The sequence below is a fragment of the Cydia splendana genome, chromosome 20 (genome assembly GCF_910591565.1).
Source record: "Cydia splendana chromosome 20, ilCydSple1.2, whole genome shotgun sequence".
In the NCBI taxonomy this organism is placed as follows: Eukaryota; Metazoa; Arthropoda; class Insecta; order Lepidoptera; family Tortricidae; genus Cydia; species Cydia splendana.
This window is the reverse complement of record NC_085979.1, coordinates 3,817,993-3,939,888: the sequence shown is the minus strand read 5'-3', so window position 1 is coordinate 3,939,888 and position 121,896 is coordinate 3,817,993. Positions and strand designations below refer to the sequence as shown.

Here is a 121,896-nt window from a genome sequence, read left to right as displayed (position 1 = left end):
CGCCCGGTCGTGCCATTGAAAGCCTTTGATGCCAAAAAATTTTTTTTCTTGTATCTTATACAAGAAAATTATCTTATACAAGATACATAATTTTACACCCTCTTTTTGTATTTTTTTCTAAGGGCATTTTCTAACTACCCCATTCGAGGCTTGAACTCACGATTTTTTTTATTTTGCCAAAAAAACTATGAAGAATACGTGAACTGGATGAAATTTTATATTCCTTAGAGGATTTCATATTAAGTGACAAAAAAAGTAGACCCCACAATCCGCAGACGATTCTCGCCTCAACGCCTCGGCCTTACAGTATACATAGAGTAGAAGAATTATTGACGATAAAGCCTATAGTCGTGTAAAGCTCCTAATTGAACGCTAAGCGAAGCGACACAACCTAGCAGAGCACCTCGCATTGCGGCAAACGCTGGAACAAAAATGTGTATTTTAGCAATAGGGAATATTACGCGAAACTCTGCGTAGGGGGCGCTACTACCACAATCCATCACAATCTGGGGGTCTACCGCGAAACAAGAAAATCGAAATTTCGTTATCTAACCTCTCTATCACATGCATATTCGAGCGATAAAGAGACAGATAACTTCGATTTTCGCGTTTCCAGGTAGGCCCTTGTTAATAAACCGCCGTGATGCATCAATGTCATATTTTATTGTCTGTGAAAACATGTCAACAGTTTAAGGCACAGTCTGTATAAGTTACTCTATGGTTTACTAGCTAAATTAGTGCTGCACTCTGGCGGCAGAACATTGCAGTAATACCCCCTATTGTTAATATTAGTGATTAATGTATGTAATGTTAACGGAATGGTGGCCGCTTTCAGACGAAAGGCGTGCCTGGTGTCCGTTGGCTCGTTGGGTGGACGACATTCGGAAGATTGCGGGTCACTTCTGGACGAGATTGGCTCGGGACCGCGACAAGTGGCGTACTAGAAGAGATGAGGCCTAACTAAGCAGTGGGTGATAGAGGGCTGATATGATGATGATGATGATTATTGCTACAATGTTGCTAAGAGTAATAGTCAAATATAATATGTAAAACTTTCGCGTTTTGAACACACATTAACTCACATTTATAGACGAATCGCGAATAATAAATTCACCCCAGAAATTTTAATAGGGAGGATGGATTTAACTTATCGCCAACTTGGGAACCAGTGATACAGAAGTTAAAGCCAAGGGATCTATCTTCGGATGTGTGCGTGGATATTGTGAGTGTTGCGTGTCGGACTATTGACAATAATTAACATTATGTGCAGAGGGTGGTTTGAAAATGTGATGTCTAGCCCAAAATTTCATACACTTTTCGTCGGGTAGTTGCACAAATCTCTGGTTTGAAATTTTGCTGGGACATCAGTTAGCCGAACGAACGAACAGTGAAACCTGTGTCGAAACGGTAAACAAAGGTAATGAAATAAATTCGCGATAGACCCGTCTATAAATATGAGTTAAGAGCCCATCAACGTGCACACTAGCGCCACTGCTAAATAATCGTGATTATTCAAAATTAACGAAAGATATTTAAAAAGGGGGGCCGCTACGTACTGTATTTTGTATTTAAGTACCTTTTGAATACATCAGACTAGTTTTTATATTGCTGGATTCGTCGATCTATGAACTCAAAACAAAAACCGACGTTTTAACTTTGGACGCATAGATTGACGAATCCAGAAACATAAAAACTAGTCTGATGTATTCAAAAGGTACTTAAATACAAAATACAGTACGCAGCGGCCGCCCTTTTTTAAATATCTCTCGTTAAATTTAAATAATCACGATTATTTAGCAGTACCGCTAGTGTGCACGTTGATGGGCTCTTAATAGTCAAATAATCAACGTAGTACAGTCAGCAGCAGAAGTTGCTAAGCGGGCGAGGTGTTCAAATTTACCTCGACACGCTCTTATTCTCTTAACAATAAAGTCGCGTCAAGATCATTTTGAACACCTCGCCCGCTTAGCAACTTCTGCTGCTGACTGTACCAAGGGGCTATTCATAAATTACGTCATTTCAAATTAGGGGGGGGGTCTGGACATCGGATGATGGTAGCATGACGTAGGAGGAAACGGGGTCATTCGAAGCATGTTTTTTGGATGATTTTAGGGGGGTGGGGGGTCCAAAATCGTCAAAAATCGATGACGTAATTTATGGACAGCCCCCAAGTAGTACTCACGTATATGTATAAGTGCGGTCACCAGAGCCGCGGCGTGTCGGTGAAGCCCGCCTCGCGCGCCTTCCAATACTCTCCAGTGAATATCCACGTCTCTTCTCCATCTTCTAGCGTTTTTCTGTTAAATTCATATGCATACCATTAAAGATAAAGCTTTAAATTAGAAAAATGGGATAAAATGTTGAAATGGTTATTTAATCCTTTACCAAACAACAAGAATTTTCTACAGATTTCCAAGAAGACATCTGAGAATGTACATAAAACCATATAAGTAAAGAAAGAGTGTTTGCTCCATACAACAGTTTTCTTACCAAAACGCGGGTTATTTCGTAGTCGACATCTAACGTCAAGTAATGGAATTATCAGCACCAGATGTCACAAGTGTAGCTACTGACGGGTCATTCCAGGTGATTTCAACAAATCGAGTGTGCCCTATGATTTTTGATTTGAATAAAAAAAATTGAGGATATACTTCATGGTGGCAGAAGTGCTGAACCATCACCAGTTTTTTTTTTTATCTTTTATTTTCCAAGTTATGCCCATTCGAAGTTAACAGTGGGGTTAAATTCCTGCTTGTACAAAATCAGACCTAACTTTTTTTCTATAAAAGGTAACGAAATAATTATTACTTTTTTTTGATTAGGTAAGAAATGTGGATATTATACTGTATGACAAAATGTATCTGAATTAACTACAAAAAAAATGGTGACCACCCGAAGTGTACACCTAATTGGCCAATTATTGCAATTTTAAATTGGTTCCTGTGCCAACCCTGGTGCATATCAAATATTACTTTTTTCTGGAATATAAAGTACTTGCCGTGTTCATCTTTAAAATAAATATAATTGTGTAAGAGCAATAAATTCTAAAAGAAAAATATAAGTGAAAATTGAGAAATTCGAAAATTGCTCATGTTTGACTCTAAAAAAATCCATGTGGAACATAAAATAAAAAATTGATTTTAGTCAGCAAATATAGCTGATATCTTCGTTAATTAGATTTAGGAAAAACAGTTTTGTTATTTTGCCTATTTTTTGAAATGTGATTTTTTTTAAACTGCTCATCTCATACATTTTCGCTCTGCTGTTGTATTTATGCTGATTAAAATACATATGACCTTAAACTTATAAATATTGGAAAAATATCAATTAAATCCAGACGATTGAAATTTACTTTATATATTTATACAAAAAAAAACATCATTTGCAAACCTTTGCTACTTCAAAATTTTCTCAAGTTGAATAACGTCGCACTTTTAATTCATTTTAATAAATGGGAACGAAGCTATGATAAGAACGTGTATTTTTTATGGTCCTTATATTTTTAAATCGCTCTGATAGATATACCTCAGCTTCTTCGACATCTGATTTTGAGACGAAAAAGAACTTGATCCCATGAATTTTATTCACACAAAACTCGTAGCTTCAGGTGATAAAATGTTATAACTACCTGTGATGCGTTGCAGACTAGCTTTTCTAATCAACCGCTTAATCGTGCCGCCAGCACCATCACAGGGGGATTTGCCGTGAGAGGTGGCAAAAAAGTTCCACCCTGCTTTTAGTCCGAAGTCATCGTAAAGATGACACAAGTTTACAAAAGTCTTCTTGTTCTTATATTGTGCAGCTGCACCATCACTAAAATAATGTATCATTTCCAATTTGTCATATTATTGTTTTAGGCATTCAAGCAAAACCTTTTGGAAAGCGAAAAATGATACGGTGTTGTGAGTTAAACAATCGCTGATAATACAAAATGTTCTACACTGGATAACGTTATCCTTTTTAATGTAAATAACGAATGGATGCACCGTTGCTTGATCATTTGTCCAGTGAAATTGTCGAAGTAATTGAATTGTTAAATAAATACTTCTTCTTGTCAGTGATATATAACGAACAGTCAACTATTAATAACACAAGCACTTACTACAAAGAGTTTGCACCACTTCATTATCTCCTAGATAAATACGATTTCCTATAGAACTTCGATAAGGATTATTGGGCCGTTTACTTATGTTCGTAATTTAGCCATGTAACATGCAAATAAAGCTTGTTAACAAGTCAGGAGGCGTCGGTTATTCACTACACGGCTAAATTAAGAAACATTCGCAAGTGATTCACAATCCTTGTCAGGTAACAGTGCATTGTCGAATTTCTACCCTCATTAAATTTACAAATGAAATTATTGTCATGTCAAAAAAATTATTTGAACATAAAAAACGTAAATAATATCCGTATGACCAATTACCGTCCCATTTTTATTAATTTATAACATAAAACATTTTGTATCGATAGTTGTAAAAAGTAGCATGTTAAAAAAATCATATTTCAAAAAATAGGCAAAATAACAAAACTTTCTTTTCTAAATCTAATTAACGAAATTATCAGCTATATTTTCGGACTACAATCAAATTTGTATTTTCTCTTCCACATGGATTTTTTTAGAGTCAAATACGGGCATTTTTCGAATTTCTCAATTTTTCACTTATATTTTTCTATTAGAAGTAATTGATCTAACACAATTATATTTATTTTACAAGATGAACACGGCAAGTACTTTATATTCCAGAAAAAAGTAATATTTGATATGCACCAGGGTTGGCACAGGAACCAATTTAAAATTGCAATAATTGACCAATTAGGTGTACACTTCGGGTGGTCACCATTTTTTTTGTAGTTAATTCAGATACATTTTGTCATACAGTATAATATCCACATTTCTTACCTAATCAAAAAAAGTAATAATTATTTCGTTACCTTTTATAGAAAAAAAGTTAGGTCTGATTTTGTACAAGCAGGAATTTAACCCCACTGTTAACTTCGAATGGGCATAACTTGGAAAATAAAAGATAAAAAAAAAACTGGTGATGGTTCAGCACTTTTGCCACCATGAAATATATCCTCAATTTTTTTTATTCAAATCAAAAATCATGCGGCACACTTTTTAATTCAAATTTGTTGAAATCACATGGAATGACCCTGACGAAAAATGTACTACTAAAACAATTTACAACTTGATTGAATTTAAAGCATCCTTGGTACAATGCCTCAGCGGCCTATTTTAGATATAAGCTAGTTATTAATTTCTTTTAGTAGTACCACTGTATATATATTGTATTTACAACTAATATTATAAGCAGTAGGGGTTGAAAATAGACTTCCAATCCGGTTATAATATTAGCTGAAAATTGTTGAGCATTAGAGTTTTCGTTCGCCGCGACATCTATTGTCAACTAGCAGTACTGATAAATTCCGCTACATGACGCTAGATGTCGACTACGAAATAACGCGCGTTTTGGTAAGAAAACTGATGTATGGAGTTACCACTCTTTCTTTACATATATTACTCTATGATAAAACAAACTTCTCGTAAAGGGGCCCACTGATTAACAGTTCGCCGGACGGTATAGAATGTCAAAATTTTGTTGTAACTGACAGGCCGATACCGTCCGGCGGATTGTTAATCAGTGGGCCCCTTAAGAAAGGCATTACCGAAATATCGGGAATTCATAAAAAACATTGTAAAAAGCATAAAAAGCTTGTTTTTTAATAGTAGTTATAAAGATTCTGCCAAATTGAGAATCCTCCTTAGATATCTTGAAGTCGGTTAACCCTTTGAACGCCACATCTTTCTATAGTGTCCTGCGTGTCATCGTGATTTTGTCGGAATGCACGAAGATTGATATTAAGCTGAAGCCGAGCGTCAGTTGACTTCTTTAGCGGTCAAAGATCAAACATACCTAAACCAGAGCGGACTGTGCTCGACGCCGTCACGGCGCCTCTCTCTCTGTGCTTGCTCTAGCTCATGCTTGAATTGCTCTGCTGCATCCACGTCTCCTTCTTCTAGAGCTCGCTGGTCAGGTCTACAACCAAAAATAATAACTAATTATTATAATATTTTCATATAAAGTGACATTCTATGCACACCATGGGGAAACGTGACATAGGGCAGTGCAGACTCTGCATGGAGGCGGAGGAGACGCCCTTGCACATCCTCACAGAGTGCCCTTGCCTAATGCGTACTCGTGACCTAATCTTGGGCGGACACATATTACGCCCGGAGGAGGTAAAGTCTCTCGAGACCAAAAGGATCCTGCAGCTATTCGAAGTTGCAGGGTTGGATCGAGAGTTGTAATAGGTGGCGATCACAATAGATCAGGAATGGTCGCAGTGATACATAGGCTTTGGAGCCTTATATAGCCCCTAATAAAGAAGAAAGAAGAAGAAAGAAAAGACATTCTATGGAACTTGCTACCTATGTAAACAAGTCACTAGTAAATTCATCATTCATAGACAATTCAATATGGCGGTTTGTTTACAAAGTTAGCAAGTTCCATAGAATGACACTTTAGTCAGTGGGGCGACACTCCTCCTTTCGGACATTCTCGGCTTCGTTCGGTTCAACATTGCTCCGAGCAATTATTAGGGTTGACGCAACTTGACGTCCCTTTGCGTGCACGACCACAGATAAGATAATGACTTCCCTGAATCGATGTCAAACTTCGATTTTAGGAAGTGTCCTTTCTGTACGGTAGTACTATTATTAATTTTGTGACATAGGTACGGCGACCGTTGTCATCTCCATAATTTATAACTTTAAAACGCAAAATTGCCATACGTAGTGAGATGACAGCTGTCATCCCAGCTATGTGACAAATACTATAGAGTATAGAGAAATAAAATAACCATCCATTTTTTTTTAACGAAACATGAATTGGCATTTTCCCAGTTCCTTATTGAGAAACTCACTTCTGGGTTGGAATGGTCAGATGGCAGTAACTGCGTAAAAAATTAATGCCCACGCTAATTCTTGGGATTAATTGTTTATTTTTTACCTCAATCTAGTGTCAGTAGATGGCAGCACGTCGCGCATTCCCGGTTCCAGCTCGTTAAGCTCCATAGCGAAGCGAGTGAAGCCGTAATACAGCTCGTAGTCGGGCGGCATGGGCCCTGAAATCATACATCACATCATACACATCACATTCACTTATATTTATAAAGACGGGCCTTACGGTCACAAAGAATGGTGCTAGTTCAGCCGTGTCACTCACGAATTCGAGCCAGTCGTGCAGTCTAACGCCACAACGCGATTGGTTGATGAGTTCGCATCACGCGCGCGATTGGTCGCTTGCTGCGTTAGACTGTGCAGTTGATTGGCTCGAATTTGTGAGTGACACCGTTAGACTAGTACCATTTTTAGTGCCCGTAAATATAAGGCCCACCTTTATAAATCAATGAAATGATACATCATATTTTATAGAAGGGCTAAACTTTGTTGGTTTTTAGGGTTCCGTAACCTCACCGGAACCCTTATAGGATTACTCGTGCGTCTGTCTGTCCCACCAGAGCAACTTCGGCTGCCACCCCTCTCACCTTGTGACACAACCAGGAGATCATGAATAAGCAGGAGTAAACGTTACTTGGTCTCCAAAGCGTCCGTTCCCCCCCCTGCAGCCCCTCGGACCAGCGACCTTGCAGACGCATGCGCGGCTGCCCCCCCACCGCCACCACCCCTCGCACCTCGTGACCAGGAGTTCATGAATAAGCAGGAGTATAGGTTACCTGGTCTCCAAAGCGTCCGTTCCCCCCCCTGCAGCCCCTCGGACCAGCGACCTTGCAGACGCATGCGCGGCTGCCCCCCCACCGCCACCACCCCTCGCACCTCGTGACCAGGAGTTCATGAATAAGCAGGAGTATAGGTTACCTGGTCTCCAAAGCGTCCGTTCCCCCCCCCTGCAGCCCCTCGGACCAGCGACCTTGCAGACGCATGCGCGGCTGCCCCCCCACCGCCGCCACCCCTCGCACCTCGTGACCAGGAGTTCATGAATAAGCAGGAGTATAGGTTACCTGGTCTCCAAAGCGTCCGTTCCCCCCCTGCAGCCCCTCGGACCAGCGACCTTGCAGACGCATGCGCGGCTGCCCCCCCACCGCCACCACCCCTCGCACCTCGTGACCAGGAGTTCATGAATAAGCAGGAGTATAGGTTACCTGGTCTCCAAAGCGTCCGTTCCCCCCCCTGCAGCCCCTCGGACCAGCGACCTTGCAGACGCATGCTCGGCTGCCCCCCCCACCGCCACCACCCCTCGCACCTCGTGACCAGGAGTTCATGAATAAGCAGGAGTATAGGTTACCTGGTCTCCAAAGCGTCCGTTCCCCCCCCTGCAGCCCCTCGGACCAGCGACCTTGCAGACGCATGCGCGGCTGCCCCCCCACCGCCACCACCCCTCGCACCTCGTGACCAGGAGTTCATGAATAAGCAGGAGTATGGGTTACCTGGTCTCCAAAGCGTCCGTTCCCCCCCCTGCAGCCCCTCGGACCAGCGCCCTTGCAGACGCATGCGCGGCTGCCCCCCCACCGCCACCACCCCTCGCACCTCGTGACCAGGAGTTCATGAATAAGCAGGAGTATAGGTTACCTGGTCTCCAAAGCGTCCGTTCCCCCCCCTGCAGCCCCTCGGACCAGCGACCTTGCAGACGCATGCGCGGCTGCCCCCCCACCGCCACCACCCCTCGCACCTCGTGACCAGGAGTTCATGAATAAGCAGGAGTATAGGTTACCTGGTCTCCAAAGCGTCCGTTCCCCCCCCTGCAGCCCCTCGGACCAGCGCCCTTGCAGACGCATGCGCGGCTGCCCCCCCACCGCCACCACCCCTCGCACCTCGTGGCGACTCGATGACCAGGAACTCGCCTGTAACAAGTTATCAACATATGTATACGAGTATAGTCATCATTTTCACCAATTAGCCTCATGAATGTATGACTGTTTTTATAAAAAAGCGGCCAAGTGCGAGTCGGACTCGCCCATGAAGGGTTCCGTAGCAGCAAGTAACATAATAAAATTGCGGCTTACGATTTATGACGTATTAAAAAAAACTACTTACCAGATCTCGTTCAAACCAATTTTCGGTGGAAGTTTGCATGGTAATGTACATCATATAGTTTTTTTAGTTTTATCATTCTCTTATTTTAAAAGTTACAGGGGGGGGGGGACACATTTTACCACTTTGGAAGTGTCTCTCCCACACGTATGGGTATGATGAAAAAAAAAATTGTGTTTCAGTTCTAAGTATGGGGAACCCCCAAAATGTATTGTTTTTTTTTTCTATTTTTGTGTGAAAATCTTAATGCGGTTCACAGAATACATCTACTTACCAAGTTTCAACAGTATAGTTCTTATAGTTTCGGAAAAAAGTAGCTGTGACATACACGGACAGACAGACAGACATGACGAATCCATAAGGGTTCCGTTTTTTGCCATTTGGCTACGGAACCCTAAAAAAATGAAACATACCTTGATGAACTGCAGTTTGCAAGTAATATCAGTGCCGTGGCACACGATATGCATGTCGCCGTACTGGTCGACCCACCGCTGCCCACCGAACAAATTATGGACGCACGTCGTCACCTAGAACAAAATACCATTCGTTGGCTAAGGGCACAGAATAAATAATAGTACTAGGTACAGAAGACTCACTCTCTAACAAAACGCGTCTGTTACGATCAGGACAGATATGTCCGCTAGGTGGCGACAGCGCCACGCGCGGCTTATGGCTAGCCACCAAAATTGGTGTGGAACGGATGTACTTTTAGCTACCTATAGCAAAGCGACGAAATCGCGGAGTGAGCCACGCCTGCTAAGGGTTCGTCCACATATTACGTCATAGCAACAGAGGGAGGGGGGATGCCAAGTGTGACAGTATACGTATTAACAAAGAGAATAGAGTGTATAGAGGCAGATTGTCAAAGTAAATTATGTAGCCACTGTAAATTTACTGCCATCTTTTGACAGAAGATTAACACTGTTAGAACGCCATTTGACTTTGATCCTTATTCTTTCACTGATATGTGTTAACTTATTAAATATTAATATTAGCGCCATCTACTCGACTCTATAATAGGCCAAAGGTATGGTGCAATGTTTTCGAGCGATGCGCCATAACCTTTAGCCTACGCTCAAGTAGATGGCGTTAATATTAAAATTTAACAAGTTAACACATATCAGTGAAAGAATAATGATCAAAGTCAAATGGCGTTCTAACAGTTTTTATCTTCTGTGGAAAGATGGCAGTAAATGTACTATAGCTACATAATTTACCATGACAATAACTCTCTATTTCAAATTCTCTTTGGTATTAACGACCTATCTTTTTCCTATGAAAAAGTGTGCATTGCGTCTCACTCTCTCACTAAACAAAATGTGAGATGCAAATACACATTGGACAGGTGCACGGTATAATAATATACTCCGCCTGGTACTCTCTTCCGACCACGTGACTGACACAAGCCTACGTCATCATGCGACAGCGCTGTATGATAATATGCGATAGCGCTATATAAAGTGGCAATGTTATTGTGACGTAGGCTTGTGTCACTCTGGGAAGAGAAGACCATGTTTTAATAGATACTAGGCCTTAAAAAGTTTTTTGACAAGTTTTCACTATGACATTGATGCATAAAGGCGGTTTGTTTACAGGTGGCCTACCGCGAAACGCGAAAATCGAAATTTAGTTATCTGCCTCTTTATCGATCGAATAAGCAAGAGTGATAGAGAGTCAGAAACCGAACTTTCGACTGTCGTGTTTCACGGTAGGTTATATGATTGACCTAGTGACGCATGATGTGTCATTGATGATGTCAATAAGGTTTGTTTACTGTATGTGCTAGTGGTGCCACCTACGCAGAGCTTTGCCTAATATTCCCTATACCATACCAAAGAGAATAGATAGTATAGAGGGGTCCTGTCATTGTCAATTTTGTAGTCACGGTACATTTACTGCCATCTATCGACACACGATTAAAACTTAAAATAAAATTGAAAATGTATAAAATAATCAAAATATGTTTACGGATAAATGATTCTTATTTTTTATTGTTCCATACTGACCCATGTTCTTTCACTGATATGTGTTAAAATTGTTAAATACCAAGCGGTGTCGTTAACGCCATCTAGCCGAGAATAGGCCAAAGGTAATGGCGCCATCTATTCGAGAATGACTTTTCCTTGGCCGTCCGAGGCACGTTTTTTTCTTAGACTTTATTTATCTTATACGGAGTTATATATATCTCTGACCATACTTAATCAATTAACTAACCTTATTCCAGCTGTAATGATCGCCAGATGGCGTCAGTCGCACGTGGACTCGTCCAGTAGGCTGGAACTCCATAGATTTGCCCCAGAACTTGGTCTTAATGCGAGCCTCCTGCCAGAATGTCCAGCGAGGGGATTCCGCGTGGCAAGCTGATATCGGCGGATGGTGGGACACCTGAAAATATGTTATTGTTTTTGAGGGAATAATTACACTATACAATACATGTTATTTATTGTACGGTCAAATTATTTAATTTCAGTCCTATTTCGGAGTGTGTACTGTCTCTTCCGAAAACCGTTTTTTACAAAATACCAATCGTTTTGATTGATATTTTTGCCATTCGCAATTTTTACCATTTTACTTTTTCTCGATAGCTTCCTCTTCCGAAGTCATATTTAACCATTCGCATGTGTGTGCGCATATGAAATCGGAGTGTGTACTGTCTCTTCCGAAAATCGTTTTTTCCAGATTGCGATTTTTGCCATTCGCAATTTTTACCATTTTATTTTTTCTCAATAGCTTCCTTTCCCGAAAGCATTTCTAACCATTCGCATATTTTCCCATTATTTTAATTTTCCAATAGCTTAATTTACTAATAGGTTTTCTAACCATTCGCATAATTTTCCACTATATTTCATTTGATTACAATCACGGAAGACAGAAAATAGATAGGTGCGACGACGAGCGAAGCGAGGAGGAGTGTGTTAGGTGAACTGCGAGCAAAACAGTACGTGAAGCCGAGCGAGCGAAGCGAGCGTGCCTCGGCAGCGGCCGGGGAGCGCCAGAACCGACTTATTTTATTGTACGATATTCATTTACAAAAAGAAGTTATTTTTTAGTTAGTGTCTCGTATATTATAATAAGAATACATATCCAAATTATGCGAATAGTTAGAAAACCTATTAGGAAAATAAGCTACTGGAAAATAAAATTAATGGTAAAATATGCGAATGGTTAGAAATGCTTTCGGGAAAGGAAGCTATTGAGAAAAAATAAAATGGTAAAAATTGCGAATGGCAAAAATCGCATCTGGAAAAAACGATTTTCGGAAGAGACAGTACACACTCGTCACTGTGACAAGATACGAAATGGTACAGGAATTAAATTCTTTGACTGTACCTACATGAAAAAAAATAATTGTACGTCTTTAGTCTGGGAGTAAAAGCCAAATGAAGTTGGGGTTGCTGTAGAACATCTAACAAATAACCCCTACCGAATTTAATTTTAGAAAACGAGCAACATAGAGCAACCCCAACTTCATTTCTGATTTTTCTCATAAAGTAAAGAGGTATAATTCTGTTTTATATAAGTACTAAATATCTGGGAGACCGAGCTTTGCTCGGAAAACCAACTCAAAAATGCCCGTTTTCCCAGAGATAAGACCTAGCTAGATCGATTTTTCGCCCCCGAAAACCCGCATATAGCAAATTTTATCGAAATCCCCGAAATATATAAATATACAAGAATTGCTCGTTTAAAGGTAAGTATAAGATTGTGTACTAAATCCTCATATAATAAAAATATATGGGGTTGCCAGAGAGCATGACGTGTTACCGCACCTGTTCAGCAATGAACCGGAAGTCCCTCTCCCCGCGCACGTACTCGTAGGTCTCGGCCAGCGGCGGGTTGAACGGCTTGGACGCCGCGCGGTGCGCCGACGCCGCGTACGCGCTCACCGCGAACGCTATATGGGGTTGCCAGAGACGAGAGGAGATGGGGGGGGGGTTGGGGTTGGGGTTGCCAGAGAGCGTGTGTTACCGCACCTGTTCCGCGATGAACCGGAAGTCCCTCTCTCCCCGCACGTACTCGTAGGTCTCGGCGAGCAGCGGGTTGAACGGCTTGGACGCCGCGCGGTGCGCGGACGCCGCGTACGCGCTCACCGCGAACGCCGCTATTAGCGACATGCGCTCTAGATCATTGTTGCATGAGGACGCCGAATCGAGGAGCTCGGAGTATTCTAGCTCTTCGCAGAGGCGCTATGGACAAAGGTTTCAGGTAAATATTTATGGCTCATAAGTGTCATGACGATGTGATCACTATTCGCCGACTTTCGTTCTTGACGACTATTTCAATTTTCATACTTTTAGTTTTGCAAACTTTTTTTATATATTTTTACTTCGCATTAAGCCGACCATCTACAAATACTGGAATTTGACAGTTGCTAACTTACATTACCTATTGCGTTCTAATTAGAGTCATAAGAAATATAGAAATGAATACAAACCTCTAACGTATAATCGCAGGTGTATTAGTTTTATTTTGTTTGCATTAAGAAATTACTACATTATCAGATATATCGCAGCGGCCAAGGTGCTCAAACATATCTGAACAAGCACTTCAACGTCTTGACAATAGAGGCATGTTCTGATATTTGCGATCACCTTGGCCGTTTTGATATATCTGATGGCGACTGTACCTAATTATGAAAAAGTCGGTAAAACTATAACTAAGAGTAAGAAAATTGAAATAGTCGACAAAGAACGAAAGTCGGCGAATAGTGATCCCATCGTCATGACGTTTTATTAAGTGTGTGATCAAATTCCGCAATGGCAGTGTTGTAACATGCGGTTCCTGAACACATCATAGAGAGCTTATAATGTGTGTAAATAAAGCAGTGTATGTAACTACATACCTAACTAGGTATGCCTAATTAGGCATTAAATACTCGTGTATGTTTTAATGCCTTTCATTATGAAGCAGTAACATAAACTACTACCACAAAGCTTTTGAGTGTGTGTTACTTCCTAATGCTTGCTACCTTATGAAAGTCAAATTATGTACTGACCTGCAGCATATTTAGAGGTTCATTAATAGTAACCGGCATGGATATCTGGCTGAGATCCTTCCCAATATTCTTGTACAGCAGGTTCCACAGGCTCGGCGAGGCTGGCGTGGGTCTGGGACACGGTAGCCGCGAGCGGCGCGTGTAGTTGGTGGTTAGTTCTGAACCGTTCTGGAGTGGGGTCCTTTCTGCTGGGATCACTGCTGATGCTGGAAAATTAATAAATAATAATAGATTACTGCAGAGGCCGTGAAGTAAGGGATTGCAGGACGAGATTGCGGTAGACGGCCGAGTCATAGACGAGACCGGATAAAGCGAGTCTTGCAATCCATGTTCCGGCCAAGGATTGTATAGTGCTTTTCTCAAACATTGTAATAAAATATTATTCTCCGAAAAAGAGCTTTGTCTTGGTTTCTTTTTGCCAATTTATGAATGCGTCGTAATTTTTCATGTAGATTTATTTGCTTTTTTCCGGGAGCATATTACGCATAGCTAAGTTGGCTTCCTCTCTTAAATTAGGCGGAGTACAGTCCATAATTTCCCTATCGCTCTCGTCACTTGATGTCATTTTTATTTTTGAGGATATAACAATCGGAACGAACGAGAATAAATAAAAATGTAAATTGCCGCCTTTTTTATCTTTTAAACTTACAGTACAGGTCAGTTTGTGCGTATGTGTGTTCGCGATAAACTCAAAAACTACTGAACGGATTTTTATGTGTTATCACCTATCAATAGAGTGATTTTTGAGGAAGGTTTAGGTTTATTTGTTACCCCGTGCGAAGCCGGGGCAGGTCGCTAGTTAGAAGATAAGACACAAGCCACAACACAGATAAGCGGACTCACTCGCACCATCTGAGTTGTCGGAGCTGGCCGAGCCCTCCTCGCTGCTTAACGAACCGGCTTCGGAGGAGGAGTCACCGTCCAGCTCTATCACACCCGCCTGGAATACAACATTTTATCAAAGGAAGTACACAAGCAGAACGTTCAAAAAAAATATTGCAAGTCAAAAAAAATCTCACTACGGCACGTGGACCAACGAGGGTCGATAAACTGTCACGGTCGCCATGTACGGATGGCATTAGGAAGGATGTAAATCAAACAAATGTTAGGCTCGACCTGATCTATGTATACTGGATACTAAGCACGAGTGTACATAAAGTTGAATATACATAGCGTTGATGACTACAACTTCAAAGTGTTAAAAATTAAATAATAGGGAGGTCATTTTTGCTATACATCATACCTACATAACCTGGCATCAAGCCATCTGTCACGAAATGGATCCAATTTAACAATAGCCACTATTTTGATTATAGGATGACTCACGTTAGACCGGGCCGTGCCCGGACCGAGGCGTCCAATATGTCATTTTCTATGGCTGATCGGTGATCACGTGGTGCTTTCCATAGAAAACGAAGCTCCGGAAGCTCCGACCCGGCCACGGCCCGGTCTAACGTGAGTCATCCTTTTCTTTTGGGATCTAGTAAACTATGATCATTTATTGTCCAGTGCACAAACTGAGCACTTTTCGACAGCCAAATATTTTGTATGGAGACTTGGAGACGGCCGCTATATGGGGGCACCTCTATCATAGGAAAACAGAGCTTAACACTCCACACCCTCGTTGAGCTCTTCACTAAAAAATACACCTTACATAACAAAGTCCCCCGCCGCGTCTGTTTGTTTGTATGTTTGTTCGCGATAAACTCAAAAACTACTGAACGGATTTTCATGCTGTTTTCACTTATCAATAGAGTGATTCTTGAGGAAGGTTTAAGTGTAAAAGTAATTTGTAATGGTTTTGTGCAAGCCGGGGCGGGTCGCTAGTATTAATTTAATTATTAACTCACCTCATCAGTGGTGATAATCTCCCCTGGTTTGAGTTCGTCATGTTCCTCAGCGTCGAAGAACTCGGAAGCCGACACGCATGAAGAGCTGTAGCTCAGAGATTGAGGGAACGGCCGCGTCGCCTGCTGTAAGGTGGACTTTAATTATTAACTCACCTCATCAGTGGTGATGATCTCCGCTGGTTTGAGTTCGTCATGCTCCTCGGCGTCGAAGAACTCGGAAGCCGACACACATGAAGAGCTGTAGCTCAGAGATTGAGGGAACGGCCGCGTCGCCTGCTGTAAGGTGGACTTTAATTATTAACTCACCTCATCAGTGGTGATAATCTCCGCTGGTTTGAGTTCGTCATGTTCCTCAGCGTCGAAGAACTCGGAAGCCGACACACATGAAGAGCTGTAGCTCAGAGATTGAGGGAACGGCCGCGTCGCCTGCTGTAAGGTTGACTTTAATTATTAACTCACCTCATCAGTGGTGATAATCTCCGCTGGTTTGAGTTCATCATGTTCCTCACCGTCGAAGAACTCGGAAGCCGACACACATGAAGAGCTGTAGCTCAGAGATTGAGGGAACGACCGCGTCGCCTGCTGTAAGGTGGACTTTAATTATTAACTCACCTCATCAGTGGTGATGATCTCCGCTGGTTTGAGTTCGTCATGCTCCTCGGCGTCGAAAAACTCGGAAGCCGACACACATGAAGAGCTGTAGCTCAGAGATTGAGGGAACGGCCGCGTCGCCTGCTGTAAGGTGGACTTTAATTACATTGCTTGCTGTTCATGTTCAGAAACACTAGACTTATATCGACCGGGATATGAACCGTGATTACCTTTTGTATTGTTTTCGAGCTCCCGATATTTCGACGCAGTTACATGCCTCTTGTTCATAGAATCATATAAATCCCGGTCGATATAAGTCTAGTGGAACTAACCGTGAATCAATCAAAACTGTTCATATTCAGAAAGTTACATACACAGAACAACAACAGCATATAACTCAACAGATGTAGTGTATTATAGTTTTCCATCGTATTTTCTCGGAAACGTTAGCATTTGTCATGGCGCCATTCATTTATTACGTAAGATGATTTTTGCCAGTTTTTGACCCCCTGGGTGGTCTATGTAAGAAAAAATAAGGAAAGGCCGACCCCCTCCCCCCTGTTTAATATTTATTACGTAAGAATCTAAACAAAAAACTACTACACATTGGGTGTGTTTTAATTGTGATTTTCAAAGAAAAATAAAAGGAACGTTTTTTGTAGCTGCTGAGGTACTAAAACTTACTGTTTTTGATATTAATCAACTTTGGGTTCATTTGAAAGTTTTAAACTCGCTCGGACGCACGCGATATTTCAAAGTATAATCAAAACTGCGCACTTTTGTGATCTTACATAAGACCTATCAAAACTCCTCTTCCCCCCTAAATTAGCTTACGTAATAAATGAATGGCGCCTATGCTACTTCAGTCAACGTCAGTACTTTTTGTACCGAGACTGATTGATATAGCAAGACACGTTCGTACGTTTCTGTGAAAATACGATGGAAAATAAGTATGCACTACATCTGTAACATTGATAGATAATTATATCTCGTTCAAATAAGATCTATGTAGGGTCAAGGAACTTTTATGTCAGTACCATTTCGTACCTTGTCACAGGGACAATAGTATGAGGTCCCTAGCGACTTTCATATTGACTGTCACTGTGACAAGGTACGATGTTCTCAGAAATATAAATTTAGCTTCGAGCAACACGGAAGGGAGGCGGCATTCGCACTATTTCCCCTCTGCCTAGGTACAAGATCAACTGATCTAACGCGGGTAATAAAACTACTTGCGCTCGGATTTTACACTAGACCGAATCCAGACGCGCGCGTGAACACAGCAGCAGAAAAAATGCCTAATCGCTCGGTTTTTTTGTTGTAAAAAGAGGTTGGGGACATCAAATTTACACAAAGAAGGAAGGAAGGAAGGAATTTACATTTCACATCTAATATTTTTTTTCATACCATACGTTTAATTACATTTAAACACAATATATTTTAGTCTCATATAATTGTTGGATTTATCGATTTTGCTCGCCCAGTACAAATTGCGGATTGGTCGAGCGACAAATCCGACTTCTCATCTCTCAGAATACAATAAAATTCTTCGACGTGAATGTGTTAGTGTGCGTGTTGTGACACTTGTGACTCGTCCGTACACAAAAAGAAATCGAGGTTTGCAAGATTTGTCTTTGACGTGTGTCATTTTCTATGTATTTGTGTCGTCATTACAGATTGGATTTTGTATGTAAGTGTGTGAGAAGTGCGACTGTGTGCACCTTTCCCCCCGCAAAAAATGGCAGAAAGATTTGTAAGGTAAGATATCGCTTGGGCCCCTCCCTTCCGATGTGTCGGAAGCCGGTGTTGCTCGAAGAAATTTAGTAAACAACGAAAAGATGTCAAGACCACGCTTTGTTAAATATTCCTTCTGCCCATCTAAATAATGTTTATTTAATATATTTATTTCGGATAATATGTGATAATATTTTTTTGAAAAATTCCCACAAGAATATTTTTGAATGGCTAATACTTGCTTTAAAATAAATTGTCGTGTAAGTTTTTAGAAACTTCCAAAATTTTTCTGCATTTTCATCTCGCTTTTAAGAGGAACATTTGCCCAAAGATATATAAACAAATGACGATAACATAGGCATACTTACTTGATCCGAGTTATTGACGGACGATATCTCGGCGAGGTCTGACGCGTCGTGAATCCGCGACAGCCGCGAGCGCAGTTCTGTGTTTAACACTTCATACGTCATTATTTTATAGGTACTCGGTGTTAACGTGTCTATTATAAGCAAATGAGTTTGACTCCGAACTATGTAGATGGCGACATATGTGGCGTTCCATGCGTGAAAGTTCCTTATTAGAGATGGGCCAAATATGGACTATGCCGAATACGAATCATATCGAATACGAATATTCAGCCGAATATTCGGTTGAGCTAAAGCTGCGTAAAACGCTGAAAACAAGTTCATACGGGTCTGCGATCTGCACTCCTCGTGTTTTTGACCTTTCCTCCTCTGGACCGGCCGGGAATGTTTAAGAAAACAAACGGAACCGTCTCATGCCTGACCGCGAAGTGCACCTACGCCAGCTAGCGGACGCCCTTAAAAAATAATTTGTATATTCGGTAAATATTCGGCAGTTCGAACCGAACTATTCGGCCGAATACGAACATTGAAAAATATGCCGACTACCGAATATTCGGCCCATCTCTAGTCTTTATACTCCATGTGCACAAGAACCCTTCTCTGATGGAAAGCCACATGTTTTAAAGAAGGACTAAGAGAGCCGACCTTAAATGATGGGATAAGGCTAGACGGAGCGAGAAAGAAGCTGGCTTTTCATTTTAAATAGGGTATTTGACTACTAGTCAAATCAGTTTCTTTTTTCGAACTGTCAAAACGATTTTCTACTATGGAATTTTTATGAAACACTAGCATGCGATCTAGATAGCGATCAAATTACCTACTCTTTATAGTTTTATAACGGGTTTGTAAATAGAAATTGTGTCTAAAAATAACTGCCGTCTACGTTTCTCTATGAATCTTCAGGTGCTTTATTTCTTGCATGGTGTAAAATAATTTATTTTAAATACAGTCTAATACCCTATTATAGGCACCAAGAACTACAATGTATACATTTGAAACAGTGCTCACCAGAATTCTGTTGCAGCGCGGAGCTGAGGTTGGTCCGCAGCGCCGCCACCACGCCGCCCGCCGCCGGCGTCTCGGCCGCCTCCATGGCGGCGCGGAGCCGCCCGCGTTCCACCACCTACAATGAGGCCACACGGTTGACATGGCGTTCTATAACTATTGTCTGTCAGTGGATTTGCAAGCCTCTTCCCCATTAAATCCATTAATTTTGAAAAAACAACATTAACATGCATCGCGTCTAGCGTAACTTTTCAAAGTCTGCAGACCTAGTTATTATTGGTTTGAAGTTTGGCATTGAGGCAGTTTTTTATTTCATCGGGTCGAAATCGATCCACTGAACATAGGTATATGTATACTTCTACATAGCAAAGAGAATAAAGTCTATAGAGACGGATTGTCAAAGTAAATTATGTAGCCAATGTAAATTTACTGCCATCTTTCGACAGAACATAAAACTGTTAGAACGCCATTTGACTTTGATCCTTATTATTTCAGTGATATGTGTTAACTTATTAAATATTAATATTCACGCCATCTACTCGACTATAGGCCAAAGGTATGGTTCCATGTTTTCGAGCGATGGCGCCACAACCTTCAGCCTATGCTCGAGTAGATGGCGTGAATATTAATATTTAAAAAATTAACACATTAAAGAATAAGGATCAAAATCAAATGGCGTTCAAACAGGTTTAATCTTCTGTCGAAAGATGGCAGTAAATGAACTGTAGCTACATAATTTACCATGACAGTAACTCTCTTCTTCAAATCCTCTTTGTACATAGGTTAAGAAATACAAGAGATAAAGATTTTTTAAAGTGCCTTCCTTACAAATGATAAACGTAAATATAAAATGTCTTTTAATATAAAGCGCTGGTGGCCTAGCGGTAAGAGCGTGCGACTTTCAATCCGGAGGTCGCGGGTTCAAACCCCGGCTCGTACCAATAAGTTTTTCGGAACTTATGTACGAAATATCATTTGATATTTAATTTACTAGTCGCTTTTCGGTGAAGGAAAACACCGTGAGGAAACCGGACTAATACCAATAAAGCCTAGTTTCCCCTCTGGGTTGGAAGGTCAGATGGCAGTCGCTTTCGTATGCCTACGTCTGGGTTGCCTAAAACTAGTGCCTACGTCAATTCTTAGGATTAGTTATCAAGCGGACACCAGGCTCCCATGAGCCGTGGCAAAATGCCGGGATAACGCGAGGAAGAAAAAGAAGATATGTATGAATCTTACCAGAGTGGAAACAACAGTCTTCAAATTCGTCACCAAATCCTTAGCCAGTATAGTGAAGTCTTCCCTCAGCTGGTGATCGGGTGTTAAACTAGTCAATGACGTTGGGCCTGCGCCGGTGCCCACGCTTAGGGCTTCCGCGCCGGGCAGGGACTGCGGGCGAGCCGCTGCGCATGCTAGAAGAGGATTTGATTCATTAGTATGCTACGAAGTTACTTTCCATAATGTAATGTGTAAATTCGTATAGATTAGTGTAAAATAATTTATGTTGTAATTTCATATTATGAAATAAATAAATCTAAATCTAAGTATACGAAATAAACAGTTAAAATTCTAATAGGTGTAGATGTAGTGCATAATTATTTTCCATCGTATTTTCACGGAAACATGTTTTGCTATTTCAGTCAGTCTCTTCCGAGAAAATACGATGGAAAACCATTATGCACGACGTAGTATTTTATTGTTGCGATTTTTATGATAGTGTTATTTGATTTTAATGTGGCTATGAGAATTCATTATTGGCGCTTGCGTTAATAAACATTAGTTGACACATTATGTAGGTACAATTAGTATGAATACTTATTTGAAAGTTTACATTTATTGCTTGATAATTGCTTTTATTTTGCAGATGATATGGCCAATACACATCATGGTGATAGCAATAGCTATCATTATGATACTCGTGTTTCTTCTTTTTTAGTAGTAAAGCGTTATTTTATTATACTTACACAAATAAAATGGCAAATTTTTCCAGATTTTTTATGACAGCCAAAAGTCAGAACAAACACTCCCGGAAAGCAAGCTTCCTGCTTTCCGGTCACAAGTACTTTTCTATAATGTACACGTACAGTCGAAGTCAAAGATATGTTTACATATGTTACACATTTGCACCTTACTCCTTTGTGATAAGGTAAAAAATGTAAACATATCTTTGACCTCAACTGTAGGTACATTAGGATATTTTGGGACGTTCTGAGAACGTGACGTGTTTGCCTACTTGTATACTGAGTAAAGCTACTAGAGAAAAAAAATGGTGTATATAAGTCTCAGAAAAGTGTTAAATTTACAAAATAATTATGTATTGCGAATATAGTAATCAAGGAAAATTCGTTACTGGGAAATGGTTTGTTCTGATCTCTTAAAACAGTTTCTCATTTAACCCTTAAACATATTTATCTTCTAGTTCACGTTTTTATTTTTTGTTTGTTTTTATTGAGGAATGAGTCTCTTATCCGTAAGTACAGTCAGTACTTATCAAATAGATAATGTCGGCCAAAGTGGCCAAATATCCTTACTTGAAAGAAAGAAAAGTTTACTGGTCTGCAGTAACGTATAAATGCTACAAAAGCCAAGCTTTTGAGCCATTCAAATCTATGTTTGCAATTAAATGAGTCAAGCAAATTTTATCTACTAGAATTAAAAAATTATATTTGATTATATTTTTTTACATATTACCCTTCTGATTCTTCTATAATAAATAAACGAGAGAAATCAACAACATAATACTTAATATGGTATCTGAATATCTGAACTAGTATGCTATGTGAACTTACAGTAAGGAAGTATAGAATCTAAACTAGTGACGCAAAATAAACTAAAGAAAATCATGCAAGATCCAAAGACTTGGAAATTGGAATGAATTGGTTTATGATCACAAATGGTCGTTGGGTTGGTATATACAAGAAGTTATGCTTTGAAAACCATGATGTTCTTTTAAAAATATATTTACTGCAAATAAATGTATATTAAATGTAATTTGCCACTAGATTCCTGTAGTAAGTACCTACGTAAGTAGGTATAAATAATAAATGAACCGATCTATCTTATTTTTTCCTAATCTACATATTCGCAACCGAAGAGATACGGCTCTAAAATCTAAACATAAACTAATTATGTCCCGATGCCTTATAGATAATGTATAAGTTTATTTCTACTATGATTCTAACCACTAACCCGAAAAAAGCATGCTTTCCCAAAATGTACAACCTCCTAAATACTCGTGCTTCCTGAATTAGACTTCTTCCTAAAGCGAACATTTTGGGAAAGCAAAAAAATATATATAAAAGGAAATACAGCTTTATAGAATAGTGGTTATTTGTAACGCAATCTAAAATTATCTATCTTCAGTGAGGCTATATCCGCGCTAAACTAGTGCCGCTACGCAGTTACATATGACCATTCATAGCCCTTAAACCATCAATTTAAGGTATACTATTGGTAGGTATATTGCACTACAAGCTATTTACACAATGTACCTGATCAAACATATACCTTATTACAACGACTTAAGGTACATGAATGGTTTGTTGTCTACACTACTCAATGTACCTTGCACGCAATGCCGGGAGGTCACGGTGTTGGCTGCAATGGAACACCGATGACCTAGATGTTACCAAATCTAATCACACCACATTCAGCAGGCCTATTATGGATGGCTTTATCCATGTGACAAAATATCCGTCACTTTTTAACAGCGCGAATGAAAGCGACGGATACCGTTTTATCACGCTGTCACGTAGACAAGAACGACCATCATAAACGTACAGGACTTGAATAATTGTCAGGGTCATGACATGAAGAATATTTATATAGGTTTTAAAAAGACTTTTAGAGAGATTTGTAGGTTTTAGCGATATTGTTATTATACTTAGATTTTAGCGATAAAATCAATGATTTTAGCTAGAGTCTGGCTACTGAAATATTACACAAATGTTTGGCGGGAAATTCAAAAAATCTTGGGCTGGTCACACTTTGTGTAGTAGGAATTATAGTTTTGATACTAGAAAATATTTTTAATTCTCTGTGCACACGCTTACGTACCTTAGTACCTAAGGATATAAGTTAAATATACGTTGACGTGCACTCAAAGTCAGCTCACACAATTTCTACCACTATGTAAAGTACAGTCAACGATAAACACATATGTTAACACTTTCTCACCATGTACAATTGTAACAAGGCGAAAAATGAACTGTAAAGTGTAAATAAGACCTAGCTCGATAATACCGTAATATTATAATCCATCACCAAAAAAAAATACATAAGTACTATGCCAAATGCTAAGTATCAAAATATTTATAGAGCACCAACCTCCTAATTTGTTTACATTTGTTTATGAGTTGTAAACATTGCAGTTTTTCGTAACACAACGCTACACGTCGACTTCGCACATTGTCATAATTATTTACGAGCTTGAATTATAGTTTGCGAACCTCATCTCAGTATAGACATTATTAATATTATTTAAAATAAACCCCTTATAAACCGCAAACAATTTGAATGAATGCCATAAATTGACAACTGACTTTTAGCTTATTTTTAAATCATAGACAATTGGTGATACAACAACGAAATATCTGTCAACAATTTTTGGCTAGCCAGACTCTAGTTTCATTCAGTAATAGTTCAATCCTGATGGAGTATGAAAAGGTTTCTACAAATACATATTGCTGTAAACCTTTTTTGTTGTTTCACCTCCGATTAACTTTTAAAAAGATAAACTCTCAAGTTAGCTCACACAACATTTAGGAAAGCAATAGTCAGTATTTTTGATTTGTTCACTATTGAGGAAAAAAAACCTAAACTAAATGCATTACGGAGACAATCATAGAAATTATTACCACTATTGAACAACTCACTTATATTCTGTTGTTCACATTCCCTTAAAAACTCGAAAATATACTGACACAATATTTTGGCTATTGGTATTATGTACCCACCGCCACTGTCACTTGACATGTTTAAGTCACTAAAATTTATAGATAGTCAATTTAAAATCTTTAAACACTTCACGTTATTAAAACTGTTCACTACCGCTAATCATAGAGGCAAAACAATGAATAACATCACAAGGCCTGACTAAAATTATATCATCTATATCTATAGCCTAATAATTTAGACTTTAAAGCGTTGAAATAGAGCGTAAATTATAATAACAGATTCAAGCGAGATTAGATAATAGTGTTGCACTGTGTAATGTGTATTTTTAGAGAGAACTAGTATACTAAAACCGTTTTTTGCAATAAAAAATGTACAGGTAACAAGCATGTAATTTTTACAAAATAAAAACTAGTACTGATTCATCTTTAATTAAATAGTTCAGTCGCAAATGTAGATACATATAATGTCTAGGAAAATAACTAAAATATGAATACAACTTCGAACATTGGATCATCTCTACTTTGAAATCCGTCTCAAAAATTTAACGTTGCAAACGACTAACATATTTATTGCATTGTGATAAGATTGGAAATAGCTTGCAATACCTGCATGACGGAGAGTAGATCAATAGATACGTTATCAGGAGATAGCGGACTAGCTTTAGATTACACGATCAAGGTCGTTAAGACTTCATCTCGAAACGCGTATCTATAAAAAATACATCGTAAAAAGAAAGACTTGGGAGGAAATTATTTAAGATTATTGTCTGAATTCTGTCGTATCCCAGTGTCATGCCTTATGCCCCCCTAGTTTCTGACACTAATTTCAATCCGGCGGGCGCAGCATGGTTCCATTTTTATCGCCTGTCACTATGCCCGTCACTTTCGCACTTACATATTTGTTGGAACGTGACAGACATGGTGACAAGCGATAAAAATGCGACCGTGCTACCGCCGTAGTACTGTCTGCCCTTCAAGGAGTCTAGTTCATCCTGTCATCGCCGGGTCTATGATCAGTCAGATCTTTGGTCGAGTTGCCACTCCGGAGTGATTTTGCCGGACAATTCAGACACTTGGCAAACATGACCAGCTCAGTCGCATTTGGGCACTACCAGAATTACTATAAATAATACGGGCAAGTTTCCGCGAATGGACCAAGTAGCTATTTTGCGTAAACATGAAATAATTATAAATGTAAAATTTAAAGTTTATTTTTATTAATTTTGTTTGTTAGAACAAATATATATATGCGCACACTTTCTAGTGTACTTTTAATTGTGTTAATTTAATAGTTTATGTAATTCTTTATATATATTAGTTATAAAAAGTTTTCTAATAAAATGAATCAAATAACTCAAGTGTGTAAATGTGACGTTTTCAGTCAAAAGGTACCACTTGGTGGCTTACCATACCTTTGCTTGAAAACGACACAAATGTCGAAATTCGAGAATATCAAGCAAAAATAAAACATGTCTCGGATTGTTTGTACATTGGAACCCTTTCGCTAAAGCAAACAGGTGACATTGACTTATATATTACTTCGTAAAGACGGGCCTTACGGGCACTAAGAATGGCCAGTACAATGGTGTCCCGCACACGAATTCGAGTCAATCGTGCAATCTAACGCCACAACGCGATTGGTTGGTGAGTTCGCATCACGCGCGTGATTGGTCGCAACGTTGTCATAGACTCCACGATTGGCTCGAATTCGTGAGTGACACCGCTGAACTAGCACCATTCTTAGTGCCCGCAAGGCCCGCCTTTATATACATAAGTCAATGTGTAGCGATTGTGTACCGTGTATAAGTAATATCTTGTATGAAATAGCCATAATATAAGATATCTTATGATCATGGAATTTTCCATAAGTTTCATACAGTAGACGTCAAAATTATGTTTACATATTTCGCCTTATTACAAAGGAGTAAGGTGCAAAAGTGTAAACATATCTTTGACGTGGACTGTACAGTAAAGGAATTTGATTTCTCTGCTTACTTCGTACCTTGTCAAAGTGACAATTAATATGTAAGAAACTAGGGATCTCATATTATTGTCACTGTGACGAGGAACGAAGTGGCAAAGAAATATCATGACCGTACATTATATAAACGGAGAAGTTGTAGGTAAGATCTCTATCGTTTTGTAAATTTTTAGAGGTTTTCCTTAGTAACTAATAGGATAGCAAGTTAAAAGCAGAAAATAAGATTGGTCATCACTTAAATTTAAAGTTAGACCATGAAAAGACAATTTTGGTAACGTACGCAATGCAAGTGTTATTTATACGTCATAATTTCATAGAAGTTTGACGTTTAAAATAACACTTGCATTGCGTACGCTATCAAAAACGTTGCAGTCTTTCCGTGGTCTAACTCTTTCACTATTTTTTGTCAATACGTGAAAAAGAGATGAAGATGTTCTTTATGACTTTTATGAGACATAACAATTAGATTTAAGTATGACGACACAAAACATTTAATCAGTCAGTCTGGCAGTCCACACAAAATACTATTTATAACCTCTAGCCGCCCAGAGACCTATAAAAAGGTCTCCTGTTCCATTCTAATTTGAACTTTGTGTTGACAAAATAAGATTTCATTTTGCTTGGCAAGGTTTGACGTACGGCTAGAGGATAATATTGACGTAATGTACAATGGTGGAGAAGTGTAAAAGGATCAAAAGAGGGGTGAAATAAAAATAAAAAGGTCTTACGAACTAAAGTGGAGGCCAGAAATGTTGAAAGAAACGCTGTAAGTTAACAGAAAAGTACATTAGAGTTGGTGATATTGAGCATAAGATGGGTCACACAAAAGTTTGAACGATGCTAAACATACGAGCATCTTTCCAATGCTTCGATATACTGTTTATTCCTAGCATTAAGAATTCTTAGCGAAAATTCTCACAAGACCTAGCAAAGTGACAGTAGCCAAGCCATTCATGACATTAGCTTGACATGCCCAGAGTTTAGTTGGTTTACATTCAGAATAATCACTTTCGCAAAAGCACTATTGCACATGCCATTCGACTTAAATCCAACAACAAGATTAAATACATTTTATATTCGATTTAAATGAAAAGCAATGTCTGTCCACTTTCCGGTTTATCAAGTTACTCAAATTGTCCACTTTTCAAAAATGTCCAATTTCCCGACGTATTTTTATAAGAATATCGGAAAGTGTGTTGTTTGGAGAAATGCTTTTACGCAAGGAAAGCGACAAAAGCACGTAGGTTTTGAAATTGAGCATTCCGTAGCTATCTCATGGGAATTAAATACACCTTATTTGTTCGCAAAATATATTGCATATGACTTATTTTTCGTACATTTTGGGAAAGCAATCATTCTGAACAACCCACTCGTGCACCAAGCCTGAAAACTTGACGGGCGATCTCAGTCTCAACCATGCGACCTGAGAACTTACCAATCTCGTAGAATCCTTGACAAGACATAATTTCAAAATTAAGTACTCAATTTATAGTGCGACATAAAATAGTAGAAATTAAATAAAATGGAACTAAAAAAATTCGGTACTTTTCAACAATTTGCTATGTTTAAGCATTTCAATAATTTTCTACAATTTCTTGTCGGACTCTACTAAAACAAGACTGGACTTCAAATTTTATTTGGACAATAAATAACTTACACGATTCCGTTACAATTTAAAAACAAACAATTACAAAAACAAAACTGAGTCACTTCATGTTCAGATAATTTTGGGCAGGTTAGTTCTTCAGGACAGGATTCGGGATTGGGATTGTAGGTTTTTTGTGTTCACTATAAACAAACACAAAATGTCTGGGTGTTAAAATATGACCCTTTACAACAGAAATTCATTGATTGTAAAAGATATGTAAAGCCCAAGAGAAAATATTGCTCTCGAGTTTGATAGCCGAAATAATTGACATTTGGTAACTGAAATGTCAAACGTCAACTTTTGACAACCAGGCCCCTATTTCACCACGGTGACAGGTGCGACAACTGTCGACACCACTGTTACTGACGTCACAGGCCTCCATAGGCTACGGTAACCACTACCATCGGACGGGCGGTGTGCTAGTTTGCCAACAATATTTTAATAATAAAAAAATCCATTATATCGCTTGTAAATAAGTAAGTACTTATTTTGCGAAACTAATGACAATTGTCACAAGAAACACGACAATTGTCACGAAATTTCGACAGAGAACTCATTTCCTGTCAAGAATTACCGAAAATTATTTTAAATCTTGTGACAACTGTCATCATCATCATCATAAACTTCGCAAGAGAAATACGATCTTCCTCGCGTTATCCCGGCATTTTGCCACGGCTCATGGAAGCCTGGGGTCCGCTTGACAACTAAACCCATGATTTGACGTAGGCGCTAGTCTATACGAAAGCGACTGCCATCTGACCTTCCAACCCAGAGGGGAAACTAGGTCTTATTGGGATTAGTCCGGTTTCCTCACGATGTTTTCCTTCACCGAAAAGCGACTGGCAAATATCATATGATATTTCGTACATAAGTTCCAAAAACTCATTGGAAATACCTATTTTATAATAAAGTTTTTTTTAATAATACAATGATGGTGACGAACAGGAATAGGGCCCACCCATTGGTAAGCGGTAACCGTAGCCCATGGATGCCTGTGACGTCAGCAACAGTGATATTTGTCGAATTGTCGCACCTGTCACCGTGGTGAAATAGGGGCCAGGTATTTTCACGGAAACGCACGAACGTGTTATGCTATTTCAGTTAGACTCAGTACAAAAAGTACTGAGGTTGACTGAAGTAGCATGACACATACGAATGTTTCCGAGAAAATACGATGGCAAAGGATTGTTCACTACATTATCTGTACAGCGATATCTACATCCGCTGTTAAATTCGAGGCACCAATTTTTCATAGACTTCACCTTCCTCTATTAATAAAAATTAGACCACATTATTACCGTGTAACACAAAAAATTTTTTTCATATTTTAACACCCAAAAAGCGTTACGAAGCATCTACCACTTCCACATCTAACATTAAGGGACACTACAATCTATCTTTCATATATAATTATTATTTTTTAAAGACGGAAAAGACGAAAATACCCCGAAAAGTTTTTTTTTTCAGTTATAACGTATGCAAAGATCACACGCAATCCAACAATAACGTATTGCATTAAAATCTATGCACATATTTGCATTGGCGTTATTTATTAGGTTTTGCGTTATATAAAAGCGACAAATGACAGGCGGCATTTATTGTCACATTTCAAAACAAGACATTATTTTGGTTTTTAGTAGAAAAAAATCCTTTTTTGGTGTGTCCAGTTTTCCGCAACGTTTACTGTATGGAGAGTAGAGGTAAGGAAAACACTCACTGTGTATGAAAAAGTGTCCTTCAAAAAACCTTAAATAGGTGGCGCCACAATACATAGAATATTTGATAAAAATTTCAAGTCAGTGACAGCGGACTTCACTCCGTCAATAACGGCACAAAATAAATAATAGAACAGTCATCAGCAATAGTATCTTACACAACTAGGGCCGCAAAAATATATGACGCGCTCTTATTCCGCTCCAAATAAGAACGTGTCATATATTTTTGCGGCCCTAGTTGTGTAAGATACTATTGCTGATGACTGTACTAGGTACAGAAGATTCACTCTCTAACAAAACGCGTCTATTACGACAGATATGACTGCTAGGTGGCGCAGGCGAGAGCAGGCGTCCGTTCCGTAGCTCCGCGCGGCAACTACTATGGCTAGACACCAAAATTGTTGTGGGCCGCATGTACTTGTAGCGGCGCGACGAAATCGCGGAGTGAGCCACGCCTGGTAACGGCTAAGTTCATAGCTACTCTAGCGCCACTCTGGAGAGATTTGAAACTGTTATTTATAGCTACACTATTGCAACTTTTCTCTTTACCTCTACCCTCCATAGTTATATAGTATACACGGTGGCTAAAAATAACTGCATTCCCGTTGCCAGGGATATTTTGGAATTATTCTGAGCAACTTTTACTATGGGACCAACCCCGAAACCGCGAATAAAACGTTTAACCCTCCCATAAAAAATGGACTACCCAAAATGTATGAAACAGCCAAGTTTTTATTACGCGATTTCGGTATTGGTCCGATAGTAAAAGTTCCTTCGTATACTCCCAAAACCTCCCTGGCCACGGGAATGCAGTTATTTTTTAGCCACCCTGTATAAGTCCGAAATAAAAATAAACACTTTTAAAATAATTGTCATCTGTCACTTTTACAGTTGAAGTGTTGTCAAAATGTGGGTATAATGCATGGTATACTCCGCCTGGTACTCTCTTCCGATCATGTAACTGACACAAGCCTACGTCATCATGCGACAGCGCTATATAATAGTATGCAATAGCGCTATACAAAGTGGCAATGTTATTGTGACGTAGGCTTGTGTCACTCTGGGAAGAGAAGACCATGTTTTATTGGACTATGGGTATAGTAGTAATAAAGTGTTACCTATGGGAAGACTGGCTGCCGAGTTGGGCATAGACGACGCGCCTCCGCCCGGCGACGGTGGCGCCGTGAGAGCTGAGAGGGCCTGTTAGAAAACATATTCAATTAAACTAGCTATTTTATAAGAAAGGTATAAATGCGATGTGAGCGTTGCGAGGAGACTGGATTAATCGCAGATCTAGTTACTTTTTTGGGTTGGAAGGAAAGATGGCAGTCGCTTGCATTGAACGGAATGTAACGCATGGGCGTTTAATACGGCTGCGTTTACCTCGTAAAACAATATAGTGTCATTATATTATCTGATGTAAAATGGGTGTGCGGCAAACGCATTGCGTTTATCGCATAAAACAACCATGCGCTTAAAAGTGCCTGGGCCTATTCCTGGGATTATATTGTCAAAGCGGATTCCTCACTCCTCTAGGTTACCGGTAACCCATAAACGATTTCCGCATTAACGTGTCCGTCCCGTGTCCTTGGCAACTGGTAACGCTAAGGACCAGTTGCATCAACTACATATAGCAGACTGATCAACGTCACGCAGCAGTCAACTATGAAACTTCCAATAAAATTTAGCGAACGCTTTAACGGTGACAGACGGCTTGGTGCCCGGCCTTAAGATAAGAAGGATTTTTGATACCTAGGTACCATATGCGAACTAGATCCGTCAACGTGAGGCGATGGCAGTTGCTATTGGACTTTTTTTTAATCATAAAGACCAATAGGCTACTTTCCTACTAGTCAAATCAGCTTCTTTTTTAGAACTGTCAAAACGATTTGCTAATATGGAATTTATATGAAAACTAATATAGTGACGTAACGGTCAACTCAACTACTTTTTATATTTCAATCCGATTTATTAAATATAAATTGTGGTTCAAAATAACTGCAATTTATGTTTTTCTAATAATTATCTGGTGCTTTATTTCGCGCACGGTGAGAAATAATTTATTTTAAGTAGAGGAAACATCAAAACAATACATACCATATGCGAGCTAGATCCGTCAACGTGGAGCGGCGCGAGTTCCACCGACGCGCATTTGCTGTTGGACTTCTTCTTGCGGAGGCCGAACTTGCGGCGGTCCTTCTTGACGTTCGGCGAGGCGCCCTCTAGTGACACCTGCTTTAAACGAAACTCTCTCATTAGTCTCATTACTTTGTTGACTGCTTTACGCACAGAATAACTGGGCTCGAACAATTCATGCGGATGACGTAAAAATTACGTAATTTTGCACACAGGATGCTGTTTGTATTAAAACATTCGTGTGACATGTCGCACGAAGTAACAAAATTTTAAATCATCCTATGAGTGGTTTGACGTCATCCGCATGATTTGTTCGAGCCCTGAGAATAAGTAATAGACGCTAATAGTACTACCAGTGGGGAGACACTCCTGACTTCGGTCGAAGTCGGCTCCGTTCGGCTCAGCATTGCTCCGATCAATTATTAGGGTGGACACAACTTGTCGTCCATTTGCGTGCACGGCCACAGATAAGAGAATTATTTGAATTTTAACAACCCTAAATAGCCGTAAGGGATAGTGCCATAAGTTAGAAAGGGATATTATGATACGTCCCTGAATCGCTGTCGAACTTCGGTTTTGTAGGTCCTTTCTGTACGGTAGTACTATTACTTATTCTGTAGTTTAACCGATTCAGGAACGAATCGTACTGTCCCTTTCTAATGTGTGGCACTATCCCTTTCAGCTATTAGGGTTCTCAAAATTCAAGTCATTATCTTAACTGGTCAAGTTGTGCCAACCCCAATAATTGCTGAACAATGCTGAGCCGAACGGAGCCGAGAATGCCCGAAAGGAGGAGTGTCCCCATTGCTTTAGGTATAGCGAAGTTATTCACAATAGAAAAGATGTACAGTTTAATATGTACAGTCAGCAACAGAAGTTACTATAGTGTAAATAACATTATTTGCGGTATTTGACGTCTGTCACTCACAACAGCAATACTACGTAAAATGTTTTGCACATCGAAATCACAAAGGAAAACAACTGCACTGCGAACGTTTACGTTCTACGTCTTTTTTTTTTTTAATTTTAGGGTTGGCCGGACACCACCGTTATGAATCGGTAGTCGTCTAAGTAAATCGATATGAATTTTTCATTTTTCTTTTAATAAAAATAAGGAAAAGGTGGATAATTAACTGTAAATATGGATATATTTATCGTCACTTAACAGACAACAAATTTGACACAGAAATAACATAAATAAACTTTAAAATAGATCCCCAGTTAGTTTCAATTTTGACAATGGGTGCGACCAACTCGGTCGGTGTATTTAATACACCGACCGACCGGTAGCTTGCGGGAAAACCATATAATTCTAGCTTTATTTAAATCTCAAATAAAAATTCATTATACGTCACAATTCGATACCTCAGTCTACGTGCCATCCAATCGTAATCGCTTGCTGTGACAATCGATTTGCGTTAGTTACATCTCTATATACGTCAGTCATAATGTGTCAAATACCGCAAATAATGTAATTTACACTATAAGCGGGCGAGGTGTTCAAAATGATCTTGACGCGACTTTATTGTTAGAGAATAAGAGCGTGTCAAGGTAATTTTGAACACCTCGCCCGCTTAGCAACTTCTGCTGCTGACTGTATGTAAATTTAATAATTCCTGCAAAAAAATGTAAAAACTAGGTATTCAAACAATATGATACTAACAGACAGCATGATTTTTCAGAATTTTTCCTAAAGATATTCTTCAATTTTCTTTACTATACTCCTCCTTATATTAATTTTAATAACTGCATCTGAAATAAATATAAAATGCCGGTTTTCTATTCCAATTCAAACGAATTACTTAGCGAAATTAATATGTATATGTAAGGCTACAATTGAATAGGCAATATTACGCGAAACTCTGCGTAGGGAGCGCCACTATCACTGTCCATCACAATCTGGGGGTCTACCGCGAAACAAGATATGTACTTAATTAAAATTTCGTTATCTAACTCCTCTATCACTCTTGCATATTCGAGCGATAAAGAGGCAGATAAATAAATTTCCATTTTCGCGTTTCCCGGTAGGCCCTTGTTAACAAACCGCCTTGATGCATCACATATTTTATTGTCTGTGAAAACTTGTCAAAAAACAGTTTAAGGCACAGTATGTATAAGTCACTCTATGGTTTACTAGCTAAATTAGTGCTGCACTCTGGCGGCAGAACATTGCAGTAATACCCCCTTATTTGAACCAAATAAAAGAGCCTAGGGGCTATTCATAAATTACGTCATTTCAAATTAGGGGGGGGGGGGTCTGGACATCGGATGATGGTAGCATGACGTAGGAGGAAACGGGGTCATTCGAAGCATGATTTTTGGATGATTTTAGGAAGGGGGGGGGGGGGGGAGGGGGGGTAAAAAATCGACAAAAATCGATGAAGTAATTTATGGACAGCCCCCTATTGACCATAGGTAGGTCATAAAAAATCTAAGTACTTACATCTGTGTCGTGATGGTGCATGTTCTGTATCTCCAGCATGGCGTCCAGCAGGCGCTGGAGTTGCTGGACGGACAGCTGTGCTTGCCCCAGCTCACGAGACGCGCTCTCCAGCGGACCGCCGGATTCTGGGACAAAAATAGTAGACTGTGTCACAAGGGAGCAAAATGACATATTTACGGCGAAGACGTACGTTGAATTCAGAACCAAGCGAAACATCCTATAATTAAATATAAGGATTCTAAAATATAATCCTGAGCGTAGAGGGATTCAAGTGTTAACGCCCAAGGTGGAAATAATTTTGCTACCATGTGACACATACCGTTTTTCACATCACCTATGAGGAAATTATTTTGTTCAAAAATATTGAACCTAAAAAAATTGTATGAAAAAGAAAAATTTCATGTCCTAGAACAGAATAGTGCCACTTTGGTCCCTCTTAGCAGGGAAGAATAGTGTCACTTTGCTCCCTCCTAGCGGAGAAGAAAAGGCCCTTTTTCGAATAGGTGATGTGAAATAATTATTACTTATGCTGATACTTTATAAGTTTATACGTTCCAAGGATGTACATTTGGCATTCTTAAGTATTATACACCACAAGTATTATTGTGTATTTATTTATTTATACTTTAAGGTAACAGTGGTCTTTCCTAGAAAAATAGGGTGGGGGCCAATGAAAATACTTTAAGGGTCCAATAATTAAACCTACTTATAAACGAGAATCGCGTATCCAAAGCAGAAGAACTCGTATTTTATGAAGTATTCAGAACTTTTTTCAAAAAGTTAATTTTTTTGGATACAACTAACAACCATGCAAGACACAACACTTGTTAATATTAATGGAGATTCATGCAAAACAAATAAAAATTAAAACATTGAAATTGGCATTTAAAACATCACAACATTTAAGCAGTGGAAATTAGCAAGCAAGCATTTTGTTTAACTCAGTTCGGTCTAAAGTGTATTATCCTTACGTGTCTTATCATGTAAACAAACTGAACGCCGCGAACCACGTTCGACGTGTTGCCTCCCTGTCACACTTACGTACGAAATTACAAGTGCGACAGAGATGCAACAAGTCGAACGTGGTTCGCGGTAGGCCCTCTGAACGTCAAAGGGTCATTCCAACAATACGATTCATAGACAATCTAGACATCGTAATGTCGGTTGTTTTTGAGGTGATCCGTTTCGTTACTGCGATTATTGATGAAAAATCTTATTAGAAATTATATTTTTCAGTGGTTATTTGGTTGATTTCAATACTTTGTGAGTTTCTTTAAGTATACAACATCTTAAGTGATGGTTATTGTGTATAGTCTGAATAATCTCAGGTGAACCTTTCGGGCTCGGACCCTAATCTGTTAAACAAAAGATATTGTTTCCTTTATGCAGTGGTTACAATGCTTACTGCTAATAGGCCCGACGTAAGTAACGGGAACAAACCCATTTAAAAAGCAAATTTACCATTCTAATTATATGGTTCAAATTCTTGAATCAGCACATTCGGAGATAACACGTTTTTGCTATCTCTAAAAACAAGACCACCCTAATTGTTCTCTGAACAAGCTGTCATATGAATTTGAACCTTACTACTATCACGATAGTTGCTTTTTAAACGACATGGTTGCTTTGGCACGTGCTGTAGACCGCTCTTAAAAGAAACAAAGGCTTTTGTTTAACGGATTAGCACCCGAACTCGAAAAATTCACCTGAGATTATTAATTAAACTATATAATAGAACTATAATTGCAGAGGTAAGTGTGATAATGTCTTCGAGAAGTGTTTATTTACAATATTTACTTGATAGAACAAGTAAGGATAATTACACTTTATAGTTCGTTTTTTTAGCATTAGAAAAAAGGTAAGCAATCTTGACGTGTCTTGACACTATTTAAAAATAAGTCACGGCATATATGTAACAATTATTAATCTAATACGATCATTTATATTCTTCTGCTTTCATAAGTAATAGTTACTGATTTTTAAAAAGCGTTTTTCAATTAAAAGACATGTCAAGATCGTTTACCTTTTTTCTAATCCTAAAAAAACGAACTATATTATTGGATGATGTTAGTCTCGTAGCTATAGGTACACTCAGCAGCAGAAGTTGCTAAGCGGGCCGGGAGTTCAAAATGATCTTGACGCGACTTTATTGTTAAGAGAATAAGGGCGTGTCAAGGTAATTTTGAATACCTCGCCCGCTTAGCAACTTCTGCTGCTGATTGTACCTCAACTCTGACACAATATTACGAACAGTGTCGAGTCCAACTTACCAACAATCCAACCCGCCAGTCGGCCGCCAGGGGTGCCCGACACGAAACCGGCCTGCGGGCCGCGGATGGTGCCGCCGTTAGGGCTAATCAGCCCTATGGAAAAACACACAGTTTGGAGTCTTATGGATTGATTTTGTTAAGCCAATTTTTTTAGTAATTTCGTTTAGTATGAGTTGTTAAGTATGACCCAAAGATTTTATTTGATTTGGTAGACGTGTAATTTCTGAGGCAAATGTGCTTCAAATTTGGCAGCTGATGTAGATGGCGTTGTATGGCGCTGTAACTTTAGCTATCAATAAAAACCGGCCAAGTGCGAGTCGGACTCGCACACGAAGGGTTCCGTACCATTATCTATAAAAACGGTCACCCATCCAAGTACTGACCCCGCCCGACGTTGCTTAACTTCGGTCAAAAATCACGTTTGTGGTATGGGAGCCCCACTTAAATCTTTATTTTATTCTGTTTTTAGTATTTGTTGTTAAAGCGGCAGCAGAAATACATCATCTGTGAAAATTTCAGCTGTCTAGCTATCACAGATCACGAGATACAGCCTGGTGACAGACGGACGGACGGACGGACAGCGGAGTCTTAGAAATAGGGTCCCGTTTTACCCTTTGGGTACGGAACCAAAATAATGCCAAATAATCCCAAATAATGGCGCCGTCCATTTTTTAAAAGACGCTAAACTTTTAGAAAAGCTATGAAACAGAGCTAGCTATGAAGCTATGAATAGGTGTGTTTATACAGAAATGTGTATACAAGGTAGCCCGTTTAAATTATTCTTGAGTGTATTTATTTTAATCAATCCATAACACTCCTAAAGGAGCCGTGCAGAAGGGAAAGAAGAGGAGATTTAGCTTAGAACTACATAAAAATTAAAAATGGGTACGAATTACTATACTTAACCTCTCATGAAAAAAAAAATGGTAATCTAGGGGGAAATGAAATGTCTAATGTTCTAACCATGGTATAATAATATACTCCGCCTGGTACTCTATTCCGAGATTCGCGTATGACCTAACTGACACGGGCCTACGTCATCATGCTGTTTACAGGTTCTCAAACTTTAAAATGTGGGAGAATTTTAACCAACGGTGAAAATCATTTTAACGGCATTAATTTTAAGTTATTCATGTAGAAACATAGTAAAATAAAACAAATCTAATGTATTAAATTAAACTTTATTTATCTATACAAGACAAACGTTTGAAAAACTAATTCACAGTTACACATTAATTACCAAGCTTACGACGTGAAAAGTTTGGAAAACACTGCGACTGCTGACACTGAGCGAGAAGGAAATAACAATTAACACGCGTTCGACAAGGATGACGGTCAGGGCATGAAGTTATCTAGATCCGAATTGTCAAATGTGACAGCGCTATCCTGTGTTGCCAGTAATGTAAACAGAATTACCCGAACGTCTGAAATTTCTTTCGTGAATCGGAAGATATTGCTAACGAATAATTAAAAATGACGTGTTATTGTAAAATTTAAGATAAAATGAAAATTATAAAATTATAAAGAAATATTTTAACTTATTAACCATAGGTATAATGTACCCATGTAACATGTTATGTTGAAATAAAGTGGCAATGTTATTGTGACGTAGGCCCGTGTCACTCTGGGAATAGAAGACCATGTTTTATTAGACCATGGTTCTAACAACATTCATAATTGGCTATTTTGGCCCTTACATCTTTGGAATAAGGTTTACGAATTGCCAGTTAAAAATGTGGACGGTTTACTAGAAGACTTGCCGATATTGAGTCAAAAGATGATTGATAAAAAATATACGCGTAGAGACAAAGAAAATATTAATAAAACTTTGTTCAAATATTTGTGAGCACCTTAGCCGCTCCGATACATCTGATGGCGACTGTCAGTTTAAAGAACATCATCCTTTGACTCAACGCGACAGGGATAAATACCTAATATTTACTTTCATATGCCAGAATAGCATGCCTAAAAATACAGAAGAAAATACACTTACAATTATAAAGATATGTTTTAATTACCTCATCAATTGTAACTTCCTACTAAAATAACTATTTTAACTAGGAATAACTAGACTAAACCAATAAACGTATAGGCAAAAATCATACATACATATTACCATAGCAATTTAGGAACCTACTATTAGTTTAACTAATATTTTCTAGAACAAACTACTTATCTTTTAGCGTCTAGTCTAGCTACGTTTAACAACTACTCTATTGAACATCTATCTATTTTGATTACATATATTTAAAGATTAACTATTTCGCTAATAGCAAATAGCTTATTAAAAACTATCTATTCTACTTCATTTTTAGCAACTTTCTTCGTGTAAGTTTGTACTCAGTCTTTTTAGCAAACCATATTTATTATTTTATCAACGAATATATACTATACTATCACCAATTACTTTTTTTATATTATTAACGCCTATTTCAATATATACCAAGCATTGTCAATTTTTAACTACTGTTTTATCCTAATAGATACACTAGTTTAATTTTCTGCAATAACTAATATTTTCATCATAAAATCCTTAGTCAATAAATCAACAAAGATTAAAAAAAAAACCAACCTGAACAATGGGAAGGTTCGCTAGTACATCTGTATATAGTTTTCAAATCCGCGCTCATAGTATTACCTATATTATCGCTAGAATCAGTCATAGACACAGACCGTACAAGTTTTTTCGGGCGCGTATACAACTGTTGTATATTAATCCCCCTAATACGCTGTTCTTTCTGTTTCTGTGAGCTACAGACTGTAAGCGGAGGGGATACATTTGATAATTCCGTAAACATTGTTGAAGAATTTGAAAGCGGCATCCTCGCTCTGATCGGATGGGCTATCCTTATACTTTGAGGTATGTCGTGGATCTTTTTCAGCATGCATTTGATTGCATTATTCTTAACATATTTTTGCGTTAGTGTTTTAAACCATTCTTCTTTTACATCGATCCTTAATTCTTCTTTAACTTCGTAATCTATTGACAGAGTTTGAACTGCAATATTAGCCAATGCTTCTGCAAGAACTATTACGCTAAGTGCTTCGTCTTTGCTCATTTTTAAACTAGGAAATATAAAGCTTGTATTAACTGCGACTTCAATTGCTTTTCTATGAATATGTGTAATTTGATTAGACATTGATGAATCTAATATCTGATCATCGTTTATTGATTTTCGACTGTTTTCTTTTCTATAATTTTTACGAAGGAGATCGCGTCCCAGAAGATCATAAGTCTCTTTTTCAAAAGTCTTCTTTATTTTAAAATATGCGCTGTTGATATATTTATTGATATCGGGAAAATCCTTAGAAAGACGTATCAAGTGTTCCAAAATGCGCATAATGAAATACGCATTTTCAGTTTTGTGCTTTAAAACTTGCGCGGAAAAGCGGCCTGGTACGAAAACGTGCGAATCTTTAATTTTCTTTATTTCATCATGTGTTATAGGCACGTTTGCTTTGATAGAAGAAAGAAAAAAACATTGAGTATTTCGTTTATGACTTGGAATAGGCATTTCTTTAGTAACTCTATTATCATTATTTCTAGTCATGTCAAGGTTATCATCACGCAAGTTCGCTTTTGACGTTGCTCCGCTGGATGTGGGACATGTGTGTACATCTTCTTTATTAGGTACTTGAGAATGTTTAGTATATTCATCCTTTAAAATATTGTTAGACTTCAAGGAACCGCGGCTTGTACTATTAGACACAGATTTTATTTTGTCAGATGTTCCGGCTAAATTCTCGTTACAAACTCTTGAAGTCGATTTCATAAGCTTCGACTCGTTTGAATCCGGTGTGTTTTCTTTTAAATTTATTGTTACACATGTCGGTCCTAATGAGTTGTTGGTCAGATAAATATTGTCAATGTTATAATTTGACAAGTCTATTTCTATTTTATTAGAATTCAAGGTCCCAGATCTAATGGGCTTGGTGTTGAGGTCTTGACTTTTCAGTTCATTTCTATATGTTCTTGTATTGTCAGTATTGTCATCTTCACGTGTCTCGTCAAGTTTATTGTAAAAGAAACTCAACATTTTATCAATTATATCCTTAAAGTTCATTGGTTCTTCACCTGCAGCAATATGTATAGTATCACCAACAAATGCATTTTGACAAGTGGAAACACATTGAGAAATTTTATTTTGCACACATTCGGTTTGGATATCGCATATTGGCTCACATTCAACGTTTGAACCTCTCGAAATCTCAGATTCAATACTTGTATCACTTCTGCTCGGATGATTGAGTACATCTAGATATGCGTTTAGAAAATCTTTTGCTATAGGCTTTGGTATCGCTGTTTCGCTCAAGATACGTTTAAAATATTGTTGTAACCGTGGCAGTTCTGAAGTGTCCGTTTGGTTTTCATTAATATCGTGAATTATAGTTGATGCATCAAGGTTATCAATCAGCGCTTTTGTTATAGCAATGTCAGTCTCTTTGCTTCTACCTTTGACCAACCTACCGTGCATAGTATGGTCATTTGCACAAGCGTATATGGTACTATTAATAAAATTTTCCACATCTTGTGGGTTTTTTGTACATTTACAAGATCCGGTTTCTTTAGGATTATTATGAATGTTGGAAACTTCTTTATCTCTAGTGAAATACGTTATAGATGGTTTACTGGTAGCTATATCTCGTTTAATACTGCCTTTAAGTTTACCTTCAGTGTTTTTCAAGAAATATTGTAAAAGAGATTTGAATAACATTTTCAAGGGATGTTTCTCGCTTTCATTCAATTTGAGATCATAAAGTTCTTTTACCACGAGGTTGACATAAATGCTTGATTTCTCCTTCCCGTTTATATTGGTATTATTATCCTCAAATAGATTAAATATTAGTTTTTCACAAATACGATCAAACTCCGATGCAGTAACGTCATCTTGTGTGGATTTATCAGTTTTATCATCATCATCATTAGCCGAATCACAAGTAATACTTTTATCTTGTACATTGCGAGTTCCTAAATTTTGTTTATATTTCCAAAGTAACATTTGTCTTAACAACGGTTTAGTTAAAGGTGGTTCTTCCCCGGCATTCCTATATTTGACTAGATTAGTACACTTTCTACTTTTCTGCATAGTCCACTCCTCCTCATTTCTAGCTGTGTTTTGACGTTTACGTGGAAAACAGAATAATGCAGTTTGATCTTTATTATCAAACCATACGGGTGATTTTCTGTTAGCATTATGTGAAGTTCTATTTATATTAATTTGTAGTTTTTCATTTCTTGATTTAGAATTTGCTTTTTTCTTCGAGCTACCATTACTTAAAGTTTCTAAATTAGATTTCATTTTCAATTCGCTAACAGAATCTTCTGTATTACTATTAAGAGTTTTCAAATCTAGATCCGTACTATGCATTTGTTGTTCATGTATACTCGAAGCTTTAGGTACTGTTATATTCTCTCCCTTTTTAATACAGTGCGTAGAACAGAGACTGCCACTTATATTTGGATCTATATCCGAACTCATCGATTTTAAAAAACCTGAACTTTGGTAAGGTATAAGGCTGTCTGTTCTCCACTGTGTCTTTTTTTCATAGATCGAAGATATAGATAAGGTCTTGGGATTGGTTTGGGATAAGGTAAGGCTTGAGAAGGATTCTGAAGAGGACTGGGATGTGCCTACGGAAATAAAAACTATATTTATAAAAAGGGACCTTATTGTCGATGGCGCTTACGCCGCACAGCGTAGAGCGGCATTGTATGTAGATCGGAGCATCGTTAGTAATGGCGTAAGCGCCATCGACAATAAGGTCCCTTTTCATAGGTAACGTCACATTTTATTCCTTGTAGTTCTCGTTAATAATGCAGTAAGATCATCATCCCTTGGCTTACGAGATAGAAGAACATCAAAAAAACAAAGTTGATAAAGATATGTTCTAAATATTATTATTTCTATGAATATAAAATTCTCTAATAAAGATAAAATATGGAAAACATTAGCTAACGTTCTTAAAAATCAAAATGCTGGGACAACACAATTCAAATCCAACCTTGAAAGCATGCTTAAACCATTAAAATCCAAAATCCTTAACCTTATCTCAAAACAAGCTCGAAATACTAAAATCACTCAATTTCTATTTTCATGAAACGTTACTGTTAAAAACACGACTTCATTCTTTCCGAATAAAAAAAAGCATTATTTTTTTGGTAAAACTACTGATGTGCCGCTTTTCGTGTGTCCGCGAGAGACTTGCCACAGCTCATGGGAGCCTGGGGTCCGCTTGACAACTAATCCAAAGAATTTGCGTGGGCACTAGTTTTTACGAAAGCAACTGCCATCTGTCCTTCCAACCCAGAGGGTAATGGCCTTATTGGGATTAGTCCGGTGTCCTCACGACGTTTTCCTTCACCGAAAAGCGATATGACTTAAATTTAGTTTAATAATTAAAATTAGATGACATTACTAAGAATAATTGAAGATTGCCATGTTAGTTAACAGTACGTTTTACGAAAGCATGTCACACACGACATAATATAAAGTACTCACGAGACGAGGCGTCGGTGGGCGGCAAGTCGTCGAGCGGCGCGTGTATCTTGGGCACCGACTCGCGGGCGCCGAACGTCAGGAGGTGCTGGCGGTATAACCTGCAAAACGGACATTATATTATAATATTTAAAACTTTCGCGCTTTGAACACATATTAACTCACATTTATAGACGGGTCTAACGCGAATTTTATTCAATTACCTTTATTTACCGACGTTTCGACACAGGTTTCACTGGTCGTGGTCGTGGTAAAGGTAATTGAATAAAATTCGCGTTAGACCCGTCTATAAATGTGAGTTAAGGCATTATATTGTATTTTAAATATGCCAAAAAATAGTACATTACGATACAAGTGCGAAAAATAAGAAATTCGAAACGAGTTGCGATAAATTGAAACACGACCGAAAGGAGTGTTTTAAATCGACACAAGTTGTGAATTACCTTTTTGCACATGTATCGTACAACGTTTTACAGTAGGTACATATGGCCTTTTAAATTTTCGACATAGTTGCGTAATGTACTGATTACCGCACTAGTGCGGTAAAGTAGCCCCATATGTACTGTAAGTGTTTTCCTGTTCTGTGATGGCTTTAGTTAAGAAGATAGAAGATTGAGAATGAAAAAAAGGCCGAAAATGTCTTTTGACGCCATATAAATGCGTAAAGTACTGTAATAAATTGTGGTCGGGATTTGATATGGTACCATACCGTAGAAGGGGTGTAACCATTACTAGAGATTTACCGGCCGAGTCCGAGTTAAAGAGCGAGCAAGAGAGGTCCTTTAGTAACACGAGGGCCACGAGGCTAGCTATCCCATGATTTTTGGGAAAAACACTTACCGATGCGCCTTTAAAACATTCAACCATGTCCTAAACACAAATTATATTTAATTCTTCAGCATAGATGTCAATTCGTCGCCTCTGTGGTTTAGTCGAGATGACAAACAGGCCAACATCCAGAGAACACTTACACTTAACACTTACTAAACTAAGGTGTATAAATTGCAGTCCAAATGCGAGTTAAAGAGCGAGCGAAGCGAGGTCATTTAGTGACACGAGGCTAGATGTCCATGATAATCACTCACCGATGCGCCTTTAAAACATTCAGCCATGTCCTGAAGACATCAGGTGTCTTAGCCCTGAGATGGTATATGAATTCATCGGCATCGATGTCAATTCTTCGCCTCCGTGGTTTAGCCGAGATGACAGACAGACCGACGTCCAGAGAGCCGTGCAGGCGGCCGCGCGCCACGTCGGTGGGTGAGCGCGCGTACACTAGTATGCCGCCGTCTACTACGAAGAAACGCTGGAAAGTGAAGATATTTATTTATTTATTTTATTTTATTTAATGTTTATTGCACAAAAGAAAATACAACGAATGAATGAATATTTTTAATTTTTATTTCGTGTAACTTTTGCTAAAAACTTGTTTATCGATCAGATTTATAAAAGAAAAGACGCCGTGAATATAATAAGGGTCAGTTGACGTCTTTGGCGATCAACAGGTTAAAGCTCTTATAACTTAGGTTAAGCATAGTAAATACTTGAAACTAAATCTCTGTGTGAACCTAGTATATATAAAGAAACTAGCACCATGAGATATAGCCTGGTGACAGACGGACGGACAGACGGACAGCGCAGTCTTAGTAATAGGGTCCCGTCTTTACCCTTTGGGTACGGAACCCTAAAAATCAGTAAATACCTTGTGCCATCCCTTCAAAGGCCACTTCCTCTTTTTATGCAGGAACCCGTTGAACACCTCCGGCCGCCGCTCAAAGCGCTGCCCGTCCTTCAGACCCTCAAGCACCTCCCATTCGCTGCCACGCCGCCGGCTAGAACAAAACATTAATTTATGTTACGAGTTATAAGCCGTTTACACATTGCTGACGTGAAAAGCAGTATTTACCTCTCTTTTTATCTTTTATCCTGGGGTTACAGCTAGTTTTTCATTCATTTTACACCTAAATCTCTTCACACACAAAATATCAGCTCCGTTAGCATTCTATAACCGTGTAAACATTTTGATGACTCACTTCCTAACAATATAATAGCCTTCCCTCTTGGCGGTGACGGCGGCGGGTGGTCTTGCCGGAGCAGTTGGGAGTCAAAACGCAATGCCAACCTGCCATTCTGACATAGAAGGCCGTTCTAACGTCTTGGTGACTGTCACTTTTTACTTTGTTTGTCTTTTTCTCTACTGTAATGTCCTCATACTCCTCATGACACATGTCCACGGCGCGGTAAAGTAGAAATTTACGGCACTCCATCGTTAAACGGCGTCGTAAAAACTCACGATATTTCCACTGTGCGGTGCCGTACATTTCTGCGTTGCCGCGCCATTTCACGGCGACGGCGCCGCCCCGTGCACATGTTACCGAGTCCATCTCGCAAGCGAGATTGCGGCGTTCCTGTGCTAAGTCTACTGACAGATAAATTCATATAACTCACTTCCTAGTCTTCCCTCTCGGCGGCGGCGGCGGCGGCGGTCGGCGCTCGCCGCTGTCGGCGGACAGCGAGGCGGTCTCGCCGGAGCAGTCGGTGTCAAAGCGCAATGTTACCCTACCCTTCTGACACAGACGGTTGTTCCAACGCCTTAGTGTGTTGTCTGTCTTTTTCTCAACTATATGCAGGTATCTGTCTATCTATTTTGAGTTATGCCTAAAATATCTTATTATCTTGCAATCGCATTGGTCTAGAGCCATTGTTTTTCTTCCATATTACACCTAAGCCTCTTCACATACCAAAGTTTCAGCTAACTAACCCATCTTACTTCACTGGCTCAGTGACCCGAAAAGGATCTTGGCCTCTGAAACAAGAGAGCGCCACTCTGACCTATTATGCGCCACTTCATGCCAGTTGGGTATTCCGAGGGCGGATAGGTTTCTTAGGGCTTCGTCATTCCAGCGGTATCTGGGACGCCCAGACGGACGTTTTCCGCCTGGGTGCCCCAAATACGCTCTTCTCACAGCACGATCCTCCCCCATACCATCCCATCGGTGCTAGATGGGAGGCCCCATCCCATCTAGCACAGGTGAAATATTTAGATGACTACTTAGAGCATTTAGTAACTGGAGACGTCATGGCTGTCATTTTCTGTACATAACCGTCTGCCGATTTTTGCGGGGGAGGGGACGTCAAATGTATTGCTATTTCTACATGCTGATTTCAACGTAACGTACAAATAGCCATGTCAGTCCATACAAAAGTTTGCACAATTGTGCAAGGTTTTCGGCAGAGGGGCTTACCCTTAAAGGCGACTCCAGTTATTAAATGCTCTAAGAGATGACTCACTTCCTAGTCTTCCCTCTCGGCGGCGGCGGCGGCGGGCGGCGCTCGCCGCTGTCGGCGGACAGCGAGGCGGTCTCGCCGGAGCAGTCGGAGTCGGACGGCGCGCGCCGCAGCGCAGCCGCTCGGCCCGCCGCGCCTCGTCTGCGGTCTGCTGGAATGGAATGTATTGTTATCCTTGGTTCCAAACATCTCAATGGGGTTGGCAACTGTCAAAGGTTGCCCCTTTTTCTATGAGATTTGGCTAAAAAGGCTGGCATCCACGGTATTAAAAAACCAAGACACAATTCTAGGGCAAGGTATGATGGCGCCAACTGCTAAAAACTTCGACCGGCCAAGCCCATTGGGATAATACCGTAAATGATTTGGTGAAGCTTAAACTATGACCGCCGGCAGCATATCTTTTAGAAAATAATCCTCAATTAAAAATTTCACGTCAAAGAATAGGTTTAAAATCTTATACCTTTAAACGAGCAATTTTTGGATATACAGGGTGTTTGGTACATCGTTTGCCAAATTAAAACTACAGATAGGTTGAGTCGTAGTAAAAAAAACCATGGCCAATTTTTTTTTTCTAGGCATGAGTAGATAGCAAATGACTCAACCTATCTGCCGTTTTAATTTGGCAAACGATGTACCAAACACCCTGTATATTTATTTCGGGGATCTCTGAAACGGCTCTAACGATTTCAATGAAAAGTGCTATATGGGGGAGGCGAAATCGAAAAAAAATCGATCTAGCTAGGGGGCTATTCATAAATTACGTCATTTCAAATTAGGGGGGGGGGTCTGGACATCGGATGAGGTTGCATGAAGTAGGAGGAAATGGGGTCATATGAAGCATGATTTTTGGATGATTATAGGGGGGGGGGGGTCAAAAATCGATGACGTAATTTATGGACAGCCCCTAGGTCTTATCTCTGAGAAAACGCGCATTTTTGAGTTTTTATATGTTTTCCGAGCAAAACTCGGTCTCCCCGTTATTGTAATTAAACAAACAACGTCCTATTACCCGTAGTCTATTCGGTTCGGTAGCCCTACCTACGAAACTGGGTTAAAACCCTCTATTCCCTCTAAGGACATTAATGTTTTTGATGAGGTGATGAGGGCGAATATGTGTTCCCGAGTTATGGAAGTTATAGTTCTTTTCAATGAATTTAAGTTGAACTATTCAAAGATTCCATAACATCCAACCGATATTTATAACTAGGTATTTAATTGCTGAAGGCCATCTATCGCTTGACCGGTTCTGTTTCTTATTATGCAAAAACCGTAATACAATGTCGTTAGTATTACGTGATATTATTTAATAGTTTTACATACAAATAACCATATAAAAGTCCCTAATATCATGTCAAAGTATTAAATCACTCACTTAGTATTCAAGGGCGATTTGATGACGAACGCGTGACATGACTACGTATGTTACAATAGGATCTCTATTGTCGTAAAATTACTACGCACTATACCTACACACTAGTAGTTTAAGCCTAAGGTTTTGAATTGATGGCACTTAAGGCTGCCTTACCACTGAAGCGGAGATGAGCGGAGATAAGAGGAAACGATACCCGCATCAACCAATAATAACATTGGTTGTCTTCTCCGCTCCGCTTACAAATGGTGGTTAATTCACGTCGCCTCTTATCTCCGCCTAAGAGGAAAGGCAGCTTTATGACTAGAGCTGGCAGCTGTTCATCAGTGGAGGTCAGAATGATAGGCCAGCAAATCTTTTCAGGGAACAAAGGCGCGCAACGTAACGCAACCATTTAATATAGGTAATATATTACCCCCAAATGAAACCCCCCATATAGCAAATTTAAACGAAATCGTTAGAGCCGTTTCCGAGATGCCCGAAATATATAAATACATACACAAGAATTGCTCGTTTAAGGTATAAGATTTAGAGGAATGGCTAAAAAATTCAGTCCTCATATGTAAATACGGATTAAATACTTGTTTTAAAATAATGGTAATTATGTAACTATTGTGACGGTCGACTTGATCGGGTAACGCGAAAGTTATGTAGATTTATTCAAATTGTTAATTGTATTTAGGTCAGTTTGTCGGAATGTTTACATTAATAACAAACCTGGCCGAAATAGTCAATTTGTAGCAAGTCTGTAATTTCAGTGTTACGGACCCTTAATAGGCGGCGTCTCCACCAGAGATGTGCGAGAATGCGTAGCGAGGGATGTGTTTGTTAAGAACCAATACGGGATATTACTGCAATGTTCTGCCGCCAGAGTGCAGCACTACCGACTCAGTAGATTCATAGACTAACTTATACATACTGTGCCTTAAACTGTTTTTTGACATGTTTTCACAGACAATAAAATATGACATTGATGCATCAAGGCGGTTTGTTAACAAGGACCTCCGGTAAACGCGAAAATCGAAATTTAGTTATCTGCCCCTTTGTCGCTCGAATATGCAAGAGTGATAGAGGGATTAGATAACGAAATTTCGATTTTCTTGTTTCGCGGTAGGCCATGTGATTGACGTGACGTGTGATGTGTCAATGTGGTTTGTTTACTGTATGTGCAACAAAGGTGCCACTTACGCAGAGCTTTGCCTAATATTCCCTATTGGATCAATTCACATAATACCTATCCTCGCTCAGTAATTTTCTATTGGTTCTAGATCTAATTCTAGACAAACACATTTTCACGTAGAATGTTGCCAATACGAAACCATAAGGCTCGCAATGTCAAAAAGTTATCAGATCTCTTGTAGAGCCAAGCTTCTAACTCTACAGGCCCTAACTTCACAAACTCTACACCTTAGTCAAAATATGTGGCTTCGCCGTTTCGTTACTACAAGAACTAAATTGTATAATAAAAAATAATTAATGATAAAATTTTTCACTCGACGCCCATGTGACGCCAAGATTTGCTTGACCAAGTATATATCTCTATTTTTCTGACATCAACGGTAAGCTCACAAGGACGCTCCTTCAACTAGGAAAGGTTCGACTGAGTATGGTAACCAGTGTCATAACAGGTCATGGACTTTTTAACAAACATCTTTTTATAACAGGTGTCACAGACAGTCCCCTATGCCGTGAATGCATGGAGAAGGAAGAAACAGCCTCTCACGTGATGTTGGAATGCAGCGGAGTGGCCCCATACAGGGCAAAACATCTCGGATCCCCGAGAGATCTCCCCGAGGTCCTACTCAACATCAAAGGTTTGATAGGATTCCTCGAGGAGCTGGGCTGGCAAGACTAGTCCACCCCCTATCACGCAAAATAGGCGCAGGACGTCGAGTTTCGGAAAATCGCCCGAACTATAATACAATACAACAATATCTCTATTTGAAAACGATTTTAAGGATGCCAGATACTTTTGGAGCGTTGTTTTATTACTACCACTTATGCTGAGTGTACAAATAATTATGAAGTTTATTACGGCTTAAGGCACCTGTCACACCATATTCGAGAAATCGACTTCACTTCATTGTAAAGCAAAACAAAGTAGGTTTATAGAATAATGACAGGAAATTGTTTAGCACTAAAATGCGAACAGTAGTGTTGGCGATTGGCCAGAAGACCTAGGAATTCGATTTTACAGTCACGTCAACTGAAACTGAAACTAGGTCATATATAAACGCTAACCTGTTATAAACGAAACGGTTATTTAAATGCTCATATATATTCAAATGAGGTGCATTAGATAATGTTGAAAAGGAGGCTATTTCGAGTAGGTACATTAAGGTTAGAAAAAGACTACGCGATCTTGACGATTACTTATGAAAGCCAAATAATGTAAATAATCGTAGGTATATGATTCTGGATTGATTCATAATTGTTACATATTTGCCGTGACTTATTTTTCAAAAGTGTGTTTCAGTAAAAAGACACGTCAAGAATGTCAAGATTGTTTACGTTTTTCTAATGCTAAAAAAACGAACTATAGTGATGTTATGACTAGTGATTGCAATCCGGATTATTCGAAGTTCAAAAATCCGGATTTCGGAGCGTTTGAAAATCCGTTTTAAAATTCGGATTTTGAAAAGAAAAAACCGGTTTTTCGGATTTTTTCCCACCAGTACTAATTTGCTCAAAATTAATGCTAATGCGAAATAAAAAGCGGTGCACATGAAGCGGTAACGCGGGAGAGCTATTGCCAGCCGGGCATTGCGCGTCGCGCACTCGCTCGCACCTGTATGCTTGCCCCGCGTCCGCTTTTTTTATTGGCGTAGCAGCCCAAGTAACAAAATTTGGTACTATAAAAGTCCTGAGAACGTTTTGGAGCGTGCTAATTAGTGTTCATGATTAGCACTATAATGGTGTTGTAAACGTTTACAAAACCCCAGATAGGCCCTAGTTTTATCACTGATTTATTCTATAAACATTACATAAAGGCTCTCACGGTGATAAATCAGCTCTATGGTTGAAATGTAAAAGTGACGAGAAACGCTCTTTAGTACTAAAATAGTGCTGTCTGCAACGTTTATGTCGCAATTTGGAATTATAAAAGTAACCAATGAAACATGTTTATAGTGCTATTTTGCACCGTAAACGATTCCAGTGATCTTTTTTATCATACTTGCGTCGTGGGTGCCTAAAATATTAAATAAGTTCATTCGCCATTGTTTCTTATGCTATTATGGCAGAAAACAGCAGCCATTTTTTAAGTTACGATTTAAGTTATTTAGCAACGTACCAGGTAACTTTTATGGTACTATATAGCACTATAGAAAAACTTTCATGACTTTTAGAGAACTCTTCTAGCCTTATAGCGATGTTAAGAGAGCTTTTAAAAAGCTAAAACGTTAAGTACGTTAAGTACAGATTGATCCTCTAATAATGTTTACTATACTGCTACAATACTAGTACTATAAAAGTTACTTTGACGCATTATTAGTGCAAAATAGGTACATAAAAGCATCAGTAAAGTCGTCTATAGTATTAAATAGTACCATAATCGCTTTTTGCATATATATTACAGTGCAGCACTTTAAAGATTCTTTTGTATGATTCTATAAGCGTTCTAAGAGCTAAATTATAGTACTTAAAAGGTCTTTAATCTTATAGAAACAAAACGCTTTGTTAAAAACCTTTATAGTACAAGCAGTCACAATGGTTACCATTATAGGCCTACTATATCACTGTTTGGTGATAAAATGCCTTAGTTATAGAACCTTTTGTTACTTGGGAGTGTACGTATGTATTTTGTTTTTATTGTTTTTTAAAGATTTTGTTATTGGCGTAGCAGTGTACGCATTCTGTTTTTTATTTTTAATAAAAACAACTTAATTTGATTGTTTGTTTCACTTTGCCTTTATCCCACATATTCCTTTTTTAAAATCCGGATTGAATCCGAACTTCGGATTTCGGTCAAACCAAAATCCGAAAATCCGGATTTGAAAAATGTTCACGGATTTGCAATCGCTAGTTATGACAATAGAATGTCGAAGGTGTCTTTAAAACAATGACAGCTTAATAACAATAACTATGACAGCAATTTAAACGCTAATTAATTAATTACTTGTTTTATTATTGTGTTTTTACCTTGTCATAGCTGAGGGCAAAAGTCAACTATGTTGTGCAATTTTGTGCTTAATTAACTTAGTTATTTAAAGATTTTTAGTAATTGCCATATACTTTTAATTATTATTTCGCTGTATTTGGTGAGTTTTGGTTTTTTGAAGCATTCTGGAATATTTCCGGACATTCGGAAAATACAACTCATTCCGTTTCAGGCTGCACCACGCCATCGCCAGTGCGTAATGCGTATTGCGTACCTATTAAGGGTGTGAGGCTGGCGTCCATTAAAGTCGAATCGCGTCGAATCGAGCCACGTTGAATCGAGTCGCATTTTTTCCGTGTGCGTTCATCACAGACGAATCGAAGCGAGTCGAAGTCACGGGAGCCACACGGCTTACCGCGAACCACGTTCGACGTGTTGCCTCCCTGTCACACTTACGTACGAATTTACAAGTCCGACAGAGAGGCAACACGTCGAACGTGGATCGCGGTAGGCCCTCTGTGCTGAGGTCGTGTTTGTACAGTTTGTCGATGATGGATAGTTCGGACGAAGAAATGCTATTGTTTCAAATTCTTTTTGAAGAAGAAGAGTGCGAGAGAACAAGTAAGCGACGAGTGCACAAACACTGGGTACACGATATAAACAAGAAGCGGAATATCTTCGGCGAATTTCACCATTTATATTTGGATCTCATAAACGACCCTGCTAAATTTTTAAATATTTAATATTTTTTAATAATTCTTCGTTCATTTTGAACCTAGATCCGAAAGTACCTAAGCTCAAAAACGAAACCACCCGTCATCAGTCATCCGCTACCCCGCGTCCACTGAGGCGCGGCGAGTCGAGTCGAAACGCGTAGCCGCAGAAATTCGCCTGACGAGCAATGCGCGCGGTAGATTCGGATCGGCGCGCCGCGGCTCTTCGTCAATGTACGCAGTTGCATATAAAATATAGGAGGCAAATTATTGCGATTCGATTCGATTCGCCTCGGCGAGTCTAGTGGACGCCAGCCTGTATAGGGATGATGACACATGTTGAATTTTTTAACATAATCTATTAAAATAAATAGCAAATAAGCAATTTATCACAATAATGTGGATATTATAATAATATATGGAAATAATACAATAATACAGGACAGGAGTTTAAAATTTAAGTTTTTTTTAACTTCCAAATAGGTAAAAGTAAGGAAGGATACCATTCAATTCCTTACATTTTATCTAAAACAATATTGTATCGCAACTATACACATAAACGCAATATTTCACCGACAAAAACGCAATTTTCTTGTTTTGTCCATACTTCAAGATGGACACTCAGTGACCTTGACGTCACGTTCAATTATCGTTTTGTTAGGAGTTTCGCGAGAGTGAAGTACGACTGTCGGACTTTGACTATCATTTCTGACTTTTGTATTGCTTTAATGCAATGGGTCCCATATACTCATATGATCCTAAAAACAAACTTGATCGATTGATACAATAAATGAAAATTTGTCATCTAGCCTATTCCATTTGTCCAATATATTGGTCTGTGTATTTGCGTCTCACATTTTGCTTAATGAGAGAGTGAGACGCAATGCATATTGGACAAAAAAAATTGGAAAGGTGGAATACCACCCTAATGCAGCACGTCGGCGGCGGCTCCTTGGGTAATGCGTTGCCAAGCGCGGATGTCGTATCGTAAAAGCAAAGAGAATTTCAAATAGAGAGTTACTGTCATGGTAAATTATGTAGCTACAGTAGATTTACTGCCATCTTTCGACAGAAGATTAAAACTGTTAGAACGCCATATGACTTTGATCATTATTCTTCCACTGATATGTGTTAACTTGTTAAATATTAATATTAACGCCATCTACTCGAGAGTAGGCCAAAGGTATGGTGCAATCTTTTCGAGCGATGGCGCCATAACATTTGGCCTACAGTCGAGTAGATGGCGTTAGTTTCAATATTCAACAAATTAACACATATCAGTGAAAGAATAAGGATCAAAGTCAAATGGCGTTCTAACAGTTTTAATCTTATGTCGAAAGATAGCAGTAAATTTAGTGGCTACATCATTTACTTTAACAATCCGCCTCTATACACTCTATTCTATTTGGTAAAAGTAACATAATGCGTAGAGTACGCAAGCGATGTGACAGGCCGCATTTAATTCTATACAATACAATCGGGATGTGCACGCCTCAGTGGTTTACTTACGCTTGTCCGCGGCCGCCGGGTCGGAGTGTTTCACTTGAGACATGTCGCCGCTACATGAGTCTGCCACCAGCAGCCATTTTAGCAAAGAGTACGCAAGCGATGTGACAGGCCGCATTTAATGCTATACATTACAATCGGGATGTGCACGCCTCAGTGGTTTACTTACGCTTGTCCGCGGCCACCGGGTCGGAGTATTTCACTTGAGACATGTCGCCGCTACATGAGTCTGCCACCAACAGCCATTTTAGCAAAGAGTACGCAAGCGATGTGACAGGCCGCATTTAATGCTATACATTACAATCGGGATGTGCACGCCTCAGTGGTTTACTTACGCTTGTCCGCGGCCGCCGGGTCGGAGTGTTTCACTTGTGACATGTCGCCGCTACATGAGTCTGCCACCAGCAGCCATTTTAGCAAAGAGTACGCAAGCGATGTGACAGGCCGCATTTAATGCTATACATTACAATCGGGATGTGCACGCCTCAGTGGTTTACTTACGCTTGTCCGCGGCCGCCGGGTCGGAGTGTTTCACTTGTGACATGTCGCCGCTACATGAGTCTGCCACCAGCAGCCATTTTAGATGCGCTGCGGACAAAAATATTATAATTAATTATATCGCCCAAGGAAACCGAGCCATAGGCATAAGATAAAGCATGGAAATTAAATGAGAATGTTTATCAAAAAACAAATAGATTGCTTTCAAAATTCGATATCTAGTCTAAAAACCATAGTTAAACGTAAGTTGTTTTAGTACCTAAGTACTGATAGCAGTTTTTTTTCTATCTGGTATTAATATGCAGTAGTTATAATTGTACTTACACAGTTAACATAATTTATAATTTATGAACCTCCAGGTCTTTTTTATTGTATCTTTTGTTGCAGTACATCTTGTATTGTATTTTTGATATGTTTATATGACTGTTTGGTTTTCTCAATTAAAAAAAAAAAAAAAAAAAAAAAAAAAAAAAAAAAAAAAGTATTTTCGATGTATATCATACACTGTGACAAGGTACGAAATGGTACGGTACCGTACGTAAAATGGGGTGAGTAGGGTTCGCGGGGAGAGTTGGGTTATGAATGGGGAGAGAAGGGTTGAAAGGGGGGTGATATGAGTTTTTAAGGCTACTGCTGCAAAAAGAATGTATTCCAATTTAAAATGGAGCTATAGTAATAATTATAAAAAAAAATCGATCCAACAATCTTCCAAAATCACCTTTATATGAAAACCCAACTCACCCCAAATACGAGGGACTACGGGGTGAAGTGGGTTTTCCTGTTTATCGTCAAAGTTATGAAATGGAACTACCCAAAATAAAATAAAAACTAATATACAAACGTCCGGAACACTTATTATACCTTACATTATTATTATTACCGGTATACCATTCAGTTAGCATATATTATGTAAAAACAAAATGTTATCGAGGTTTGAATTAGGGATGTTGCGGATGCAGATTTTTTGACATCCGCGGATGCGGATGTCAAGATTTGGTACTTAAAAAACGTCATATATTAAATTTTTAGCAATTATTATTTAAAAAAAACGAAACGTTTAGTATTTGAGCAAGAATATAGGTGCGTTTTATTTAATAAACAGTAACTTAGCCGACTTTTCGGGATCTAGACGATTTTCGTTATATATAATGACGAAATTACCTAGCACTTACGCCGCCGGCGCCGCCGCTAATACGTTCCTGTTACCGACTTGGTCGACATCCGCATCATGCGGATGCTCCGCATCGATTTCATGCGGATGCGGATGCAGTTGCGGATGTTGAAAATCATGCGGATGTTCCGCGGATGCGGATCCGCAACATCCCTAGTTTGAATATCAGTTGTGCGCCTACTCACCCCATTTTACGGTACCCCTAGTGTACATTTCATTCGATAACGTGACGTGACGTACGCGTTTACGTTAAGTGTCATTTTGTTTAGGATTTTGAGTTTCCAAAACGTCCCGCTTTCCGCTTGGCGCCCTGTTCAAAATCCCATACAAAAATAGACAACGCAAACGCGCACACTGAGAGAAAAATCACCACCAGGAATTAATAAACAGTTCTGTACTGGGGGAAAAAATGAAGTTTTAGTAGTAATCATGGAAGTTTCACTATTTCTGTAAAATTTATTTATTTCTACAAACAGCTCAGTAATACTAAATCTAATTTCAGCAAACAGACTTTAGTAAATGGAGCATTAAACAAAGTTCAGTATTTGTTACAATCCATTTTTATTACTACTAAAATTCTCCGATTTTTACTAGTAAAGTTTGTGATTTTTGGAAAAAAGCATCTGTGATTTCAAGTTATGATTTTAGTAAATGTCTCACTTACATAGTTTTGTAATATCTAAAAAACGAGTTCGCGGGAATAACATTACCCCATTTAAAATAACAATTCAGTTGTTACTATAGCGACATTACAAAGTTTACTGGTATTTAGTAGATAGACTTGTTGTGTTTATGTTCATTGTTGTACCAATCACTAAACGAGTTTTGTAATACCAACACAGCTACTTGTTACGTTCATTTGGTTAGAGTTAGTATTGTGTCGGATGTCGGGCGGGCGTGTCTCGTGTCTTCTTTGTTTAAAACATACTTAAGTTAAATAATAAATTTAGGATATATTGTGGGCCATGGACATATTAACCCGCGACCTACTGTGTAGTTGGGGTCTACAGGAATATATTGTTCTGCAACTTCGAGCTAGCTGTTGTTATTCTAGTGATAATGACATCAAAGGTAAATCTAAACTGTTTGCAATTCCAACCTCCCTAGCACAGGTGCGCCGCGAGAGCATGTTGCGCGCGTAATAACTACTAGTCTCTTTCTGACTGTATGAATAAGAAAGGAATGGGTAGAATATCTCGACAGGCTTTTATAGTGCCTCTTTAGTACAGAGATATACTACCAAATGCTTTTTTATTCATACAGACAGAAATAGAGACGGGTAGCTACCACGCGCGCGACATGCTCTCGCGGCGCCCGTTTGCTAGGGGCGGAGGAATTGCAAACAGTTTAGTTTTTGCCTGTGACGTCATTATCTCTAGAATAACAACAGCTAGCTTGGAATCGCAGTACAGTTTAGTAAAACCTATGACGTCATCGTCTCCGATATTGCTAAAGCACGCTTAGAATTTAAAAAACAGTTAGTTTTCACCCATGACGTCATCACCTCCGATATTGCTAAAGCACCTCTCGGAATAACAAAACCAAATTTCTGAAATTACTCTAGCATACTTCAAATTACAAATATAGAAGTTGTATTTCCTACTAAATGGAAATTGCAAAAGTCAATTTGTTCCTATTAGTTGACTCTCCTTGTCCGGATTACTTGCCCACTAGGGGTAAGGAAATTAATTCTTTGAAAGTACGAAAGGTATGGGCAAAATTTCAGTCACGCCAGTGTACTTAACTTATACACATAAAATATGCGATTTTCTTACAGGGCGGGGATTCTTAGAAAGGGCGTTAGGGTTGGGGTCGAACCCTACTGTTAGGCGAAGGTCGGAGGCTAAAACGTTTCAAACTATCCTTGTAGGGCAAACCACCTTACCATATTACAGACGTTCTACCAATGGTATAGTCCGACAAAAAAATCTAGTTTATTGAGGGCGCCACTTCCTACCTAACTGTCACATTTTTGACGTAATCAACAATTTAGTATGGACATTTTTGAAGTGAAAACTTCTTTAGCGGCGCTGTGCACTTTTAGAGGTGGGGAAAAAACTGTTAAACTCGCCTGTAAAAAGCGTAAGACGTAAGACGTAACCCTGTCTTTCTACCGCGCGGCGAAAATGTATGCCTCAGCCTGCTGTTTCGTTTAGGCGGGGCAGGGCGCTTGTGTGACGTCACGTGTGACGGACAATGTCATTGTTTTTCTTTTTTGATTTAAATGCCATCTAGTGAGTTTCCCTCAAACTGGTATTAATATAACTGTAGTACTCACAGTGATGTGCTTAGGGGTTTCAAGTAATGCGACGAAATAACGCTAGATGGCGTTAACCTCAATTATACATAGTGCTGCAGACATTTTGCACTAGATGGCGCTGTTATTAATATTTTGAGTTACAATGTCGTTGAGTTTTTACTTCTGCCGGCACTCCCGGAGTGTAACCCGTTGTTTTTTTTCCATTTTATTTAATTTCTACTATTTTATGGCGCACTACCCATTTCGCGTGCACTAATCAGAGTGAGCTATCCTCACGGTCGTCTCAAAATAAGATCAAAGCCGTAACCAGTTTATAAATCTGAATCGAGCTCCTGTACGTATGACTAGTACAGCCTCGTGCCGCCCAATGTACATCAAGATGTACATTCAGTTTGGATGGAATGTCAACCTTCATTAAAACAAATAAAGTAATATATTTTCATTTGTCTCGTAAAATTTTCGAACAAACGAATTTAAACCCAATTGCTAATAAAGCTAGGTTCAAACTTCCTTAGGTATAATTTTGTATGGTGGGCGGCACTAGGATAGAAAGGAGTGTTTATATTTTAATTATTTTAAAAGCCGGCACCCCTGGCGATGCATTAAGTACGCTAATACGCTTGTTTGCGACCCACTATAATACAGATAAGGTATAAAATATATTTTTCACATCACCTATTCGAAAAAGGGCTTTTTCTTCCCCGCTAGGAGGGATCAAAGTGGCACTTTTCTTCCCTTCTAGGAGGGATCAAAATTGTACTTTTCGGTTCTAGGACACGATTTTTTCTTTCTTACATACCTACTATTTTTTTTTTATCAAATAATACATATTTTGGAACATAACAACTTCCTCATAGTTGATGTGAAAAGCAGTATGTGTCACACGGTATCAAAATTATTTCGTCTTGGGCGTTAACACTTATATCCCTCATTACGCTCAGGATTCTACTTTAGAATCCATCGCTTCATTCAGGATTCAATGTACATTCTTGACGGAAATATATCATTTTGATCCCTTGTAACACAAACGATAAAAATAGATATTAAACGATAGTAGTAGGGGCTAGTAGTCTATACTAATAGCAAAGACATATGTAACTTCGTATAAGACGAATAGTCTAAGGAAAAAACGTGCCTCGGAATTCAAGTAAAAGTCATTCTCAAATAGATGGCGCACACACCTTTAGCCTATCCTCGGCTAGATGGCGTGACGACACCGTTTCATATTTAACAATTTTAACACATAGATATCAGTGAATGAACATGGATCAAAATGATATAAAAATAATAAAATCATTTATCCATATCCATATATATACATTTTTTGATAACTTTATACGTTTTCGTTTTGAGTTTTAGTCGTGTGTCGATAGATGGCAGTAAATTTACAGTGACTACAAAATTTACAATGACAGGACCCCTCTATACTATCTATTCTTTTTGCTAATAGGTAATACGAGGTTTAGACTTTTCGAAAAATAGTGACATCGGTTTGATATTGTTTCTTCATTGTAACCAAGTAATTTATTGTGTTATGTGTGATAATTTGATAAAAAGACTAGCTTAGTTGATATCAAGATTACCTAAGAAACCACAGTTTCCGGGTCCAAAGTTCATTGTACAATTAGCACTCAGGTACGCTAATGAGTCCTAGTTCTAGGATTTTAACAATTAAGTGAAACATTATTTAGTATTAATTTGCAATTATCAGCTATTTGGAACTTATAACTCGATTAAGAGAAAATACATCAAAAATAATTATTTCTAGGAAAAGATACATTGATTTACAACGCCATCTTTTGGATGTCAAAATGAGGGGCACGTTTTTTCTTCGGCTTTACCTCTCTATTACAATCAATTCTCTTTGCATCTAGGTGTCAACCCACTGCTTATTTATATATTCGGTATTTTTATAAGTCCTAAACATAAAAAAAACCGGCCGAGTGCGAGTCGGACTCGCGTTACATTACCCAATTTTTAACAATGTATTTTTTATATGTGAAACGCGAGTGAATTGCCTGTTTAAAAACCCGTAGGGGTCGGCTCAAAAACTAAGTAATTAGTCCGACTCACGCTTGACTGCATATTTCTAATTGGTTTTCCTGTCATATACAGGTAAAGAACTACTTTGTATATTTTTTTCAAAATTTTAGACCCAGTAGTTTCGGAGATAAAGGGGGTGGGGCGGGTGGTCATTTATTTGGTTATTTTCTTAAATAACTCCTTAATTATTTATTATAAAATTACAAAAGATATATATTTGAGATTCTCAAAATGAGCTCTTTCATTTGATATGTAACACCATATAGTTTAAAAAACACTATTTTTTAATTTTCTCATTTACTCCCCAAAAGTGGCCTCCATGTTTAAAATTCACTTGTTTACGTAAGATGTCCGTCTTTGGGTCACAAATTTATATATCTGTAGGTACCAAATTTCAACTTAATTGGTCCAGTACTTTTGGAGAAAATGGGCTGTGACAGACAGACGGACGGACGGACAGACGGACAGACGGACAGACAGACAGAAAGACAGACAGACAGACAGACAGACAGACAGACAGACAGACAGACAGACAGACAGACGGACAGACAGACAGACAGACAGACAGTAACTTGGCCGACTTTTCGGAATCTAGACGATTTCGTTATATACACCGTGTTTTTTTGATTTCCGTTAATTTCAAGGGTGTATTCCTGAGCTTAAATCAAGTAACTTTCTCAAAGACACCGATATTCTAATTAACTCCATTTCGGAGATAATCAATAATTTATTTTTTTCCTATAAGGCCTCTACAAGCGTGTACACTTGCCTTAGGGCCGGTTTACATATTGATTAGTGATTAGAATGAGTTCATACATTTGCTAGTAAACTTAAGTACAATCTCGGTCGATCGATGTTCGAAATGACATTGATATGTCACAAATTTCAATTGTTTGGTTGAGTTAAATGTAATGCCCGTGTTACAACAACGCTATATGCTACATTTAAGTAATTACTTTTTAAAGTTTTTTTTTTAATAAAACGCATAAAAAAAAATTTTTTTTTTAATTAACTATGCCATTTAGTTCTCTTAAACGTACTTAACCATACCCCGAAGTTAACGGAATTCAATAAAAACACGGTGTATTAGAATGACGAAATTACCTAGCACTTACGCCGCCGGCGCCGCCGCTAAATACGTTCCTGTTACCGACTTGGTCGACATCGGCATCATGCGGATGCTCCGCATCGATTTTATGCGGATGCGGATGCAGATGCGGATGTTGAAAATAATGCGGATGTTCCGCGGATGCGGATGCGATTATTCGCAACATCCCTAGTACATACACACAAACACAGATGCGGCGGGGGACTTTGTTTTATAAGGTGTAGTTATAGGTGTAAACTTTTACAATAATAATATTATTAGGAATTAGGTCTATCTAGGTCGTTAATTCTGCAATAAGTGCCAAAATATGAAAATCCCTCCCTCCCATATTTTCTAATCCCTATATTTTAGGTAAAATAATACCTTGTCTTTTTGTAATAACAATTAACAACACAAAACACGTGGTAAATAACACAAAATAAATAAGCCTAAATCTCACCTAAACTCAGTATTTTAAATTTCATATTAACACAATTCAATTAACACATTGTCAATCACTTTAAAACTATTTATTCAAACCATTTAACACAAAAAATATGTGTTATTGTTTTAAACGCACTGAAATATGATTCACTAGCGTTTTCCCAACAAATGTTATCAGTTTGATTATTTGATAGATTCTTTATCACACTATCATTTATGTTTGTTTTATTTCTTAGAACGATTGTCCGCACCTCGTTGCCAATTGATGAATCTTATTGTAAACACATAAGGTTTAGATCCGGTCAGCAAAGTATTACTGATATTACCTTACCCTCTAGCCGCCCAGAGACCTATAAAAAGGTGTCCTGTTCCATTCTAATTTGAACTTTGTGTTGACAAAATAAATTTTCATTTTGCTTGGCAAGGTTTGACGTATGGGCGGCTAGAAGTTATAATATCTTGGACAGCGTGCTTATTTTGATTAAATCTTATTTTAGTACTAGACAATGGTTTATAGAGTTCCTATCGCTATCAGTGGGGAGACACTCCTCCTTTCGGGAAAACTCGGCTCCGTTCTGCTCAGCATTGCTCCGAGCAATTATTAGGGTTGACACAACTTGAATTCCCTTTGCGTGCACGACCACAGATAAGATAATGACTTTAATTTTGACAACCCTAAATAGCCGAAAGGGATAGTGTCATATATTAGAACGGGACAGCATGATTCGACCCTGAACCGCTGTCAAACTTCGGTTTTGTAGGAAGTTTCCTTTCTATACGGCAGTACTATTATTTATTCTGTGATGCAAGTACAGTCGACGTCAAAGATATGTTTACACTTTTGCACCTTACTCCTTTGAAATTAAGGCGATAAATACTGATTAAAACTTTCACGATTTTACACATTATTAAATTGAATTGTACACCCGGACTTAATCGCCACCACCACGATCCCCATTCCACGATTTCCACGGATCGCCATTTCTACAGTAGAAAAGTGCGGGAAGCCATTGAAATAAAACATTGCAATTTCAATCGGTACGAGGGTTTTAAGATCGCATTCACATGGAATCCAGTCATTAGTAAATGAACGCGGAAACGAATATCGACAGTCAAGAAATTGAATATCGTTAGTGTTGTGTGTCGACAGAGTAACATCCCTAGTACGAAAAACGTTCAAACAGATAAACAAGGCCAAGTTCGAAAAACTCGCGCGGCTATAAGATGTTGATGTCAACCTTAGCCAGTCTTCTACAAGACCACGGGGTCAACGCCGTCCTCGTAACGTCGGAGGTAAATCTTTAAACTTAAATACGCGATAAAATCCCGGTGCACAGTCGACGTCAAAGATATGTTTACAATTTTCGCCTTATTACAAAGGAGTAAGGTGCAAAAGTGTAAACATATTTTTGACTTCGACTGTACCTTATTCCTTTTTAATGAGGCGAAATATGTTAACATATTTTTGACGTCGACTATACAATTTAATAAGGCGATAAATGTAAAGATATGTTTGACGTGGACTGTACGAGAAGCCAGTTACACTATAATCACCATAAGTAATGACATCACGATGACGTAACGTTGAATCACCGCTCCATCGGTTTTGTGTGCCATGTTTACGTTATGTATACACATTTACTAACAGTACTATATGTCTGGTGATGCCATAAAATTATGGCAGTTTAGGCAAATCGCTGGCCCAATATTACAGGGTTCTATGTTACATTTTCAAGATAATTGAAATTCGACTTAATGTCACTATGTCAATGTTCAAAATACAATTCGATAAAAGTGAAACATAGAACCCTGTAATATTGGGCCAGCGAAATTATATTCAGACATCGGATTTTTTGGAGCAAAATGGAATGACACCTAGCTCCTACGAACCCCGATGCATGTTTTCGTCTAGTCAAACCGTTTTTTGAAGTTCTCGCGTTTGTACAAAGATAATGTTTTATTTTAAAAATCACTAATATTTAATGCTTATACTAATGTAGTTTAATTTTATATGGTAATATTCTACAATAACTAAATCCAAATGCAAGAAATAAACGATTTTTTATTTGACGGGTAGGAATATAACATATGTGAAAAGGGCTATTACTAGGGAAAGCAACACGGCTCTGCCAATGTACTGACAATTTTGTTTCGAGCCCATGCATGCAGCAGTGCTGTAGGAAAGGACAATATGATTTGGACAATGTTTTTGAAAAGCAAAATTTTTCAGCAATAAGTCTCATGCAATTTTATTAAACGATCAGAATAAACTAGATTAAACATTACTATTATGGGTCATTTTATGTTCATGTGTAAAATTTATTAAAATAAACAAAATTGTTGTGTGGAACTAGACGAACTAATTTGCATTGGGGCTCGTAAATCGATAAAATTAACTATCGATCTTTTCCCACATACTATTTTTAAGCTCACATACCCACTAGTACATAGTTATCATAATATGTGACGTCCCACGGGTAAAGGTACCTTATGGCGGTTGGCGCTTACGCTATTATTATCGTCGCTCTAATATCATTGCGGCGCTATGCGACGTAAGCGCCAGCCGCCATAAGGTACCTTTTGCCGTGGAACGTCATATATGGCGACTTGGCGAGTAACATATGTTTGTGGTCAACCAATGTTAAAAATGCAACCACACAATTAATAATTATTATTATTGAAGAGGATAAATAATGGTAAAAATGCAACCACACAATTAATAGTAATCAGGATTGGATTTGCTAAAGCTTTAGATTCGAATCAAAATAAGGACTTTAATTCCCATCCGGCTTATGTACAGTCAGCAGCAGAAGTTGCTAAGCGGGCGAGGTGTTCAAAATTACCTAGACACACTCTTATTCTCTTAACGATAAAGTCGCGTCAAGATCATTTTGAACACCTGCCCCGTTTAGCAACTTCTGCTGCTGGCTGTACCAATAACCAGTCATTCCGTATTAGGTGCGAAACGAAACTCCTCCCTTTGGGCAATCTCGGCTCCGTTCGGCTCAGCATTGCTCCGAGCCATTGGTTGACACAACTTGACGTCCCTTTGCGTGCATGACCACAAGATAAAATAATGGCTTGAATTTTGACAACCCTAAATAGCCGAAAGTGATAGTGCCATATATTAGAAAGGGACGGCATGATTCGACCCTGACCCGCTGTCAAACTTCGGTTTTGTAGGAAGTTTCCTTTCTGTATGGTAGTACTATTATTTATCCTGTGGCGAGACTGCCTGATGGTAAGTACTTACAATTGCCCGTGCACCTGCAACCATAGAGGGGTCGGATGTGTGTTGCCAGCCATTATAATGGGAGTATGCTCTTAAGGTATGAATATCTGTCCAGAAATACCGCAGGTGACAGGCTTATTGTCTTTCAGTAGAACAAAGAATCTTAGCAAAGCGAATTTAGTATAATAGCATATTGTCAAAGTAAATTTTGTAGTCGCAGTAAATTTACTGCCATCTTTCAACACAGGATTATAACTTTTAAAATGCAATTTGATACTTGTTCTTTCACTGATATGTGTTAAAATTGTTAAATATCAAACGGTGTCGCCATCTATACTACATATCTTTTTGAGCATAAATTTTCCTTGATTTTCGGAGGCACATTTTTTCTTAGACTTCATTTATAGTATACGGAGTTATATATATCTTTGGTCTAAGGTTTCACTGACTAATACCAATGAGTCAGCATTCAACCCAAAACTATTAAGCTTTCAAGGTAATGTGGCATGTTTGCAGAGATAGCGTGAATTGCAAAAAAAATTTATGTAGTTAAGGACCTGTAATAAGTCTTAAGTTACTTGATTGACATAGGAATAGCAAATTGCTGTACTAGTATTATATTCCGCCATGTACCTACTCAATGTTTGAAAACTGAAGTGAAAGCCTGGAATCTATACATACAGTTTTCTTTTTTTTTAATTATGACAGATCACATAGCGGAATCTACAAGTGCAACAATGGTATATATGATTGTAAGAGTTAATGTTACAGTAAGAAAGTGTTTTGAGTTGACAAATGCAATGTTTCATCATAAACCTTGCTTTAATTTTCTACCAGGTTACACCAAGGTCAAATGTATACCATTCATCATGAAAATAATATAGTTCACACTCAGTACATTACGGCACTAATGTATGGCTTTTATCATGATTAAAATCTAGAAATATAATCATTACAGCCTTGGATCTCTCCGTCATCACTCTAAATTAAATACTTGAAACATTTAAACTAAAACTGTGCTCAGAAAAATCAATCATAACCCTATTAAAATAAAGTATAAATTCATCCATTCCCAATCACTTCCTCTACAGATGTTCGCGTATCAAAAATATTTCTAATGCCAAGACGTAGGAAAAATAGATGTATGGCTTCTTAGTTCGTTTCATGTAGAATAGCATGGAAAATGACACGACAACCTTGCGCGCTATGGAACCAGTCACACAACTACCTACAAGGCTATAAACTTTTAACTATTTCATCAATTTGAACATAAACATTGACACAATATATCAAAAAGGGGTGTCGCTCAACGGAATATTGAAAAAAATGAAAAAATGCGAAACAACGAAGAACTTAAACGCCTTCATTTACTATGAAGTGGCTATAATTAATGTTTAATAACAGTATTATGCTAAATACTTACGTAAGACGCTCTAAATAACAATCAAATCACTATCATCACAGTTCGAACTGACTCTAAAATAATGACTAGAAAAACGCATTCGCACAATTCTAAACGTAATTCCACTAGCAATTTCAATTGTGTAATGCAAAGTTCGCGTGTTTGTTAAACAGTTAATAGTTCATTTTCGTAATAATTGATTGAATTTGGATGGAAACGCGCGAGATAGACACACCATTTTGAAAGATGAGGTAAAGATCGTGAAGGATTTTTCCCGTGTGTCAGACGGCTTGCGTCATTGCGACACTTTGACGTTTCACTGGTGTTGCCGTAACGAAAAAAATCCTTCACTTGTCCGGGTTGCTTCGTTACAAAAAGTATCAATATATGTTTTCAAAAATAGGAACAAAATGCAACGGGAATAATTTTGGAAGGTTAGCATTAATTAAGGTGCCGTGGGTTCAGTCAGCAGAGTTTTTAAAAATCGAAGCGCTTTTTAGATAATGTTGCCAAAAAACATGAAGAGAGTATTAAGCTAAGTTAAGTTAAGTTATAGTTGGCAGTGATTTTGATAGCACAGACTGTGCAAGTGCGTGGTAATTTAACTCTAACTTGCGTAGGTTTTTCTGTTTAGCAAGGTATGTATGAAAATAAATCAGGTCAGGCGGGGCAAGTGCGCCCATGATAGCAATTGCGGTTATCCTACTAGTAGTCCTAGTTAACCTAATTTATTCAAATAAACCAGTTTGTATCAGTGCAGGCCGGCGCAGTGTTGGCCGAAAGTTAATCCAAATTGAAAATGCTGGCCATTAACCATTATAAATTGAATCGTAAACTGTAATCGTCCGTTACGGTTTAAGGTTCAATTTATAATGGTTAATGGCCAACATTTTCAATTCGCATTAACTTTCGGCCAACACTGGGCCGGCGCAGTTTTCTTATGGGCGCACTTACCGCAATTGACTATAATGAATAAAAACGAATGTGGTAATACAACACGACACGGCATTCACGGCAACCTTTGCGTTTAGTAAAATACAGGTTAGTTATCTAGTTATGATAATTACGATAAACCATCCATTAGATTAAACCTTGCTGTACAGTATGGTATTGGTATGGCAAAGTAAACTTTAAACACATTTTGCCATTTAAAATATAAAGGAACGAATAAAGTCAGTAAAGATTTTCGGATGTTTCAACTTAATATTTGTCACATAAGGAAAGTCAAAGTATTTTTAGGTTTAGGTGTATTCGGGTAATTCCGAATGTCGAAAACTGTCGGATAATTCCGAAAAGAGACTTTTATTTTGATGGAATTTTGGGTGATTTTCATCTGAATTTCGGAATCATCCGACAATCGGAATTTCCCGAATACACCTGTACCTTATAAAAAGCATTATTAGTAATTTTAAAAAACAAACACATTAATTATCCCAGGTTGAGTAGGTAAGTGCAAGTAGTCTTTTTCACACCACCTATTCGGAAAAGAGCTTTTTCTTCCCTGCTAGGAGGGATCAAAGTGGCACTTTTCTTCCCTGCTAGGAGGGATCAAAGTAACACTTTTCTGTTCTAGCACACTATTTTTACATTTTTTTGCACATTATTTTTTTTAGCTTAAATAATCTGTTTAAGCGTTTTTTTATTTTCCTCATAGTTGATGTGAAAAGCAGTATGTGTCACACGGTATCAAAATTATTTCATCTTGGGCGTTAACACTTGAATCCCTCATTACGCTCAGGATTCTACTTTAGAATCCCTCAATACGTTCGGGATTCTATTGTAGAATCCATCGCTTCATTCAGGTTTCAATGTACGCCCTTGACGGAAATATATCATTTTGATCCCTTGTAACACAATAGTACATTTCGATGCTAGTGCGGAAGGTATGTCATTACTTCACGAGTACCGAGATATCTTGCCACGAGCCGCAGGCGAGTGGGAAGACTCGGGACGAGTGAAGAATGACATTTCCGCACGTGTATCGAACGACGTTTTTTAATACAGTTGCGAAAAAATAAGTAAAACATTGTTAATCGTACACTAAACAAAAGTGGTAACAGTGACAGCTCGCTTAGACGTCGTCTTTAAGTATATTATATCTATGGGCGTTTGGCAGCTATTCCGTTCCATTCAGACACCTTATTAAGAACGGAATTTTCAATATTCAATATTAAAAAATAAACGTGTTATAATGATGAAGAGGTAAGTATTAAAATATGAAATATGTATATTTTTCATATTCTTACATTAACAGTAGGTTTTTATGCTGATTACGACGTTTAAAGGAAACTAATATTAACACTCATCAATAAGTAGTCGTGAATTGGAACAAGTATAAATTTAAAAAAATTGGAAAAGTAAAAAGCACTAGTTCGACATAACCAACTTTCCGCACGCTAAACAGCTACGTAAAGTAGCACTTTGTGAGCAACTGTATTAAAAACTACTATTTATTAATGTCAAGAGGTATATCACTAACACCTTATATATACCAATTTCTCCCGCCGCGTCTATCTGTATGATCGCGATAAACTCAAAAACTACTGAACGGATTTTCATGCGGTTTTCACCTATCAATAGAGTGATTCTGGAGGAAGATTCAGGTGTATCATTTGCTACCCCGTGCAAAGCCGGGGCGGGTAGTTAGTTCAGTGTAGTACTTAACTTGGTCATTTTTGGTACATTTCGGCGTTGAGCGAGTTTAGGTATTTTACGCGCTGCGGCAGGCCGTGCGAGCTCAGTACGCCGATCCCTTCTACCACACTCGCACTACAATGATGGATTAAACATTCTTGATCCTTCGCGAAGCATATTGAAATCAACCATAACAACACTAACTGTACTTAACTTTTAAAGTTCTAAAACTGTTATTTGGTAAGTACGAAAATACTAAATGCAGTGCAAATGTACATAGGGGCTGTTCATAAATTACGTCATCTATTTTTGACGATTTTTGACCCTCCCCCCACCCCTCAAATCATCCAAAAATCAAGCTTCGGATGAATCTGTTTCCTCCTACGTCATGTTACCATCATCCGATGTCCAGACCCCCCCCCCCCACTCCTCCCATTTGAAACGACGTAATTTATGAATAGCCCCATACTCGTACTTATGAAGGTATATTACTCGAAAGAAATTATAGGTACCTACTCGCTTATTTACATGTTTCGTCATTGCATTTGGTACCTATAGGTTGTAAAGTTTGTATCAACGAGGGTTTAAAAACGAACTGGTACTGAGGATCTGATGATGATTAAGGTGGTCACGGATACCAATCAACCATGTAGTAACATGATTAGGCTCGTTTGATTCGTCTCAACAAGATCTTTGACACTGAAGATACACAGGGTCTGATGATGGAGCTGGAAGGTGGCCACGGGTACCAGTCTATCATGTAACTAAACAACTTCGTGTTTGGGCTCGTTTGATTCGTCTCAACAAGATCTTTGACACAAGACAGTACTCAGGGTCTGATGATGGAGCTGGAAGGTACCATTACCAATCAACCATGCAACTAAACCACATCGTGTTTAGGATCGTTTGATTCGTCTCAACAAGATCTTTGACACTAGGTGATACTCAGAGTCTGATGATGGAGCTGGAAGGTGGTCACCGGTACCAATCAACCATGCAACTAAACCACTTCGTGTTTAGGCTCGTTTTATTCGTTTCAACAAGATCTTTGACACAAGATAGTACTCAGGGTCTGATGTTGGAGCCGGAAGGTGGTCACCGGTACCAATCAACCATGCAACTAAACCATTTCGTGTTTAGGCACGTTTTATTCATCTCAACAAGATCTTTGACACAAGGTAGTACTCAGGGTCTGATGATGGAGCGCGAAGGTGGCGACGGGTACCTGTCTATCATCATCAGCTCCATCATCAGACCCTGAGTAGTATCTTGTGTCAAACATCTTATTGCGACGAATCAAACGAGCCCAAACACGAAGTGGTTCAGTAACATGGTAGACTGGTACCCGTGGCCACAGTCCAGCTCCATCATCAGACCCTGAGTACTAACTTGTGTCAAAGATCTTGTTGCGACGAATCGAACGAAGCCAAACACGAAGTGGTTTAGTTGCATGGTTGATTGGTACCGGTGACCACCTGCCGGCTCCATCATCAGACCCTGAGTACTATCTTGTGTCAAAGATCTTGTTGAGACGAATCAAACGAGCCTAAACACGAAGTGGTTTAGTTGCATGGTTGATTGGTACCGGTGACCACCTTCCGGCTCCATCATCAGACCCTGAGTATTATCTTGTGCCAAAGATCTTGTTGAGACGAATCAAATGAGCCCAAACACGAAGTGGTTTAGTTGCATGGTTGATTGGTACCGGTGACCACCTTCCGGCTCCATCATCAGACCCTGAGTACTATCTTAAGTCAAAGATCTTGTTGAGACGAATAAAACGAGCCTAAACACGAAGTGGTTTAGTTGCATGGTTGATTAGTACCGGTGACCACCTTCCGGCTCCATCATCAGACCCTGAGTACTATCTTGAGTCAAATAAATACATATAGAATGTCAGGTAGTTTCAAATATTTTTAATCCTGTCCGGTAGTTTATTAAACTGTACCATTATAAATTATAATACTATAAAAACATTGCTAGGATCAAAGTCTCTCGTTGCGGTTTACACGCACACAGTATAGCGTTTTACACGGCGCCCGCCGCACACAATGATAAAAAACCTCGTCGTCGCCGTTGAAAATGTGCGGAGCCGACCGACACACGTCCTGCCTCTACAAGCTCTGCCGCGGCACTGAGCTGGCGCAGCGCGCGTCATCGGTAATATAGAGTAGTTTTCAAAAAATTGCCAAAAAATTATAGTAGAATTTCATAAACACTAATGTATACCAACAGTATAAGCAAACGTTGCAGATTGCTTGAGTATGAAAATGACTTCGATATTAAGTAGATTTTCGTAGGAATTGACAGTTGTTTCGGAGAGAAAATCGAGTTCGTTTTACTTTGATTTTCTCTTTCTCAAAGGTATGTAGGAAAAATATAGTTTGATATGCCTAAAGTACAGGGTATTAGTAATACAAAATAGCCAGGTTTAGCTGAGTAAAATTCTCAACATTTCCAAATAAGAGCTCGCCATTCAGTGCTTCACGGGGTTTTTCGGAAACGACCATCAGAAAAAAAATCATTACTAATTTAATAAGTCCTTTTTCTAATATTTACAACGATATTTATAAAGATAAGAAGACGCTTTTACTGGAACAAGTACTCATTGTTTCTAATAATGAGCGCAAAGTCCTGAATTTCGTCGACTAGTATCATCAATTTTGCATTATTTCGACTTTTCTTGTAAGAGCGCTCTTAACCTACTTTACTCTATCCAAAGCCTATAATTTACTTCTGTAAGTTACGCGGTCAGTATTCGCTTTCGTTAAGCGCCTGAAGAAATTTTAAGAAATTTGCATTTTTACTTCTTGCTATTTACGTTTGGTAGGCGCTTAAGCGAGTAAGCCCGCCGCCGTTCCGAGGTCTACCCCTTCCAACTCCCGCATCTACTAAAAAGTTAATATTATACTTATTTATAATTTGTGTTTAAAGACCTTAATACAAGGGAGGTAACCAAGCTTTCGACGGTTAATGTCATCATGTCCTTGGTGGGCAACCACCTATACTTATACGGTCAGAAATTGGTAAAGTGACATTAGTCGGAAACCTCGATTCCCATCAGAAACTTTCCAAAATATCGAAACTTCCACGTGGAATCATTACGGAAACTTATTTTTTTTGCAAAGGGATAGATTTTTTTTCTTATTCTTTTATTTATTGTGACATTTTCCGAGAATCTCCAACTTTTTGAACACTTTGCAAGTTGCGGGAATTTTTTTGCCCATGTAGTTGGCGCTAAGGTCACTTTGTTTTCCGTGAGGTACTCCAGCCCATTTTGCAACTTTACATCGATAAAAGAATTCCGTGAGATGATAAGTTGAGATAATTATCATAACGACGTACTTGACCTTGGGTTAAGTTGCGTTGGTATGTATGGTTGGGTTGTACGGTCACGTGATCGCGTTACGCTGTCTCGAGTTTATCATTTTTTTCCCACCTCAAAAAGTGCATGCTCGCTTAAAAGTCTTTGCTTACGGTGGCGTCGTTGATCGGGTCGCCACTTTCCCGAATGAAGGTTGAGGGAGGCGATGGCTGAGATACGCGTCATACTCGTGAACGGGTGCTGTTTGTGGAGACTGGTCTGTTTAAGCTAACACAAGCTATTATACTTAGTAACTTTATTTTTATTAATTAATTACAGTGAGACGCCTCATTCTGCTCTCGTATGTTTCTTTTCTCTTAATGAATGTATTAATTATACAGGATATTGACTCTTGGAGACCCTATACATCTCTAAGGATAACTTGATAAACTATATAATCTTATAGTTCTGACACCTAGAGACATTTACACCTCTAAATATTATAGATTTTTTTTTAGTGTTTTGTATCTGTATTTTTTATGTAATTATTAGACATTAAGAGACCATATACATCTCTTAGTAATTGTAATACGTTAGATTGAATTGTTAGTTTTATTTTATAAAATTGTTGATGTTATTATTATTGCTTGTAATTATGTAAATTCAATGATGACGTGTAAAAGTGCCCTTGTGGCCTATTTGCTTAATAAATGTTGATGTTTGATGCTTGATGTTTGATGCCCAGCGCCGCTAAAGAAGTTTTCACTTAAAATAAACTTCAGCGGCATCGGCAGCTTGAAAATGACCTACTGCGACTTGCTTACCATCAGGCGGGCAGTATATTTGTTTGCTACCGACGTGGTATAAAAAAACCGGGCAAGTGCGAGTCGGACTCGCGCACGAAGGGTTCCGTACCATAATGCAAAAAAAAAAAGCAAAAAAAAAACGGTCACCCATCCAAATACTGACCACTCCCGACGTTGCTTAACTTTGGTCAAAAATCACGTTTGTTGTATGGGAGCCCCATTTAAATCTTTATTTTATTCTGTTTTTAGTATTTGTTGTTATAGCGGCAACAGAAATACATCATCTGTGAAAATGTTTCACTCAGGGACAAACTTTGTTTAACCCTCGTGCTTTGAAACCCTCGCAACGCTCAAGATTCCATTTTTCGAACCAGTCGCTACGCTCGTGGTTCAATTTTGGAATCTTTCGCTTGCTCGGGTATCAATATTAGCACGAGCGGTTAAACAGCAACTTTGCCCCCTTGTAAAACAAATAACTATTTTTAAACCGGCAACGTACGTAATCTAACGTTTACTCGAAATCTTGCAGAGGTTTAACCTCGTAAAGACAAAAGAATCTCGTCCTTCATTTGCCCTTTGACTCTATTCTAAATTAAAGATATCTTGTCCCGAGATTTGCCAACGAATGTTGTAATCCAGTCGCCTACTTATGCTCAAAACTTGTAACTAACCTAGCTCAGTTCGATTCAAACTGGCTGAACGAACGGTCATAGCCTCATTAAAAATAAAAAAAATTGTTTACTTTTAATTTTGCAATATGAAGCCGCGGATTCGTTCTTTTTTAGATTTTAGGGAATAGTGATGTGACAGTATTGAAAATGAGAGTTTGTGTGTGTATAGTTCTTGCGAGTTTGTGCTTCTGTGTCAAAATGGATCGGAGGGCGGAAGAGGGGTATCCGAAAGGCTTCATGGCTGTTTGTATGTTTTTTTTTGTTACATGGTGACCTATAAATATGACACCCCGTTTATGATTAGTATTTTAGCCAATAATTCAAGAAATAACGATATATACCGATTACCGATCTCCGAATAGCAAACCGGCATTTGACAACTACATTTAATATAAATAAATAATATGCAATTTCGATAGGTAGGTACTTAAATCAGGGGTTCCCAACATTTTTCCCATTACTTTTTGTACTTTAATTAATTTTGTTATTTCAATCTGGCGAGTTTATCAAATGTTGTAATGAGTATGAGATTTGCAAGTAGAGACAGTGCAATGGGGTTGGCCGGTCGAAACACTTTACAGATGGCGCCAGCATAGGTACCTCTCAATCCTACGAACAGTGTCTAATTCTTGTTTTTTTTTTGTAAGTTTATACCTGGATGCTGTTTACATTAAGGCAGGCCGTGAATATTTAGATACCACAATCGTGTTAAAAAATAGTATCAAAGTTAATGCATTCTGGCAATTAATAGTAACAAAGAGAATAGATAGTTGTCATATATAGTAAACTCTGTAGTCACAGTAAATTTACTGCCATCTATCGACACAGAATTAAAACTAAAAATGTAAATGTATAAAAATATCAAAAAAATTATAAATATGTGGTTTTTATTTAGAAAGCCATATGGCTTTTGACCCATGTTCTTTCATGATATGTATTAAAATTGTTGTCAACGCCATCTAGCCGAGTATAGGCCAAACGTGTGGCGCCATCTATTTGAGCTTTTTCTTGATATTCCGAGGCACGTTTTTTCCTTAGACTTTACTTATCTTATACGGAGTTACAAAGTTGGAAGTAACATTCCAGAAGTGTAGTCGCCATCAGATATATCGGAGCGGCCAAGGTGTTCACAATATCTGAACACGCGCTCTAACGCCCTGACAATAGAGGCGTGTTCCGATATTTGTGAGCACCTTGGCCGCTCCGATATATCTGATGGCGACTGTACGTCCTTGCGCAGCGTATACTTGCATCAACAGGACGCGAGAAATTAAGTGCAAACGTAACCTCACCCAACACACGTAATAGGAAACTACTTTTTATTCCACTTCCCATGTATTTTGCATTCCTTTTATGGCTCCTCCACACTTTGTGGCGTTATTCATTAATTAAAGCTATTGATTAATTAGTGTTGGCCGAACATTAATTGCAATTAATAACCATTAACCTTTATAAATTGAACCGTAAACCGTAACGGACGGTTACAGTTTACGGTTCAATTTATAATGGTTAATGGCCAATAATGGTTAATTGCAAACGTTTCGGCCAACACTGTGATTAATAACTTAAGGATGATAAGGATGTTGACTGTATATCTATTCGAAGTAATTTACTAATTTATTAAGTAAACGGAGATTTTCGCTATCCTCGAAAAACTAGAAAATAATTGACAAAATGTAGATCACAATCTTTTGATACAATTTCAATTTAATTATTACCTCGCACAACGTATCAGTATTGCGATACAGCGAGGAAATGCCGCCAGTATCCTTGGTACAATGCCTCAAGGGCCTATTTTAGATTTAAGCTAGTTATTAATTTCGTTTAGTAGTACCACTGTATATATATTGTATTATTAGGTCTCTATTTGAATTCAATTTCTATTTACTTGTTCTCTGGCGTTACGTGTGTCCATGGACGAAGTTAATCGCTTACTATCAGACGATTCGTCTGCTTGTTTGCCTCCTATATCATAAGAAAGGAAAAATCTACAAAGAGTAGGTAAATTGACTGTGTAATATAATTAAATTGATTTTTTTTTGTGTTAAGTGTACCTAAATTGAATAGTGTGAATACTCACTAGGCATACGCCTTAAGTAGGTATTGTTACATGTTTATTGTCGATTGTAGTCAAAAATAGACAAGAAAGAGTTACGAGTAGACAATAATTGAGTATACAGTATACTATATAATTAAGTACCAATAATAATAGAAAAATTACATTCACTTTAGTGAGAAACGAATACTATCCCGGCTAGGGTTACAATCCTGACATTTGTCATTAAGTACTTCAAAAATCACTATCACCTACATAATCTTGCACTTTTTTTTAATAAGCATTTGTTTTTGTCTACAGCTAGAGCACAACCTTCCCCTTTAATCTGCCCAACTCCAAACTCTTAGCTAGTTTCTTAGCGGTTAGTTGAGATCTCTTAAAAACCCTCACTGCTGACTGCTGACTGCGGCATTGCTGACGAAGGAACACGATTCCTGGCATGTCAGGGGAAATCCTGAAGTATGACAACCCTAATCTAGGCCTAGCTAGATCATAGAAGGTAGGATCCTATAGAAGTGCTTTACGCGTGCCTCCGTGAGGAATAAAACATACGCAATGCGACGCTATGATTGGTCGAATATTTGATGCCCACCATAATCCATACTAAATTTACGGTGGAGAATAAAAACCGGGCAAGTGCGAGTCGGACTCGCCCACCGAGGGTTCCGTACTTTTTAGTATTTGTTGTTATAGCGGCAACATAAAATACATCATCTGTGAAAATTTCAACTGCCTAGCTATCACGGTTCATGAGATACAGCCTGGTGACAGACGGACGGACGGACGGACGGACAGACGGACGGACATCGGAGTCTTAGTAATAAAGTTAGAGTTTGTCGCGTCACCTCGTTTTGAGAGCACTCCCCTGAGTGCCGCAGCCAGTATCGGAATCCTTGGTGTCGACATTTCGAGTGAAGTCCAGTTCCGCGGTCATTTAGAGGGTAAGGCTAAATTAGCCTCCAAGAAGCTCGGTGTGCTCAACAGATCGAGACGGTATTTCACACCGGCCCAGCGCCTACAGCTTTATAAGGCGCAGGTTCGCCCACACATGGAATACTGCTCTCATCTGTGGGCAGGGGCACCCCAATACCAGCTTCTCCCTCTGGACCGCATCCAACGACGAGCGGCTCGAATTGTCGACTGCCAGCGTCTTTCGGAACGGCTTGACTCCTTGGCGCTGCGTAGAGATGTAGCCTCGCTCTGCATTTTCTATCGCATGTATAACGGGGAGTGCTCCGAGGAATTGTTCGGATTAATCCCTGCCGCTTCTTTTCGCCATCGCCCTACGCGACAACATTACCATCTTCATCACTTGGATGGTTGGCAGTCCTCAACTGTGCGTTTCTCCAGAAACTTCCTGCCTCGCACAGCCAAACTGTGGAATGATTTGTCGCCAGCGGTATTTCCGGACCGATACGACCTTCAAACCTTCAAGAAAAGAGCGTACTCCCATCTTAAAGGCCGGCAACGCGCTTGCAACCCTTCTGGTGTTGCGGGTGTCCATGGGCGGCGGTAATCGCTTACCATCAGGTGATCCGTCTGCTCGTTTGCCTCCTATTTCATAAAAAAAAAAAAAAAAAAAAAGTAATGGGGTCCCGTTTTTACCCTTTGGGTACGGAACCCTAAAAACAATGTGAGACTGTGATAAGGACAAACAATAATAGAATCGCTCTTTCGCTGCTACTCCTACTAAAAGATACTGTTCAGAAACGTTAAAAAATGGATTAATTATTTTTGATCCTTGTTCTTAAGCACAATTTTAATGTCGGTAATAAAAATCAACTTCACAATGTTCTTATAATTAATTTAATTCAAATTGCATATTTTTTAATTAAAATATTCAATTAAATTTATACATTCAATCATCATTCAAATCTCTATGTTCAAATTTAAATACATCGGTGGACCTTAAGGCGTATCCAGATTAGTCCATTTTTCGCCAATCTGATTCGATTGCCCGATCGAATCAGGACGTGCGGACGCAAATACCAAGTTGGCTCGCCGAATTCAACCGCCGATAATGACCGATATTATCGATAAAATGAGGTGCGGACGCAAGAATACCAATTTGTGATGCCAATATTTTAGTTCTGGGGCATTTTTTCAAAGGGCTCTAATATTATCATAAATCTAAAATTGGAGATTGACGCCAATTTCATTTCTGATCAAATCGACCGATGTGATCAGTCCCGTCTGGATACCACTTTATGCTTTTTGTAATAAGGTCCACCGATGTATAGTTAACAGTGTGGACGATGGTACGTGATAGCGGACATTATGTGGCACTTACACTTTATATGACGTAAAGTGTTTATAATGGTTTCTAGAGCGGTTTATAACATAATGAATTAAATTAGATAGACATCTATTTTATAGCTGGAAAGCTACATTGTAGTTATGTAGCGTCGCCGCCAGATATATAGGAGCGGCCGGAGTGCTCACAAATATCTGAACACGCCTCTATTATCAAGGAGTTAAAGTGCTTGTTCAGATATTTTACTGCACTTCGGCCGCTCCGATATATCTAAGTATCTGACGGCGATTGATTTTACCTAAATATACCTACTAGGGCTGGTGGCCTAGCGGTAAGAGCGTGCGACTTTCAATCCGGACGTCGCGGGTTCAAACCCCGGTTCGTACCAATGAGTTTTTCGGAACTTATGTACGAAATATCATTTGATTTTTCCAGTTGCTTCTCGGTGAAGGAAAACATCGTGAGGAAACCGGGCTAATCCCAATAAGGCCTTGTTTCTCCTCTGGGTTGGAAGGTCAGATATATGACAGTCGCTTTTGTAAAAACTAGTGCCTACGTCAAATCATGGGATTCGTTGTCAAGCGGACCCCAGGCTCCCATGAGCTGTGGCAAAATGCCGCGATAACGCAAGGAAGAAGAAGAAGATACCTACTAGGGATGTACCGACTAGTCGGAAAAGCCGACTATCCGGCCTCATTTGTAGTCGGCGATTAGTCGGCAAAAATGGCCGATTTATAAGTGACGGAAAAACAGGGCAAAAATAAATAAACAGCAGCACTCAAATATGTCATAAGTAAGCATTTCATCTATTTTACCTAAATTCATATTTAGGGTGCTTACGAAAACTTTTGTTCGAATTATTGACCGTATAGTCGCTTTCTTATGTCCTGATGTCGTATAGTAAATTTAGCCTTAGGATTTTTTTATTTATTTTAGTTTATTTTTTATATAGCGTTACTATAATATGATACGATGAATAGCTCAACGAAAGCGGTAAAACGATTGTTTTTTAAGTGCATCTGAACCGACCTTAGTCGGCCAAATCAATAGTCGCCGGTACATCACTAATACCTACTACACAATCTCGTCGCGCCGTTAAGACGATCGGGTAGGTTGGGGAGTGAAAGAACAGGTTAAAATATTCTTCTGATAATTATTTTCCATTTAAAAATACCCCGCTATCGAAGTGGTACAGACGGTATGTCTGCATTGGTACAGACATACCGTCTGTACCAATGCAGATAATGCACCTTAATAATATTATAGTTATACTTTATAGTAGTTTATAGTCTGGCGAACCAATTTGCCAGTAGAAAAAGTAGGTATTCAATTATCATTAATTTGTCAACTTTGTTACATTTCCGATTGTGTTCCAAGGTCCAGGGTCCTCCAAGCCAGCCTCCATCCCCCGCAGCCAGCTGCGGTACCTGCTCTTCATCGTGCAAGGTCTCGGGCGGACCCGCAAGAGATACACCTATTGGAGTGCGAAACACATTGCCAGTGACCCTAGGATAGACTTTAACAGGTCAGCGTTTTTAGGGTTCCGTACCCAAAGGGTAAAAACGGGACCCTTATTACTAAGACTCCACTGTCCGTCCGTCTGTCTATCACCAGGCTGTATCTCATGAACCGTGATAGCTAGGCAGTAGAAATTTTCACAGATGATGTATGTATTTCTGTTGCCTCTATAACAAATACATACTCCTAAAAAGTATGGATGGGGTGGGCGAGTCCGACTCGCACTAGTCCGGTTTTTTATCCTGTCTGGGGCGATTTTATTGTTGTCGAATAAAAAAAAAAAAAAAAATATATAAATAAATATTATAGGACATTTTTACGCAAATAAAAAATGATGAATGAGTGGCGGAATAAAGGATGACTTACGCTAGACCGGGCTGGGACCGGCCGGAACTTCCGGCGCTTCGTTTTCTATGGAAAGCACCACACATGATCACCGATCAGCCGTCATAGAAAAGCGGTCGTCCATTACATAACACAAAATTCTTTAATACGTCCTATTGTGTGTCCCTTTTGCTGCGACGTAATTTGTGGATGAACCCAAATGACGTGTCGGAAGCAACAGCCCGGGCCCGGCCCGGTCTAGCGTGAGTAGCGTCATCCTTAAGCCTAATTTTCGTACTTTATCCTTATCGGCATGTTATAAAAATGTTTAAATTTGTACAATGAGTCTAATGATGATATCTAAGTCGTTAACTTTAGTAGATAATGTCCACAGAAAAGACGCCGACGCCGACCACCACCGGTTCGGTTTCGGTTTCCGAATGTTTTTGACTCGGATGGGCCATTTGCTTGTTCCCGATTGGCAGTGGCGGATTTACAGTTTGCCGCCCTAGGCCCAGGCCCTCTAGCCGCCCCTTTCTCAGGACCCATCATATATTAACTACCTACATTTTGAGTTATTTCTTGTCATCAGCGAATTATTTGTCACAATTTGCCGCCCCTAATATCTTGCCGCCCCGCCCTAGGCCCGCGCCTACTTGGCCTTAGGGCAAATCCGCCACTACGGATTGGTATACTAACCTCTTGAGTCCCTGAGGGCTTTATAAAGGATTTAATCCAAATGGAAAATTTGAATTAAAATGGAATATATTAATAAGGTTCCAAATTCAAAACTGCAATAATGACTCAGGAGGATAATCAAAGATTGTACTCGTTCCAGGAAGACCCTGCTCCTCGCCATCGGGTACCTGGACAGCACGAACTTCCCCATCTCCAGCCTGTTCGCCAACGAGTACGAGGCGAGAGGGTACAACGTCATCTTACTGGACAACCAGCGGTTCGCCACCGTCCACTATTACTTGTAAGTTCCAGGAAGACCCTGCTCCTCGCCATCACCAGCCTGTTCGCCAACGAGTACGAGGCGAGAGGGTACAACGTCATCCTACTGGACAACCAGCGGTTCGTCACCGTCACTATTACTTGTAAGTTCCAGGAAGACCCTGCTCCTCGCCATCTCCAGCCTGTTCGCCACCGAGTACGAGGCGAGAGGGTACAACGTCATCCTACTGGACAACCAGCGGTTCGTCACCGTCACTATTACTTGTAAGTTCCAGGAAGACCCTGCTCCTCGCCATCACCAGCCTGTTCGCCAACGAGTACGAGGCGAGAGGGTACAACGTCATCCTACTGGACAACCAGCGGTTCGCCACCGTCCACTATTACTTGTAAGTCCTAGATTACAAGGAATTTCTATCACAGAATAATTAATAGTACCTACACTTCCTACAAAACCGAAGTTTGACAGCGATTCAGGGTCGAATCATGATATCCCTTTCTAACTTATGGCACTATCCCTTTCGGCTATTTAGGGTTGTCAAAATTCAAGTCATTATCTTATGTGTGGTCGTGCGCAAAGGGAGGTCAAGTGATACCAATCAATAATTGCTCGGAGCAATGCTGAGCCGAACGGAGCCGAGTTTGCATCACTTTGCACGAAGTCAGGAGTGTCTCCCCATTGCTTCTATGAAGAACACTAAGGGTTCCCCACATAAGTCGACGCGGAATCGGCAAAATCCGATAGGAAAAAGCTTTAGGCCGGCGCCTGCCGCCTGCCTTTCGTTCTTATTGCGCGGACATAAAGCTTTTTCCTAATATCGGATTTTGCCGAATGCGCATCAATATATCTTGGGAGACCCCAAGGTTTCCATGGCTTTCGAAAAAAAATCCTGATGAAAACCAGCAGTTTGCCACTACTACTAGTACCTACTTGTAAGTAATGTCTACCTGTCTATCGAGTCTATCTTCAATCTTACCAAAATCCGTCTACTTACTAAGTTATCAATGTTATCATTCAGTCAAAGGAACTCCATACTCCATTGCTAGACTACGATCTTCTTCCTTGATTCTTCTTTCTTGATTTCTTCAATGGTCTTGTTACGATCTTACGATACTCCAAACAGTCCAAATTTGGTCCTCTCGATAGCCCTATGTATAACCTTGAGCATTTTTATTAGGTCCATACCTGTAATTCTACTTTTATTGCACAACCTTTCACCATAAGTTTTTCAACCCACTTGTGTCCCCATAACCCACGATTGCCTTCACATCAACTACTTATCTATCAAACCATGATTTACATAGCCGGTTGACACCATCACCCACACTGTTAACTGTACATCGGTGGACCTTATGCACTTTTGTAATAAGGTCCAACGATGTACAGTTAGGAGTGCTGCTGTTTGTACTTTGTGCAATGGTTGATTTCCATGACCATCAATTATTGCTATAATTTTTACAAGCTCAATTTAGATTTTGTATTTTTTATGTAAAATGTGAAACAAAGCAACCTCATTAGGTTTGGGCTCTTTAAAGTTGTCTGAGTAAAAAAGTCGGGGATAAAAGCTTGTACTTATCAAAAACGTAATTTTTACACACTTTTATTTAGCTTCACTGCGTATACTCGTATACCTATATCTCTTTTCGAATATATGGTGCTTCAAATCTTGTAACTTAAATTTTAACCACTTCCCGGTGTCAATTTGAGCTGAAATGTCGCAAACTTCCATATTTCCGATGACAATGCAATAATATGCTAACATGGAGCTGATCTGATGATGCAGTCGGAAGGTAGCCAAAGGAACTCTTCGATGGCAAAATATAAACACATTGCGTTTAGGCCCATTTGAAAGGTCTCGAGAAGTACTTGATAGACATGCAAAGGAGAGAAAGTACAGTCGGCAATAAAAGTGTGTATCAAAAAATATTTTTGACGGACAATAAATTTAATTTTCCTTTACAGGGCTAGCCGCCTTATGCGACCTGTTGGCAAGCACGTCTCCGAAATCCTCATCCAACTGACAAACGCCGGCTTGAACCCATCCACATTAGAGCTCCTAGGCTTCAGTCTAGGAGGCCAGACCGTCAGCTATATCGCCAGAAACTACCAGCTCGCCACCGGAAGAAATATCTCCAAGATCACGGCTCTAGAACCTTCAGGCCCTTGCTTTAGAGATTTGAGACCTGATGATCGTTTAGACGCTTCCAACGCGGATTTTGTAGAGGTTATCCATACGAATATAGATGGATATGGAATGGCGAGTAGAATGGGTCATGTGGACTTTTATATCAACGGAGGAGAATACCAGCCTTCGGAGATAACTATGTTTCCTTGTGCGACGACGTGCAGCCATTTTAGAGTGTTAGGACTTTGGCTCTCAGCTCTAAAACATCCAGGGAAGTTCATAGGTTTAAAATGTGATAGTATCCAGCAGGCGAGAGACTCTGATTGCTATGGTAGACCATTAGAGACCAATGTGCTGGGTCTGAATGTGGATAAAAGGAAGCATGGGATATTTTATGTGTCTACTAGTAAAGGATACCCGTTTTATTTGGGGAAAAATGGGTTGTTACCTGAATATGCTGCTTGGAGGAGGCTCAGTGATATCAATTTGGGAAATCAGACTGAGATCTATACCTAAATGAGAAGATTAATCAAGAGGATTTTGTATATGTGATTAGAAAAGCATTTCAAAGGAGAAGGGATAAGAAAACGTAAAAGGAAAAGGGGATTTGTATTTTTTTATGAATATATTTAAGGTAAACATCCCAGTGCTCAATGTAGAGTCCCTGTGACACACTAGTCTAGGTAGTAAATCGTCACTGAATGAATATGTATTATAGTACATAAAGTCTATTTCAATAGAACTTGCTAACTATGTAAACAAACCGCCATATTGAAATTGTCTCTGAATGATGAATTTACTAGTGATGGGCAAGACTCCTTCTTACTACTTTACTAATGTCAAACCATATCGAATAATAAAACACCAAAATTAAAAAAACAAGTAGTTACTTATTTTTAATTTGTTTAATCACGATCAGAAGACAAATTAGTACTTAAGAATGATGTATTGATGTATTTTATAACCGCGGCGGTAGGTACAGAGCGTGGGTTGGGTAGTGTGTAGCGGGTTTATATCACAAACTTTAGTCACAACACTACCCATCATAGACAATTGTAGAATTTAAAAGAAACAAAACCGTCATTCCATCAGGTCCTAATAACCTAACTTATGAACCCATTTTAAACTTTTAATTAAATATCCAATATACAGTTATATAATTACATATGTATTTTACGGAACGGACCGTTTCAATAGTGTATACGAGTATGTGTATGGTTTCAATGGTATTTGATGAGGTGGTGTGAAAATTCAAAGAGAAACAGTGATAAAACAAAGTTACGTTGTTTGTTTACATAGTTAGCAAGTTCTATTGAAATAGACTTTAATATATTGGCGCCTTTTTCCTTGACCGTGTACAGTGCACTACAATGAGGTGTATTCATTTTTCACGTGATTGCTTTGCAAGAAGGTGAAAGAATGGAACCCTCATTGTAGTTCACTGTTTACCATAGTCTAATAAAACATGGTCTTCCATTCCCAGAGTGACACGGGCCTACGTCACAACAACATGGCCGCTATATATAGCGCTATCGCATATTATCATATAGCGCTGTCGCATGATGACGTAGGCCCGTGTCAGTTAGGTGACCTAGAAAAGACGGGAATGGAGTACCAGGCGGAGTATATTATTATACCATGACTGTTTACGGTCAAGGAAAAAGGCGCCATAGTCTTTATTACTACTATGCATGTGTGCCACGCACACATACGTAAAGGTTTGTGACAAAAATCCGCTAGGAGCGTTAGTGTCGACGTTTTTTGACATTTACTCGCGAGTTGGCTCTCTTTTACTATACATATATTATTATACTCTTTGCTATGACACAAGTTCAAAGATGATATGTAGTTGACACTGACAGTTAACGAGCACTGGGTCTGATATCTACTATAGTTGGTCAAGCAGATCTTGTCAGTAGAAAAAGGCGGCAAATTTGAAAAATGTAGGCGTGAAGGGATATCGTCTCATAGAAAATTTGAATTTCGCGCCTTTTTCTACTGACAAGATTTGCTTGACCATCTATAGTTGCTACTAGTTAATAATTAATTCAGTTAACACATAAGAATAAGTTAGAACATTGCCAAATGTAACGACAACTAATATGAGATATATTGTATATGAGATAAGTTATGGCTCCTCTACACGTTGGGCCAGCGCCGGCCACTCCAAGGGACGCATTTATGCGTTAGAGGGAGGAACTGATATTGCTATCTCATTCTACCGCATGGCTGCGTCCCTTGGCCGGCGCTGGCCCATCGTGTAGAGGAGCCATTAGACCGGATTACGAATGTTAAGACGGGTAGATAAGTTTCCAAAAAAAATGCTCAAATCAAATCAAAGATTCATTGATTTCATAAAATGTTACGTATTAGGTATAAGAAAAATCGTGCCCCAAGTATTATATGATATACTTAACTGAATTGTCAAACGACGATATTTGTGTCGCTTAACTTCAAACTCGGGTAAATCCATTCGACCCTCTCAGCAAATATCTACCCTATTACCTTTTCTTAATACCAAAATCGCATAATCTGACAGATGGATTTACCCGAGTTCGAAGTTAAGCGACTCATTTGTCAACTAGAGTTAAGGCTCCGTACAGTCGCCATCAGATATATCGGAGCAGCCTAGGTGCTCACATATATCTGAACACGCCTCTATTGTCAAGGCGCAAGAGTGCCTATTCAGATATTTTTGAGCACCTCGGCCGTTCCGATATATCTGATGGCGACTGGTTATTAGAGTGGTGCCGTCTGTATTTAGAGACGGACCAAGAAAAGTCTGCAGCGGATTTGATAGCCCACGCAGTGCAAGTGTTATTTTAAACGTCAAACTTCTATGAAATTATGACGTATAAATAACACTTGCACTGCGTGGGCTACCAAATCCGCTGCAGACTTTTCTTGGTCCGACTCTAATAGCTGTCATATTCGCAGCACGGATTTGCTTTAGACTACACATCTGATATACCTAATCAATGAATCTTTGGATCAAAGTGATATTTAAAAGTTCAAATAAATACTTTATTTAAAACATAAATCTATTATTATCTTGTTACAAGTCGCACACATACAAATTTAATGCATTATGTAGGTACGGCTAGCAATGCACGCACGAGAACTTTCCAAAGTTGCGAAACTTTCCACATGAGAATTTCTCGGTAACCTCTGAGAATGTTCTCGAGGACGAGAATTTATTGTAGTTTAGGTGTAGTATCCTTACCCCCAGAAAATTCCGACTTTTGGTCTACCGCTTCCGGTCAGAAAAATGTATGACGGCCCGGCCAAACGGTCAGACCTAGGTGGGGGGTGCTCGACCAAATGTCATAGAGGGACCCTGGCAGTTTTTGACGCGGCCATGTTTTTTTCAATATGGCCGACTTTTTTTTTTTCAAGTTTGTCCTAGCGTGCTGAAATTTTGGTCACGGAATGTCGGGGTCCCCTAGATACCTATGAAAAAATTTTTTTTGGAAAATGCTACAATTGCGGGAAAACTGGCCACTTCTATTTTGTATGGCAACTTTTAAACGGTGCGTGATAGGTGGGGGGTGCTCGACCAAATGTCATAGAGGTCCCCGAGACAAATCAAACTGCATTTAAAAAAAAATCAAAATGGCCGACTTTTTTTTTTAATTTTTTCAAGTTGGTCCGAGCGCGCTGAGATTTGGCATGGCGGGAGATAGAGGCCTCTAGATTCCTATGACAAAAAATTTTTTTTGGAAAAAATCCAAGATGGCGGAACAATAAATTTCCATGTTGCAGAATGTTCTGAGAACATTCTCGAGAACGTTTCCGCTTTTTGGGAATGTTCTGCAATTTGTACATTGCTAGGTACGGCCAAGAAATTTACGATCGTAAGGCCCGATGGCAGGATAAGTGTAATAAGCCCTGTTATGGCCGATACAGACGAAGTGCAACCCAACTGCAATTTGCTAATAGTCCCTCATGAAAACCTCGGCAGGCTCATTCCACAGCCGGAGCGTCCGCAGGAGGAAATTTCTCTTAAACCGCACAGTGCGCGACTATAGGCTCTAGAGTGTGAAGATCAACACCCTGTTGTGATAGAAAGTTAAATTATGTGTATAGGTACCTACGTACAAGCAGCAACACCCTTAACTGTACATCGTTAACCTTATTACATAAGGCATAAGGTCCACCGATGGACAGTTAACAGTGTAGGCGATGGTACGTAGATACGTAGTAAATTCATGTACTTACACAGAGTGCTAAAATTATAGTCCTTCCCTTCCCGTAGTCCAACCAAAGAATAGTAAAAAAAAACCGATCAAATGCGAGTCAGACTCGCCCACCGAGGGTTCCGTACTTTTTAGTATTTTTTGTTATAGCGGCAAGAGAAATACCTACATCATCTGTGAAAATTTCAACTGTCTAGCTATCACGGTTTATGAGATACAGCCTGCTGACAGACGGACAGTGGAGTCTTAGTAATAGGGTCCCGTTTTTACCCTTTGGGTACGGAACCCTAAAAACAACAATTCGCAACCTCGATAAACTTGAAACTAATCTCGGAACCACGATTGACTGACTGCCTTCCACTGATTACTTATACTAATTTCTAGGAAAGCGATTAAATTATTATCTTCGTTCGATCATCCGCCATGTTAGGTAACTCACAACACAGTTGCATTTGTTTTCAATTCAAGGGTGTATTGTATGGCTACAGCATAAGAGTTAGAACCTTGTTTGCTTGAAGTATTTATTAAGTGCAAATATGATAGCTAACTCTATGTTGTTCTTGGACTTCTAGGTACCTGTTAGATAGTCTAGGTTGATTATTACAACTTGTTACAACATTGTAGAGTCCGTCTGAGCTAACTCTTCACCGATTTTGACACAATAAAAGTGTGGAGGCCGGAGGTCTAAGCACCGAACAAAATGAATGGAACTGAGACCTGCTTTAAAATACCTCTCAACTTCCTTTCAATAGATGGCGCTGCGGAGCACGTACCCGAAAGCAGAAGGCCTACCGCGAAACACGAATATCGAATTCATTATAAAAATTACAGCAAAAGTACAGTAAAGGAGATTATTAGCAAGTTTGAAGAATTAAAGGCAAGAGGGAGACAGGACAACGGTAGAATAGAGTTGGTTGTAAATAAAAAGTGTTATATTTTTAATGACATTTTATTATTAAACTGTTTCACAAAATCCAGATGAACATCACTTTAATCATTATTTGAATAAGTATAAGAATAAGCTAATGCTAGCCAGGACAGGCCTAGAAATAAAGTTGCAACTAAAAGACAGACAAAAACTAAAATGATGAACTGACCATCAACATGAAACTAAGACCATTTTAGACTATTTTAATCACCGATTTTAATAAATTAAAGTTATAACCAATTAGCTAATCAATATAAAACACACTTTTAAAGAACTCCTTAAACAAATTTACCAGTTTATAACTAATATTAAAAACGTATGGAATCCCCGAGCAAAGAGATCCAGCAAAATTCCAGCATAAAATTAAAAATATTTGATAAGAATACCTAATAAATCAGATTCAGACTAAACTAACAAATCAAACCATTTTTGTTTATTTCGATAGGCATTTTTATACCAATCTATGCTTACCAACCTACAAATCAACTTTTAAAGAACTTCAAAAATAAAATCATCAGTCTTGTAGCAGCAACTTAAACGAAAAGCTTAAGTATCCCTAAGCAACAATGTTCAGCATAAAAAAAATTGAGAAGAATATCTAAAAATCAGAATCCGTCACCGACTCCTCACTGTTATCGGTCGTCCAATCTTCAGAGTCCGAGTTCAAATCCTTTTCATACCTTCCAATTATATCATCAATTATGTCATCGAATTTGTACTCATTCGCATAGTACTCATTCTCAGTGTTTTTGACACGATCCATCCACTTCTGGTATTCGGCTAGAGGATATTGCGAATACAATTTCATCCAGGTTTTTCTCTTGTCATCCACTGATGCGTTAACTTGACTATCTGCAACCTTTTTCCTGATATCTTCCCAGACATATTCAAGCGGATTAAGCTCTGCGTGAATAGGAGGCAAACGTAAGACAGTATGCCCGAGGCTTTTCAGTGCTTCGTCAACAGCGTAAACCGGTTCCGAACGAGTCTTATTAATAAGCCCTAGCAGAAATATCTTTTCTAACCCCTCCTCATATTCAACATTATGTATTTTCAACCAGTTCTGCATATCAGTTTTAGTTGTAAACATTACTGGTTTTTTGTGCTTTTGAATGCTGTGGTGCCTCGGGCTGCTAATACAAATCACGGAGTTAGGTTCAAATTTATCCTTTAAATTCTCAGTCACCCATTTTTCAAATTTAGGCGTGTTCACTTCACTGAAATGATCATCAAATTCATAGTCAGCTTTAATAGTAGTAAAGGAACCATTCATCAAACCGTTTTTACCGCCAGCGTGAAGTATTACCAAGCGTTCCTTTTTCGAAATCTTAGCTGGTAAGTCAATTCTAAGACAACGATCACGGCCCTTGGCTACGTCACTAGCCTCCATGTAAGTTTCATGCATGAAATATATGTTCCGGTTTTCAGCTCTGCATTCCCGGATTTTTTCCAAATATTTAAGACGCTTATAACCAAGAGTGTTTTTCTCTACAATGATGTGCCTGCGTGACGGCGACCTGCATCGTATGTAACGATAACCGAGCTCATGTAACAGCTTTTTCAAATGTTTGGGTTCGAACACGAGCCCGTTCTCCTCTAACATTTCAGATAACTCACCGAGCGTCGGCACTTCCTTTTCGGTCTCATAATACTCGAACACCTTCTTTCTGACGACTCCCGCATTGATGCTGTTCACAATATTTTTTCTGTTTCTGGAATTCCTTTGTTCGCAGGATTTTCTTTTCCCTTTCAAGGTTTTCGCGATGTTGTCTATAGTGTTGTCTTCCATGTTTACGAAATAACGACCTCCGTTAGGTACAGACCTAATTTTTGCCTACTAATTATTACGGTTCTTAGGACACAGGTAGATCTCACCGAAGCGTCGACGCAATTTTTAATAAAAAAGCAAGGGGATTTAATGTGGGTAATTAATTCATGAAATCAAATGAAATTCCCGCTGGCCAGGTGACAGAAAAATAAACGGGAGCGTTCAAATACTGCCAATGACGAATATTTCCGATACCGATCGGCTTCTGACAAGGGTCTTTCGTAAAAACGGATCGTGATTTTGGTCCATAGAAGGTAAGATTCATGTTTTGGTCAGAGTATAAATAAAACAAGTATAAATTCAATAGGTTTGCACAAAATATTTGAAAAAAATATAAATCACGTTATCCGCAATTCTATACTAAAATGCAACTGTTTTTAAACGCATCCGTTCGGCTGTCATTGTCAAAATATTGAGGTTGTGTGTTGTATTTAATTTATTTATATGTATATTTTAATCTTGTTGGCATATTGCTTTGCTGAAGCTGCTATGCAACTATTTTATTTTATAGCTTATTGTATTTGTTAACTGTTATATTTGTAACAATTGGGGTACAAGTTAAGTCGCCGTGATGGACATGGCGCATTCGTGTCGCTGCTGTCTGCGGTGTCCTCCGGACATGGACCTTACGACGCCGTACATTCATCTCGGCAAAACGGAGATTTACATGGAGATGTTGAAAGACTGCTTCGATTTACAGGTAAATATTACAAACTTGTAAATTATTCATAGTGTTTTCAATCATGTGAAATTGAATCATTAGTAAGCAGCAGTTGTACGTAATGTAATGTACGTTCAGCGTTACCTACATATGTATATCTCAGGACTGGCCTTACGGGCAATAAGAATAGAGAATGAATGGAGCCAGTACAGCGGTGTGACACCGGTATAACGCGATTGGTGGATGAGTTCGCATCACGCGCGCGATCGGTCGCAACTAGTTGCGTTAAACTGCACGATTGGCTCGAATTCGTGAGTGACACCGCTGAATTAGTACCAATTTTAGTGCCCGTAAGGTCCGTCGAGAGATATAATATGTCAATGGTTACCTATAATATAACTTGGTATACTAGTAATCAATCTTGATTCTTGATCATAGTTATTAACTTAATTCATAAACATATAGCTTACGCTGGGCGGCTCGGGCTCATGCGGCATCTGCTCGGCGTGCGTGGGCCGCCTGCGAGACGCGAGCGACTTCAAGCTGCAAGTGCAGCGCAGCCAGGCGATGCTGCAGGAAGCTGTGTTTATAAAAGGTCAGTACTTTTTTAGTTTTTATTTATCAAGTAGTACCATAGTTTTCACGTCTAGACAACTTTTTAGTCAATATATTACTCCAGTTTTTTAGTTTTACATAGAAATATAGAGAAAGAAGACTTTGTATAGCCTCGTGCTGCCCACCATACAAAATTATAGCCAAGGAAGTTAGAATCTTGTTGTATTTTCAATTAGGTTGAATTTCATTTGTTGGGGAATATTACAAAACAAATGAAATGCTACCTACTTTGTTTTTAATTAAGGTTGACATTTCATCGAAACTAAGTGTACATCCTAATGTACATTGGGCGGCACGAGGATAGACTAATAGTTTACATTTGGGCAACCAAGGCCAATGTATATACTTATCTATTAAGATTATACCATACATTACATTAAAGGGGTGTGATTTGTAAGATCATGCGCAGAAATGTAGGAAATGAATACTCATTGCTAATATCACTATGTATGCCTGGCATAAAAAACTTGACTGTCTACCAGTGGCGGCGCGTCCATAAAAGCCGATTCCCACCGGCTTGCCTGTTTTTGGATGTTTGAGTAGAGTTGTAAAGGAAATCTGTAAGCCAAATTAGCCCCGGCTTGTTTATGGATATGTTTGACGCGCCGCCACTGCTGTCTACATACTAAACATCATAATTTCATAGAAGTTTACACTTAAAATAACACTTACACAGTCTGGGCTATCTAAATCAGTGCCAACTTAGCTTGATCTTACTCTATTTATGGCATAAGAATCCAGGACAGTCCAGGGGGCATACATTATTTCATTTCATTTATTTAAACCACATGCAAGTTTACAGTGCTGGACCAAAACACTTACACATTAATTACATTTTTAACATTAAAACATTTAAAAATTCATTACATTCAATAAAAATAATACATAAAGAAACAAAATGTCATCACATCAAGCTTATTCTAATATAAATGTCATTTGATAAATAAAGATAAAAGTCAACAAAAAAAAAATAGTCAAATACAATTAGCATCACTATAATCATAATACAATAAATACCATTCTATGTAGAGCAATTGTTAAGATACAGCGTCACAAGCCTCACAAACGTCCCTATACTGTGAAGGCAAGCCAGAGCTGAGAGTCCCCTTGGGGTCCACTCCGACCGTTATAGTTTCAATTGGCGTTTTCTACCTACAATTGTCATCTTAGGTATGCCCCCAAATTCTGTATCCTAATACCCGTGGCAATGCATGTTCTTAACATTGCTTGCAGGGAGGAAATTGGGGACTAGGTTTGTATGGAGAAGCGGTCGTCTATTATTGTCTTGAGTTTTAAGATGATGTGTGATTGATAATTTATAAACTTGAAAGTTGATAAATAATTTATAAACTTATAAAGAGTGTGGCAATCAAAGGGTTAATTGTTTAAACCTCCTGAGACTAAATGTACATTACAATGTACATAATCGTGCATTCTAATTTGAACCTTTCATGAACCAAATAAAGTAGCATTTCTGTTGTTTCATTGCTTTTTGAAACAAACGAAATTCGTTCTAATTTACTTATTGAATAAGGTTCAAAATAAAAATTTAAAAACTTTATATGGCGGGTCTTACTAGGTTAAATGAAAGTAACAGTTGCTTGGTCAGAGTTGAGTTATATTTTTGAACTGATTTCGATGTATTTTTGCATTTATGCCAATCAAATTAGATCCATAAAAAACGTTTTGAGGAATTAATTCCCAGCAAGCTGGAAATCGTTTTAATATCTTCCTTTGATTCTATATGCGTGTTGTTGAGTTTGCGCAATCCCAGGAGGTGTGCACGACTTGCAGCTTTCTGGGAAATAATTTGTCGAAGGAATCTAATTTGTTTGGCCTAATTATACTGTAGTGCATAATTATTTTCCATCGTATTTTACACGGAAACGCACGAACGTGTTTTGTTATTTTAGTCAGTCTCGGTACAAAAAGTACTGACGTTGACTGAACTAGCATGACAAATACGAACGTTTCCGAGAAAATACAATGGAAAACAATTATGAACATACGTCGGACTCCAGCGGGCATTTTCGTGGCATGTCAGAATGATAGGTAAGGTTCGCAAATCAATCAATTCACTTTCGAGTATTTGTACTTAGTATTTGGTACCTAGTATTTATAATGTGAAATTCCAACAAATATAAGTATGAACAACAGTCATAATGACACATGTCAGCTATTTATTTGTTTTTTAAGTGGCCACTTCAGTGGGCTATCAGTCATCACTTCAAAGAGTATTTACACATTAAAGATGAATAAATGATAACGGGTAACTAATTTAATTAACTATGTTACAAATACTAGGTACATTATAACACTCTTAAGTTAAGATTTTTTTGTAAACCTTACCTTGCCCTCAAACTGCCCCCTATAGTCCGACGTTTGATTATGAACTATATACTACATATGTACTGTTGTTTGTCTTGTCCAGAGGAGCCTGTCAATATTGAGATAACTGTAGATGTCGTAGAAGAACTACAAGAAGACACTGAGTTTATTGAAGAACCTGTACAAAAAACAGAGGTCATCGAAGATGAGACAGGGGAAGTTTTGGGTAAGTGCATTAAGTAAGTAAAGTAAGTAAATATCCTTTTCATCACACTCGCTCAGTAAATGTGGAATTGCACGCAGGTTTAGCGGGAGTTATAGAAAAAGCGTTCTCCCTAGGGAGTTATGAAGTTTCTAGTGCCATAATTAACAGTTTTTTGTCTTTATACTTAATTTTTGTATCACAAGTGTGATGAACAACATTGTGTGTAACTCGGGGCGTAATAATATTGCAAACTCGAGTCTATAAATCGCTCCGGCAAGCCGTCGCGATTTAACTTACTCTCGTTCGCAATATTCATCTTACGCCCCATGTTGCACAATGTACATATGGCCCTATTTTCCCGCACTAGTGCGTAAAATAGCACTTTTCGTGCGATGTCAAAAGTTTAAAGGGCCATATGTACTGTAAAACGTTGTACGATACACGTGCGAATAGGTAATTTGCAACTCGTGTCGATTTAAAACACTCCTCCTTTCCGCACTTGTATCGTAAATAACTATTATTGCACCACAAATTTAAAAAAAATACAAAAAGCGAAATACAAGCTTAAGACTGGGTAACAACAGGCAGGGCTTCTCGCTAAAAAGCGATCTCTTCCAGACAACCTTTGGGTAGCAGGAAAGTTAGGTACTTACAACTTTGAACGGGTAGTGCCGATACATATAAATTAACAAACCGAAGAATAAATATGTGACGTTCCACGGGAAAAGGTACCTTATGAGGGTTTCTAGTTTCGGAGATATTAAATGTTTTGTAAAGAGGTGAAAAAATGCTCAATTTTTTTTTATTGTGTGATCTGAAACCTTAATGCGTAACGTTTGTTTACCTGTTTTTATTTTTGTTATAAGTTAGTTATAAGCCTAGTAATGTCGTCTCAGAGTTTAGTAGAAAAGGTACCTTATGGAAAAAAGATTGAAAATTCCCAAAAAAACTAGTCAATACGGGAAAAGAAGTTTGGTAGAGAACTGTATTAGCATTCTGCAAAACTAATTTGATAATTTCAGTTCTGGTTGGGGCGCCTCGCAAATATTATAACCGTACATAGACCGACATCACAAATCCAAGTAGACTGCTATTATACCAAAGTTACTCTCGTCAAGTCTTTCTTAACTAGAATAATCTTCATTTGGTTTGGTCGCATGCAGTAAATCAGCCATTGGTTTGCTGAAAAATGCCAATACCCGACGCATTACCTTATGGAATATCTTTTTTTTTTTTTTTTTTTTTTCAATTTATTTGGGACAAAAAACAGTAACACACAGGGTTCAAACACAGAAATAGAGTACAAAGGATAATAAAGTGTGAGACCAACAACATCGTCCACAGATTACTAGATTACCTACTGATAAATCTACAATGTATATAGCGCAAGGTAACAATATAAATGATGTATGTAAAAATTGTAAAAGTAAAATTAACAAAGATAAGATTACAAAATAGGTTTGTGGATGCAATTACAAATTCATATTGGCAGAAGTAGTCTTATACAGTTTAATGAGCGAGTAAACAGTTAAAACAGCTTGGCCCATGGGAGCAACTTTTAATTATGTTTTGTTTGAAGCAATTGAATCAATTTTTTTTTATACACATTATCAGAGAACATGAAAATATCAATATCATTAAAATACAAATTGTAACATTTAACCAGCCTGTATAGGGGATCTCGTTCTCCAGCGTGGGTGCGGCAGCGCGAGTCTGCAAACAGCTGGTGCTTACGTGCAGCGCGCTCCCGCGCCCTCGTCGGTACGCGGTAGCAAATAGTCCCGCTCAGGCTTGGACAGTCAAATTTGTTATGACATAGATTATAAAGGACCATCGCGTCCAGAAGGAGGCGTCGGTTTTGTAAGTTGAGTAATTTGTACTTATCAAGAAGCTGTTGGTAACTTAAACGCGATCGGCAACATCGGAAATGCATGGCACGCAAGAATTTCTTTTGAACAGTCTCTATTGAGCTTTTGTACTTATCATAGAAAGGATTCCATATTGACACGGCATATTCTATTTGTGACCTAACCAGCGACTTATATAAATAGAGGTAAGTTGAGGGTTGTTTAAAATCCGTACCGAGACGCATGATAAAACCGTACATTTTATACGCTTTACCGATGATATGACTGATATGACAATCTAAATGTAGTTTTGAGTCTAAATTGACACCAAGATCTTTTATTACCGAGACTTTTTCGAGAGCCGATCCGCTAAGGGTGTAGGAAGTGGGAAGGATGTGGAGTTTTTTGGTAAAAGTAATTTGTTTGCATTTAGGCAAGCTAAAACACAGTTTATTTTTGTGACAATACTCGCCGAGTCGGTTTAAATCATTTTGGAATTTGAAACGGTCCTCTTCATTTTCAACAATATGATAGATTTTAAGATCGTCGGCATAAAGTAAAAAGTTACAAAATTTAAAACAACTGTCTATGTCATTAATAAACAGGGTGAATAACAAAGGCCCTAATATAGACCCTTGTGGGACTCCAGAAGTTACATGGACACACTTAGACTCATATCCGTTGACTGCAACTTTTTGTGTGCGGTTTGTAATGTATGACCTAAACCACCTCCACAAATTTCCACGAATGCCATTGAAGTATATTTTTTCTAACAGAATTTGGTGATCTACTCTGTCGAAAGCTTTGCAGAAGTCCGTGTATATACTATCAACACGTTTATTTATGTCCAAACTTCTGAAAAGGTATGAGGTATATAGAATTAGGTTTGTTGTTGTTGATCTTTTCTTGACAAAGCCATGTTGCTGTGGGAGGATAATGTTGTGTAAACTTGGATAAATCTGATCATGAACCAGTTTCTCGAAAAGTTTGGATAATACGGGAAGAAGTGAAATAGGCCGGTAATTTTTTACGTCTTTCTTTGAACCTCCCTTGTGGACAGGGACAACTCTTGCGATTTTCCAGACATCAGGAAAGGTACCTTCTTTAAGGCAGCTATTATAAATGTAATACAGAGGATGTGAAATATTGTCAGCTACATTTTTTAGGAATATTGGGGGGATGTTATCAGATCCAGAACTTTTCGATGTATCAACAGTTTTCAAGGCGCGTTTGACAAGATGGATCGGTATGTGAACATCATTAATATGAACATTAGATGGGCTAGTTGTTGATCCGTGAGGATCGAAGTCAGGGGAAGTATTAGACGGCGCAAAAACAGATTGAAAGAAGTCAGAAAATAAGTCACACACCTCGGCAGGGTCACTGGTGGTTACGTCATTATAAGAAACGGTGGCGGGGATATTTGTGGTTCCACGCTTATTAGCAACAAATGTCCAAAAGTATTTAATGTTGGTTTGAATGCTTGTTTCAACTAATTTTAAGTAAGCATTATAACACACAGCTGATTGCTTTTTAAACCGTTCCCTGTAGAGTGAAAAAGTTTCATAGTCGTTTTGATTTTGATATTTTTTCCACTTTATCCAGGCCTTTTTTTTATTATTAAATATGTGTTTTAAAGCAGGAGAGAACCTCTGAGAGAGAAATATCTGAGGTCATTGAACCTCAATGCCGCTTATCTTCAATAGCAACCTAAATATATTATTGATAAGAAATAGACGATTTATACCATCTTAACCCCAAAATATTATTAGTTTATCCTAACTGTTCCATCATCATCATGCCTCATCATGTAACTTGACCACAAGGTACCTTTTCATTACATACAAATTATTGGTATTTTTTAAGATTATTATGACGAAGAACTAATTAAATTGGGGGCAGTTTAATGTAAATTAATATTTTCTATTCATAAAAGATAAACTATAATATGATTGATATTTTGTAGTGATGTATTATTAGATTTATTTCCATAAGGTACCTTTTCGTAAATGTATGGAGCAAATACTGTTATTGTTATGTAAGTTTAAAGTGGCATAACGGGTTAAATATAGTATTTAGTTGGGGTTTTAGGATTTATTTCATTTGAATGACAGAATTTCTTTCATATGTGCTCAGAAAAATTTATTGTGTGTCACATTAAAAGTAAAAATATTCAATTTTGTGATTTTATATGAAAAAGTCAGAAAATACATTTTCACCTCTAAATCGGTATTGTTTTTTGCTTAAACTGTCTGTCAGTGTCGTTTTCTAATAGATAAAATTTAAATCTTGAGAGCTCATTGCAATCAATCGTGAAAATGAAATAAAACTTTATTTTCAAGAGATTGGTTAGTATACACATAAATCAGTCGATATCAAAAGTTTCTATTTGCATTACAGAACAAGTCGCAATATTTTTTTAATCTCAGATATATAAGGCATTATTATTTGTAGTCAACTATGTAACTTACTTCAGGAACATAGTTTTTTAGGCGGCTAAACTTAAAACTTCTCTATCGTAAAGTTGCTCATTTCACAACATTATTTTCAAAAAATCATATCTCTGTAACTACGCAACCTAGAAGGTTGATCTTTTGTGTTATCGATAGCTTATTTATTGTAGATTACTGGGGTATGCATAACTCCATACCCGCCATAAGGTACCTTTGACCGTGGGACGTCACATATGTGCATTTTTGGGGTTCCATACCCGAAGGGTAAAAACGGGACCCTATTATTAAGACTCCTCTATCCGTCTGTTTGTCTGTCACCACGCTGTATCTCATGAACCGTGATAGCCAGACAGTTGAAATGTTCACAGATTATGTATTGTATTTCTGTTGCCGCTATAACAACAAATACTAAAAAGTACGGAACCCTCGGTGGGCGAGTCCGACTCGCACTTGTCCGGTTTGTCATCACGGTTCATGAGATGAGATACAGCCTGGTGACACTGGTGACAGACAGACGGACAGTGGAGTCTTAGTAATAAGGTTACGTTTTTATGGGTAGAATGATACATTATTTGTGATATATGTATTCCTATGATAAAGTTTTACAAACTCCGTAATATTCTTATTCTTATAAATCTGCGTAAATTCAAGTAAAAATCCCCAAAATGGATTAGTTTTACCATTGAAATAACATATAGAACAAATAGAATTTGTCTAATTATGCCTAAAATTTGATGTTTATGTTGTGTAGGCTGCATCCTACACTATGCATTTAAGGGTTAAAGCGACATTCTAAAATTACCTATATAAAACCGGGCAAGTGCGAGTCGGACTCGCGCACGAAGGGTTCCGTACCATAATGCAAAAAAAAAACAAAAAAAAAGCAAAAAAAAAACGGTCACCCATCCAAATACTGACCACTCCCGACGTTGCTTAACTTTGGTCAAAAATCACGTTTGTTGTATGGGAGCCCCATTTAAATCTTTATTTTATTCTGTTTTTAGTATTTGTTGTTATAGCGGCAACAGAAATACATCATCTGTGAAAATTTCAACTGTCTAGCTATCACGGTTCGTGAGATACAGCCTGTTGACAGACGGACGGACGGACGGACGGACAGCGAAGTCTTAGTAATAGGGTCCCGTTTTACCCTTTGGGTACGGAACCCTAATAAAAACTAATACTATAGTCTGTATCTTTAGGTATTTAAATAAAAGTAAACTAAATCTACCCTCAAATGGCTCCTTAAGCCAGTTGAGGGTAGATGACAACATTACACGATCAAATAATGTAGGTTAAAGTCAGGTCGTTCAGTGTCAGATCCGGGCGGTTTTGTATTTGGTTGGTTAACCAATAAATGTTATAACTACCCGAAAATGTACAAATTATTTATTTACTTTTATTTAAATACCTAAAGATACAGACTATATACATTGATACCTATATGTTACGTAAATGTTCATGCCAAGTTTTATGTAACTGTCGTTTTGAAATGAGAGCGTTACTTATTATTGATTATTGGAGCGGTTTTTTGGCGGCGGTTTAGTGTAACTTAATCATAAATCATTTATTTCGTGATAAACTAACATACATACAAAAGTAACCTTATAGGGAGATTCTAATTTGAAACATATTTACATACCTACTAGACCCACCCCGGCTTCGCACGGGTTAACAAATTATACACCTAAACCCTCCTCAAGAATCACTTTACTGATAGGTGAAAGCCGCATGAAAATCCGTTCAGTAGTTTTTGAGTTTATCGCGAACATACAAACAAACACACAAACAGACGCGGCGACGTTGTTTTATAAGGTATAATGATTGTTTACCACGAAATGGGCTCGTCTCAGCATAATGCCGACCCGAGAGTCAGCGCTGGGGGCCTACCGCTAAAACTGCGAAATCCTTAAATTGCGGGAGTACTTCTCTTTTACTCCAATGAAGGCGTAATAATGGTGACAGAGAAAGATGCCCGCAATTTGCGAACTTCGATTTTCGCGGCTATAGCCCTGATCTTCCGGCGAGTCCATTTGTGGGCCTCGATCGCAGTTGTACGGCACGGCCTCATAAAACTGAATGGACCGCAAGCCACGAACAGATTTCCATGACCAATCGCCTCCCGGGCGATAACTCGTATATTGGTTAACGGCTATGTATGATTATCCCTCATGGACGTCAGCTGGCGCTCCGTTGGTGGGTTGAGGAATGGCAGCCACCGAAACATGTAAAAAAATAAAATAAATTTTGTCATCGCCTCGCCTCCCGTTTGATACTTTGTCAAAAGATAGTTTAGATGTTATTATAAATAAAAACAACCGTCAGCCGGTTGTATAGCGGTGGAAAGACCGTCGGCTACTTGCATAAACATGTAAAAAATAAGCGCTGTACCTTTTTTATTATAGTAATAACTAAATCATGAAACTTTGCATGTAGGATTACATCAGGCATTTCAATAAATGCCTTATGGATTTGAGGACATGATCAACTGACGGTCTTTCCACCGCGATACAACCGGCTGACTATTTTTAAATTCATGATAGCATCTAAACTATCATCTGACAATGTATCAAGCGGGAGGCGATGACTGACGATATTTGCTCCTGGCCCGCGGTCTAGAACGCATCCAGTTGCAGCGCCTGCCACTTAAAAGAATAAAAACACTTTGGAGAGTTTGGAGGATATAACCATATAAGCATAGAGTTTCGACAGAGGGTCTGTTAATGGCTACTCCGTTTGGTTATACCCTTCAATTAAAAACATGTACTGGTGATTTTAAACACCTGGCACCTGACCCGTTTAGATATTTCTGTTACTTCTGCTGATACATTACAGATTTCTATTGTGGTTTTCATTACAGATGAAGATCCTCTAGTGAAGCCCGAGACGTCTGGTAATGCGATGATGGAGGATTTATCAAAAACAGGTGAGTACTCACATTTTATACTAAGATTTAATTCGTAATCAATGTCATTAACGGGTCTAACGCGATGAGAAGCGCTGGTGGCCTAGTGGTAAGAGCGTGCGACTTTCAATCCGGAGGTCGCGGGTTCAAACCCCGGGCTCGTATCAATGAGTTTTTCGGAACTTATGTACGAAATATCATTTGCTATTAGTACCACTTGCTTTTCGGTGAAGGAAAACATCGTGAGGTAACCGGACTAATCCCAATAAGGCCTAGTTTCCCCTCCCGGTTGGAAGGTCAGATGGCAGTCGCTTTCGTAAAAACTAGTGCCAACATCAATTCTTGGGATTAGTTGTCAAGCGGACCCCAGGCCAGGGATAACGCCAGGAAGAAGAAGAAGAACGGGTCTAACGCGATATCGGGTAGTTTAGTGTTGTTTATCAATATCTCCATTGACATTCTTGCTGGGACGTCAGTCTTCCGTGACCTGGCTGAAACGTCGGAAAAATGGTAAAATAATGAAATTTAATCGCGTTACACCCGTTACTGACATTAATTATGTGTACACTGGCGTTCAAAAGTGCATGGAGATGTTTCAACCGTAATATTAAGGCGTTACGGTTGACATTTACCCATGCACTTTTGAACGCTACTGTACAAAACGAGAGAGTTTAAAGTGCTATATAAGATTTAATTCGTTTTAGTATTTCGCTGGTAAACCCTCTGTTTAGTGGAAAGAAATCAAATTAAAAAAAAAGGCTTTGATCCCCATTACAACTGTCCCTTTCTGTACGCATTTTCTTAAGGTTCCGTCACACATACAAAACACATACACATACGCATATATATATAAATAACTATAGTACACATCACAACTACCTAACCAAACCTATATATATATATATATAGGTTTTACATATAAAACGCTTACGCCCCGCCTGGAAAAGGCGCCTGTGTGACGAAGCTTTTAACGATAACAATACTGAGACGTTGTGATGTGTACTATAGTTATTTATTTATTTTACAAGGGGGCAAAGTTGTTTAACCGCTCGTGCTAATATTGATACCAGAGCAAGCGAAATATTCCAAAAGTGAAATTTTGATTCCAAAATGTTGGAAAAACGGAATTTTGAGTGTTGCGAGTACAAGGCACGAAGTTTAAACAGATTTTGCCATTGAGTGAAACACATTTTTTTTTTCACACAAACGCGAGGAAAATACTATCTGTAAAACATAAAACAAAATGAAATCCAAATGTACGTTATTCAATATTTATCATTCAAAATCATAACTTAAAAGTCAATTCTACCAGCCAACATAAGGAAACAACTCAAAATTTACTTCAAATTACTTTGCCACGCGTGTGGATAAAATGCAACTTTTTCGTCAGTTTTTGAACAATCAAGAGAGTCTTTACGAGCTGGTGCGGTAAAAAATAATCAATTCTTTGCTACTTCATGCTTTGAAGCTATACAAAAAAGTCAACAATGAATGTGGTATTGCAGCAGAGGATGCTGGCCAGCCGCCGTTCCCGCTCAGCCAACGCCAGCTGGAGGTCGCCACCTGCCGCGTCGGCCGCTTCCTGCACCAACTACGTCAGAACCCCCCGCCATCTAAAGCACCCCCCGCACGCTACCAATGCCATGACTGTGGAAGAACATCTCCAAAGAAAACTCTTCTGAAAAAACACATCGAAAAAATGCATACTGGAAACACTTTTAAGTGTGGTTTCTGTCACTACAATTTTAAATACAAATCTGCATTGAGAGAACATGAAATGACGCATACCGGCGAGAAGCCTTTCCAATGCAGCTACTGCGATTACAAAACAAGAATAAACTCCAACTTAAAGTCTCACCTCAGGATACACACGGGGGAAAAGCCATTCAGCTGCGACAAATGTGTCTATAAGTGCACGCGGAAAACGGTATTGAAAAGACATATGATGACACACACTGGGGAAAAGCCTTACGAGTGTAGGTACTGCGATTATAAGTGCAGCGATCAAACCAACATGAAAACTCATGAAATGGGTCACACTGGGGAAAAGCCTTTCGAATGTAAATATTGCGACTATAAGTGCCGACGTAGAAATGATTTAAATAGTCACCAAAGGAGACACACGGGAGAAAAGCCGTTTAAATGCAGGTTCTGCGAGTACATGTGTGCGCATAAAAATAGTTTACAAGTACACTTTAAAGCGAAACATCCGGGTGAACAGCCTTAGTGTATCACAGAATACTACGTACTGAATCACTGTCTAACAAAACCGATTTCTGACAACGTATCGAAATTCTAACACATGAAACCTTCAAACAGCACCGGGAAGGGAGACGGAATTCCTACTATTTCCCCTCTGCCGAAGCATAGGCACAACTGTACCTATAGCGGTGCGTGCAAGATTTGTCTGTGACGTGTGTCATTTTCTATGTATTTGTGTCGTCATTACAGATTGGATATTGTATGTAGTGAGTGAGAAGTGCGACTGTATGCACGTTTCCCCGCGAAAAATGGCAGAATTATTTGTACGGTTAGATATCGCTTCGGCTCCTCCGTCGGAAGCCGATGTTGCTCGAAACTAGAAATAGAAACGCATGACGCGTTTTTTCTTTCTTATTAAACTAAGCCTTAATTACTGCTCGGTGTAGTCGAGAGCCGACGATTAGGTAAAATAAAACGAATGTACTAGTATTAATGTAATGTATGTGTAAGTGTGATAGAGCATTTGTCGGGTGTGGAATATGTGATGTATGTGTTTTTCCCGGTATCTTGCCTGTGTGTGTGTGTGTGTGTGTGTGTGTGTGTGTGTGTGTGTGTGTGTGTGTGTGTGTGTGTGTGTGTGTGTGTGTGAGTAAGTGTGTGTGTGTGTGTGCGTGTGTGTGTGTGTGCGTGTGTAGTGGCGAGAAGTTGCTTGCAATACTAAAAAAACTTACTTCTAGATAGTTTAAGATTAACATAGCCTAAACCTATGTACATTAGGAATGTATTTTGTGTAAAAATGTTATGTAATGTTGTTTATTTCACTAACACAAAAACATTGTACCTACACTTATGGACAGATTTAGAGGAACGTAAAAAAAAAGTTAATTACTAATTTTGAAATTACTTTAGGTGCTGTAATCCAGTAATTAAACCAATTTTTTTCGTGTTCTTTTAGATTTGTCCATGAGTATATTTATGATTCATATTTTTTTCGATATATTGCAACTGTCACAAATGACATATAAATGCATATTTGGTCTCCCGCGGTACAGGCCTAGCCTAGTGCGGGGACCCTTTGAAATTAATGTATTTATTAAACCATGCTAGAGTTAGACAAAGACTGTAACGATTTGATAGCACACGCAGTGCAAGTGTTATTTGTACGTCATAATTTCATAGAAGTTTGACGTTTATAATAACACTGGCACTGCGTGTGCTATCAAAATCGTTGCTAACTTATCTTGGTCTAACTCTATACACCAACCGATGTCACCCCAATTCTGTATTGTACTGTCTGTTTTGTGTGCAATAAACTTATTTTTATCTTTATCTAATAACGTTTATAAAACGATCTTTTTACTTTTAGAATGTAGATTTTAGTTCATAAGATTTTTTAGAAGAATATACGCAAATTCATACAGTATATTATTTATGTTTGTTTTATTTCCATGTATGATTTTAGCAATGAGATGTCGTCCCGTCTGTAGGACAAAGTCCTTTTTAGGGTTCCGTACCTCAAAAAGAAAAAACGGAACCTTTATACTTTATAGGATCACTCGTGCGTCTGTCTGTCCGACCATCCCCCCCCCCCCCTTCTATCTCCGAAACTACCGAGTCAAAAATTTTGAAAAAATACACAAAATAGTTCTTTACCTATAGATGACAGGAAAACCTATTAGAATTGTGCAGTCAAGCGTGAGTCGGACTTAATTACTTAGTTTTTGATCCGACCCCTACGGATTTTTTAAAGACATTTCATTCATATAAATAAATACATTGTTAAAAATTGGGTAATGTACGGAGCCCTTGGAACGCGAGTCCGACTCGCACTTGGCCGGTTTTATTTAAAAAAAGCGAACTTAAGGTAGACCATGCTCTCTTACAGTCTTGCTTGCTATAGTTGCTATTCATGTCATTATTAAGTAGGGCGGCAAAAAACCTATATTTTTATTTATCAGCACAATACGCATGCTGACCAGATATTTTTGTCTCTCTATCCTAAATTTTATAAAGATCAAATGTCGATGTGGGCCCACGGCATTTATCCTTAGAAAAATCGGCAATGTAAGTAAAAGTCTGACATTTGTACTTGATGCCTGAAAACCTGCCTACATTACGATACCAATTAACGGCATGCAGCCAAGCCTTCAACCAGTCCGTAGCTGATTATAATAACTTCTTAACAACCGCCTCAGTTAAACGGTAAATCTATAGAAAAATTGCTATTTCACCGTGGAGTATTTATGTATACAGTTGTCATATTTTAAGAGGGTGCTGACAAGCAATAATGTGTCACCCCACATCCATATTGCCACCATATTGCAATAAGATGCATTCATTCTTTTAAAATTATGGCTTCAGCCCATTGGGGCTATTTCGCCAGTATCAAGGTCGTAGTAGCAGGGTAATACGATTGAAATTGTACGGTTAGTACAAGACAGTGTAGGGTGATTTAGCTCTTGTAAAGCGATAGCGGGCTTTACAAGAAACACGTGGACAACCGGCCGTTGACTCCAAAATGATGGTTAAACGTGCTTCAAGATTAATTCTCCATTCACTGCATACTACCACATTAGTTTACTGTATAATAAACATAGATGACTAACTAGCTTTGTAAAATGACCCCACACATATTGTGCCACGGTAGGTAGGTGGGGCGTAAATATTGTGCCACGGAGCTATTTAGTTCGCAAATGGCGGCCGTTGTGACAGTCGTTGTAAGAAGTATTTATAGATTATTTCTTCAAGGAAAAAATATGCCTTAGGTAATGTAAGGTTAAATGGTGTGCTAGCCGTTCCAAGAAACACTGAAAATATTATGGAATTACCTGTCACGTATAATTTAGCCACGATAATATTATTTTGATTATAACAGATTTTATATGGGGTTGATGTTATGCATTTTTAGGGTTCCGTACCCAAAGGGTAAAACGGGACCCTATTACTAAGACTTCGCTGTCCGTCCGTCCGTCCGTCCGTCCGTCCGTCTGTCACCAGGCTGTATCTCACGAACCGTGATAGCTAGACAGTTGAAATTTTCACAGATGATGTATTTCTGTTGCCGCTATAACAACAAATACTAAAAACAGAATAAAATAAAGATTTAAATGGGGCTCCCATACAACAAACGTGATTTTTGACCAAAGTTAAGCAACGTCGGGAGTGGTCAGTATTTGGATGGGTGACCGTTTTTTTTTTGCTTTTTTTTTTGTTTTTTTTTTTTTGCATTATGGTACGGAACCCTTCGTGCGCGAGTCCGACTCGCACTTGCCCGGTTTTTTAAACAGCCATTGATATTAAGATCCTATTATTTTACATTTGTTAAAGTAGTTGTTTTGATATAGTCCGCAACGGACTATCCGTTTAATTTAAATGAGTGCTACCTATAGTAAATACTAATCGCCGTTGTAGGTGGCGCTTTTTTTAATGTTTATATTTTAACTATGTCCCTGGCATCTAATTTTGGTATAGAAATATTTGTGGAAGACCAGGGCCTAGCACATGATTGGCGCGACAGTATCTCGCAGCGAGATAGACTACCCGTCTTTTTCTATGTTAAAAAGAGGGACGGGTAGTCTATCACTGTACTGACACTGTTTCAAAATACATACTACTCATTAATATTATACTTCAACTTTTGAATGTATGAACAATAAATACGCGTCAGAATAATAATTATATGAATTGGTTCCCTCTTGGTTAGTATAATCCTGTCAAGATTTGACAACGCCAAAATATTATAACGCTGCGCAAGAGGTTTGACGCATAGAATGTTATTATAGCCAATCAAAACTTATGTTGACTTATCCCAATTTTTTTTTAATATCGGGAAATTGTTCATTGATTATAATTAAAAGTTGGTGGGACATATTCATAGAGAAGGGATAGTTGTCAGTGTCAGTGTGGCTGGGGTCATTTTTGGAAGGCATTTTTCTATGGAGAGCGATGTCTATGTATATTCCGTCGCTGACTTAATATAGTATTCGTTTATTTAAGTATTCCTGTATACAGAAATATTTCTCTCCATGTGCATAAGGATTCTATAGGCTTGGAACGCCACATATATACTTACACTTATAATCGGCTTGTTTTACATTTGGCCCAATTTAATTTGTTCTTGTTTTCAGGTTCCGACTCCGTGCCATCCCACGCCAGAGAGCAACCCGTAGATATTCGTCCAATGAAGCTCGAGCGATTCTGCAGCGATGAGGAAAATACAACTATTCACTCTGAAGAGAAATCATACGCCTGTGAACACTGCCGCAAAAGTTTCCCAAACAAGTCTAGTTTAAATAAGCATAAGCAACAGATACACTTAATTTCCAAACAATTTGCTTGTGATTTTTGTAGTTTTACATTCCAAACGAAATTGCTTTTATTGGAACACGAGAAAAGCGAACATGGTGTTACTAATTTCATGTGTGCCGAATGTGAGTATACAACGGTTGACAAGAAAATGTTGCGAACTCATTTAATGAGACACACAGTGGGAAAACTTTGGAGCTGCCGTCATTGCAGTTACAAAACTCGACATAGAGGTCATTTAAAGGAACATGAAAAGATACATACCGATAAGCCTTACAGCTGTAACAATTGTGACTATAAATGCTGTCGGAAACAAGAACTACGACGTCATCAGTTGATGCACACAGGTGAAAAGCCATACACATGTAGCTACTGCGACTACAAGTGTAGGGATAAAAGTAACCTACGACGTCACCAGATGAAACATACTGAGGTGAAACCCTTTAAATGTAGCCAATGCGATTACAAATGCAGCCGGAAAGAGAGCCTGCAAACACACCAGAAGACGCATACCGACGAAAAGCCGTTTAAATGTGAAAACTGTGATTTCAAATGTAAAAATAGAGCAAACCTACGGCGCCATCAGTTACTGCACACTAGGGCAAAACCTTACCAATGTAAGCACTGCGATTACGAATGTATCCAGAAACGACGACTACTGGATCACCAAAGGGTTCACACAGGTGAGAAACTCAACAAGAACTACAAGTGCAGTTATTGCGACTACAGGTGTAGACGAAAGGACCAATTACAGAAGCACCAAAAGATACACATTATAAAAAAGTAGTTTGACCGCCAAAGGAGTTCTTTATCAAGTCGTGAGACCGAGACGCATCTACTTGAAACTCTTCAGTTACCTACAGGCAACACAGAATAAATAATAGTACCTACTACCGTACAGAAAGGACACTTCCTACAAAACCGAAGTTTGACAGCGTTTCAGGGACAAATCATGCTGTTCCTTTCTAATGTATGGCACTATCCCTTTCGGCTATTTAAGAAATTTAGGGTTGTCAAAATTCAAGTCATTATCTTATCTGTGATCGTGCACGCAAAAGGACGTCAAGTGGTGCCAACCCGAATAATTGCTCGGAGCAATGCTGAGCCGAATGGAGCGAGTTTGCCCGAAAGGAGGAGTGTCTCTCCACTGGTGGTAGTTTATTTTAATTGTATAAAAGATATATGTTAAATGCATTACATAAGATATATGTTACGTATTGCGTAGACTTTAAATATACGGACGTCAGTTTAGCTGAATATCTACTATTTCATGTCGCTCCATATTTTGACGTCCGTGATTAAAGTAGTGCTCTGGATTCATATACGGACGTCAAATATCGTGCGCTATGAATAGTATGCGTCAAACTGATGTCCGTATATGTGTAGCCTTTAAATTATATACGGACGTCAGTTAAGCTGTATATCTATTTTTTACTATTTGATATATGTCGCTTCATATTCGACGTCCGTGATTATTCTAACGTAGTGCTCTGGATTCATATACGAACGTCAAATATCATGCGCTATGAACAGTATGCGTCAAAATGACGTCCGTATATGTGTTTTGTATAGCGTATAGCCTTTAAATTATATACGGACGTCAGTTAGCTGTATATTACTGTATATTTATACCTACTATTCATGCCGCTCCATATTCGACGTCCATGATTATTTTAAAGTAGTGCTCTGGATTAAAATTGCCCTATCATTTTATTGTTAATATAAAATAAACGTGTGCATTTATTTATTAAAAGGGTGTTATTTAATCGATCGCAGAATATTTATATTTTGATGAACAAAATATTTTAGCGGCAGTAAGCGATCCACCATTAATCTAATTTTGGTAAGCAATCAGTAGGTAAGCGAATTATTTCATTTTGGATTACAATTTAACAGATCCGCAAAAAATGGTTAGCTGAAAAATCAGTTGATCAGCACAAACCCACGTTTCTAGCAACAGTTGGTTTTTGTAAAGGTCTCAGTTCTAACCTGATATTGGTTTATAATGTTGACCGTTTGTGATTTATTTGCTGAACATGAGTTGTAGCTCATTTTTATTTCTTGCCTACAAAATATTTGTATGGTTTCCAAATGATTTAATTGCTATTTTTTTTTGCAGATCAATTTTGAAAACGCCTGACCAAATAATTAGTTCCCTTATTAAAATACCTTACCTGTACTCGTACCATGCGTCGCTGACAGTGTCACCACTGACATATACGCTAACGTCTACGTAATGTACTTTCTATACATCTCGCTCGCACTAATGCCAGTACGAGCGAGATGCATAGAAAGTAAGTTACGTTCACGCTAGCGTTTATGTCAGTGCCAAACTGGTGGTAGCCACAGTGTTCCGGGAATTGATAGACCTATATGATGAAATCCTTTGTTAAAAAAAAACCGGGTAAGTGCGAGTCGGACTCGCGCACGAAGGGTTCCGTACCATAATGCAAAAAAAAACGAAAAAAAAAAAGCAAAAAAAAAAGGTCACCCATCCAAGTACTGACCACTCCCGACGTTGCTTAACTTTGGTCAAAAATCACGTTTGTTGTATGGGAGCCCCATTTAAATCTTTATTTTATTCTGTTTTTAGTATTTGTTGTTATAGCGGCAACAGAAATACATCATCTGTGAAAATTTCAACTGCCTAGCTATCACGGTTCGTGAGATACAGCCTGGTGACAGACAGACGGACGGACGGACGGACGGACAGCGAAGTCTTAGTAATAGGGTCCCGTTTTACCCTTTGGGTACGGAACCCTAATTAAGTAGGACCTTAAATTTAAATAAGTGCAAACAAATCATATAAATTTAAGTCGTTTATTCATAATGATTTTGTCTTTTATAGGTACAGTAACTGAAAGATACTGTACTTTTGGCATCTTCAATATCTGACATGCAAGAACTTGTCAACAGACTGGAGGTCGAGAGCGGAAAGTTAGGTCTTGCAATCAACCGAAGCAAAACCAAGCTGATGATTGTGGATCGCGCCGGCCGCCTGTCTGCAGCTCCTACAATCCAGGGTATAGACACTGTTGATGAGTTCGTATATCTGGGGTCAAAGATATGTAATGATGGCAGCTGTGTTCCGGAGATCAAAAGGCGCATAGGAATGGCTAAAGATGCCATGACGCGGCTTCAGAAAATATGGCGTAATCGGGGAATATCCAGAAACACTAAAATAAGACTTGTACGAGCCCTTGTATTTCCAATATTTATGTATGGAGCCGAAACGTGGACGATCAAAAGCAGAGAGAAACAACGGATCGATGCCTTTGAGATGTGGTGTTGGAGGCGTATGCTGAGAATACCATGGACAGCTAAGCGCACGAATCACTCCATACTGTTGGAACTCGACGTGAAAGTGCGATTGTCCACAATCTGTGAACAACGCTTCCTAAGTTACTTTGGCCATATAATGAGAAGGGGAGACGAAAGTTTGGAAAGGTTAATCGTTGTTGGTAATACTGATGGCAAAAGGTCACGGGGCCGTTCACCAGCACGATGGACTGACCAACTCAAAGGCGAGGAACCATCTCAGAAATTCTATGACGTGGTGAGGAAAGCGATGGACCGGAATCGATGGCGAGAGTGTGTTCGTGCCCGAACAAAACCCACCAACCACGATCATCAGTCATGATGGATGCGACCAAGAAGAAGAAGAAGAAGAAGAACTGAAAGATACCATATGTAGAAATCGTCTGATTGTTTTTTGACAAATAAAGGAAAAAATATATTATTAGTGTGTGACTGTAGTAGGTGTAGGAATGCATTCATTTTTAATAGGGTTGCTGGCACATGTTGAATTGTATAACTAAATCTAGTTTAATATATAGAAAATGAGAAATTTTTCACAATTAATTGGAAACGGGAATAATAATAAATTATACTGTGACTATGATAACATGCAAATTATTTTATCCTTTTTCGCACTAATGATACTTTGTCTGGCCTCATACGAGGAAATACGGTTTCCTTTAAATTTTTGTCTACTTTCACATGACGTACAAGATTTTGTGCTTGAGATTGTGCGTTTTTTGTAGCTATAGTACTATCGCATTTTTTTACATGTCGCCATAATAATAGTACATTGTGCAACATGGGGCGTAAGTTGAATATTGCAAACGAGAGTAAGTTAAATCGCGACGGCTTGCCGGAGCGATTTATAGACTCGAGTTTGCAATATTATTACGCCCCGAGTTACACACAATGTTTTTCATCACACTTGCGATACAAAAATTAAGTATAAAGACAAAAAACTGTTAATTATGGCACTAGAAACTTCATAACTCCCTAGGGAGAACGCTTTTTCTATAACTCCCGCTAAACCTGCGTGCAATTCCACATTTACTGAGCGAGTGTGATGAAATTGTTTTTTGGAATAAAACCCTAGACATTTCGAACAAGGTAAGTAATCAGTCTTATCAGGAAACCTACACTTCTTCACAGGTTTGAAATAAATTTGTGAGTTACTTACATAATTAAGTACCTTTTTTCCTTAAATCACTAAATTTATTTGTTGGCTATTTTTGGCATAGGATAAGGCTTCTTGAACTTCAGGTTCAGCGGGATGGTTGCGAACCATGTGGCGCGCAAAATTTAAAATAAAGGTGTCAAAGTAAAAACAAAAATCTCTTTCTCTAATACGTTTACCGTTTCCTTGGTCATCTCCTAAAACATCTACTACTACGTTTTCTTCATTAATTTGAGTTCCTCGTCTATATCATCTTCCGAACTAAATTTTCTTAGTGAAACATTCTCCATTTCTGTTATGCTTCTATCTTCGCAGCGGCTCAAAGCATCCTAAAATCAAATTAAAAATATACATTTTAGATCACACAGCATTAATTATATTTATTTATGTTATTTTAGATATAAATATCGTATACATTATAGTTCGTTTTTTTAGCATTAGAAAAAAGGTAAACAATCTTGACATGTCTTTTAATTGAAAAACACGTTTTAAAAATAAGTTACGGCAAATATGTAACAAAAATGAATCTAATACGATCATTTGTACTCTTCGGCTTTCATAAGTAATAGTTACTGATTTTTAAAAAGCGTTTTTCAATCAAAAGACATGTCAAGATCGCTTACCTTCTTTCTAATGCTAAAAAAAACCGGGCAAGTGCGAGTCGGACTCGCGCACGAAGGGTTCCGTACCATAATGCAAAAAAAAAACAAAAAAAAAACGAAAAAAAATACAAAAAAAAAAAGGGTCACCCATCCAAGTACTGACCACTCCCGACGTTGCTTAACTTTGGTCAAAAATCACGTTTATTGTATGGGAGCCCCATTTAAATCTTTATTTTATTCTGTTTTTAGTATTTGTTGTTATAGCGGCAACAGAAATATTCACGGTTCGTGAGATACAGCCTGGTGACAGACGGACGGACGGACGGACGGACGGACGGACGGACGGACGGACAGCGAAGTCTTAGTAATAGGGTCCCGTTTTACCCTTTGGGTACGGAACCCTAAAAAACGAACTATAGGTATTCGATTTCTTCTGAAAAGCTGCCATGTCTTCTAAAGTCACTGTTTTTAATGGAGTAAGAACAGATCGGGTCTCAGGTTGCATATTTCTTACCGGAGTATGGTGTGGAATCATGACGTCAGTTTGCTTGTCAGTATTGTCTTCACATGGGTTTAGAGCTCATCATCATCATCATCATAACTTAAGAGCTTTGCTCTTGTCGGTGGAGTAATCGCCAATCATTTCTTTCTTTTGCCAATCTTTTAATTTCCACATACGACGCATTATTTTTTATTTGGCTGAGATAAGTGATTCTAGGTCTCCCTTCTTCTCTTGTCTTTTCAATCCTGCCTTCCAGGATGTTTAGGAAAAAGTTATCGTGCCGTATATGGTGTCCTAACATCATGCCTCTCCTATTTCTTATTGCGTTTAACAAGGATCGCTTTTCTCCTATCATTCTCAGGACCTCTTCATTCGTCTTCCTTTCAGTCCAGCTAATCCTCTCCATCCTCCGCGGAGGATGCTTTAGAGCTAGACAAGACAAATCCGAATCAAGAGCTAAGCTTCCATCAGGTTGTACTTCCAAATGTAAAACGTTGGAATTAGTAAACCAGTCAGTACTGCAGTCTAAATCAATTCTGTCCAGAAGATCGATGTTTGCATTTAGTGTTTCATCGTGATCGGATTCGAGTAAACATTCTTCATTAATCTTTTTCCAAAATTAAAACAGACCATGATTTTTAGGGTCTCCTAGCCAAGTTTCTCCGCTCATTCGGAATTCTTCAAGGTCATTTTCTGGAATCCTCATTTGCACTCCTGCAAGGAAGGTGCTTGTTACCCTCGTTGTCTTTATAGCGTTTGCGGTTGTTTTATCAGTCTCTTTAACTTATCTAATGAGTTTATTGTAGTCAATGCTATCTGGATTAAACGGGGACAAACCACAGGTTCTGAATCCACTTATAATCGCATCCTTCAATGAAACTTTTTTTATGCACTGGTCCAATGCTTTCGCGAAATCCTCCTTTTTTAATTTCGTGTTTGGATTATTTGTCTGTCTATACACTTTCCAGTGGTGCTTTAAAGGAGCAAAAACGGCAACATCTAGCGGCTGGAGACGATGTGTAGAGTTTGGTGGGAGAGCAATCAAGATGATTCTTTTTTCTCGACAGAATTCGGATAGCGGCAAATTAATATGGGATGAATGGCCATCCATAAACAAGATGACTGGGAGAGGTATGTTATGTCCAATCAACCAAGGATAGAAAACGTTTGTTACGTATTCATAAAAAGTCTCTCCGGTCATCCGACCTGATTCTGATCGACCGAAAGCCCATTCTGGCGGCATGCTTGGTATGATTACTGTTGGCGTACGCTTAGGAAATAACACTAATGGTGGCTGCATATTCCCATCCGCAGATACCGTCATCAATACTGTCAAGCTCTCTTTTTCGTCGTTTGCAATTCCGCTGTAAACTCTATTGCTGCCTTTTTGTACAACACAGTTTTCTTTGGGACTAAGGTTAAAGGCTGACTCGGCACAATTAAATAATCGTCGCGGGTCAGCCAGAACGTCCTTTAAGTTTTCTTTTGTCACATACGTATCTATGCGACCAAACCATGCTCGAATAAATTCTTCTGTAATATTTGCTCTTGGTGCTGTAAGATTTTGTGATACTCTCATTGAAAGCTTGGGGTGTCTGGCCATAAATCCCTCATACCAATGCCGTCCAGGTGTACCATTTTTAAAAGAATTTTTTCTCTTTAAATTTTGTACCAAATTTTTCACAGTATTAATAAGGTTCAGTTTTGTTATTGGAAACCCGACATCACTCAAGTAGAGTATCCACGTCACAAGTTGTTTTTCTTCTTGTTTGTTTAGCACTGTTTGTGCACCGGGAGTTGCATCTTCGGGATATTTTTTATGAACTTTGTCATGAAGGGTAGCTTTTGGGATACAAAATTTATGAGATGCTTCTGAAATACCCATGCCATCTTTAATAGCTGATATAGCATTTTGTAACTGAATGGCTGTGTACGGTTTTTTCGTTTTAGCAGTGTTCATTTTGATGCTTGCCTGTTAACAATCGTTTATAGTTAAGGGTAAGTTGGTTAAAGCTTTTATAAAGTTAATATTATAGACAAAGACTTTGTAAACTTACGAAAGGCAAATAATGAAACCCGACAATATTTAGAGCAGATATATTGCTTGCGTTACATATTAAAAAGCACGCCAAATTCATAAGCGTTCTAAATTTCAACGTAAATGTTGAATAAGTTGCCCCTAAAAATATGAGTTTTCATAGTGTTAGTTAGACTAAAGTGCAAAAAGAAGTTTACTCATAAATGGTTCGGTGAAGCGTACATTTACCTTAGTACTTGAGGGAGTGGGGTCTTTCTTCGCATTTTCAGGTTCAAGATGTCCAGTTAGGTACAAGACAGAAGGTTCTGCTTTATCTAGATTTTCAAGATCGATTATATTTGTAATGCCACTACTAGTAGGTAGATATGCGGGCAAAGAATCGAACGAGTCTGATCTATACATGGAAGGATTGAATATTTCGTTTGCTGGATCTGCTGCTGAGCCTGGTAAAAGGGTTAAGTTTGAAGGTAATGCGGCATCGCTTGGAGGGACATTTGTAGTCGGACTCTCTTCAAACTTTTTAAATAATGTGCTGGATAATCCTAAAATATTTTTTACGCTCGAGGAAGTTAATGAGGCATCCCTTGGAGCTAACTGTTTCTCTCCTTGAGCTTCTCTTTGTAACTCTCCTTGAGCGCTAACTGTTTCAATTCGACTTGTTTTTTGCTTCTTCCGTTCTGTCTTCGGTTTTCTGGTTTGAGCCCTCCTTTTAGTACCTTAAAAATCATATCAATAATTAATAAAAATACCTAAAGGAGCCCACTGATTAACAGTCCGCCGGACGGTATCGGCCTGTCAGTTAGAACAAAATTTTGACAGTTCCGAACAACTGACAGGCCGATACCGTCCGGCGGACTGATAATCAGTGGGCGTAGCCAGCAAGTGAACTAGGGGGTGGCGAGTTGATAGGCCTGGGGGGGGCGGGGCGGGGCAGAGGTCACAGAGGGCATGCATTGTATGTAAAATTTGAGCTCCAGCCCCCCCGGCGGCAAATTGTGACAAAGAATTCGCTGATGATAACAAGAAATAACTCAAAATGTAGTCAATATGATGGGTGCTGAGAAAGGGGCGGCTACAGGACCTGGCTCCTAGGGCGGCAAAGACTGCAAGTCCGCCACTGATTCTACTGTGTTAGTAGCAGGAACGAAAAGAAGAGGATAAAATAATAGTAGTGAAGGTACTAACCCGCCGCTAAGTCGCCGTCACTCATAACATCATCCGTCTCCGACTTGACGAGGGGATCTACATCTGAAACAATAAAAGCATAAAATAAAACTATTGAAACGGATTATATTGCGTATATTGAATACATTACTACATCCCGACGTTTCGAACCCTAGTAACTATCGCGGTAACCGAAGACAATACAATAAAAGCAGCTAAACGCAAATACAAATAGTGTATTAAAAAAAAATAGAGCATTTACATTTTATACTGTCCTCCACACTATACTCTGTTTCTTTAGGTATTTAAATAAAAGTAAACAAAATCTACCCACAAATGGCTCCTTAAGCCAGTTGAGGGTAGATAAAAACATTACATGATCAAATAATGTAGGTTAAAGTCAGGTCGTTGAGTGACTGATCCAGGCAGTTTTGTATTTGGTTGGTTAACCAATAAATGTTATAACTACCCAAAAATTTACAAATTGTTTACTTCTATTTATAGTAGAAGAGCCGGCCGCAAATTTTCTAACCGACTTGATACCACGATGAAATGCACAATGGTTTCCCATAAAAGTGATGCTAAGACTGAATTCGATAGTCTGCCACGGCGGAACTTGCCGAAAGTACGAAAAAAAAGGCCACTTCCGGTGCGAAAAAAGGGGGCTGATTTAACCCATCTGATACCGAAATAATAGTAATGGCAGCAGTTAGAAATTTACATGTAGACACAGAAAAGCGAAGTCTGCCAGTATTTTTTTGCCGGAAGTGCTTGGCAGACGCTCTCAAAGGTGGCCACCAGGACCCCTAATTTAACCCATCTGATACCACCATGAAACCAATTCCAGTCGGTAGGTATGAACCCTCATGTCAGGAATATATAAGTCTGCCAAGGCTTTTCCTGCCGAAACACCTTGGCAGACGAGATTATGTGAGCAAGGTAACCATCGGTTACCCTACACTAACCCATCTGATACCACCATGAAACCAATTCCAGTCGGTAGGTATGAACCCCCATTTTAGGAATACATAAGTCTGCCATGGTTTTTCCTGCCGAAACACCTTGGCAGACGAGATTATAAGCAAGATGACCATCGGTTACCGTACACTAACCCATCTGATACCGCGATGAAACCAATTCCAGTCGGTAGGTATGAACCCTCGTTTCAGGAATATATATGTCTGCCAGGGCTTTTCCTGCCGAAACACCTTGGCAGACGAGATTATGTTAGCAAGGTGTACATCAGTTACCCTACATCAACCTATATGATACCACCATGAAACCAATTCCTGTCGGTAGGTATGAACCCCCATTTCAGGAATATATAAGTCTGCCAAGGCTTTTCCTGCCGAAACACCTTGGCAGACGTGATTATAAGCAAGATGACCATCGGTTACCGTATACTAACCCATCTGATACCACCATGAAACCAATTCCAGTCGGTAGGTATGAACCCTCATTTCAGGAATATATTAGTCTGCCAAGGCCTTTCCTGCCGAATCACCTTGGCAGACGAGATTATGTTAGCAAGATGTACATCAGTTACATGAAACCAATTCCAGTCAGTAGGTATGAACCCGCATTTCAGGAATATATAAGTATGCCAAGGCCTTGGCAGACTTGACTTGGCAGACTGGACTTGTCAAACAAGGTATCAGATGGGTAAGACCTAGCCTTGGCAGACTTATATATTCCTGAAATGCGGGTTCATACCTACTGACTGGATTTGGTATCATGTAACTGATGTACATCTTGCTAACATAATCTCGTCTGCCAAGGTGTTTCGGCAGGAAAAGCCTTGGCAGACTTATATATTCCTGAAATGAGGGTTCATACCTACCGACTGGAATTGGTTTCATGGTGGTATCAGATGGGTTAAAGTACGGTAACCGATAGTCATCTTGCTTATAATCTCGTCTGCCAAGGTGTTTCGGCAGGAAAAGCCTTGGCAGACTTATATATTCCTGAAATGGGGGTTCATACCTACCGACAGGAATTGGTTTCATGGTGGTATCAGATGGGTTGATGTAGGGTAACTGATGTACACCTTGCTAACATAATCTCGTCTGCCAAGGTGTTTCGGCAGGAAAAGCCCTGGCAGACTTATATATTCCTGAAATGAGGGTTCATACCTACCGACTGGAATTGGTTTCATCGCGGTATCAGATGGGTTAGTGTACGGTAACCGATGGTCATCTTGCTTATAATCTCGTCTGCCAAGGTGTTTCGGCAGGAAAAACCTTGGCAGACTTATATATTCCTAAAATGGGGGTTCATACCTACCGACTGGAATTGGTTTCATGGTGGTATCAGATGGGTTAGTGTAGGGTAACCGATGGTTACCTTGCTCACTTAATCTCGTCTGCCAAGGTGTTTCGGCAGGAAAAGCCTTGGCAGACTTATATATTCCTGACATGAGGGTTCATACCTACCGACTGGAATTGGTTTCATGGTGGTATCAGATGGGTTAAATTAGGGGTCCTGGTGGCCACCTTTGAGAGCGTCTGCCAAGCACTTCCGGCAAAAAAAATACTGGCAGACTTCGCTTTTCTGTGTCTACATGTAAATTTCTAACTGCTGCCATTACTATTATTTCGGTATCAGATGGGTTAAATCAGCCCCCTTTTTTCGCACCGCAAGTGGCCTTCTTTTTCGTACTTTCGGCAAGTTCCGCCGTGGCAGACTATCGAATTCGGTCTTAGCATCACTTTTATGGGAAACCATTGTGCATTTCATCGTGGTATCAAGTCGGTTAGAAAATTTGCGGCCGGCTCTTCTACTATTAAATACCTAAAGATACAGAGCATAGGCAAAGCCTGTCCCGTGAGGGAAATCATACGATTTACTTAAAGGTATCACATAAGCGACTATTGCAAAATTTGCAAACATGTTGAACAGAAAAATAAAAATAGAATAAGGATATTCAAATTAATAAAACTTAGTAATAAATGTTCATGTAATATTTGTTATATCTATAAACCGGAAAGACTTTATTGTTAACCTTTTGAACACCAAACGGCGCATCCATTTGCCGTGCCACTGACGCCACCGGGGTAAAATTTAGTTTTGTGAATAAATAATGCCAATCTAAAAGTGGGGTGTTTTTCAGTAGATTTTGATCAAAAAACGATCGACGTCAAATGGCGTCTTCGGCGTCGTTGTCACGATTTTGTGTTGACCTCAATTGCCGTCTGTGGCGTTCAAAAGGTTAAGAGAATAAGAGCGTGTCAAGGTAATTTTGAACACCTCGCCCGCTTAGCAACTTCCGCTGCTGACTGTACCTAGCCTATTTCCTAAATACATATCTAGCAAGTATGCTTTACGATGAAGAAAATAAAGAGGAAAATGGACAAAATGGTTGCTGTTTTCATTTTCATGATTGCTATAAAACAATATGTAAGGAGTTAGTTCATAAGTAAGTAATAATGCAGCCTTGCTGTTTTTGTAGCTATAAATTACGTGTTTATGAATAAAACTTTAGTATTTAATCAGTATTCACTTGTTTAATTGCTCCTCCAACATCCCGCACCACATGGCGACCCTGCCACGTGAGATGTCGGGTTCGCGCGCCGCCGCGGTTACGAAATGGGGTTGGCCGGTGGAAGTTTTTAGCAGATGGCGCCATCATAGCTTGCCCCGTCAATCCCTAGAATTGTGTCAAATTTTTGTTTTTTTAATACCCTGGATGCCAGCTCTTTAAGCCAAATCTCATAGAAAAAGGGGCAAGCTATGATGGCGCCATCTAGGCAAACCTTTGACAGTTGCCAACCCCATTACATAAGTTTTTTTATTTTATTATGTAGGTTTCTTATTACAAACAGGCAACACTCTTAACTGTACACCATTGGACCTTATTACAAAAGGTATAAGGTCCACCGACGGACAGAGACATGTGTCGTTCACGAGTGAGTGATTTAAATGAACTGTATCATTTGACTGAACTCACTCACTCTTCAACTCAGTGCAGATTCAACTCGCTCATTTCGCTCAGTAACTAATCCCAGTGTTCCTTGCTCGCTCTTTCCCACTCATGATTCGAATGAGCCGGCCGGGCGTGACGAGCGACTGAGACGATGCGAATAGGTTTCGGAGCGGTTCGGAAGAATTCGGAGGGTGTCGGGAAAACATGGCGGGATCGTATCGCGTGATTCGCCATCTTGGTCGCACTTATGGCATCTGATTGATTGACATCTCTCTCTACTCACTCGTGAATCGTGAACAATATAACTTACAGATCCACTGAGCGAAATGAGTGATACATATCACCGTGAGCGAAAGATATGAATCAATCTTTTCAACTCAGTGAAACGTTTTGCGCATCTCTAATGGACAGTTAACAGTGTGGGGAATGGTACACATTGAATGTCGATAAAACAATACAGTCAATCGACAAAGCCGTCTAGACAGGGCAATCGTGCGGGGTGCGAGGGGGGTCGCGCGCACCCGAGCTGCATACATCGCCATTGTTAGTATCTCGGTACTACTTACAGGGCTAGCGTGTCTTATTTGAAATTTTTGGGCAGTTGTGTAAAAGCCTACTGTGTTCTCGTGCGGTGTCGGCATCTACGCAAACATCAAAGGCGTCGGTCCACTATTACTTTTTACACTGTGCTAATTATTATTCTTCTTCCTCGTTCCCTCCTCAATGCTGAGGATCGCGAACACATGCAACACGTCTCCATTGATTGCGGTCATAAGCCAAGTGGACCGCACGGTGCAGGCTGCCGCCACTCGTCTTCTTCATGGCGTCAGACCATCCCTTACGATGATACACGCTAATTATTACTATCAAGTGATGAACATATAAACAGAGATCGACGGGGGTGAGCTATTTACCTTATAATTTGACATGTCTTACGTCATATTACGTCACATTAAAAGGCAAATCCCCCGCCGATCTCTGCATATACTACTGCACATATACTTATGTATGTATCAAAATATGTACTTACCCATGAGTTCATTGGTCACCTCTTCTCCAACCAACTCTGATTTCTCGATGGGCTCTTCATCTGAAGCAAAAAGCATTGTACATATTTTTTAGGGTTCCGTAGCCAAATGGCAAAAAACGGAACCCTTATGGATTCGTCATGTCTGTCTGTCTGTCCGTCCGTATGTCACAGCCACTTTTTTCCGAAACTATAAGAACTATACTGTTGAAACTTGGTAAGTAGATGTATTCTGTGAACCGCATTAAGATTTTTACACAAAAATAGAAAAAAAAAAAAATTTGGGGGTTGCCCATACTTAGAACTGAAACTCAAAAATGTTTTTATCATCAAACCCATACGTGTGGGGTATCTATGGATAGGTCTTTAAAAATGATATTGAGGTTTCTAATATAATTTTTTTCTAAACTGAATAGTTTGCGCGAGAGACACTTCCAAATTGGTAAAATGTGTCCCCCCCCCCTGTAACTTGTAAAATAAGAGAATGATAAAACTAAAAAAAAAATCGGGCAAGTGCGAGTCGAACTCGCGCACGAAGGGTTCCGTACCATATAAAAAAAAAACAAAAAAAAAAGCAAAAAAAAAACGGTCACCCATCCAAGTACTGACCACTCCCGACGTTGCTTAACTTTGGTCAAAAATCACGTTTGTTGTATGGGAGCCCCATTTAAATCTTTATTTTATTCTGTTTTTAGTATTTGTTGTTATAGCGGAAACAGAAATACATCATCTGTGAAAATTTCAACTGTCTAGCTATCAC

The 121,896-nt window shown here is 38.8% G+C and overlaps 3 protein-coding genes and 1 long non-coding RNA gene across 7 annotated transcripts; 2 read left to right on the top strand and 2 right to left on the bottom strand.

Moving 5' to 3' along the window:
* Positions 1 to 250: 250 nt before the first annotated feature.
* Positions 251 to 54,229, bottom strand: LOC134800692 (oxysterol-binding protein-related protein 3-like). 4 transcript variants are annotated; one of them, XM_063773188.1, is made up of 24 exons: positions 54,154 to 54,229; positions 46,467 to 46,614; positions 44,878 to 45,007; positions 44,261 to 44,481; positions 43,179 to 43,276; positions 36,679 to 36,771; positions 34,409 to 34,533; positions 31,927 to 32,064; positions 30,948 to 31,029; positions 27,195 to 27,230; positions 20,830 to 21,002; positions 19,597 to 19,711; positions 18,592 to 18,680; positions 15,899 to 16,033; positions 14,892 to 14,988; positions 14,049 to 14,254; positions 13,027 to 13,239; positions 11,267 to 11,437; positions 9,466 to 9,579; positions 8,733 to 8,862; positions 7,011 to 7,125; positions 5,916 to 6,038; positions 2,183 to 2,297; positions 251 to 421 (listed from the first exon to the last, which is right to left on the bottom strand). In XM_063773188.1, the coding sequence occupies exons 1-23, from the start codon at positions 54,194 to 54,196 to the stop codon at positions 2,201 to 2,203; spliced, it is 2,892 nt and encodes a 963-aa protein (XP_063629258.1). In that variant the 5' UTR covers positions 54,197 to 54,229; the 3' UTR covers positions 251 to 421; positions 2,183 to 2,200. The 4 variants fall into 4 exon arrangements, 2 of the variants coding, with proteins under 2 accessions (XP_063629258.1, XP_063629257.1); XM_063773187.1 differs by lacking the exons at positions 251 to 421; positions 2,183 to 2,297; positions 5,916 to 6,038; ... (10 more) ...; positions 20,830 to 21,002; positions 27,195 to 27,230 and adding exons at positions 28,093 to 28,254; positions 39,251 to 42,310; XR_010145556.1 differs by lacking the exons at positions 251 to 421; positions 2,183 to 2,297; positions 5,916 to 6,038; ... (11 more) ...; positions 27,195 to 27,230; positions 30,948 to 31,029 and adding exons at positions 33,629 to 33,717; positions 39,251 to 42,310 and having other exon boundaries at positions 31,928 to 32,061.
* Positions 54,230 to 73,561: 19,332 nt separating this feature from the next.
* Positions 73,562 to 83,502, top strand: LOC134800854 (pancreatic lipase-related protein 2-like). The gene is made up of 4 exons (XM_063773411.1): positions 73,562 to 73,949; positions 79,390 to 79,537; positions 80,693 to 80,833; positions 82,772 to 83,502. Exons 1-4 carry the CDS (start codon positions 73,850 to 73,852, stop codon positions 83,448 to 83,450), a joined length of 1,068 nt encoding a protein of 355 aa, XP_063629481.1. The 5' UTR covers positions 73,562 to 73,849; the 3' UTR covers positions 83,451 to 83,502.
* A 6,803-nt stretch (positions 83,503 to 90,305) lies between these two features.
* LOC134800740 (gastrula zinc finger protein XlCGF46.1-like) lies at positions 90,306 to 109,026 on the top strand. Its single transcript, XM_063773272.1, has 5 exons — positions 90,306 to 90,586; positions 91,013 to 91,142; positions 93,594 to 93,716; positions 100,856 to 100,921; positions 107,230 to 109,026. The coding sequence occupies exons 1-5, from the start codon at positions 90,458 to 90,460 to the stop codon at positions 108,192 to 108,194; spliced, it is 1,413 nt and encodes a 470-aa protein (XP_063629342.1). The 5' UTR covers positions 90,306 to 90,457; the 3' UTR covers positions 108,195 to 109,026.
* A 6,638-nt stretch (positions 109,027 to 115,664) lies between these two features.
* LOC134800877 (uncharacterized) lies at positions 115,665 to 121,199 on the bottom strand. The gene is made up of 3 exons (XR_010145581.1): positions 121,140 to 121,199; positions 116,209 to 116,271; positions 115,665 to 115,739 (listed from the first exon to the last, which is right to left on the bottom strand). It is a non-coding gene; the product is annotated as an uncharacterized LOC134800877 (long non-coding RNA).
* Between the last annotated feature and the right edge of the window lie 697 nt (positions 121,200 to 121,896).

Bases quoted from the DNA above. Each gene is read 5' to 3' on its own strand.
- LOC134800692 (XM_063773187.1), bottom strand. From the start codon at position 54,196: ATGTCTCAAGTGAAACACTCCGACCCGGCGGCCGCGGACAAGC. The intron at 45,008-46,466 runs GTGAGTCATCTC...GTTTTGTTCTAG, and splicing joins CCGAGAGGGAAGACTAGGAA to CCGGCGGCGTGGCAGCGAAT. The intron at 36,772-39,250 runs GTTGGTTTTTTT...GTTTTTCCATAG, and splicing joins CGAACCTTCCCATTGTTCAG to GGCTGATTAGCCCTAACGGC.
- LOC134800854 (XM_063773411.1), top strand. From the start codon at position 73,850: ATGAGAGTTTGTGTGTGTATAGTTCTTGCGAGTTTGTGCTTCTGTGTC. The intron at 73,950-79,389 runs GTATGTTTTTTT...TTGTGTTCCAAG, and splicing joins GAAAGGCTTCATGGCTGTTT to GTCCAGGGTCCTCCAAGCCA. The intron at 79,538-80,692 runs GTCAGCGTTTTT...TACTCGTTCCAG, and splicing joins CCTAGGATAGACTTTAACAG to GAAGACCCTGCTCCTCGCCA.
- LOC134800740 (XM_063773272.1), top strand. From the start codon at position 90,458: ATGGACATGGCGCATTCGTGTCGCTGCTGTCTGCGGTGTCCTCCGGAC. The intron at 90,587-91,012 runs GTAAATATTACA...ATAAACATATAG, and splicing joins AAGACTGCTTCGATTTACAG to CTTACGCTGGGCGGCTCGGG. The intron at 93,717-100,855 runs GTAAGTGCATTA...TTTTCATTACAG, and splicing joins TGAGACAGGGGAAGTTTTGG to ATGAAGATCCTCTAGTGAAG.